At 39.3% G+C, this 133,049-nt stretch overlaps 2 protein-coding genes and 1 long non-coding RNA gene across 4 annotated transcripts; 1 reads left to right on the top strand and 2 right to left on the bottom strand.

Moving 5' to 3' along the window:
* Positions 1 to 19,337: 19,337 nt before the first annotated feature.
* On the bottom strand, positions 19,338 to 27,029 carry LOC136560368 (uncharacterized). Its single transcript, XR_010784137.1, has 3 exons — positions 26,744 to 27,029; positions 20,318 to 20,483; positions 19,338 to 19,535 (listed from the first exon to the last, which is right to left on the bottom strand). It is a non-coding gene; the product is annotated as an uncharacterized lncRNA (long non-coding RNA).
* PLPPR5 (phospholipid phosphatase related 5) lies at positions 26,647 to 71,899 on the top strand. Of its 2 annotated transcripts, none has more exons than XM_066556150.1 (6): positions 26,647 to 26,951; positions 48,090 to 48,222; positions 50,429 to 50,679; positions 59,461 to 59,637; positions 61,112 to 61,231; positions 66,162 to 66,296. In XM_066556150.1, exons 1-6 carry the CDS (start codon positions 26,721 to 26,723, stop codon positions 66,294 to 66,296), a joined length of 1,047 nt encoding a protein of 348 aa, XP_066412247.1. In that variant the 5' UTR covers positions 26,647 to 26,720. The 2 variants fall into 2 exon arrangements, with proteins under 2 accessions (XP_066412247.1, XP_066412246.1); XM_066556149.1 differs by lacking the exon at positions 66,162 to 66,296 and adding an exon at positions 69,703 to 71,899 and having other exon boundaries at positions 26,651 to 26,951.
* Positions 71,900 to 103,064: 31,165 nt separating this feature from the next.
* SNX7 (sorting nexin 7) lies at positions 103,065 to 132,389 on the bottom strand. Its single transcript, XM_066556148.1, has 9 exons — positions 132,057 to 132,389; positions 126,098 to 126,280; positions 124,169 to 124,279; positions 123,601 to 123,765; positions 122,427 to 122,628; positions 120,325 to 120,524; positions 116,882 to 116,968; positions 111,244 to 111,396; positions 103,065 to 103,464 (listed from the first exon to the last, which is right to left on the bottom strand). Exons 1-9 carry the CDS (start codon positions 132,228 to 132,230, stop codon positions 103,384 to 103,386), a joined length of 1,356 nt encoding a protein of 451 aa, XP_066412245.1. The 5' UTR covers positions 132,231 to 132,389; the 3' UTR covers positions 103,065 to 103,383.
* Between the last annotated feature and the right edge of the window lie 660 nt (positions 132,390 to 133,049).

Raw genomic sequence — 133,049 nt, 5'->3', positions numbered from 1 at the left:
CTACTTGCAGTGGCACACTTCCGAAGCAACTGTACTGCAATGAAGGGAGTAATCCCAGCACACACTCAAAATCAGGCCAGTCAGATTGCTTCTGTATTTCATGTTAGGCTCAATTAAGTAGCTGTTTCAAATGTTTTTGAGGTGATGTTATCAACAACTGCAAAGATAGTACCCCTCTTCAGTACTAAGGCTCATTTTTGTCTGCATTTGGCTCCTTCATTGTTTTTCTATAACCTAGAAAGCACTCAGTAAAGGAGAAGATGGAAGCAGAGACTGACATCCAGGCATGTTTTTTAAGAGCGTCTTTAATAAGAGAGAGAACAAGCATTTCACTCTGTTCACTCAAGCAGAATGAGTTATGATATGTTGCTGATGCAGAGTGCACGGGCACATGAACCCAAGCATGCTTCCTGCTCTACTGTCTGCTCTTATCTGCATGGTGGATTTCACAGAGAAACAAAAAGCACATGAGCCATTTTATTTCAGCCTCTGCAGCTCCTCGTGCAGGAGGATCACAGATCATTTTTTTTCTGCTAGGAAAAAGATTGTGTCCATACAATTGTATGAAGAGAAAGCGCACAGCTTATTAATTCATTCAAGTCCACAAATAGCTTAACTCTGGAGTGCAGCCAGGTTTGTGTTGGCTGTGCGCGGCCATCCCGAGCCATGTCCCCAGGCCGTGTGCGGCTGCGGAGCTGGAGCCCTCTGCCCGAGCGCCTGTCCTGTCCTGTCCGGCTCTGTTCCCCTCCTCCTCCTCCTCCTCACGCCTTTTCACGGTGCAAGAACATGCCAGCAGTGTTTTTATCCATCTTCCCCGCTGTTGGTCAGGGGGATCCGTGCGCGAGGCAGGCTGAGGGCGAGGCTGAGCAAAGGGAGCCCGGAGAGGGCTGCCCCAGGCGCGGTGGACCCAGGCTGGGGCTGGGGGCGAGCATGGGTGGGGAGCATTGCCTGGGACACAACAAGAGTGACACCAAGGCCCACGTCCACCTCGAGCCCTGGCAGTCAAACAGGAATTCTGCTATGGGAGGTAGAAGTCTGCAGTCTTTTGAGCATAATTGATTAATAAAAATCAATCACCAGTGATTTGCATTGCTCCTTACTTAGCTATGAGGGACTGTCAGTCATGTGTGCATAATCCTGTTTCAGTTGGCACCAACAATTCCTGCTGGGATTTTCCACTGCATCGACACAGTGCATTCAGAAGTGACTATACATCAAAATTCCCAGTCAAAAAACAGACTCAAATATTTGGCTTTTTTTTTCTTTCATTTTCCCAGTAACTTCATATAATGTAGAAGCAGTTACATGCTATTAGAACTTTTCATGCTTATCCCATTATTCCTCTTACTCCTAGCAGCAGCTGTGCGTGGGCAGACGGCCACTGAGAGCAGCCTCTCACCATGCTGCTCATCGTCCTGTCTCTCCCCAGGCCAGTGCTCTGCCATGCTCTGCCTTTACCTTTCATTGCCTTTTTAAAGTACTTTGGGCACCTTATTTTCCTACAACACAAGCATTTAATTTCATTAAAAGTGTGTAAGGTAGTTTGTTTACATGAATGTCTAATGCATATGGATACTTCCTAAAGACTCTTGTTACTTTGTCCTAGGTTCTATTAACGTTGATTTAACAGGCATAACAAGCAACTGATGTTGCTAAGGATGGCAATAATTTTTAATATTTTTAATTACCTAAAATTATCTATCCTCTGGAAGAAATGAACCAGAGATTGAAATATGCAGTGAAACATTTTTAATGCATTGGGGAATTGAATATATTATAAGAACTCACATAGATGAAGTGCTGATTAGTATTTAGGAAGACTAATTATAGCTAAAGATTGCTCTGAAGAGCAGAGGTTGATATGCAGCCTTGCTGTGTCTTCAGAAATCTTAGAGTGCAGGACATACAACAGACTACCTTTTTTAAATCTGGTACACGTGTATTTGTACAGCTTAAAAAACCCTTTTTGTATGCAGTGAGTGAGGAATTGGTATGTAAATAAGTAACCAAAGCATCACACAGCTGTAGCAAAACTAGATACAACTTCTCTGGAAAAATGGAGTCTGGTTTCTAAGGGTGTTCATCTAACAGGATGAAACTGTGCAAAGCTTGCAGGATGTAAACAGGAATGTTTCTGCTGATTTCAAGGGCTTTGTGAGTGGGGAATACAGTGTACCAGAAGGGAATATATGGGGTGTTTTAAAAAAACATTCTGTATTTTTATAGTTTTTTAAGTAGGTTTTTCTACTAATATACAGTTCCAAACTCACAAAAGATTTTTGGATTTTGACAGAAGATGCTTTCTGCAGTAGAGCTGTTCAATTTTATATATGATGCTTTTTCATACTGAACTTTACATATATTTGCATGCACTATAGCACCAAGAATGTCTAAGCCTTGGGGCATAAATAGATCAACTACTCAGAATAGGAAGAAGTTTTTCCTTCTACAAAACAATACATTATTGGATTTAAATGTTTTCTGGAGCAACAGTGGTTGTTCAGAAAAGTTATAAAGCTAAAGGTCTTTAGTTGTTTCGTACATAGTTCTAAATTGCTATTGACTGCTAAAATGGAAAGAAATGTTGCAAATGTTGATCCACAAAATAGTTTTTTCCTTGACACAAAACGTTCCACTGAAGACAGTTGGATAAATCTGAAGTATTATGATTTGGTTCCAAATATTAGTTTTAGAAAAATGTAGGATACTAAATAAGTGTTCAGTAATATTTATCAGTAAAAGATGGTAAAGCATATTTCATTTTCCAGCCACCAAAAATTCCCTTTCATAAAGCCTTTTTCTCTGAAAATAGAAAAGTAAACAGCAAATCCAGTAAATGCCTCAGTGACCAAAGCATTTCTGCTGAAGTTCCTGGTTTATATTGATATATAGTGCTAGATGGCTATAATGCTCTTCTGCCTAACACTGTCCCTCCCTCACTCCAAGCTAGATAGCCACCATGGGATCCAATGAGACAGTTTAAAAAGGAAGAGCTTAAACAGCCAATAAAGTGACCAAAAATCAGCCAAATGGACATACTCCTTCTGGTGAGGATTTTATTTTTGTCTGGTTAGTAGGATAACCAAACCAGATGTATCATTTCCAGAGTTCTAGAATATAATGCTTCCCAGATTGCAGCAGGTGAAGTGAGAATTTTATTTGTGTCTCGGGTGAATGTTAAAACAACTACTTTCCTGTCTTTCTGCACATTAAGACCAAAATTCCAGTTGATTTCAACAACAAAAGTAAGGTCATTAGTCCTTTCTTTCTAAGAATGACAAAAAGAAATTAAAAACTGCCCTTATCAAGAACCATTAACTTCTCTTCCAGAACCTTTCAAATATCACAATTCAAGTTGTCCTTCAATTGTCAGTGCCAGATTTCAGTGTGAGGTAGTCACTGACTGTTCTATTATTACTACTGCTGCCTACCTTGATAAAAGTCTATTCATAATACACTTTTTTTAAAGATGTGCAGTAAGATGTTAATTTGTCTTTCCATCTCTCTCTTCTACTGTTTTTGTTGTAATAGCATCTGGATCTCACGAACAGACACTATACTAATGTTATTTAAAACAAAATAGAAAATAATTCTGACTGTCTGTGGCAGTGGGGTGCATTTGCACTCTTTTTTATTATGTAGCATTTATCATTTCTTCATTTTGTTTAGGGAAGTTAGCTAGAAGCCAAGTAGAAATATAACTCATAGCTGTAGCTAAACTGGAGATGGATCATGGCTATACCCATAGTTTTTAAATCTGTGTGTGTGAAATTATGAGCTGTATTCTTAATTGTGTAGAAGTCATTTTAGGCTGCATCCCTCTTTGCCCACAGAGTTGTTCTCCCAGAGTATGCTAAAGCTTTCAGTGGTTCATTCAAATGAATAGATGTCATTGCACAATTTCAAGTACTGCCATTGTCCCAGTAGTCTTTGTTAGCTGCCTACAAGCCTTGTATTTTCTAGGGAGTGACTTGAGGTAAGAACAGTTACATGGACATTTTCTGATCTCACAACAAAGACCTAGCAGGCAGTTGTGGTGATCACATGATTTTGACACTACTCACTAGAACTGCTTTTACACACTGATTTGCCCCCCCCTAGATTCTGCTTCATCCACAGTAGCCCTCCTTATTTCTTTAGCATCTGTCACATCTTTAACTGTGAAATATCATTTCACTTTATTTACATTTATGTCCCTTCTCAGGCGAACAAGTTCTTTTTGATGCTCATCACAACTGCTCATCACAACATCTATCCTCATCACAACTGCTATTTCAACAAGCTTTCCCTCTAGAGGTTCTTTTCCTGTATGCAAATACTTTTCAGGTGTTGCCTACTGTTGGGGTTTTTTAAACAACTTTATCTTAAAACTCAGATTTTAGCAGCCGTGTCACTGACTCACTTATAATACTACTTAATATTATCTTCTGTGTCTGCTTAAAATCCCTTCCTTAAAGTGTCTCTCATCAGAAAAAAGTCCTCTATTGAGTGACCAAGTAACTTAAACCCTGCCTTCTAAGATTAGACATTGAGTCATCTTGCAGTTTATTTAATACCATATTTCATGTATGTTTCCTTCTCCTGGGTCTGGAAGAATTCCATTAAAGACAAGAGAAGGCAGTCTTTCCTGGCTGGTATCTCTTTGATCCTGTTCTTGATGAAACTTTGCAGTGACATTTATCAGCATGAAGTATGATTAATGATTGCTTCTTTTCTCCCATGATGACTTTTTGTATCTCAGGACAAGTATTCTTTGCTCCTGCCACACCATCTTTGCTTTCCTCCTTGCTGACTTGCTCATAGACTCTTCAATGAAAATCCTCAATCATTCACACATACCTAGTTTTCATGCTGTAAATCTGCTTCTCCCTTTATCCTCTCTCTGCTATTTCTTTATCCCTAATTTTTGTTCTTTTCCTGTCTCTTTTATGATTTTCTGTATAAGGAAATTCAATGTCCTCATGACCCTGCTTATTTTCATTGCCCCCTGCTCTGGTGGAGCAAGCTGCTCTTCTTTGCCTCTTGGTGGTGCCTGCCAGTTTCTGCTTTTTATTTATGCACCTTGATAGCACAGTGAGCTGTCTTTTCTCTATCTTGTTTTCATCGCATGAATGGCTCCTTTTCTTTTCTATGTCTCTGTGTTTCAGATCATCATTTTCTTCAGGCATCTACAGTTCTTGAATCTTCCATGATGTGTTGTCATTTCTCCTCCTTCATGTCCTTAAATCCCCTTTAAATACTTGATTCTATGTACCCATGGCAACAGCCACTTCAGATCCTGTGACCAAAGCAAGCACTGAATTAATTCTGCAGTGCTTTTCTTGTTTACCACATCACATAAAAATGGGAGAGCTGATTTTTCTTATCTGATGACTCAACTCTCCAGTAGAACTGATGTTTAAGCCCTTTTCTTCAGAGCTGAGTGAACAACTCCCAAAGAACAAGTAATTCAGTGAAAGTAACCTTTTTCTTTCCTTTTTTTCTAGTTACCATGAAACAGAATCTATCAGAGTTTTACAAAGAGTAAATACTGAATGGTTATTTAGGGTGTTGAGCTTAGGAATTTTCTTCCACAAACCTTTAGAGAAGAAAGTCAGTGACGGGCACCACATACCTGGTATAGTGAGGGAGGAAATAGGATAGACCAACTTGGTTAGCAGCCATCTGTCACTCCCACAGACACTGTCTCTTGTGAATGAGTGACTGAACACATGTGAAACAATGCAGTAGGTTCAGTCTGAGGGGATGGCTTTGCAAATCCTTGGCAAATGCTAGTAGGAAGCTGCAAGCATCCCTCAGTCATAAGGACAGAGGGATAAGCTCATCACAGCACACAGAATGATAGAGAGCACTGAGTAACGTGTTAGAGCTGCACAGCTGTTACATACATCATGTGCACATTATCAATGGGAAAATCAGCAGTGAAATGCAGAAGGGGCTGTGATACCCAGAAGGATGCTTGATTAAGCAGGGGTGTAGGTATATACAGAGTTGATTGAACTTGTGAGATAACATTCAGGTGTGGTTTCTCATGGCAATAGTACTAGAAAGAACCTGCTTATCTGATTATACAGATTTTAGTTCTTTCAGTAGAAGACTCTCCTGTAAATAAGATCCATCTTGACCATCTGTTGCCAGATGGAAGTGTTCTACTTCTGAATCACTGGCTGCAGTGACATATTTAGACAATGAACCTTTCATGGTTAGATACAAAGGGCAAACACATATTGAGGTTCTATTTTCTGTTGACTTGGCCTAAAGTTATAGTATGGCTATATACTCTGGTGAATATACTGTTAGATAGTCGATAGAAAATCCAGAAGTCCACACCCACCCTTTGTGATGTATCACAGTTGCTTGAATAAAAAGTACATAATTTATCACCAAAAAATGTAAAGACAACATAGAGGCCCTATTTCACTTTTATTTTGATATCTTTAAATTTGGTTGAGGAGTCTGAGTGATTCAGTATATGTGATGGCCAGTGTAGACAGTGTTTTGGTGTTCAGGCAGGCCCAGAACACAGCTCAACTCAGATACCTTCACTTACGGGTCTGTACTTAAACCTCCCTGGTGAAAACAAAGTTCCGTTCTTCCTTTTTCTTTTCTGTAACTTATTTTCTGTGATTTTTTGGGGGTTTTTTTTTGTTTATTTTTCATGAACAGAGAGTAGGAACTGGGAAGTTTACAATTATGGAGTAAAATTTTAAATTATTGCTGTTTTAACGCATCACTAAAAGTGCATCTTTAAGTATAAAGATAATTATCATGGTTAAGTTCTTTGAAGCTTAATTGTGACTTTTTGCACACATTTTTATTCACAAATTAGGTTTTATGCAGAAGTTGAGAACTGTCAGTGAATTTTATTACAGCAGAAATAATGCCAGGTTTTAGTCTTAGATTAGCTGAGTCTATTTGGCCTGAAGGAAATAGAATGAAAAAGTGGAATCTGAAGGAATAGCATATAGAGATTTGTACCTGCCAGCCTCCATCAAGTTCTTCTAAATGGGAAAAAATGGATAAATTATTGTGCAGCAGTGTCATAGAGACTCTCATACTGCTGACATTGTGCACCACTTTGATCTTGAAAAAGAAGAATGATAGCTGCTCCCATCTGCAGTAGTATCACATCTTGTTGGCAATACAGAATTTGTTTAGATAGTCACATGAGGAAAGTACTTAATGTATTTTAGGATACAGTTGAAAGAAAAACAGCAGCTAAAGACTGGGAAGAAAACCATTACAGTGTATTTATCCCAGCTCCCCAAAAACAATCAGAAATTCTTCAGATCAGCAGTTCAAGAAAACTGGAGATCAGTGATTCTCAAGTACAAATTGCTTTTGATATACATGTCATTGTGGTGACTCTATGCTTCTTTGTACTTTTTCTGAACACTAGTGGAATTGACTTTTTCTGAAAAAAATATTTGGAAATAGTGAGTTTCACAGGTTGACATATGAGCTAACTTTTAATTAATACAAGGTGGAATTGATCCTTGCAACAAAACCAGTAATGTGTGGTATTTATGTCTACTCATAACTAATCAACATTACTCAAAATTTGAATATTTGGCAATTAAGAGATTAAAAAAATTAGGACAGAAATTTCAATACTGAGTAAATTTAGGGAAACCACAATATGGCCTCACTCTGCTAGTTTTGTTCTAATAATACTGTTAATGAGACACAGGAAAAGTGCATTAATCAACTAGATAAGTTTTGTCAGCAGCTGTCTGACATCTGATTCCAGATGATGACAGGCAGGTCAATGTCCATTACTGACAGTGAGCCAGCTCAACATCCACTGTTGGAGAGTGGCTGTGACTGATTAATCCTGGGGTTGAGATAAGGAATGCCCACACTGGAAAGAACAGAGAAAGTGTGCCTGGCCAGAAGGCACTTCAGTGACTCTAAACACTCAGCTTGGCACAGAGTGAGGCAATGAACTGTGGAACAGAAGATTCTTATCAAATGTAGGTACAACCATGGATACATCCATCAAACCTGACTCACCCATCACCTCCGCAGCACTCCAGCTGTGCCTGTGAGGAACATTTGGCAGCAGTAATTCTAGGTCATCAGTGTGTAATTAAAACAAATCCCTTGAAATTTGCATGTTTCATATGTGAACTATTTGTTCAGAGCTTTTAGGACTGAAGACTTGGTTCCATTGGGTTTAAAACCCAACATAAATACCCCATTGCATAACTGGTGTCATTCATACCTCCCTGGTCATTGCTAATGCACAGAGAACTGCAGCTGATTTGGCCTTGCTTTGTAAATCCTCTCCTGACTGGAGAGCAAACTGCAGATTAAGACATAACATTCCATATATTTGAATATTTTGATTCTAAATCAGAGAGCAAAATGAAGACAAAAAGCCATTCCAAGATCTATATTATTCCAGACAGTTACACTGCACTAGCTATTCTAGTGAATTTCTGCAGAGATTCCCACAGTCAGCTGCCTGTGTGGGAAGGTGTCTGTGTAGATGCCTTCTGAGTGGCAAGGGCTTCCTGTTATTACAGTAGAGAGTTGCTGTCACATCCATGGTGGATGGGATTTTATCTCACCAGAATTTTGCTCTTTCACTCCAGTGGGCTCTTTTTTTTTATGCACAAAGCTATAGGATTAAGATTTGCCTCAATTTCACAACTGGAGTAATTTTGTGGAATTCTTTTATTGGTTAATCCCACATTAATTTTCCTGCTTGCAAAACAAGTGCATTCTTCCCTCATCTTAACAGAAATTGACCTTGTTATTTCTGATAGTGCAGCTTGTTGGGCAAAACTTAATCCTGTCGCTACAAACATAATCCCATGAATGCTCTTCTTGCTGATAACACTTTTTACTGTCTGAACTCCTGTGGGAGCTTTTGATTTGGTGTTTGACAGGCTTCCAGGTCCTTCTCATGTTAATCTTCCGATAATGAGTGATCTAAGAAAGAGAGGGATACAGTTTCTCTAGTTCCTAGCTTTCACCTTTCATGGTAATAAGATTGTCACTCTATGCTGTTATAACTGTTTTATGGTTTTTTAAAAACTAATTTGACTTAATTTCAAGAGAGGAGAGCACAGTATAGCTCTCAGTATTATCACAAATGATACACCCATCAGAAGGTCAGCAAAGAATGAAGAAACAAAACATTTGTGCAACATATGTGGAAGTCACTGGGGAAAATACTCTGTTGGTATATATTGCACTACTTCCAATCTGCTGGTGACATTTTCCCTCATATTTCATTTATCCTTGACATAGATGTTGCTGTGTGTTAGCAATCACTGACAGCCTGACAGATGTTACAGGGACCTTGTTGCCTGTGTATTAATACACTGGTGAGGTGGAAGGTTATTTCAAGTAAGTGGCAAAGACAGTAAATGCCCTGGGCTTCAGAGGGAAAGACCATATGAGTTCATTACTAAGGTTCACCAGTTAGTGGCACTCATGAATTTTCAGGTAGCAAAAGCAGCCAAGTGTGTCATTCCCTGCTTTAATCAGGGTGATTTGCAACTGTTCTCTCTCATGTGTCTCTCAGCTGACAGCAACCTATTCTTGCACATTTTGTATATCATTGGTTTCACACTTAACTTCTGAAAATACATTAAATGCTGATTCTATCTGTATGATCTTCATCCAAGTTATCTTAAATACTAATTCTCCCCCCAGCACCTTTACCATCAGTATGTGCTGTGTTTCTTCTGTTTCTTTTTCCTGTTATGTATATAGAGAAAAGCTCTCTCTCCTATTGGAGAGAAATGCCTCTCATGTGTTTCTCTGGCAGATCTAAAGCCTGAAGGGATCATCATTCTTAAGTTTCCATTTTACAGTATTTTTTGTAAGAGAAAAGCAATTTGGAAATGTCACATATTTGGCTGAGAACAAACTCCCTAGCATTTTACATTATAGACATTAGTGTACAAAATTGTCTGTTTTATCAGTCCTATCTGCAGATGAGTTCTATGGTATTCTGTAGTTTGGTTGGATATTCAGGTTACATTACATACCAGACTCATCTCTGTTCAGTCAGTTATTCAAAGAATGCCTTTGCTGTTCACAGAGTTAGCTTCCCTCTGCTCTGTCTGTCCTCTGTCCTTACACCCTGGGATCAAAACTAATATGCATGTCAGAAAAAAGAGACTTTTAGTTACTGCACAAGCACCAAGCTTAAAATGTAAGAGAAATCCTCTTGGAGAAAGAGAAATCAAAGTGTGAATATGTGGAATAACTTGATGAACTCTGTTCCTCCAAAGATTGTTCTGAATATACATTTCAGTATTTCCACCATGAAAATGGTTCATGTTGTTGTAGTAGTTTTCTCTGATCATTTTTTTCAGCCTTAGCAAAGCTAAAAAATCAGCTAAGGCTGATTTCTGTCAGCTTTAGATCATGTAAGATTTCTTTCTGATATAAAAATGAACACTTGTTTTCTGTGAAAGCCTGAGCAGTGTTTGAAAAAGCACCTGTCCCTGTGCATATGCATGGAACTGAGTGGTAGCTGGAACACAGATGAAAATCAAAAGGAAGATCTTCACTAACAGCAGTTTTAATAAGTAGAGTATCAATTACTGTAAAAATTAACTTTAAATTTTTTTCTCACCCCAATGACACTCAGCAGGAGCAAGAGGCATGACATGTAAGTAGTAAGTCTGAAACTCCTCGGGTGTGTACAGCAATCTAATTCTTGTGTAGCTGGGTGTCAGGGCTGTGCCTTTGTGCTCACCAATCTGCCACCACTGGCTGCTGCAGCACCTCTCAATCCAGCCAGCTGCAGAGACAAAATCGTGGACAATTTAAACAATGAGCTGACATGAGATGAAGTGGTTGGGTGAGTTCTTAGCCACCTTCACAGCTAAGTGGTTGACTAATTAGTACAGGAGCTATCTTGGAGGGCAGTGGCCTGAAAGAACTGTCCTGAAGGCTTCCCCAGGTAGCTCCCACTATGCCCAGAACAATTTATGTGTTTCAATGTGTTGATTATCATCTGGGCAGGAAACTCCATTTCAAAATGAAGGATATTTGAGTTAATTTTTCTGGCTGCGAGATGCAGTATTAAATAAATCTCTTGAAGTCATATTCAAACAATGACCACATGTACATCCTCCTCTGTTTCCTAGTAAATTGGAAGTGATTAAAATCTAGGCATCTATTTGCATTGAAAGTTGTTCAAAGTTTCCCAGAGCATTCTAAGAGGATATCTCCTTGTGCATCTGAAGTACCTGAGTCAGTAGATATGCCTAGAAATTGCCCATAGAATTGATACCCAGATCCTACTCAGAGCAGTGACTACTTTTTGTAAAAATATTCTGCTGTTGGGGCCCTGGTCTTGCTGCCCAATTCCCACCCCCCTTACAGGAGCTGAGAGCTGGTTGTTTAGGGCTTCCAGTCATAGTGCCAGGTTGATGGTTGGACTTGATGTCTTAAAGATCTCTTCCAAACTTAATGATTCTATGGTTCTATGAAAGCCCTGCCCGAGAAACACTAGTGCAATTGTCTCATGTTGAGGAGAGGTATAAATTGAGTGAGTTTTGATCCAAATGGCATCAGAAACACTGAGAGCAGGTTTGCATCAACGGTACTAAGTGAGGATGTTCAGCCTACAGCTGCCAAGTGTGAAGCTCACCCTTGGCTCCCATGCTGCTGTTGTTCAGAGCTGCTGCTGCTCAGCCAAATGCTCTTGTCCAGAGCTCCTCCTGGAGGTGTGTGCTTGCTGTCTGTTCCCAAAGCAGCAGAGCTGGGAATATGATGCTCTAGCCTGGCAGCGAGGCAGATGGGTGATGATGTGTGCCAGGGGTAGGCTTGTCTGGAGAGGGATCCTGTAGGTTGTTGTTAGGCATGCCCCCAGAACAGCAGCTCGAGGGAGACAGGCTGCCTAGTGCATACAGCAGGGTACTGCCAGAGAAAATGTTTCATAGGCTGCCTAGTAACTACTTACAGAAAAAGACTTCATAGCACTAAAACAGGGCTAGTTCTTTATCAAGAGATATTTATAGGGATGCTTGTAACATTTCAGCTATGCTCTCACAGATGGCTTCTTGATGTCTCATTCAGGCTCACTCATCTCTCTCCAAACTCACTGCAACAACCTCTGGAAAGGCAATTGCATGTATTGTGTGTGTTTATCCTGTGTAAAGAGTGTTCCAGGCTCTGACCAGTGCCTACCTCAATGCTATGGAAAAAAAATCTGGGATACATCTCAGGCTCTAGAGCTCATCCCCATTTGAGTGCACTGAGAGCTTTTGACACTGGCCGACACACATCTGCAGTACTTTCACAACATTAACAAGAACACTTTGGTGCTATTCTGGAGAAGATGGATCTTAGCCCCTTTTTATTATTGAGCTAATGGCTGAAGAGCTGACACATATTGGTCCTTAATTCTCAGAGCTTGTTCCTTTTTCTTCAATGTATTGTTAGCACTTAATAAATAATAAATAACTGTTATGTTGGTGTCTCTTTAATGAACTGAGCCTATGGTCCCAATGTGCAGTAGCTGTGCATGCACATCTCCATGTGCAATGTTAATGGTTGTATTATGTAACTGTATAATGGAGTGTCAAGGAGTCTCTGGGACTCCTGCCTGAGAGAGGATTTGAAAGGAATATGAACAGCAGAGTTTGGCCCTGGATTCCTAAAAGTGAATTGATCAACAGTAGACCAGCATTTTCTATTTACTTGATAAATAAGTTCAGCCTCTAACAATCTGAGAGAAATTTCAAGAACGTATGCCATATTTGCTTGCTTATGAAGCCCTTTTTTTTTCATTGCTTTGGATAAACACAAGCTGAATGCAGATAATTGCAGCTGTGTTTTATAGCACCATAGACAGGGCTAAAAATGCCCAGAGTGACAGGGTCACAGCTAAAATTCTTCCAGCTCACAGTGAGACCTGCCTGATACATGCCTAAGTCTCACAGAATTGAGCAATCACTCTGCTTCACATTGCTAGTGACTCCCTCGTGAGAGGAGGGATGCACAATGTCAGGCTCCTCCAAGCCACCTTCATGAGGGGAGCAGAGCATCAGAGATGGTCAGTGCATTGCTGGGAGCCAAGCTGTACACACATTTTGGTTTTTTGATATTGCTTGGAAGCATCTGCTTTCTATTCTATTTAGCCAGCTGACTCCTGGACTGCTGAGCCCCAAGCCCTGTGTGAAATATGCACATGCACAGGCAGGGCATGAGAGGGAGAAAGAGTCAGCTGCAGTTTACTAAAGCATCAGAGAAAGAAAAGGAATCAAAGATGAATTTGGGAGGCCATGGAAGAGAGAGAAGGAGATGCAAGATGCTGAAAAATGTGCTACATGCAAGAAATGGAATGAGGGAAAGGGAATATGTGGAAAGATTAAAGATTAACTGGAGGGAGAACACAGGGACATCAGAAGGAGAGAGCATAAAAAATGGGTGAATAGTGAGACATAAATGAAGAATAGTGAGGTGAACAGCTGGGAAAAACAGAAGAGAGCTAATGGACTATTTCACTATCTTTTGGGAAGAGCCTAGAGGGAAGCTTTTAAAGCAGAGTTTTAAAAATTAAATAATCAGAGAAATAGTGGTTATATTGGTTATACAGGGTGTATTTAAGGAAGAAGAGAGCAATCTAGAGGGACTACCCAGCATTTAGAAGTTTTCTAATTCTTGAAGATTCAAACTTCTCCAGAGATTTTAGTCAATTTACTATATCAGTCATGGGCTGTTTCCTAGTATCATTACATTACATCCACAGTACTTTTTCCTATAGCAGAGATTAGCAGTGAAGGTTTTTCTTTCAGGCAGTTATTGTTTTTTTTTTTAGTTTTAAGTTTAACAACAGATCCTAATTTTCTTGCAAGGGAATAGGAAAGTTTTTGTAGGTGCAGTGCTGAGAATAAGGATTCTGTAGATCCTTAAGAACCAAAGATCCACTGACTGAGGCTGTGCAACACAACTTCACAGCTTGGCATTTCTTTTTAGTTCTGTGTTCCTATGCTTCTGAAAAAGCATAAAACCTGATAATCTATCAGGTAAAAACCTGATAGATTAAAATTTAAATTTTGAAAACCTTGAAGCTTCAATTAATGCCTCTTTACCTCTTTACCTAAGTCCTCTTGTTTATACCTTGGGAACATGCTTAAGTTTCTTTGAAGTCAATAGAATTAGAAAAGCTCTGCCAGAAAGAGATAAAGGATTTATTTTGTTGACGTATGCAGCATATAATTATTAACCTTTTAAGTATAAATCTTACTATAGACACCATTATTTGGAACAAGAATGTCTGTAATCTATGTAAAAAACTAGTAAAATCTAAACTAACTTGAAGATCTTTCAAACTGGAATAAAGAAGTGCACATGAATAGTCCACTTTCCTGATGTAATGCTCACCACTCCTTATTTTGGTCCAAACCTGTGTTTTACACAGGCCTTTTCAGCACATTATTATAAACAAGGCCAGCTTCTGACAGATGGACACAATATCCTGTCTTTCCTTCCCAGGTGAACATGATTTCATGCAGCAGGTGTCAGCCTCAGAGAAGCCACGTGATGCTGCCATGCTCTATATTAGTTGAGGTAGGTAAATATAGTAGATACATTGCTAAGTTCTTGGGTGTATTTTTTAATAAAACACTCTCAGCAATTATCAATATGTTTATGGGGTGCTCTCTGCTAGCAATCACTTGTGGCATCTGGGAACAAAATTCCTGTCCCTATAATATTCTTTCATGAGAGGGAATGGAGTCCCTATGCCTGCAATTAAATTTTAAGTGATTGTGATGTTCTGAAGTGCCAGAATACAGGGAAGTGAAGTACCTCTGACCTGGACCCATAATTTTGGTGATTAAATCCTAATAATACTCTCTAAGTCTGCAATTATTTTTGTTCTTAAACTACTTTACATTTGAGATTTGCATATCTTGTGTAGTCCAATAAAATATTGCTATGAAGGAGAATGTAACTCTCCATAGCCAGATTCTACAGGGTAACTCAGTTTAGAATAGTTGTGCTTATTTATATTGGCAGAGGTTTTGTTCCTGTTTATTTTAAGCCATTTCTATATCCAAAACATTTGGATCCCACAAAAAATTCCAGCAAAATTTTTCTTATCCTTTAGTGCATGCTAGTTATAAAGAAAAATACTGATGGTTCTTCTCAGGTGGCCAGCTGGCTTGGTTTGAGGGAGCCTGAGGGAAATCATTAAGCTGTATTTTCAGCAGTCTTACCTGACTTGCATGTGCACACTGGTATTGTTGGATTCTGTGGACTGCAGATAAAAGTGGAGCCTCTTCAGATAAACATCTCTTAGGCTGAGTGAGAGTGGGGCATTTGCATTCAATTTTCTGCTCAGCCACAGACTCATGCATTGTCCTGAACACCCTCTTGGGCCTTTCTGCAGAGGCAATTAGACATTGTTATCCCTGCCTAGCTGTTCTAGGGATTTCAGTGGTGCTTAGTGTTAGACAAGCACCACTTGAGAAGTAAAACTTGAGAGTAAGTAAAACTTGTAAAGTAAAACTTGAAAAGTTTTAAGATTTCCCCACGAATCTAATTCCTAGACTCTGCATCTTGGTACCCATCTCCTTACCTCATACTGGTAAGTGCTTTGGTTCCTGTGGGATGCACAGATTCTTCTGTGATACATTTAGAGTTTTCTGATAAATGGAGAGTGGGGAATGTCATAAATGGAGGGAGAATATAGCAGCATGTCAAGCAGAAGTTTTTTATGGTGTAAACATTATGACTTAAATGACCTTTCCTGGAGAAAGTCTCGTCCTCAATAGAGTCATGGAGCCTTTTTGCCTTTTGAATTAAGGTGTTCAAGGTCTTTTTATCAGCACATTCTGGAAGTTATTTCTGTGTGGACAGAAAATTGCTTCATTGTCTGGCATTATTTCTGTCACATCATTTCAGCAAGTTTTGTAACTTGGCAATTTATGTTCACTGTTTTCAAGTGATGTTTGTGATCCATTGTGACACAAATCACTGCAGATCCACTGGATTTTCTTGCTTGTGTGATGTCACACTGAGACAACAGCAAGACTCATGGCCTCTGTGTCATCACATCTAATGGCATTAGGCGATCAAAAACTCTGATGATGTCATGATGAGTTTTGAACTAGGACGTGAATTGCTTAGGCAGTCTTTGTCATTACATTGTCCAGGATGTTTTAGAGATCATCTTACAAGACAGTTCTTGTGACTGACTATCCTCTTAATGCCATTCCACAAACAGGGAAAAAAAAATCGCCGATCGTTTTAAAATCTTGCTGAATTTGGTGTATCAATTGTCTGTCAAGGAGCATGGAAGGAAACTGTGTCAGAGTTTCCCATTCAAGTAGATTTTTCTTTTCTTTTGTGAGCATAGTCAAGTTTACCAACATAGATTCTAATCTTTCTGAAACTTATTGCCATCTATTGATAAGCCTACATTTACTGTATTGGTGCTCTAAGGGACTTTTGGATAGAAATTACCTTTCATGGAAGCAATTCCTTCACAATTCTTTTCAGTTGCTAATTTCTATTATTCATTTTAGAAATTCTTTACAATGAAAAATATATGTGCTATAATACAGATCTGTCCTGTCACTGCTAGAAAGGAATAGCCTGCTGCTAGAAACGGGGGACGCTCTGGTTATCTGTGTAGTATTTAACTTTCAAGAACTGCAACACATTTTATTTGACAATGCCCTGAGAAATTAAACTTCCAGCCATATCTAACAGGATGATAAACATTCAAAGAGAAGAGGATTTCAACATTAATCATTCACTGAGAGCAATGCAACTCAGAGAGACCAAGCTGATGCTAATGGAAAGCACTAACGGTGCTAATGAAAGTTTTCAATGTCTTCTACTGACAAGGCAGGCATTGGAAAGCTTCTGCTGCTTTGAAATGGATAAAGCACAGTAATTCAATAAATGTTCTTTATTTGTGGTCTTCCCAATCAATTTCTGAGCTTAGCTCTCGTAAGTAACATAACACCTTAGTAAGCACTTGCACCTTAGCAGGCTGTTTAAGACTTGTATAACAGAGACCCAGAAGTCTGAAATGTTCTGTGTGCAAGAGCTGTGTTGGTCACCCCAGGCGGTGCAGGAAGAGCCACCTTTCCCTCTCTGCTCATCCTCCCCTGCTAGGGTAAGAATAAGAAGCAGGTACCATCTCCCCTGCTTTTCACAGTGCCTCTTTTATTTATAAGAAATAGATCAAAGCGCAAAAAGGCAAGAAGAGAAAGTGTCAAGGACAGTAGGATCCAAGTCAGCTATGCTCTGATGGAAACTAATTCATGAATGATTTTTTTCTGGAATTGTCTCAAAGCCTGAACAGGTTCCCAAGCTTTTTGCTCTTCTCTGTAATGCAATGACTTTTTCAGCCCTGACTGTGAGAAATGCAGGGAGAAGAAAATCCCTGGTACCCAGTGGGTGCACTGTGGTTCACCTTTCCTGCTGGCTCGCCTAGAAGGGAGGGCACAGTGATTTGTGAACCTGTAGGACATGAACATGTAGTTGAACTTTCCTCTCTCTGGGGGCTATTTTTAGTATGCTTAGGGATAGTGGGATAAACAGTGGAAGTCTTTTCTAAGAACTTGTAGAGCATAACTACCCCAATTAGTTTAAAAGCTTTATTACTCCACAGTGCTTTAAAACATCCGTGCTGCTAGTATTTTTCTTGAAAACTGAAATGAAAAGATCGTGTAGAAGTATCTATTCATTGCATGAAACTAGTGAGATTCAGTTACTGGTGCAGAATCAAATTGCTGTGTCTCAACAGCAATGAGAAGATCTCTATCCAAGATTTTTTCTATCTTTGGGGTAGATTATATGATAAAATCTGCTCTACATCCCTATTTACATTATCCTTATTTCTGCAGCTGCTAGTTGCAATGTTATGGTAAATTGAGATATAAATTGGAGAGCGCATGATTAAAACCTGCCTGGATGATATGCATTGTTTAAAGTTGTATATAATACAACATACCTGGCTTTCCCTAAGCTTACTGTTGACTTGGGCTGAGTAATTAATGTCAAGGTCAGCTAGGAAAAATCTGACATTTTTCTAATTTCTATGGGTTTGTTTTTCTTTTCTTGTTTTTGCTAGCTGAAAGTTTAATTGCTCTAATGGAGTTAAATACTGGACATTAGGATGCCTAATAAGCTAAATAATTTGCTTAAATCCAATTTGGCTGCTGTCTAGTCACTGTAGAAGCAGCATTCAGCATGTTAGGTATTGGCATTGCTATATGAAGAAAATTTTAAAGCCATAAAAATTATGTGTCCTAAGGTAGTTGTATCTTTTTAGCAACTGTCCACTCAATTTCCCAAAGGTTAATTTTTGTGCCAGTTTAGGGAAAATAAGTTTCTGCAGACCTTATGTTCTGTTCTCAGGTATTCTACTGATTTTAATTTCTCTAAATCAGCAGAATTCCTATAGAAGGGGGGAGAAAGACCAAACACTAATAATATTTTAATGCTTTTCTCTTTCAGAGCTAGTTGTACCACATTTACAGCTTTACCACATAGCAGTCACTTCCTCATTTCAAAGGAAATGAGCCTTATATGTTTCTGGCACTATGAAAAGTGTAAAAACTGCATGATGCTTTAAGGGCATAAAAGAAGTCATTAGGCAGTCAACAGAAATGATATATGAATTTTAGTTCTGGTAGATACTGTTTAATCTTTGCCCCAAATAAATCCTGAAGACATTTCTTGTTCCTTGGTTCTGTTCCAGTGATTCAGCCTTCTTCCCCCTCTATCACCTGCCAGGCCTGTGCAGACTCAAACCCTCCTCACACTGTCCTGCTGCCACATTGGTCATCAGCTGCCTGCATGAGCTGTTGAGCTGCTACCTTTTAATCCTTTTGCTCTGGCAGGAGCCTCCAGAATTCCCCACTTATTGCATTTTCCCACAAGAAACCTGTAATTTCAGCTTCTGTTGTTCTTGCCAACTTTACAAATGTACCCTTGCACAAATCCCTTGCTCTCCACCTTTCTTATTCTAATAATTTTTCCCACATATCACTTGCCACTTCTTTCTTTTAGTCCAGTCAGTTGTCTGTAGTTAAGCTGGCCAGCTGGAAGAATAAGACACTGAATGAGGAAGGATTTTCAGCAGCAGTGATAAAAGTAAAGAGTTGTGTATTAACCAAGCAAGCATATATTTTGTTACATAATAATTTGACAGTGTTCCCTGTTATATCAGTGGTAGACATATTCTAATCTAATAATTTTCTTATCCTTTAGCCTAACAATTTGTTAAACAGAATATTTTTAAATGAGGAGAGCAATCTTATGTGAGTTAATTTAGCAGGGCCTGAAAGCTTTGGCTATTAATAATTCACAGTGCCAAGTTACCACAAAGAATCTTCAAAAGCTGGTTTAACTTATTATTTTATTATTATTATTACGTCTCTTTAGTTTTCCAACTGTTACTTTCAGTTCAGGCTTCACTTCTGAAAGCTGCAAAGGCTGTTGCCTTCTCTCAGAAGTGACTTTTAGATGCTTTAGTTACTTCCTTGCTGCCTTCATGAGTCTTTTGCTAATGCTTGACAGCTTGACAGTACAGTTTTTGCCTGGAAGGTAATTATGTTGAGAAATTATAATTAGGACAAAGGCATAATCTCTTAGATTATTTTTTTAAGAACCATTTCTGTAACAGGTATTATGTAGCACCTTACTGGAGCACATACATACATATAAATATATAGATATATACACACAGAGTACTGTCTCTTTAGAAAGTGGAAAATTAAGAGATATCTTTCTTGCTACCACTTTACGTAAGTGGATGGGCAGCTTCAAATTTGTATCAATTAAGCAATTTAGAGGAAATATGATTTTATTCTTAGATATGAATTACAATAATCAAGTGAATTGAAATAATTTCTGTGAATCACCATTAGAACAGATTGTAACAATTAAGATTAAAGACAGCAAATTGCTGGGTTGGAGTAAATCAAATGTAATTCCCAGAACCAGAGAAAATTTTAGGTTCAGAGCAGGGCTGACCTCACTTTTTGGTAAGGTTCCTCAGAGCCTTTTAAATGAAGTTTTGAATATATCTCCAAAGACAGAAACACCATGATAGGAGGAAAGTATCTGAATAATGATTGATGGAAACGAATGCTTCCTGCAGGAATTGTTTTTAGGAATCCAGTCATTTGGAGAAACACACAACTTTCAGTGTAAGCATGCCTATGCCTTAAAAATGCTTGTCTTTTTAGTCCTGCTCTGAGCTTAGCCTTGAGCCAAAAGGATAGTGTAGAGGGGATATCTGCAGAAGGTGGGAGTTTCTTAAAGTGCAGAGGTGTCTGCCCTGCAGGGAGTAGGAAAAGTGTGACTTTAGGAAACAAACCAGTGCAGGAAATTCCTGTGAGGTGTATCCTCAGTGGCCTGGTGATGGTGTCGTTCATGGCAGAATCCCAGGCTTACAAATGCTTTGTGTCTTTGTAGCTGACTTTTGTCACTCGGGTTTTCCGCTTTCTTGAGTTTTCTGGCTTTGCTGCATCCTCATGAACAAGCTACAAAAGAAAGGGCATTTTTCAGAGGGACATGTGTGAAAACATGAATGTAGCATTAATGTCTTGTGAATGGCTTGGTGTCAAATGAAATGCATGATACACATTTCTTGTATCTCCAAGGATCATGAATGTGGAGGGATACATGAAGGTTCAAAGAGCAGGTCTGATGAGTATGATGAACTGGACTTAAGAATTTTTAATATTTAAATTTTTCAAAGTAATCTAAGAAAATAATTAGCACTATATCTAGTTTTCTTCAACAATTACCTGGTAGCAATGGATACTGTTTGTAATTCTGTTTGGTAAATTCCGTGGGCTTGGGGTTTTTTTGCTTTTCTCCATTGAACTGCTGCCTATATATCCTGAACTTGTTCTTTCTATGCTTTTGATTGTAATTTTATGAAGTAACGGATAATGTCCAACTCAGGAATGGGATTTCAGGTGTAATGCTAATGAGAAATGTCTGGTATAATTTGTAAGAGCATAAGTTCTTCTACGGCACAAATGTGTGTGAGCGTATCCAGCAGAAACAGTTACAGAGGAAATGTGGAACTCCTGCCAGCATGAGCTGCATACATTAAACTACAGCCAGAGCTGGAAAGCATTCTGTGACTTTGGTGCATAATTTATTATATTAGTCCATTTGTCCTTCCCTTCTGAAAGAAAGCCAATAAGTGGGTTAATTTAATCTTACGTCCAGCTTTGTGCTTGAAGGTGAAGACTTGTATACCTTCCCTGTCCAGGATACAACTGCTAGGGGCAACCTGGGGTAAGGAAAGAGGGAACTCTGCAAGTTTTACTCTGTAACTGCCACTGGAGAATCATCAGATATGAAAGGAAAACCTCACAGTTCCATGCAGAGTCTCATGCTAAAGTGACAGTCTAATTTCTGTACACACTTTTGGGTGGTTTTACAGCTCCCCTCCTTAGTATCGCAAAATATTTTATTCTCTGGTCCTGGAATTAGCAAAAGATAATGACAGCATGAATGCAAATCTAAAAATTAGTCATAATTCTGTTAAAGTGTGGAACTTAAAAATGAGAGGGTGGGTTCATCCAGGTATAGACCAGCAACGCTGGCCACTAAAACAGCCAGCCTGTGAGTAGACAAGCACTGATTCATTGCACAAGTTTTCCTGCAAATGAACAAGGTCTCCTTCAGTTAAAACAGAAGTTCATCTCCATTTCTCTGCTAACTTGAGCTGTTGTTCATAGACCCTTGAGCAATGTCTCTATAGTATCTGTAAAAACACTGGGGACTTCTAGGGTCCATTTTCTATAGGCAGTTAAACTGGGGGTGAGAGCATAAGATACCCCAAAAAGGTCTTGATGAGATCACCATTTCCTTCCTTCACACTTCTGGATTTTCAGCTTGATGAGAGCTTTATACTGACAACATAGAGTCTTGAGGAGTGGGCAAACATTTACTTTGAGTGTATCCCTTTAATAGCAGTACAGAATCCTTAGTCAATAAATTATCTTAATTAGTCTGACTATTTATAATAAAAATCTACAAAGAAGAAGGCAAACTACAGTGCAGAAAACTGTCATATTCAAATGAGTGAAATTAATTCAGTAATATGTAAAGAGAGTTTTTGAACTGGTCTGCAGAACCTTCAGGCATTGTTCAAATGTCTGAACTAATTTTAGTTTATGTACAAAACCAGCTGTACTAATACATACAGTGTCCTACACAGGGTAGGTCTGTGTGATTTTTCTTTTTCCCCCACTTGAATACTGCACCATGAATAGGCTAGTGCTATGTCAAATACTGTGCAGTAATCTGCTATGGCGATCTTTCAAGGGATCATTAATTACCTCTGGAGGTGGCTTTTTTCATTACAAGAAATTACAAGAATTCTGGGTGAATGAGATGAGGTAGCTTATTTACATATTCTGAGGCTAGTCATATGATTTTTATTGAGCCAATTATGCCAAAGATTGCCAAGTTTACAGTCAGTTTGTATAGCATTGCAGTTACCAAAAATGTGTCTATCAATGAAAATAAATTTGTAGCTGTGGTAGTAATTTTCTGAGTGGTAGGCTTTTTCCTAAATTTATCTTAGGAAAGATTAAACAACTATTATTTGAGCTTTCAAGTACCAGTGATTTATTTCATTTCACACTGACAAAATTGTGTCTGTAGTTTTTTTCTATGATAAATAGTGGTAGATATGCTAACACAGGCTTTAATTCTGAGAATGTACAGGCCTTAGGTACATGGTGTCCCACTGGTATCCCAAGATTCTGTTATAACCTATGAAGAACTATACTTCTTAATTTGAACACAGAAAGCAGTTTTTAGAAGATTAATTATATTACTGATGTAAATACTGACTAGGCAACTAATGTGCCGTGACTGCTGCTCATTATATCAAACTCAATCATTTCATTGCTGCCTTGTCCTCCTCCTCATTTGTTTCATCTCCATCTGCTCACTCTCTCATATTACTTGCACTGCATCATATGAGGTACCCAAGCTTACTGGGCAAAATGTTGCCTTCTATGAAAAATACTCTACATAATACTGCAATATAAATACAATAGTAATGCTTATGCTGCTACTAATTTGACCATTTTCTCCCATTTGAGTCTTGGAAAGTATAATTCCTATTTTGGAGCTAGTTTATCTATGTGTCAGTAAAAGTTAAGAGTAGAATTGATGACATCTCACTACAGCTCCTTAAAAGAAGGGTGCTAGTCTAAGCTAGTCATCAAAGCTGGTGTCATTACTCTTACAAGTGGTATCATAAGAGGCTGGTATTTCTTAGGATGTAATGAATGACATTTTCAGAAGATGATTCACACTGCCCTAATGTAGTAAAGCTTAGTCACCTAATGGAGTTGTCTCTGTAAACTGTATGCTAAGACCATAGGAAAAACTTAAATTTGGTGCCTAACTTGTTTGAATCATACTGGAAGTGTTCTGGGTGAGCCCCCATTTCTGATTCTGGGATGATGCTGATCCAGCTGCTAGGAAATTTTTTTATCTTGCATTATCATGGTCCTACAAGCATAAATTTAAGCAGTAAATGTCCTGGGTTTTAGGACTTCGATCACAGCATATCATTAAACAATTTACTGTATCAATTAAAATGTACTTTTAGTTGTCTCTTAAAAATATCTGTAGAGATTTTTTTTGTTTATTCTGTCTTTTCCCTACTGCTGTGCCATCAACACAGATGCAATATTCCTCTCAGAAAGGGCTGGGTTAGTGCTTCAGTGTGCAGTGTGGAGATCTAACAGTGAAAGTCATGAGGCTTCAAGCGGCTGACACTCTGATAAAGCATGAAAGAGGTAAACTGGAAAGATAAAAATAGTGGGATGATTGATATCAATTCTTATTTTCCTTCCAATTGAGAAGGCTTTGTTGCATTGGCTCTGTTTCTTTAATACTATTTGCCAGAGCAATGTTTTATAACTAGAAAATACAATAAGCAGTGGTGATTGTAAACACATGAAAGGTTAGTGTATTTGGTTTGGAATTGGAAACACCTCTTTGTAATAAAGGTCATGATTTCAAAATATTGCAAACTAGCATGTCTAAGGGTTCTCTTGGTCTGCTCTGCTCTACATTGTGTCTCCTGAGCTGAAAATTCACTTAAAATTAGGTAGCAAATGAAAAGAACAAGATAAACCTATGAGGAACATCAGGGGAACTCTTGCTCTGAAATCAGTGGCACTATTACCAAGGAAGTTAATTTCCAAACAAGTCTGTCAGTTACCTGAGTTTCAGCTGACAATTTAATGTATGAATAGCCTTCTGAAACATAAGTTGTGCGTTCTGGGCTTTTCTCTGCCATTCTTCTGTCGTGCATATCACTGTGGTTGCAGAATATATGTAGTTGGTTGCATTAGTCACTGGGGACTGTGTTTTTATGCTTCTATATGTTTGATTTAATATATGCTTGCATGTTCAACTGTGCAGACAATAAACATTCTGTTCATTGTAATAAAAAGCTATCTCTGCTTATACTGGATCAGCTAACTGTGGTACATTGGTACATTTATAGACAGAAGTTGGTTTGTGATAGCAAAATGCAGGACTATTTTATCAGCTGGTTTCTGGAAAAAGATTGATTTTCCTCCATGGAAATATTTGAAAGATATATGCCACCAGCATTTCTATGGGACATGCACTCAAACAGAACTGAAGAGCTGAGTCTTGTTCTCATTGCAGTCCAGCTGTTGACTTTTGTCTTTGGATCAGGCCATACATCCTAACAATGAGGATGTCTTTATGCAATTTCTGGGATTACGATTTCTATGTGTATGGTAATGTGTATTAGACTGTGCTAAAGAAATGGGGAAAATAGAATTTGTGCTAGGCAGAATTCACCACAAGATGTCTCATGTCTCACTACAGATTTTTCACAAAGGTAGGGAGCTATCCAGCTAAGTCTGGTGAGTGCAGTGCGTATTACGTGATTTAGTTTCTTCTGGAGAGTGTGTTAAAAGCACATAAAAATAGACTGGATGTGGAATCCAGACGTGACGAGTGTGTTCTTCAAGGGCTGATTAAAAATAAATGCACGGAGACTAACATCACTGAATATTGAAAAAATTCTCAAGAAAGAGAGGAAAATGAACAGTTAAAGCCAAAGTACAGCACTAGAAGGATGATTACTCATTATAAACCAGGATGATCTAATCTCATTTGTTATTTTTTACCACCTTTACTAAGTAAGATAAGTGGACTCTATGGCTGAAGTGTCCATTAAGAGTGGTTTTCACCCCTGTAACATTTGGGGTGGGGTGTGTACCTTTAAGTAGCTGTTTTATCTGCTGGCTCTGGGGATCCAGACTAGAGCCCACACATGCGTGATTCTGTACAAGCCTTGGGCACAGCTGTCAATTCTTATGTGTATCGCTGTATATGTATTTTTAAATAGAACTCTTTGTGTTCCTATGCGTATGCCTTCTCTCAGCACTGGTGCAGACTCTTCTCTTACTCTAGGATGTTACTTGAGTGAGGATAGATTCAAGGCCAGCTACCAATTTTCTTTATAGCTGTTAAATAAAACCTTTAAGTGTTAATTGTTTTCATAGCTATCCATATACAAAAGACTACTTCAATTCCCAGTTTTGGAAGGACTGGGGGCTCAGGGTGGGTAGTTGTGGGACTGTAGGGAACTTCTACTGTGACCAGAAATGAGCCAGAGCACAAGCTGATTGTATAAGTCAAACGTATTTCACATATCTGATCACCCAAACAAGCAGATATGCTCAGGATAAATGCTATGTGTTAACAAGTTTTTTAATATAATTAAATACACTAAACTTATTGGGTTGGGGGTATGTTAAGGATCTAATTTTAAACTTTATTATGGACTCTTTTGTTAACATGTAACTACAATGTATCTCCAAAACTGCTGCCGTAAAACTGCCTGGCAAGCCATAGAGCAAAAATGAAGAATGATTTTCTTGTTAAATCACAGGATCACACAAGAATACATGGAGGTGTTTAAGGAAAGGCTGGATGTGGGAGTTAGTGCCATGGTCTAGTTGACCTGGTGGTGTTAGACCATAGGTTGGATTCAATGACCTTAGAAGTCCTTTCCAACCTAACTGATGCTCTGCTTCTGTGATTCCATGTTGAGATCTTTCCCACTCCGGCCAATAGTGGCGATCAGTGTGCGTGCCCGGGCCCGTTCGAGCTGTGGCTGTTGGCAGTGCCGGGGCCGCTTCCCGCCGGCTCCGTGAGGGGCCGGGCCGGGCCGGGCCGGGCCGGGCCGGGCCAGGAGGGCGTGCACCTGCAGGAGCTGCCGGGCCCTGTGCACGCCCGTCGTACAGGTGTGTGCGCGTGTCGGCGCAGAGAGGGACCACGATGGCCCCATCCCCGCAGGAGGCGGGGGAGAAAGAGCAGAGGTTTCCTTTATTAATCCCGGCTGTGCCGTGGGAGCCGTCCGGGGCTCGAGCAATTCCCTTCCCCGCCCGGTCCGGCGCGGCCGTGGCTCGCGGGGCGGGGCGGGGCGGGGCCGGGCCACCCCTGCCGCCGCCACGCTCCGCCCGCCCGCCGCACGAGCCGGTGCCCGCGCTGGAGCCGCTGCCGGAGCGGCGGGCTAGGCCCCCGCTGCCCTGCCCCGCTGTCCTGCTCTGCCCGGGCCGCGCTCCCGCCGGGCTGACCGCGCTCCCGGGCGCCGCTGAGCCGCCCCCGCCCGCGGTGGATGCCGCCGGGGAGCGGGCGGAGCGCGCCGCCGGGGAGAGGGGCTGCCGCGGCCGCCGGAGCCCACGTACATGCGAGTGCCCTCTCCGCTCACCAGCATGCTTTACTTCCAGATGGTGATCATGGCAGGGACCGTGATGCTGGCTTATTACTTCGAGTACACGGACACCTTCACCGTCAACGTGCAGGGCTTCTTCTGCTACGAGGGCGCGTACCGCAAGCCCTACCCGGGCCCGGAGGACCGCAGCGCCGTGCCGCCGGTGCTCCTCTACTCGCTGACCGCAGGCGTGCCCGTGCTGGTGGTAAGCAGGGGCCGCCCGTGCCCGCACTCCGCTGACTTGTTGGGCTGGACCGGGCCGGGGCGGGCCGCGGGTCCCGGCCGGAGCAGTGCCGCCGGCGGGCGGCTGCGGGCCGGGCCCGGCGGGCGGGGACCCTCCGCGCTGCCGGGACTGCGGCCCGGCCCCGGGCCCCGGCGGGCAGCGCTGCCGCCCCCAGCCCCTGCCCCACCGTGCCCACCGCGCCTCTCAAGTTTATTTTTAGCACCGGTTTATGTAACTGCCAGTGCCTGTATTTCCAGCCCCTTGCGACTCCTTTTGGTAAAAAATTATCTTTTCTTTTTCGAAACGCGCATCTCTTGCAGATAGATGGGCAACCTGAGGAAAACCCGGTTTTTAGCAACCACTTACTGATGTGTCATCCGGTACTAATTAGAAAATCCCTCTGTCAGTTTTGTTTTCTAAAAGTCAAGTGGTACGTGCAAGAAGCAGGGAGCAGTTTTACTTGATTTAGTTGTCTCCATATGTCACAGTTACTGATGTGTGTGCAAACGTAACCTGTGTCTCTAATTGAACATGATCTTTTATCAATCAGTTTTAAACAGATGTGGCTAAAAAGTGATTTATTTAATCGATTTTCTATGGGGATCTTTTTTCGGGAAACAGCTCAGAGAAAGCTTTTTGGAAAAGGAGTGAGATTCCTTTCAAGCTGTTGAAGGTACTCTGTGTTGTCAGATAACGAGGGCATTAGCATCATTCAGTGATCCCTCACCATACTGAGGAGGAAAGACCTAGAGGGGAGCATTTGACTATCGGGGATGGATTATATATAGACTTACCAGGTGCATGCACAGTTACACATACTGAAAGCCCTCGTAAAGAGTTGATTTTAATCAACTGTAAGCATTAGAATAATAAAAGAATGCATTAAGAAGAGGCCTTTTGAGATGGCAATTATTTTTTTATCGCAATAATTCTGTTTCAGGAAAATGTAACAAAATAGGAGTAGAAAAAGCCTCATAAGGGTAAGGCTATGGTAATCCCAGACACAATATCTGCTTTTGTAGCATCATGAAATCTCAGATGGTATCAAATATAAAACCTTATGGTTAGTATTAGCCTTAGTATTAAGACTTGGTTCTCTTTTTAATTTTTTTTTGTCTCCCAAGGAATTAAATCTCTTCATTTGGCAAAACATGTTGTGTAGCATTTTGGCTTTGTTGAATTCTTTTGATTTGAGCATCAGTTATTTGACCACTTTTACCTGTTTGTTCTTTTAAACTCCTAAATACTATTGAGATTCAAAAAGGGGAATCTTGCTGGGTTTTTTTCTGGTGATCTTTCTCTGATGTTGGTGTGTGATGTTTGTTTTGCTTTTAATTCTATTTCTTTTGTTTGCCTCAGGAAGTGATAAAGATTATGTCAGATATTCATGTTGAGCATTTCTTTTTCCTGTTATGTGTCAGCAAGATGGATTGGTAGTTTCCATTCATTTCCTGGGTGCTAGATGATTACGTCAGAGCAATCTCCATGACATTTTGGGTTGGCAGTCTTCTAATTAGCCCTGCTAAAAAGCTAATAATAGAATTTAATGATACTTAACTGTGTTTCATCTTCCAGTCACCAGTCTTTTAGGCAGATGACATGCTTTGGGATGTCAGGGCATGGAAAACCACATTGTAGATGCCTGTGTTTCACTTTTTAAAAACGTATTTTTATTTCATTTTATTAAACAAAAAATTCAGCTTGTGGGAATTTCATTAATACAACGGCATGAAGTCTAATAGTTAACTTTACTAAATAGATGGATTTTTCACGTTTTGCATAGAGTTTTGTTCTGATTTGCCTTGAGCAATCCTCTTGGACTTAGTGTTTTCCCAGGATGGCACTTACTCAGTTGTGCAGAACATGTACATTGCCTTTGCTTGTTCCTTTCATTGAAAGGAGTGGTGAAAGTAAGATTTCTTCACCAAAACAGCTTGTATGTTTTCAGTTGTCGTAGGTTTCGGAGATTGGGTTCTCTTCTATTTCATTTGTTTCTTGCTATGACATTTTGGATATGCATGTTCTGTGTAATTTTGTTTCTGTAGATGAAATATAAAAATGAATCATGTAACATAGCCCTATTTTGGTCTGTAAAGTCTACATGCAAATGTAGGCTAGGGAAGAAAATAGATTTCTGTGAATGCAATTTCATGGTTTTTTCCCCACAATGAGTACTGTCCTTGAACATAGGATATTAAATAATATAATTTATGATTTTTTTAAAGTTTTTTTCCTGCTTTTTTGGTGTGTAGGGTTAATGCTTTTTCTGGAGTTTTGAGGTAGAGCAACAGCATCTTTACCTTGGTGTTCATAGCAACTGAGGTTTTCTTAAGTGATTGGACTTGTTTAATTGGAGCCATAGAGTGCTTGCTTCAAGTTATCTTAATGTGACTCAATTAATGGCTCCATTGCACCAAGCTTGAATGAAGTTGCTCAAAAATCGTAAAAAAAGAGAGTTTTTCTAATGATGTTCCTTTCTCTATGCCTGCTAGTAGAAAACTAAAAAAGTAAAAGTACCAGTAGCAGGATCTGTCTTGAAGAACATCTCATCAGCAGTGGGTCTGTGGCTGCTGTGAGGCTGTCATGTGGCTGGTCATCCAAAACCCCTGTGCCACATCAGAGATGCTGCAGCAGCCCTGAGTGTCTGGCCATGGGGTTGAGCTGAGTGTCTGCTTGCAGGGCAGCCACAGTCATGTGCAGAGACCTAAATAACAACCTGTGTCATCTGACAGGGATGTGCTGTGAGAGCCGTGTTCATCCCGGAAACTCTCTGGTTAGTCTTTAAAATGCTGCTTCCTGCTCATACATTCCTACAGCCCTGGTGCAGCATTGCTGCCAGGCTTTCATTCCTGAGTCAATCTGCCTCCTCAGCCCATCTGCCCCCATGGCATCCAGGGACAGATGCAGCTGGCTGGCAAGGCACAGGTGCTCAGGAGTGTGATCTGAGAACTGCAGTCCCAGGGCAGAAGCAGAGATTGCTTGCTCTACTGGAATGCTTGGCTTTTTGATGGGGTTTTGGCTTTTTTGTTTGGAGTTTTTGTGTGTTGGGTTTTTTTTGGTTTTTATTTTTTGTTTCCTTGTTTTGTTTGTTTTTGTTTGTTGTTTTGATTTTAGTTTTTTGTTGTTGTTGAGGATTTTCTTTGGGTTTTTTTGTTTGTTTTTGTGATGGCTTTTTTAAAAAAATTCTCTTTGAGTCAAGTGCTCTTGGGAAAGGGAAACTGACTGAAGGAAAGAAGTTTTGTGTCCTGTACTTGGGACTTACTGGGTTTGTGTATCTACAGTCTTTGGTCAAGTAATTACCATGTATTTACCAAATATTTAGTCAGCTGTGACTTGGTAGGTGGCTGGTCTAGATGATTATTGTAGGTCGCTCCCAGCTGAACTATTCTATTCTAAATATCTCGTAGGTTGTGTAGGATCTAGTAAGGAGTCAAAGGAGTCACTTTGGCTGTAACAAATTTATTGTCTGCTAAGATGTCTCTGCTTAAAGCCCCTGCAGCTTCAGAGTTGCCTGGAGAATCTGTGGCAGCTGGCAGGTTCAAGGCCAGGCTGGGTGGGCTTTGAGCGGCCTGGCCTATGGAAGGTGTCCCTGCCTGTGGTGGGTGGGCTGGAACTAGATGAGCTTTAACATGCTCTCTGACCCAAACCAGTCATGGGATTCACAGGTATTGCAGCAAATGTAGGAAACTTGTAGAGGAATCCAGCAACCTCCAGCAACCTTGCTGTAGGATGAGAAGACCTGCTCTTTTTTTTTTTTTTTCAGCTGGTTTCCTAGCTTTTATGTAGGTTCCATGAAATGAGGACAGATCATAACACATCATCTGGGTTATCTCTAGAGGGTGTAGGCACTGTTTCTTATCTCCCAAATCAAATTTGTGTTCTTTCACTGGAGAATTTTGAGGGTTCAAGCAGTTGCTTTTCTTTAGTCTGTTTTTAAAAAAGTGCTGAAAACAACTGCAGCTTAACATATAATAAAATATATGGTCCCTTCAAGTGTTAAAGTTTTAGTTGTTGATGTCCTAGGTCATACTTTTAGACACTGCTAGTGACTTGAATGAGTAGATGTGTTTGCATAAGGAGCATTAGGCACACAAGCAGTAAAATCTTTTAAAAATGGTGGAAATTGCAATCAGAAGAGTGGAAAAGCCCTAAGTATGATATTCTATGAGGGAAGACTCTGAGACTTGGCCAGAAGGAGTGCCCTTGTGGGCTCCCTTTTTCCCCTTTGTGAATCAGATTTGGAAGAGTACTACAGGCTCTGTGCTCCTATCTTTTTAGTGTCCATAGCACTAATACCCTGAAATCTCTGGTATACTGAGGAATTCTCAATACATGGTTTACTTTTTTTCTTTTTTTCTTTTTTTTAATCTTAAAGTCAAATGTGAAGGTGACAGGAAATAGGTTCTTGATTTGAGTCTACTCAAATATGTAATAAGCATGGAACTGCTAGTTGAGGGCTCAGTGCTATTTAAGCCATTTCCCAATGTGCCAGTTCTTGCTCAGTGGGCTGGTTGCTTTTTTAAACTTGTTATGACAGATGTAGCTTGGGAAATCCACGTCAGTCTAATCCTTTAGCTTCCAGTAGAGATGTTTTCTAGAATGATGAGGCTAGTGTCTCATATTTTCAGAATCTATAGAGTGATCAGTTCTGCATTGTTTCTTTCTGGTAGATGTTAATAATTTTGACCTTTTTAAAATACTGTGAAGTGTACTCAAGGATTCTTTTATTCCACATGCTAATATGGATTATTTTAAATGTCAAAACAGTTTAAACAATAGATGGTATAAAATGTGATGTATTAGCCCTAAGATGTATGCTGGCTGCCATATAAAAGCCAGGAGGAGATACTGATATATTTTTATTAACATATGTAAACAGTTCAATTATGCAAATGGTGTTTGTTTTTATTTCCAAGTAACAAATATATTAAATATATTATTACAGTACATATCCATAAAATATACACTTCTATTTGCTTAGGTGAGTTTCTAGCAGATTTGTTTCTCTGCAAACCAATTAAAGACTAATTAGTTTTAGGATAATACTTCTAATGTCATCACTGAAAAAATACTTGTCATTTAGACATGAAGTATTGCATTCTCTTTTTTTTTTTTTAAAGTGGACTGGAGGAATCTCTAGATTTGGCACATACCAAACAAGGAATGGATGTCAAAAAGGAGACATTCTGCCTTGAGCTTAGCTTTAGTCAGTAACTTTTTCCTTTGAGGAGGAAATTTTGAATCCTGGCAAAAGAAAGACTGTAAAGTGAAAGATACAATATAATTGTTTTGTATCAAATTTACTGTACCCCAATACTTCAGAAAAACAAGATCATTCTGTGAAAATTGAAAAAGAGAAGCTACCTTTTGAAGTATCTGCACAGTTTTCCTAAGTCTGCTTTCTTCTTCACTGTCTTTGCTATCTTAATAGCTCCAGGTCTGAGTAGCTCAAGAGCAGTTGAAGAATATGCAGAGACCTGAGGGAGATGCACCACTTGATTCCAGCACATAGATCTAGGTGATGTGACTGGACACCTCCCATCTCAGTCTTCCTTTCTGAACCTGCTAGTACCTACTTTCCTTCTGACAACTGTGATGCTATGCGCTGTGGCATCAGGGACTGATCAAATTTTATCAGGCGGAGTTCTCAAAATGCTTCTGGCAGAGAAGCTTTTAGTTAGCCTGTAGTTCACTGAAACTATTCTACTAGTGTGTAACTTAGTGCCATACGTGAAAAAGGGTTCTAGATTGTGATAGTTGGGACATCAAAATACTCAGTTGTCTGTTATAATGTGAGGAAAAGCATAATCTAGAATTAAAGTCCTGAAAATATTTTCTGTGAATTTGCTGTGTCACATGCCTGAGCTGTTTCTTTATTCCTCACCTTAGTCAGAAAAAGCTACTACCTTCTCAAGTGTTCCTTCAATATACTGTAGGCTGATTATTTTTTTACTTCATGGTTGGTACTAAGTCACTTTGGCTTCTGTGGACACCTTGATAGTATTGGGGAAAAACTAAAGCACAGGGCCATTTCACTTTTGTGAGACCCCACTGCAGCACTGCATCCAGCTCTGGGGCCCTCAGCATGAGAATAACGTGGGCCTGCTGGAGGGAGTCCAGAGAAGGATCACAGAGGAGATCAGGGGGCTGATGTCTCCTATGAACACAGGGTGGGAGAGCTGAGGTTGTTCAGCTTGGAGAAGAGGAGGCTTTGGAAGGGCCTTAGAACACCTTCCACTGCACAAAGGGGGCCTACAGGAAAGCTGCAGAGGGACTTTTTATGAGGGCTCATAGTTGTAGGACAAGGGTTTAAAGTGAAAGGGTGTGGATTTAGAATAGATGTTAGGATGAAATTATTCACTTTGTGGGTGGTGTGACACTGGAACAGGTTGCCCAGGAAAACTGTGGATTCCCCATCCCTAAAATTGTTCAAGGCCAGGTTGGATGGGACTTTGAGCAATCTGGTTGAAGGATTGGGAGCCAGATGATCCAACTGAGGCCATCCTATGATTCTCAGAATTGAACAGACTTTCTCCTGCTCTTCTACTTGAAGAAGAAGTGACCTCTGCGCATCCTGAAGGAGATGAAAGTGTTTTGTCATTTCTTCCAGAAAAGAATCAGGGAAGCTTGATAAATAATGCAAGGATGAACAGTTGCCAGCAGCTGTGTTACAGGGCAAAAAATCCCAAGGGTATGTAGGAAAGTATTCAAGTTTTCAGTTTTATGTACAGCTTACTGAAAAAGTTAAGGAATTGCCCAGCAAGGTATGCAGTCTATCCTAGTGCTTTTTTTCTGGGAACAGTGAACTTTTATTATGATATTTGAACATCTCATGGTGCTGTTTTTGATAAGACAGTGATAGAGCAACAGAAGGTTAAAGTTTTACATCCTGACTGGTATGAATTGGGTAGACTAAGCAGCCTCTGAAATCAAATGGAAATGGTTTTGAGAACCTAATTAGCTAGTCAAAGAAAATAATTCCAGGATTATTGAAATAGGTTATATATTAAAAAGCTAAAGCTTTTTAGTTTTATGTGCCTTTCTCTTGCTGGCACATTTTTCAGCTGTTAAAACTTTACATGAATAAGGAATTGCCAATAAACTTAGTTTACTCTGTGATCACATTGTTCTTGCAGGGCTCATTTGGTCCCTGTCATCATAGTCCTGTTTCAACCTGTGTGCGCAGCTGCAACTTCTTTCCATTATAGGTTTCTTCTTCCCTTCCCACGTGTTTGTAGGAAAGATATAAAACCTGCTGCCTTTTGTTTTGTTTTTTGAAATATGCAAGTGCTGGGGACTTCAGGAGGCCACTTTTTTGGGAGGAGAAATGCCCTTGTCTGGAATGCAGGAAAGTTTAAAGCTAAGGGACAGTTTATGTCATGCTCTTCCTCTGTGAATGGATAATTGCTTTGCAACTCTACTTAAGAATAAAAAAATAAATCACGCTGTTAAGTCTGCAGTAACTTTGTGTACCAGATGTCAGTATTGGCCTGTTGGGACACATAGCAAGACAAATACACGATTTGATAGTCTGATGCTGGTTTTATCTCAGCATTAAACCACTAATCCAACAGAGTTATAACCTGGAGAAACAATTAAAAATTCAGAACCACTGTGTGTTTTCTTGGGAATTCTTCTTTATCTGCCTGTCTTCCTGTTGTGCTGTGATGGCTTACATGAATGGTGCCTGCAGAAGTTATGTTTGTACTTGCACTGGAATGTATTTCTGCTGTGCTTAGTATGCATGTGATTTACAAACACCAGCAATATCGAGGCCATATGCTTCATCCTTTGATGGGTTCTGTGGAAGTAAAGTGGCAAGCAGATGTGAACAAGGCAGACAGGCTTCTGTTTGCAACAGCTGAATGCCTGCTTGTCCTACAAACGATGCACTTATGTTTAAGTGAGAAATTGTTAATCCAACTAATCCTGAGCGATTAAGGAGTTTGTATCGTTGTTTATAGTCTAAAATAGTAGGCTTGAAGTAATAATCAGTTTTTCAGCTAAACAATTCTTGCTCATTGTACATCATACAGGATTGAGGAGATGGGTGTCCATATGATACATAATAAATGACAGCCAACATGGAATTGTAAGTAGCTTTAGCTGTGTTTTTTAGCCTTAAAAGCAGAGTGATGTTTAAAAAGCTTTATATGCTCTTGTAGCATCTCTCAAATACACTGAAGTGCATGATGGCCCAGCTTTCATCATGCATGGTTTTTTATTTAGCAGAGATGTGGTAACCTCACAGATTGCAAGTAAAAAGTCCAGCTGAGGTGGAGATACCATATCTCTGGCACTCAAGAAGTTGTACATGAGACATACTGCTTTAAGGAGAAATATCTATTGAAAACAAAGTCCTTTGTATTTGCACATAGTGCAGTGACCATGGTGTTGGATAGTGACTAGGAAAGCAGTTCTAGCACTTGCTATCTCTGATGGGCAAACTGCCTTTACTAAGAGCACTTCTGTTTTCCTGTGGATCAGAATATATTTATTTTCTATGTAAAATGCCAATAAACCTGCAAGAGAAAAATGACTGTATGTATTAAGGCTTTTTAGAATCTGTTAGTGTAAAAAATTGTTCAGTACTGATTCAAAACTGACTCTTAATTTTGGATTCCACTTCCTGGGGTATGAGGCACCATAAAAAACCTTCCTGGTTATACAATATAAAAACTTGAGTTGTGGATTCCACTTCTAGTTGCTAGTCTGGACAACATATTGTCTATAGTTCTGTGTGAATTGTGTAAATGTATCATAAATATCCATTGCCTGATTACTATACATTGTATATTTATATGGAAATTTCATTAACCATATGCACTTGCTAATGTACAGCAAATTATAAATGTAGTATAGCTATGTTTTAAAAATATTATTTTTCTTTCTCTGCTGTTATTTCTTCTTTCCTCTTATCCATGTCAGGTTGAAGAGTATGTATGAAGGCATTCAGAGTTTTTAGTTTTCTAAATAATAAAGAAAAAACCAGCTACCAAGAACAGAAGTCAGACTAACAGTATTCTGCTATCCAGATTTTTTTTTCCTTTCTCTATACAGCGTATTAAACCTGTTGTTTTAGGTTGGTAGGTTTCATGCTGTCTCTAAAAAGGATTAGTCATACATTTTATATTTATTGTTCAAGTTTTGAGTAATATTTTGGGGATTTCTTCAATCAATGTATAGTTTGGCTCTTTATAAATCAAGTATTGAAAATTAGAATCAGTAAGTGGAACTCAGCTTCCCAGTATAGTTATTTTGGGTAGTAATAGGGATTTCTGTGACCTGTCTGTAGCAATTTAGGGCTCAGACATGACTGAATTAATTCTGCTTAAAGATTTCTTAACCACAGGCCAGCTGAGCTGCAGTAGCCAGTGACATGAACTTGCAGCCTGTGGGGAACATGAGGTGAAGTATTTGAGCTTGACCTGCTTTAATCAAGACTTAGCCCAGATGTGTTCATTTTTTGGGTTTTACAGAGTGTGTGCACAGGCTGTCCATGACAGGGCTGTGCTGAGCAGGGGGAGCCTCACGGGGTGATGGCTCGTGGCCGAGCCTGACCACAAGGGCAGGTCTGCGCAGGAGTTCAGCTCTATGCAGAACAACGTGTGGACATGCCCAAGCTTTGGCACTTATTAATAGTACTTTGATCATACTTACATAGAGTGAGCTAGGTGTCCAGAGCCTCTCCACTGCCCAAGTTCTGCTTTTCCTGTTCCTGTGAGGAGAGTCCTTGGCCCTGTTGGGTGTATTAAGGCTCTGCCATGAGGCCAGGCCTGAGGCTGCTGCCATCCTGCATTCAGAGTGCACAGACATGAGTGTGAGCATCCGAGCGCTCAGGGGAGCACTGGGGAGCTTGCATTAGGCTGTAGGCCATGAGCCTGTTCCATGTGAGTGGTGTGGGGACATTCCAGCTGTTGGGATGGGTCTCTTTGCCAAGTGCTCACGCTTGACTGAAGTCAGCACTTCGGTCGGTCACGGGGACTCTTTTCAGAGCATTTAGCAAAGGCAGATGAGATTTGTAGGCAGATTGACCTTGGGCCATGTGAGTGCTTTGGGGACATCTGCAGCTGGCGGAATGAATGTACAGAGCTGGGCTGTGAGCTCTGTCAGGCTTTGCCTTGGTAAAGAGATCTGAGCACTCAAGCAGAATGGACACGTAGCCATTAATGCCTTGCTATCAAATGGTAGTTGTGAAATTAGGCTTCTCTGTAAAGCACTAGGAGATTTTGCATAAACAGTTATACCAGAGCTAGATCGTTAATTTGTTATCTTGGTATTGTTAATGAATTATCTTGGTATTGATGGAGTTTAATCACATGCTTCGGTGCTATTTGAAATCACAAGGCTTTCCTGAGATGGAGTGCTGTGTGTGAATGAGTTTGGTGCTGATAGAATCTTTTTCTCGAACCATGTTCACTTTAGTAGTCAGTACTGCAGCTCTACTCAGTATTTCTTTTGTTTCTGAATTGTGATTATTGTGTGATTAGGAGTAGATGGAAATCATAGAGCAGGGACTACTTCTTTAAAAAACTAAGTATGTCTACATATGCAAGTGTGTATGCACAATATGCTGCCAGAAAAAGTCATGTTTACATGGTTGACTTTTTTATCCATAGTTTAGTTCAAATGTACTTTTTAACCTTGAATACCAATGGCAAAAATGTAATGCCTCAAAGAATTTATTCATTTACCCCAGAATACTTAAATTGTTATCACTGAACGTGTGTAAGCACCTTTCAGCATACTTTGAACTTCTCTTTGTAGTAATTTAAATTGTTCCAATAATGATTGCATCCAAGACTGGCTAAAAAAGCATGTGTTTGTACATGTACATAACAGTATGTATTTTATATAGTGTCCTTTATTCTCTTCACAGAAAAGACCAAAAACCAGCTATTATAAAGTCTGCCTTGAAGACAGTCAGTGTCAGAGCTTCACAAGATCTAAAAATTTTAAATAGGCTCATTCATCCTTAAAACACTTCTCTCACCACTTGAGCTTTTTGTCAAGATACTTGATAAAGCCAGCAGCATATTCAGTATTATTTTACAGATCTGTGCAAAGGAGATGATCCTTGTTAGGGTAAACCATTATGCACTATTTCATGAGTGGAAAGAGATACAGTCACATATTGAAGAAGAGTAGCTGGGTTTACTTCAGGCAATAGACTTTGCAATTAGTTTTGAGAATAGCATTGCATGCCTTAAAGAGCTGTTTTTATGCTCTGCTGTCTTCACAGCAAAGTATACAATCTCCCCTCTGTCTTGTAGGCATTTCCTGTACTAGGAAATTTTTGCTGAAATTTCCCACTCTTGCTACTCTTGTTTCAGCTCATTGGCTGCTGTGCCAATGAGGGCACTTGGGACTTCCTCTTAATTCAAGCACTGCATTGTGTAAACTTCTAAACAGGGTCAGACAACATAGTGTTGCCAGCTGCACATCTGCAGCCATCTGGATTTGTGGCAGGAGCAGTAAAATAGACATTGTGTAGCAGAGTTGAAAGAGTGACAAAATTGGTGCAAATCATATTTGCAGAAAACCCACCATAGAGAAACCCACCATAAAGAAAACCCACCATATTTGATCTACAGAATATGCAGCATCATTATTGAAAAGGTCCTTCTACTTGGGTTTTTATCAGATAAAGATAAATGGGATATGCTACTGCTGTGCAATGTTTTGTGAAAAAGCTTGCTGGCTAATTCATTCCCATTGCCTTGTTGAGCAGGGGTAAGTAATTATTAAAGCTTCTGGTGCTTATAAACAGGCCTCTACCCCCACTTGTATGACATCATTAAGATTCTGTTTCTTATAAACATCACTTCAGTATCTTAATTTATTATAATAGGATTCTTAAGGAGAAATAATTGCACACTGTGAAATTACAGCTTTCAATTCTGAGGGAGGAGATGCAGGGGGAATGGTCGCCAATTGTTTTGTTTGTGGGCTTGCAAGTTGGTTGAGGTGAGGCTAGAAGATGCACTTCTGACCTCTTTTGGGTCCTTCCTCCCTGACCAGCATCTCTAGTGACTATTCTGGGAATAACATCATGAGTTTGCCTGGTCAGTGAAGCTTGAAAAGTTAACTTCTGTATTCTCCTTGACTGCGTTACTCAAGTGTCAGTGCAAGGTGCTGTCTCTACTCATCTCGACTTGAAAGCTTCTATTTGGTCACTTGTTTCCAGGCTCTCAGGGGCACTAGAAGTGTGGATTAATATTGTCAGGGTTTGTTACTGCTATTTTACTGCTGGTTTTATGCTGAATGCACATACTATGCACAAGTAACCCTAATGTGAGACAGCTCAGAAGAAGTTTTAGTTTTAGACCAAGTACTTCTATGCATGGGCTTTTAAAGTATTTAAATTTTTTTTTTAATGACACATGGATTCTTTGCAGCAATGCTTACAATGTAAAGACATAAAGTATATTAGAAGAATGACTTATAAGTTAATATGTTCAGGAGTGGGCATTGTATTTTTTGACTTATCTTTCTGATTTATCTGACCTCTTAAACCTCTTCCTCAAATATTTGGTACTGCTTCTCTGTAAAATTGGATTGTCTTCTTAGTTTTATTATTCTCTTGGGACAGTATTCATATCTAAGATCTATTTCTAGACTTTGGATGAGGTGTTGCTCTCAACCTAGAGTGCCATGGTTTTCAGAACTAATCCAGCTCCTATTGAAGTTATTGAGCTTACTACCTTGGATTTCAACTAAAAAAGGTTCACCACCTTAATGTATTTCATTTGTTGGCAATTATACTGTAGCCTAAGGTAATGGTAAAGGAAGAGGTGCTTATAGAGACCTTTATTAGTAGGAGTGGAGCTACTTATGTGATTACAAAGAGAGCTATTTTATTTTAAAGGTAATTTTAAATAAAAAGCTTAGAATTATTTTATTGAGCTATCTACTTAAATTTATCATTATGAATCAAATATTAGTTTATAATAATAAGCATAAGTAATAAACTAGTTGTGTGTATGTTTTGTAGACATACATATTTTGCCCCAAAAATCCAGAAAACAATTTTTGTGGAATCTTACAGGTATTAATCTTACATACAGCATGTTTTTCTCATAGCTCTATTGAAACACAGGGTACTTAGACTGTTCCAGTGTTTGGTCCTCCATTTTCCATTGTTTGATGGCAATGGCAATTCAGTGCAAGTGGCTTTCCTTGAACTGATCTCTGGAATAATATATCTGCAAAATATCGCTGGCCTTGAGTACAAGTGAGCTAGAAGTAAGACAGTGGGAAAAGCAAGAAATACCAGTATTCTCTTTCTTCTGAACCTCTGAGAACAGTTGGCTACAGTCATATACTGACTGTAAAACCACTACTTTGTGACTGGAATCTTTAAGAGATGCCTTTTATGTAATCAGATTTTATTCAAACAGGGATGAAAGGCCGTTTATGCTGAATTTTGCAATTGAATGTTCATCCTGGTTAGAAAAGTGCAGTTGCATAGATCACCTAAGGCTTAAAATTCAGAGAAACATTTCTGTTGGAAATGATCACTGGTATGGGTGTCAGATGCATTGGTGTTGTGTTTATCAAGGAATCATGTTTTCAATATGCACAGAAGGGTTAGAACACCAGTGTGCCTCAGCAGACAGAACAATGTACAGTTTTCTTGGCCAGTGAAGAAACAAAGGGGTTCACCAAGGTCAGATCATAAAGAGCCACAGTGTTCTCCACATGTGTCACTCGAAGTCCAGTGGAAGACTTCCTTGATACAGCTGAGTGCAAAGATGAACATATATGAAGTTCATCTTCTAACAGAGAAGATAAATTATAGAGCTTTGAACATTTCATTTTTCCTTCACAAATACCACAGTATTTTAAACGTTGATGTTAAGTCCTTGAGAAAAATGAAAAATTTTGATGTAGAATTATTTTTCAAACTACTTAATGAAATAATTATATTTAACAACAACCTTTTTCATGTATCCATCAGCAATCAGGAGACTAAAATCAGTTGAAATCTGAATGATACCTGGTCATATTACAACTCATTTTCCTAAGGAGGTGTGTTTGTGAAGTGTGGAGTTCAGAAACTTTACGTAATGGAATCCTTGGTTTTTGTAAAAAGAAAATGAGAAAAATTTAAAAACTGTAAGAATTTCCTATGATAACCTTATCTGGAGTATTAGAGCCTAAAGTAACTTCACAGTTTGCGATGTGAATTTATGCTTTTAGAAGGCAGTTTTGAATTAATTTTTGTCTCTTCCCCTCACCATTTACTAGGGGTTTTTTTAGATGTAGATATTTTCTCTAGATTAACATTTTTTCTCTGTTTTTTTTGATGTTATTTTTTAAAATTAAAAAAGCTTGATGCATGGGCAAGAATTCTCATGAATGTCTCTGGTCTACTACCTATTGCAATGTGTTCAGCAAGAATACTCATGTCAGTATTGTAAAGCTGCCAGCATTTGGATAGTTTTAGAACCAGGTGCCAGACGCTTACTTGGCCCCCAGACTGCCACATTGGCATTCCTGAGTGTGTTCCTCAGGATGGGAGCATCCTGGCCATTTCTAATCGCCTGGAGAGCTGCAGTGCAGAGCAGCTGCATGTGCTTCATCTCACAGTGCTATGAAAGGTTCAGCAGCCATGAGCAGGAGCTGCAATGGCAGATACAGCAGGTGGAGAGGGCTGGATGCAGAGCTCGGTGTGCAGGGCAGGCAGGAGCTGCAATGGCAGATACAGCAGGTGGAGAGGGCTGGATGCAGAGCTCGGTGTGCAGGGCAGGCAGGAGCTGCAATGGCAAACAGGCAGGTGGAGAGGGCTGGATGCAGAGCTCGGTGTGCAGGGCAGGCAGGAGCTGCAATGGCAAACACGGCAGGTGGAGAAGGCTGGACGCAGAGCTCGGTGTGCAGGGCAGGCAGGAGCTGCAATGGCAAACAGGCAGGTGGAGAGGGCTGGATGCAGAGCTCGGTGTGCAGGGCAGGCAGGAGCTGCAATGGCAAACAGGCAGGTGGAGAGGGCTGGATGCAGAGCTCGGTGTGCAGGGCAGCCCAGCAGGGCGGGCACACCGCCTGGGCTGTGTCCTCAGTGGTCAATCCCGGAGCATCAAGTGCCATGCAAGGCCCTGCTCTCATGTGCCACTAGCTGCCCTCTGGTGATGGCACAAGGCTTTCTCTTAGTTCCTCTGGGAAGAGCAGGGCCTGGTAACTCTTTCTCTAAATGACCTTTTACGTGACCAGCCTTTGCTCTGGCATTGTGTGATTTCAGCCCTGGTGCTGCTCTGCGGGGGCTTTGCCCATCAGACACCGCAGATGGGCTCCAGAGAAGATGCCATTGGCACACATGATCAGTTGCTCAGTTAAGGAAAAAAGGAAGCTCTTAAGAGACTCTGTACTTCAAAATATTTCTTTTTTTTCCTCTCATGTGGTAATGAATGAAGATAATTCAGTGAATGGTGAAGTTGTCCATGTCTTTGTGATTATGTTCTCATGTGGTTCATTTCTGGCTTCCTGCTTATAAATGCTTGGCTACCATGTGCCTCTTGCTTTCAAATACCAGTAAAGTCTTTGCGTAGAGAGCAGCCTTTACCATTGTTACATACTGAGTATGTCTACAATGTATTAAAAGGGGAAATAAAGAATATTTGTTTCTATCAAAAGTAACATTACTGTTTAGTACTATATAGCCTTGCTCCACACTACAGAGAACTAAGTAATGCAGATAATATTGCACTATAGTAATCTTTTACTGTTATTTTTCTTTTGTAAGTGGACATGACCAAATATATTGAATTTTAGTATTTTTCTCAAAAAATATGGGGAGTACATATTTAAAACAAAATTTACATGTTCAAAAAGGCTGAGTTTTTTAAAATCTTTTTTTAGAAAAGCAGTTTTCTTTTTTACATCTCTTCTGTTGACCTTCAGAAGCTGCTATGCAGTAGGGTCCTATATCCTCATGTTAAATGCAAGAGAGGATATTTTCTATTTAATCAATACCACACAGATTTATCTAGGATTTATTTTTTCATTTTCTGCAGAACTACTGGTCATTTGTTACTATAGAAAATGTACTTCTCTGAAAATTGACCAGGGCATTTGCTGTCAGTTTAAGCAAGCAAGAAGCAATGAGAACAAGAAAAACACAAAGAAAATGGCCTCAAGGGGAAACTCTGCATAATGAGCTTGAAATTGCTCCTGCTGGAAATACTGTTGCTGCTTTTCCTGCCAGGGCTGTCACCTCACTCAACAATTTTAGCTTCAAGTGGAGAGCAGAGCTTTACTTTGAGCATCACTAAAGGCCAAGGTTTATGCTGCTGGATTTCCCAAACTGAAGCCACTGTGCTCATTGGTACATGGATGGCATTTTTAAAGAGAAAATAGGCCAGGAATCGCCCATGGTCTCAAAAGTTAAAAAGACAAGGTAAAGAGCAGGAATAACAAAGCATATAGAAGCCATATTTTTAGAGGAGATCTGCACCACACTAAGTGGGAACTCATAAATTAAATGAATAGGGAGGCCATGCAATTTAATTGATAACAATTTTCCTAGAGGTATGTAAATCATTCCCAAGATTTTTAGCTCCATTTCCTTCTCGCCTGATAGGAAAGAACAAGGAAATGGATTCTAGAGAGAAAAGCAGAGCTATGGACTGCCTGTGATGCTCATTCCACCAAGGTTGTTTCTTGAAGATGGTCTCACATAGAAGCCTTGGTTACTGTTCAAGTCATGTCTAAATGAGAGAAAGACAATGAATGAAACAAAGTCAGAAGAGAAACTACAATGCACAGTATTGTAAAATGTTCTTAACTTGACGAGTTGAGCACATGGATGAATATTTAGTGGTCTTTTTAATGCAGTAACCACTTTTCAGTGTTACTCATCTATCTAAGTGGTTGCTGTAGTTACAGCAAAACCCTGAAAATTGGCAGAGGGGGAATCGTGTATTCTGTGATATTCCCTAGCCTGTGTGAAATATTTATTGAACATTTGTGTAGCCTAAAGTAGGTGCTGGAAAGGTCTATGACTGTATATACAGAAATTTAATCCCAACTAGCGATTATCAACCTTACATTTCAAGATTTATCTCGTTTAAACATATTCATGTACCTTCAGATATCTTGTAATGCAAGTAAATATTTAAATGTCACTTAAGTCCTGGGACTTTATAGGGAGTTATGTGAAATATATGAAAATGTAGGTCACAAAGTAAACCTCATTATTATTTTAAGAAGTACAGATTTATGGTCATTTATTAATATAGGCGCTGGTTGTTGTAAAGCATAGGAGACACTAGGGGAGGTTTGTTTATGGAGTCAGTTTACTGGAAAATCAACAGTGTCAGAGCTGCTCTAGCTCTAATATTTGGAATGAGTCAGGCTTGACATTTCGAGTTGAAAAGAACACAGAATTTAGAACCAAGTTAAGACTATACTGGATGGAAGGACAAATTAGATTTTTAAATTGACATGCAGTGCTAAAACTAGGCACAGCTTGCCTGGATTCAGAAAAATGACTAATACAGAGAAAACCTGGACTTGGGTGGAGGGAACCAGTGTAAGGAATGTGTGCAAAATGCTATAAGAATCCTGAGAAGAAAACAAGGAAAGGGACAGGTATTAGATGGTTGGCAATAAATGCAAAAAATGTATTAGTAGTATAGACACACCATGAAAATCAATCAGCTAATATATTAATATGGAGTTAAAGAGGTGAAACAAGAAGAAATATTAATTTTAGATCACATCCCTCTCAGATTCTGTTCCTGGCTGTCAAATGGATTGTCACATCACAGACAGGATATGATTGTCATGGAGATGGTTTCATGAATTTCTGTAATTTAATTTTTGCTGGGTTAATATTTTTATATGCTTCCATAAGAGTAAATGATCATCCTTGTCTTGCTCCATGTTACAACACTTATGTACACTGTTTTTATCTAAGGACTCTGCAAGTTGTTTATACATATGTCCTTGAGAATACTGGAGAGCCTGCACTTGGTACTGTTAGACTTCAGATGAAAATTGTTCTTTTCCTTATAATTTATATGCTGTAGCTGTATATCAAAATGGAAGGATAGCCTTAGGGAAGGATGGCCTCCCCTGCTTTTAAAATCTGATAAAATATCTGTGAGCTAAGAATTTTAATACATACCTTTGGGAAATTTGTACAGTGATCTGAAGTAGTATGACCCTGGTAGAACAAGGTAAAATATGCTTCTAATATCCTCTCTTTTTCATTGCAATCATATTTCTGTACCTGAACTTGTGTAATTTTGTCCAGACGTTTATGTTGTCAGAACATTCAGATTCCCCATTGCAATCTTTCACTGCCGGTTTTGGAATATTCCAAAAACTTTTTGCCCTACGACTTAGAGAAGAAGTACACAAATAATTCTGTTAAATGTCACTTGTTGGCTGGTTACAACTGGCATATGCTGTAGAAGGGGTAATGGTGGTTCCTGTGCCAGCAGGAATACAGAAATTGCTCTTTCCAGGAATATACCAGGCATGCAAATTGCTCTAAAGTGCAGGGGGGATATTGCTCTCCTTTTCCTCTGCCCTGTAGAGCTGATTATTGTCAGTGATGCTGGAGAGAAGAAGAGGAAGGAATTGCACTGGGAAGAATTTCTCCTGGGATTTATTGAGATTGAAAAGGATTTTTCTTCCATTTCTGAAACATCAATAGGCTGATTATTGAGATGAGCAGTGCTTGTGCTGAAGGATGGAGGAAAGAGAACAGCTTTAGCCGAGCTGCCAGTACAGAAAAATAAAGAATCTGTATTTATTGCCAAATTCTAGAAGGATTCTGTCGAAGTGAATCCACGGAAGCATAGAGATGAATGCCTTGTGTGCTCAATGACTCTTAGTGCTACTGACAGCAGAGCACTGGGCCTTCTGTAGCAGAAGTTTTGTCTTTAGCCAAACTCCACATCCTTCTGACCCTTGCACCTATGTGCCCACCTTTGGAGCATTCTTGTTCAGCTAAGAACTTGAATGCTGCTATTCTTGGAACAGAGGGGTTTCTTCATACAGGTCACCATCAAAGACAGAAAATGTAACAGGGAAAATCTCTTGGCAGCAGCAAAGATCTAGATGCAGCTGGTGAAGACATTGCTGGAAGTGAGAATCTCCTTTCCTATAACTGAACACGCAGTTCTCTCTTTAGTAAACGCCAGCTTCCCTACCAGGCAAGAAGACAACCTTTATTCTTAGATCAGCAGATTCAGTCTCTGCTCAGAGCTGGAGAGTTGAGCTTGCTGGCACTCTTGAGTGCTTTTGCAAAAGGTTGGGTACTGTATCTCACAGATGCTTCCTTTGTGCTGAATTCTGCTCTTTCCTGGAGTTTCAAAATCTGCAAAAATTTTACTGCAATCTATTGAGTTTGGCAGAAAGCATTAAAGGCAGAATCTGACTCTATTCAGGTTGCCTAGTCCTTGAGAGGAAAGAAAAGCATACTGTGACTCACAGTAAAAGTATTAGTGTTTCTGTTCTCACCTTTATGAATCCATTAAAACTGATATTTTTGGTGTGTTTTTTTCATGAGAGCTATAGGGATCACTGGGTTGAGTTCTCATAATTTGGATGATCTTGAATTCAAGGTTGAATTATTTTTCATGTATACTGGTCATTTACTAATTATAGTTGAAGAAATTCTACTTCACTGGGTTGGAAATTTGCTTGCATCACAACAGAGAGAGGATATTTGTTAGTTCAGGTATTGAAATTTCTGTTTTATCTAAAAATTCTACTAGGATCTGAAGCCAGTCTAAAGTAATGGGTAATAACTGTTTTGGTGACAAATTAAATATTGCTTTTTTACATACCTGCTTTCAGACTTACTTTTGTTACTTGTTCCACATTATTTATAAGTAGCACTTTCCTCCACAGTTTAGCCCAAGGGTATCTGCATAATCTATTAGCATAATCAGCTAAGTAATGTCATTAATTGCATCCTTCCTGTTGACAACAAAATGTGCACATGAGCCAGTGCCCACAGATTATTTTATTTATTTTGTAGACGTGTTCAGACCTATTGTGAGATATGAAAATATTTCTATTTTTCTGTTAAGGCAAAGGTTTAGAAAAACCTCAGCAGTTAATCAGATTGATGGCATTATTGGTTGTATTTGTGGAGTATTAAGATTTCACTTTGGTAGTCTTCATTCTAGTTGATCAAGGTGTGATGTACCTGCCAATAAGCTTTAAGTTTTTCATGTAGAGGAGTGGAAGGGCCTTGCCTGTGAGTCCCACAGTGAATCAGGGTTAGAATCCAGTGGTCATTATTTGACCCTTCTGCTCTGCTTTTAAATTATCCCTGCCATAAAGCTTCGTATTGTATATCTGCTTAATGTCTTGGCTTCGGCTATCAAGTCTCAATTATAGTGAATAAAGGTCATGCTTTTTTGTACAGGTAAATACATAACCTAGAGAAGATATTTTACATTCAAAATACATTTTTTTCTCATTTGGTGATTTTTATGGTTTTTTGCCAACTATAATGTGAATGATACATTATTTTGGTGGAGTGTATATGAAACAGGCCTTTCTTAATATTAAAATATCAGTGGTGACACTTTGTTCAAGCATGAGGAACAGAGCTAAATCCAGACTTGATAAATTTAGCTAGTAAAATGTGAATTGAACCCTGTTAAGTACTTCCTGGTAAACCAAACCTCTGATGTGAACAGGAGTTCTGTTATGATTTTTTTTCCCCTTTCTCTCTATCATAGTCCAAAATTTAAAGCTCAACCCTGTGAAGTGCTGGGTGTCAGTGAATGTGGGGAATGAAAGGTTCAGCATCTTGCAGGATTAGGCCTTTACTGTGGTCCAGATCTTGTGCGTTATGTGATCTGTTGTTCTTGAACTAATAGATCTTTCTCTTTCCCCTCATCCTGAAAACTAGGTTATGTTATGTTGACTACAAATCCTGGTTGTAATAATTTATTCTCTTTTAAGGCAAATAAAGCAAGCCATAAGGCATATTTCCCTCATAAGAAGATTAATGTACAGAACTTGATTCACTTACGCTGTTATTTGTACTGGCTTGGTCTTGTTTCTTTCAGATGAGATGTCTGTCTCTGTAATATTAGTGTATTTTACTTGCTGTAATCTGATGCACCATTTCTCTCCCCTTTTTTCTCCTCCCCTAAGATTATCGTTGGAGAAACTGCAGTCTTTTGTCTACAGTTAGCTACAAAGGATTTTGAAAACCAAGAAAAAACAATATTAACTGGAGACTGTTGTTACATAAATCCACTGGTGCGCAGGACCATCCGATTCCTTGGTATGAGCAAAATTACTGCTTTCATTTTCTGAATGGTGAGAGTGATCAGTTATGTCTTAATTTTGACCTGGGGAAAATATTCAGATAACCATATAACATTTTGTGTGCAGTCTTAACTCAGGTGCGGTTTTCCTTTTAGGTAGCAAATGAAGCTTTTTGGAAGTTTGGATTAAAAAACAGTTGCAGAAACAGCAGTAAAAGTAGAAAGAACTGGGACCACTAGGGGGGAAAAACAACCAGTAGGCCTGAAGTGGGGTGAAGTAGAGAAAGGTGGTATCCTTATGCCATATCTATAGCTGATAGTAAACACACACACACTCCAAAGTTGAGGACATTGGGATATAAATGTGTGTTTGAAGCCAAGCCAATTTAGCTGCTTTCTTAGCCTGGATATTGTATTATATCTCAGTCTCTAGCAGAAAACTGTATAAAATCCATGCTACATTGGTTTTATCTGAAACTCCCCCATTGACTTTAGCAGCTATGAGATGTCATCTTTTCTATTTAGTTCATTCTAAATATGTTTGGAGGGAGAAGTCCCACCATTCAAAATGTATATTGGACGTTTTCAGATGCTGCTCTTTAATCCATGTAGGGCAGGGCTCAGTTCTGCTGTTTGCTTCTCTCTCATGACTGCATCTGAAGGAAACAGCTGGAGGAATGAAGCCCTGGGGCAGCTAATCCTGCTGTGTGCCCCAGTCTCAGGGGGAGGGAGGGCATGTGCAGATGTGTCTGTATTTGCAGTGTTTGTGTAACAACTGTGCCTGCCTTCCCAGAGTGCGATCGCTCCCTGTCAAGAGACTGTCTTGTATAGGTCTGGAGGAGGTGCAGAGTGATGATGAGGAGCTCCTCCCACTCCACTTCCTCTCTGTGTAATCAGTGCCTGAGTTTTCTTCCCACTAAGTGGTCCCTTCTTTCCTCCCAGAAGCAAAACAAAATTTGGTAGGGGTGGCAAGAGTGGGCAAAAACTCTCTGCTGTTGCAGCAAATGAAAGCATTGCTGTCCATTATTCTCGCCCAGAGTGATGTGTCCAGCTGTGTTGTGCAGTGCACACCCTCAGGACTGGCTGAAAGGTCCTTCTGTGAAGTGACAGGCACAATGTGCTGCTCACCAGAGTCTAGCATCTTAGGAGGAAATAGCATTAGTGTGACATTGCTGACCAGCCAGGATCCCAGAAATCAGCCTTGGTCCTCTAGCTTTGCTAAGAAAAATCCTGACCTTTATAACTGTATGTTTCTGTGGAATTATGTCTGCTGGGATGTTGATCCTTTAAAGTCCTCATAGTGCCCCATGAAACTGGGATTTTCCAGAGCTCACTCTATATTCCCAGTGGATTGGAGAATGGGAAAGGAAAGGTGATTTGCCCATAGAAATACAGGGGGAAATCGATAGCTCAGGTGGAATTGGAACAAGCATGGCTTTGCCTGCTGGTCAGGCTGCTGTGTTTGCATGTTCTTCCAGAGCTCATTTTCTGTTTACAAAAGGATAGAGAGGGACCTCAGAATAGCAGAAATCTGTTTTCCTTTAAGTAATCAGATACAGGCATTTACATTCTAATGAACGAGTACATGTACTTAATGCTTTGCTGATATGTCTGACTAAAAAAACTCTTTAGCATAAGTAGTTCCTCAAATATATAAATCTTTAGCTCACTGTGTTGATACTGTGATTAATATGCCATGCATAGAGATTTACCCAGTAGCAGGCAGATGAAGACAACTGGTGCATGGCAATATTGAATTATTCAGTACCTTAGATTCTTTACAGCTGCAAGGGAAAAAAAAAGTTTTTCCAGTGTGTGTTATGGCTTCACAAGTTACTTCTCCATCAGGATCTGACCTTGGTTTTCTAGCAGATTTATTGGGTGGAGAATTTCCCTCTGTCACTTCTGTTTAGTGAACATGGGCAAAAGTTAGGTACCAGTAAAGCCAGCTACCCCAAACAGGGGATATGCATGACTGTGGGGCCTGGGAAAGCAGGCTACTTGCACAAGGGGTGAGTTCCTGTGAAAGATGGGAGAGCCATCAGGTGTGTGGGTACATTGCAGAGTTGCTGCTGCAGATTTGTAGGAAAATACCATCTCCGTGGTCTTTAGGGTGCAGTACATGGGAGGATTTTTCATGTTCTTGAATGGAAGAAGCTGCTCTATTGCTGTGATGAATACTATGAATTTTCGGGAAATTTAACTCTTTGTTTCCCTCTTTAGGAATTTATGCATTTGGACTGTTTGCTACGGACATCTTTGTAAATGCTGGACAAGTAGTAACAGGGAATCTTGCACCCCATTTTCTTGCACTTTGTAAACCCAACTACACAGCACTTGGATGTAAACAGTACACCCAATTCATCAGTAGCGTACATGCCTGTACTGGAAATCCAGACCTTATCATGAAAGCCAGAAAGACTTTCCCATCCAAAGAAGCAGCACTAAGCATATATGCAGCTATGTATCTGGCTGTAAGTATATAATATTCTTTGATATCACTATATTTTTGAGAGCAAATGGCTGGCACTGTGAGGGGGAGGAGGGAGGAATGGGCAGAAGATAAGGCCCAAAATTGGCTGATTTTCTGCATGCAAACCTTCTCTGAGTTACTATGAGAAAGATTCATTGGGCTTAATTCTGACAAGGTGTAGTGGTTTCTGAGCATTGAAAATCAAGACAATGCTAAGAGAGGACAAGTTGTCCATAAAGGTTATAATCTATGGATTTAGGATACCCACTTCCTTGGTTTACTTTTCCCCCATTTCCAGGGTATGTGGGACAATCCTTTGCTGGGTGCTAAGGAGTAAGGGAAGGGATTTCCTCTGACTGGTGGTGATACCCCTCTGTGCTTTAACCCAGTGCAGATGAGTAGAATCACAAATGGCCATGTTCTTTGGTGAGGTGAAGCAGAAGGGTGAGCTATATGTATGTCTGATCTCTGCATGTTTCTCAATATCCCCGAGTCTCTTTTGGTACCATAATTGGTATTTATAGGTACCTCATGCAAAGTCAGTTTGGCTCTTATTATGCAGTGAAGTGGGCTACAAGGCAATCTACCCTTTTTCCCCTCTTTACTCTCTTGTACAGGGAGTGATGAACAGCACTAGGGTAAAACCTTGTGTTGACTGCCTGGATCAGAGCTGTTGTATAGGTTGGGGAGAGGAAGAGTCACTGTTTAGTCTCACTCAAGTAACTCTGGCTTAGTTTGGAGTGCATATCATTCTAGTCTTAAGCAGGAGCAAGAACATCTTGTTCCTTTGCTGGGGATAAGTTCTCCCCAGCACATGCCTATGGGAGTGTCTTACCTGACCTGTGCTGGTATCACAGCCCTCTGCAGCCCTTTGGATGAGCCCAGGGCTGCCTTCACAGGGCCAGTGGGAAACTAGGCAGGTGTGTGGAGCTTTGTGGTCATGGCAGGAGTCAGCCCTTACTGAGTCAGCCCTCAGTATTTGAGCAGTGGCCTTCCCATAGGGGTGTGTGTGTGTGTGCATGTATGCACGTGTAGGTATACCTGTGTGTGAGTGTGTATTGCTCTTGAGCACATACCAGCTGAACCAACTTTTAATTCCTGACTGATCTGGAAGCTGATCCTTGACAACATGGCAAAGATCTCAGCCTCAGTGTGTCAACTCACTGCTTCTACACAGGGTTTTAGAACTAGCTGCTTAAAATCTGCAGCACTGATGGTAACATTTACCAGGTTCCTTGTGAGCAATGTCTGTTCAAGAGATGTTGATCATCAGTTAGCACAGGCAAGTGTTTGCAAATAAGAGATGCACAATGACATTATATTCTAACTTGAGGCAAGTGTAAGTCTTCTACTAGTAATGTCTTTATTTGGGGAGATATCTAAGGATGAAACACTCTAAATTTGATGCAAGCTATTTTAGAAAATACTCAGAATTTTTCCTTCTAATTGCTCCTATATTTCTCATCCATCTGTAAAGCTGGATTTCTACTGTTACCAAGAGTCAGAGTAACTAGGAAACCAGCTACTCAGCTACTGCAAAGCAGAAAGTAAAATAGTATTATTACATTTTTAAAACAAAAAGCAGACATCAGTAAGGTTTAATACCTAATATAAGTGGCTTTTGACATGAGCAAGAATACTTTATGCAGACCTTGTCTGTGGTCAATATACAGTTAGCAATATTAAAAATTAAAGCTGCTGAGATCCATTTCATTACTATTTGCTCTTTCAGTAACTATAGAAATGAATATATCCTGTGTCATTACTGTACTCCTGCATGGTGCTTGACACTACTGTCATTTAACTAAAGCACTATTAACTATTCTCAGGACTTCCCGTAGTAGCTCCTTGTTACAATATTGTCAGGTTCATTTTTTTGGGTTTTTTTTTTTTTTCCCTTAAATCCTAAGCATGACTGAAGCAAAAAATACTGTTTATTACACTCCAAGGGAAAAAAAAATTCAATGTTCCAATATTTGGGGTCATGTCCTTACACTGCCATGATGTTTATCAGGATAGTTGGCCGTAAATAACAATTTTCTCATCACTGTTCACTGGAGCAGAAGATTTATAACAGTAGCCTAGTCTTTCTATGAGCCATGCCACAACAGTTATTAAGAGCATGGACATAAAGACCTCCATATATTACTCACTTTTTCATTAGCATATAATCTTTGGTACAATATGTGCTTTCTTTTTGGTTAACAGAAATTTTGGAGCAAGGGAGAGATTGTTATGGAATCGTCCCTGGTTATTTCAGCCAGCTGGGCACAAAACAAAACCAGCCTAAAGGAAAAAAAAAATACCCAAGAGCTGGCCCAAGGGTCCTTGCTCTCCAAGATGGTGAAGTAAATGCTTTTAGACTTGTGTGATTTCTCCATCAACCAATTTAGAAACATGGCTTCTAAATGCTTTATATAATAATTCCCCTATCTCGTTCCATTTAAGTGCAGCCACATTGTTATCACCTAGCATCTGTGCATATTGTCTTGTTAACAATAGCTTCTTTTTTCTAACTTCTGAGTCTTCCATTTTCCCCCTTTTCCCCCTTTTGAGAGTGGGTGGCTGCTATGGTAACTCAGAATTCCCTTGAAAGTACAGTCGTTTTCAAACAGTTGTTGTGCTAGTATTTAGAGCTTTGTAATGTTTGCCTCCATTACTTCCAGTGTCTATCAAGAGAGATTTAGCAATGGAAATATTCAATGGCAGTGCTGTGGTTAGGTGTTTTCTCTACCCTGCTCCAAACACAGATGCATTGCCTTTCTTCTTCAGACTTTCAGGTTTATTCTTTCCAGTGTACCAGTGTTTTCAAAATGAACTACTGTAAATCTCTTCTGAAACTCTAATTAATCAGGCTGGTGCCTGTTTTTTTCTTTAGATGTCTGCACTGATCTCATTGGAGATATTTTGTTTGGTGTTGGTTGAGTTGGCTTAATAAGTTGACTGTATCTACTTTCATTTCTTACCAGCCTTGCAAGTCACCCTTTCTCAGATGAAACAATATTTGCTACATAGGCAAACACTGCAGCTTTATTAAACAGTATATAATTGTATAAGACACATTTTGATATACATAAGCTGGACAATTAGAGGTTTGAAGCAGCCAAGTATGCACATACTTGGGGTGTTTTCTACAACTGAGACACAGGAAGTGGAAGTCATGAGTCTTTTTTTGTTAGGATTTCAAAGTGATATATGAAGATTTAGTCAGCCTAATCCCATAGATTTAAATTTAAGATTTGTGACTAACAGTTATCCTTTGGTACTGCAGACCTAGGGGATTGGTCATGGGTAGCAGTAGTTTAAGGGAAATTTTAATTCTATGACGTTTTGCCCTTTTTGTGTTGTTCTTAATGCATTGCACAGAAGCAGCTGGGTAGGGTAGTGTTTGAACTTTGTGTTACTGCACACATTTCAGGCTTGCTTTGGGTTTGTAATGATAGAGGAACAGGCTTCATGTCTTGAGAGTTGACACAGCCCTTAAGTCTGTAGGCAGCTTTTGTTGCTTTGTACTCTGAACCCTTGGCCTTAACTTTGACTTCAGACAGGACTAGCAGATTGTAAAGCCTACCAGTAATTTTTTCTTCTCTGCAGAGCTTCTAGTTGGCCCAGGATCATGTTTTCTGCCATGCTCCTGCTCCTGGCATTTTGCTGCATTGATTTTTGCTGTTCAGTGTGTTTATAAGTCACTGGGAAAAGACAACAAGACAGTCTGGGTAACAGTGCTGGCAGCATGGTGACATTCTCCTCAGTGTCACTCCTTGATCCAGTTATAGGTGTAGGTGTAGTCTGCCTGTCCTTCATCTTAAAGTGCCTGTTAGATTCCAGCTAAATGGGCAGCTGGTGAAGGCATGGTAGACTTCTCAGACAGCCTTAAAGGGAGCGTTCAGGAGGAAAAAGACTAGCAGAGCCACCTCTCTGAATTGACTTTGTTGTCCTTTTTTTGTTAGAAAATTAAAGGATTCTTCTGGCTGCCTTTCAGGAACAGTGCTAGGAATGTGGAATTTCTTTTCAGGATCTGGTGCAGCAAGTATCCCTTAATACTGATAATAAAACATATGTCATGAGCTTCACAAATTGAGTGCATTGGTTTCTTTCAGACCAAATAATGAAATAATACTACCATTTGATACAGGAATTTGTCTAAAGACCTGTATAAATTTCATGTCAGTCAGCTCTTCATTACAATTCAGATCCTCAAGAAAACAGCCTTTGTAATAGGTGTCTTATGGTCTTGGTACAGAGGAAGATGCCTCTTACCTTCTCCAGCTGTTTTACAGTTACAGCTGTGGGGAGCTTATAGTGGGAAAAATAATAATAAGGTCCAGAATTCTGGAGCTTTCTTTCCCTTTTGCCAAGCCAACCCCTGACTTTGAAAGCTGATTTTGGTCTAACATCATAAATAATTAGATCAAAAAATATAGAGAAAGCTGGAGGAGGCTTCAGAAACACTACTAGAAACCTTCAGTGGACAGTTGCAGAAGGACCCAGATGATTTAAGAATATAACTTTGGTTTGCTCTAGAAATAGTTTGACCCACTAATTATTACCAAAGGAAGCTTAAAAGATTTTGGATTTTCAAACTGAATTCTAACTAAACACTGAACCTGTTTATAGACTACAACAGCCCACTATTTCTTCAGCTTTTAGATGAGAGTGTTTCTTTTCTTGTAGGTCTGATGAATATTGAAAATTCCTTGGGTGGAACATTTATAACATTACTTATATTACTTAAATAGTTCAAGAGATTTTCTTTAATTCTAGCCTATTGTAAAAGCAAACAAAAACATGAGATAATTTATGTTTGAAGTGCTGCCTGGGATGGATGCCTGTGCAATAGTTTATTCCTCATTCTTCTCATTGCCTTTAGTCATTATTCACTGCCTGCTGATGGACTGGTCTTTGTCAGTCTCCCAGGCCATCTAAATCAGGGAGAAATAAATAGCAGACACAGAAGGGATCTTCTTCCCTGCATCCCCTGGCCCCAGGCTGATGGGATCAGCAAGGAAAATTATCTTCCCTCCTGGCTAGAACACCCAGCCCGATGTGTAGCTCCAATGTAACTAAACTGGGATTGTGAGACCTGTTGCACCTGTGTTTGTGTGCATAGGTGTTGGTGTGGGTGGGCCTAAAGATAGCTGAAAGATGCCTAGAAAGAGCTTGCAGCATAGCCCAGGAATCCAGTTAGTCCTGCACTTTACATACAGCTCCTGTGCTTTTCTTAACATGTTTTGGAATTATTTTATTCTTGCTAGATTTAGGACAAACTTTACATGAGACTTGCAGCCTGACACTTTTGAAGTACTTTCCCAGTACAAGCTAAATGCCAAGGCTATGATTGTTCCTTACACTGTGGCCTGAGCCGTCACATCAAAACTTCACAGGTAGCTTGCTTTGTCTTTGGTGGTAATGGTGATGATTTCTTTCAAATTCATATTTTCAAACCTGCTTCAGTTAAAGGTTTTATTTCAATTTATGAGGTTCTCTTACAGCTTCACTTCCAGTATCTTGAAGACTGAAGGTCAAATGTTTGTGTTTCTCTTAAAATATAGTAAATATTATTACATTGTGCAATCAGGTAACAATCCACCTCTTTACATAACGCTCTGCCTGTGTCTGCTTAGTGGTGACAGCTCTATATCTTTTAATACTAAAATCTTATTTCAGGAAAAAGGAACAGCGAAAACAGAAGTTCTTTGAGAGAAGATTCACTACAGTTCTGATGTTGCAGGAGAATGTGCAGCCTGCTGTATTAATTCTAACTTCTGATCAATCCTTGACCTTACATACAAAATCTCTGCTTCTGGTCTTGCTGTTGACTAATGTAAAAGTTTTCTTTCATTAGAAAATTCCTCCCCCAACTTTTGTTCTTAAAAGGGATGGAGATGAAGTTGTTCAGTAAACATCTTTAGCCCTGTAAAAAGTTATACTGTCATTCTTTCCTACTAATGTTTTAAATCACTGAGCTATTTTCCTTTGTTGATACTGCATTTAATATTTATTAAAAGTGAGTGAAACATCCTGTCATCTTTTCAGGTTGTTTATTCTTTGTCAATTACTGAGTGTGCTAGTTTATAGTTTTTCCACCAGAATCAAGAAGAACACAGCTGCTTAATTGTATTTTATTCTTAGTGTAAATCAGGTAGTTGACTGTTAATATATTATACTAGAGCTACAAGGGGCCAAGTTTAAAAATGGGTGTCTATGAATCCTGCCTTGGAGGAGGCTATATTTGCTATATAGAGTTTTGCAAATACAGACTTTTTGTCTCATTCTTTCAGGAAAGTTTGGCCTGCTTTTATTGATTCTCTTGTATTGTAATATAATGCTGTTCCTTACATGAGTAGTACCTGTTCTTTAAAGAAAACATAGATATGATACCTATGCTGGCAGAACCCTCAGGTTATTTTGAATAATGAGCTGGGCATGGCAAACATGACTGCTCATAGAAGGAGGGGACTTGGCAAATGGAGGTCTCTGCAGGTCTCTGCTCACGTGAGGCACAGCATGAATCTGTGGTTGTTTTTCCTCAGTGCCTTGAGTAGGGATTTGAGGGATATGCTTGGTTGTGAGAACATTCAGAGAATTTTATGCAGAACATTTTTTGGGTTCGGCTTTGTATTAAAAGTGTTGAAATTTGATTAAAGTAATGCAGAATCAAGTGTTTTGTCTTATTAAAAATAGAGACAATCTTCTTTGGCAATGACCAGTTGCTATAGATAACTGAAATATGTCACCATGACATGCCTTAAGCAAGTTTTTCCTTCTCAGTAGTCATTTCAATTTAATATAACAAAATACAGAATTAAATGCAGGTGAGCTTCCTGCTAACTCCCCTGTGTTAACTTCACCCAAGCTGTATTTAAAATTTGATTTTCTTATTGTGTATTAAAAATAATCCAGTGTTTTTCCTAGCACCAGCTGTCCTGACACATAGTGTGAATGTGGATAATGGTGGCAGTATCCAGTAGAACAATGAGACTCACTAAAATAGATGGTTGCTGAATTAGTTCAGTGTGCAGTACTCTGTCTATAGCTTGGAGAAAATCAGTGGGGCTAAAAAGCTGAATATTAAAATTGCAGTTCTATTATCACCTTCCTGCACGGTAAGAGTAGCTCACTGAAGACAGCCTGCAAAAGTACAAGGAGCTAAGATAAAAGAAGAATCAGCAAAAAAAAAAAATCAACTGTTTCTGAAATGGTCTAGGAAGAAGAGAGGAGAATATGGCTTGAAGATAAACCCCGAAACTCTTTTTTCCAAACCTTTGCTTTGTCTGAATTAGTGAAAATCTTTCTACTAGTTTCCTGTTAATCATATAAAGTACACTGAAGGTTTGTGTGTTGCACTTCTCTGATGTTATTTTAAGATCAAGCTTTGTTTCATCCTCTAAGCCATGGATCTTTCTCTAGTGTTTTGAACAAAATTACTGTTAGATGTTACTCGTTTTAGACAAGCACTGACCACTACTTCTTCACTTAATTTATTGTGACAATAACCACACTTTCTAAACTGCTTCTTGGCTGGATTATTGAACACTTTGTAAACTGATTCCCTGGTAAATTCCACCGAAGTTTCAGACAGTACAAAAAATCCCCAAACAAACCCAAAGGACTGCCCATTTGATGGCCAGAGAAGTGGTACTGGCTCTTCAATGCAGACTCATCTGTTTTCCTTTGCAGTCCAAAGTGATGGCATTGCAAATTTGGAATTTCCAGTGAAACCCCATAGGAAATACTGGCATTCTTCTGTTCAAAAACTTAAATCCTGTTTAAAATTTGAAGATTTAAAGTTTCAGTGGTTTGATTACAGAAACATTTTCAGCAGAGTAGAAACATTTTTTGTCAAAAATCTTATTAGCTGTAGTATAAATTTTTTTTTTTGAGGATGGGGAGGAGGGGTGTTGCAAGTGGTCTCAATGCCAAGATAAGAGAATGGAAAGTCAAATATTTGGTATTGATTTCTTCTATTGGCTCATCAGAGCTTGGGAAGAGCTGATAGTCAGTAATGCACTCTTAGGGCAGAAGAGCTGCTCTGTTACCAGGCACTGCTTTTAGTTCAGTAGTATTGCACAGGGAGAATTAGACTGCAGCAGGACAAATGGATTTCTCAGTCTGATGCAGCATTTAGATTGGTTTGTGTGAAGCATGGGGTTGTATTAGTTCAGCACTGGATGAAACTATTATTATAGTCACTGGTTGAAACTATATTTATGAAAGTAGATGCTGGCATTTAGTTCAATTTTCACTGTTCTTTAACACTTTTTTTACCTTTTCACTGCTTTTTGACAAATCACTAATTAGTCACGTAAAGAACTGGTGTATAAGGAAGAAGGGCTTTTGCTAACAAAAACAAGGTCTTTATGTATTCCCTTTCTTACTCTGCCTGGCAGCTTGTAATAATACTAGTAGTACTTCAGGGTAAATGTTTTTTCTGTTACTGTCAACACTGCCCAGTCAAAAATCAGTCTCTTTACTTCTATGCATTAATAAATAAATACATAGACTGAGAGTAATTGGATAGGATTGTCCAATTTGTCTGACTTTCTGTAGGCATTTCAGGTTCATGTAAAATGCAGTTTTGCTGTATGGTCTGATTCTTTTTCTATATCCCTAGGAAAGGGTAATGATGACTTTATCTACTACTCTACCTCCTAGGTTCTTTACACTCTCCCCCACTCCAGAAAAAAAGTACCAAATACACAGAATATAATATAAAGCTTTTATTCACTAATTAGTGGGAGACATCCACCAGTCTTACACTTTCTTCCTTTCTAATTTTCAGATGTATATCACCAACACAGTGAAAGCCAGAGGAACAAGGCTTGCAAAACCTGTTCTGTGTTTGGGTTTAATGTGCTTGGCCTTCCTTACTGGAATCAACAGAGTAGCAGAGTATCGAAATCACTGGTCAGATGTAATAGCAGGATTTGTAATTGGAATATCTATAGCAGTATTTTTGGTAAGTGTGTGTCTGTGTCACTTCTGTTTGAAAAAAATCAATGTATAAGTTTGTATCTCTAAAAAAGCCTTCAGATAACTAAATAACAAGACATGTTCCTCAGTTTTTTTAATTAGTCATCAGTTTCCTTAGTAGTATTTACATACACTCAGAAATGTGAAGTCAAAAAAGGACTGATTCAGTTATCTCTTTTGACTTCCATATAAATCAGATTGTAGTATTTCAAACAGTAATTTATGCAGCAAGGCCCACACGCAGGAAGCATATATTCCTCAGAATAACACATTGTTAGGATTTCACGGATAAAGTATTAAATTCTGTATAGTGGTTCTCACACTGATCAGAGAATAGGTAGCATTTGTTTTTCTGGCTTTACAATAACTCTAATGAATTTATTTCATAGTGCTAGTGTTTCATAGATTCAGGTTTATGTTGAAATTTCATATTATTCTGTATCAGAAAGTCTTTGTTTAGCCTTTTCCTTTTCTGGAGCTGTGTTCCAAAACCAGATAGTTAATTGCAGTTGCCAATGACTACTGTCTGTGTCAGAAAACTATTTCTAATCTATTAATCACCTTCACTCATATCTGCAGTGCAAGACTATAGAATAGAACAGTCACTGCTGTTTAATGCCTGTAGGTTTGTCTGCCTGGCAGCTTGTAATAGTACTAAAAACACCTTTGATGTTTTTCCCCATGAAAACTCTTTTGAGCTTGACTCTTGGATCACAGAGTCTTGGCCTCAAGGTCTTGGATCTGAAAGCATGGCTTGGCTGTGAACCCTCCCAGGGATGGCTGGGGTGGATGTTTTCACTCCTCTAGACATGCAAGGGTAGCTGCAAGTCTCCTTTAAAATACATCTGCTTGCATTTCCAAATGTTCCCTTCCACAGAAGGTGTCCAGTAGCATGAAATCAAATTTAGTTGTGTTTTGAAGAAAATGCAGTTGGCAAACATTACTGCTCAGATGAGGGTTGTAATTAGTAGAAGCACAAACTGTTACACATCACATTACGAAGTCCCTGTGAAGTTACATTCAGACTTGGGAATGGTCCTTGCCTTCTTATTCCCTTTCTTACTCTTCGTTTGAGAAAGTCTTTGCTGATCAAAACTGAAATGGCACTGGCCTTCCCAGGAGTTAAAGGTTAATGCCACGTGATGCTGCAAGACATCTCTTCATGAGGTTGATAATACTTGGTGCTCTATTGTGCAGCTTCAGTAATGGATTTTCTTTTAGATAGGAGGTTTCTTTGGTTCTCAAATGATGCATGTACCAATAAATCACTTGAAAGTCGTTTGTCTTGAAATATTAATTAAGGATTTTCTGTAAAACATGAACTTCACATTTCAGTGTTTCTACTGTAAAGCTGTGACTTAAAGCTGGTGTCATTTCTGCCTAATGATAATTGTCAGGATCAAAGCTTGAAAAAATGAGTTGTTCCTTAGGTATTCTGTTTATCTTCAAATCCCTTCTAGGTGGTTTGTGTGGTAAATAACTTCAGAGGACGTCAGCCAGAACATGAGCATTCTCATCTGGATAATCTGACCCAGATGCCCATGATCAGCATACCCAGAGTAGAAAGCCCTTTAGAAAAGGTAATGTCTGACTTTTTAAAAATGAATTAAATAAAACATAGCTTTCCTGGAAGGATGATCACAAACTATCCTGACAAGAGTGCCACGGTAATCAGATCTAAAATTATGTCAGTGTTTCTTAACAGTGAAAGAGAAAGAAGGAAAGACTTAAATTCAGTGACACCCCTTGGGAGACTCTTCATGTCGTCATTTCAGTGCCATAGCTGCTGCTAAGCCCATGGAGTCAGGCTGAGTAGATCTGCGACCCTTTCCCCTTGTGCTCCTCAAGTAAATGTGATTAATGCTCTGCCTGATAGTCCGCAGAACATAGAAGGTTCTTAGAATGCTTAGAAAGAACGTTTAACCCCTGGCCCAAGGGGCTTTGCAATTCAGGTACAAGGGGCATTTATCCTGTTTGTGTGTGGTATGTTCTGAGCCTGGTGTAGAGCATGGGATGCAGTCCCTTCTGGGTCACCTGTGGGGCTCCTGTCATCAGACATGTGCTAGCCCCAGGACAGGGCACCCACTTGGAAGTGAGAGGAGCAATGGGCCATACAGTAACTGCACAACCCCCTGATCTCTTGTCAGAGCACATGGGATTGTAGACTAGAACATGCTAGGGAGAGTCTCCTGGGTATGCCAAGACTTTTTGCTTGAATATCACAATAAAATTTATTTTAGTTTGCTGTGATAACCATTTATATTTTTTGAAGATGATGTTGTATGTAACATCATATATGTTAGGTAAGATTGTCTGACTAATTTTATGAGCAAAAAACAGATAGCATAATAAAAAACAGATAGCATAATAAAATACAGAAAACATTTTAGACATTTTTACCAAGGGGAAATTTTGAACTAGTAATGCAAAGTTTAAAGGAAGGTTTTTCTAGTGACTGTATCTGTCATAATTGATTAAAATCTATTGGGTTATGCCCATATTTGAAAACAGAAAGCAATTCTACACTGGGTAGGGCACCAAAAGTATTTTTCTGTGGTATTATTTTAAATCCAGATTAATTATGATAATTTTTTTTCATGTTCAAAATAAGAAAGGGTTCCCAATCTTTCATACTAACTTGAATGTGGTGGAAGTTATTCTTTAGTAAGAATTGCTACTAGTCCTGAGTTTTTTATTCCTTTCCTTGAAGGGAAGGAAGATTTCAGAATGATCTAACATGCCTTTTTTGAACCAAATATTTTCAAAATACTTCCGCTGATATCTTGTCATAAGGAGGTCAGAGTCTCATTTGCTTGAACAAGCATTTAGATGATGAATGTGTATCTTCAAAATAATCCATTCAGTAAACTTTCTGTAAAATGTCAGAACAAAACAAGCTGTCAGCTGGCCTGGAACATATCACATTAATAAGAACATGTTTTATTTATGTGCTAGGCTCTCATGCAATAGAAGTCATTCCTGTGGCTCAAAAGCCATCATAGGTAATACATACACATTCTCTGGATATTGACATTTTAAATTTTTTTCCTGGGATAAAGACTTCATGTTAACTCCATGTTTCTACCTGGTTTGAGAACCTCTCACTTATGATCAACAATGTTCTTTTCCTGAGACTTGGCCTAGTTTGAGATGCTGTGGGGAAAGCAATGGGGAGAGTGTGGGAGGGTGATGTCAAGAGTAGTGTTTCCTCTGCTAGAGGATAACCACTGCCATTTGTGAGCTGCCCAGGACTCTGTTACATGAATGAGCTTCTTTCCTTCTGAGCCCGTATTCTTGTGGCAGTAGCTGTTTGCTGTCATGCAGCTTCTCTCTAGAGATTAGTTTTAATTAAACTGGGGACTGACCACAAAATGATACCACTTGGTGAGGTCCCTCCCATCTTTGTCTTTGTTGCAAAGCCTGTGTTCCTTTTCAGACAGAGAGGATGTCATGCAAGGACAATAAGGTGAAGACTTTGCTAATTGCTTGGAAATGCTTTCTTCTGTTTTGACTTCCAGAAAGTTTAAAATTGAATTAGCAAATAATTGATGAAGAAGTTACATATGAGTGCTTTAGGTTTTGAGTTTCTATGGGTATTTTTACCTTTTATTAAATGTAATTTTTTTTGTTTAATCTAAAGTTTTAGATAGAAGACAGACCCTCTTAAATAAAAGGAATTAAGAACAGTACTTCAGGGAACTAAGGTCTAAACTTACTTAGGTATTCTCAAATAACTACCTTTGCTACAAGAATTATTGAATTAGTCTTTGCTTTTTAGCTCCCTTCTTATTTTACATCATTTGTTCTCTCCAGGAGAGAGAGTGATGCTAAATAATTTGTGTGCTATTTGCCTCTTCCTCCTTTAGACACATGAGTTACTTTTCACTACATTTCAGTGAAGACTATTCCAGTTCAATATTCTGAATGCACATAGACTTACATTTTGCTTATTTTAAAACTTTTTTTCCTTATTTTAAGTCTACAAGTTTCTGTACCAATATTAAAGACAGGATATGGTCAGAAATTAGCTACAGGGAGTAGCACAAGTCCTAACTGTCTGAAGTTATCAAAGGCTGAGGCAGTGCAAGCTGGAAGCAATGCAGCTATGTGACTGGTACTAAAAACCGGTAACTATACAGGTATCTGGGATCAAGCAATTAAAAACTCCTGATTTAAAGAATGATTTCATTAGAAATGCCTGCCAGATAGGACCCCACTCATTGCTATTTTGTAATAAATTCACCTGTAAATGCGTAAGCACATGATACATCATACAGACCTGGAAGCACATTGTTTTGCTGTTTCCAGGTCTGCTACTTGCTATTCCAGTGCTTTCTGCTTGGAGAGCAAATGCTCCTGGCGTGCTCACTGTGCTGCCACTGTCTGAGTTCTGGTGGAGGTCTCCCTATGTTTTAAGTGCACTTAAATAGGCATAAATTCTTGTGATACTCTGAATTGAGCTGCTGCTTGGTGACAAGGTTAGATCACTGTTTGCATGGCACTTTGTTGCATTGTGGTACATGCAGATGATTTAGCTGTTCTGCACGGGTGCCCATGCAGTCAAATAAGCTATAGTTAGTGTCTCCTTGAGTGATCCTTGCCAGTCTGCTCAGCAGTGCAGACAGTGCTTTTACCTTAACTATAATCATCCTCAGAATTAATGAAAAGAATGAAAGCCAAGAAACCTCACCACTCACCCATCTGCTTCCTTTTCTCTTCTGTCTCTTACCTTCTTCTCTCTTACAAGACAGTTGGTGTTTCAGTTAGCTGGCAGTCTCCTACAGAGAGGAAGCTCTTATCCTACCACAGTAAAGACTAGAGAGTTCTGTTCTTTTTCAGGAATTACTGAGAAATGGGGATATTCTGGGTAGTACCTGGAAGAGTTTGGAGGTTCAGCTTTATCCAAGTGCAGTCACAAATTATGTTTCCTATTTCAGGGGAGACTGACATTTTTTCATGCGAAAGTCACCTGAAATTGGCCAGGGCTTACAGAGATCTCCTACCCATCATGTAGCTTATGACTCTGCTAGTCTTATTTATTTTTTGTAAGTATTCTAGCTTTGAGAAAATTAAATACAAATACAACATGGAGCATTTCAGGACTAATGGAGGTGGTAGATAGAATACTGAGATAGAAGGTTTCAGAAGGAAGCGTTGGGTTAGGAGATGCACCATGGTTCATCTCCTGTGAGATGAGATAATTACTGTGTGTGATTATCAGTGCTTTCTGTAGCTATTCAGTACTACTTATTTGCACAGTGGGTTCTTGGCAATGCTGTCTTTGACAGCTAAACTGCATTTATTCCCCAAGGTTCTGCTTGGCATTCCTTCATACTGCTACTTCTGTCAGCAGTGCCCAAATCTTCCCAAACACAGTTGCTGTTCTTTGTTCAATGAAGTTTCTTATACTGCCCTGTAGGACTGACTATCCAGCATGACTTAACTCAGAGAGATTACATGCTCTCTCCTTCTGTCATTTCCAACTTTTAATGGTCATGAGGGTTCGGAATTCCTCTCGCAATATGTGACATTCTTGTTGCACATCAGTTTTTAGTGACTGTCAGGGTTAACTGTCTCAGAAATCTTGTTGAGTTTAACACAGTAATGATTGTTCTATTGCATATGTGCCAAAGATAATGATGGTGATAAAACATCCTAGCAATAGTAAATGTAGATATTGCAATGAATTCTGCTAGTGTTTTTAAGACTGGGAAAGATTTCCTCCTCAGAATTTAGGGAGTATTTTTTTTTCTATTTACTCCATCTTGATTACTCACGAGACACAGAACAGCTTCTTCACAATGTCAGAAAGTTTTGGTTCTCAGTGTTACTGCTTTTTTTCTTGGTCTTCAGCATGTTGGTACCAAGTCTTCAAATGTTGTGTGCCCTGGTGTGCACACAGCACCATGGCTTAGGGAGCCTGGCCTGCTCCCTGTAGTTCTCCAGGGAGATCACCTCTCACTGAGCTCACAGCTAAAAGCAAAACACAAAGATGCTTTAGCTCACCATACTATGGGCAGATGTGGGAGAGGGTTGTGGCCATTTCTGATGCTTCAAAATATTTTAATTGAGAGGTCTCCAAATACTGTAGTACTTGATGTCCAAAAGCATTCATAGATGTCCATACTTGTTTCTCCAGGATGGTTTGATGAGAGCCCATGTGCTTACATCAGATTATAGGCAGTTGTTGGCATAATCATTCTCTCTTGATAATGCAGCCTGTTAAAGGAGATACAATACAACACTGCTTCACACACATACCACAAACACATACCCAGGACAGTCAGCTCATAAAAAATCATAAGCAGTTTTGTTTCAATGTCAAAGATTTGAATTTGTATTCATGTCCTACTCTTCTGCTGAAATCTGCTTCTGAGGGATTGTACAAGAGTTATTTCTGATTGAATGCAAACAGTGATCACTACATCTAATGCTCAGATAAACTAATACTTAAACATGGGAAGTGGAACAATATATTCAGTGTGACCTCCTCCAACATGCATGTTGTAGGTGTTACAGAATCGAGGCGTTAGCCACAGCCAAGAAGATGCTTTGCGAGGAGCCTCCCTCAAAGCGCGCATCCTTCGGCTGTTCTCGTGGCTGTGGGGGCCGGAGCGCGGCGAGCCCCTTGCTCTAAGGCAATAACACCCCTTGCTCTAAGGCAATAAGGCAATAACACCCCTTGCTCTAAGGCAATAAGGCAATCACGTATGTGCGTGGCAGTGCAGCGCCACTGGCATGGCACTGCCCTGCCTGCCCGCCTTCTGTGCAGGGTGTGGGGCACTAACACCTGCTCCGAAACTCACTGCTCCAGTAAAAGCAGATAATACACTCTGCTGACTCAGAGAGCTGCATGATAACATTATTGTTATTACTGCTTGATCAATTATCATTTGCCTAAGGTACTACAGTAGTATTTTCTATTTTAACGAACTCTACTGTGGGACAAATTACAAACAATTTTACAAAGTCCTGTTTTCAAAAAGGGAAGAATGTTCTTTTTAGGATGATGACTATTTTTGAATGTTTCTAACTGTATCGATAAGAACAAAGTAAAAAAACCCCAAACTAAAAATATTTAATATATATAATGAAAACTGCAAATCACAAAAAGTTTAATGTATTTTTTCAATGCTTTGATATTATAGCATTGCTTATCAACAGAAATTAATTAAAACTTAACAGAACCTATACAGTTGTGGATCATTTTCCCCAGAAACTTGCACTCAAGGCTTAGCCCTTAGCTTTACCTTTTTTGTTAGTGTTGTGAGAGTGCAGTTATGATGCATGCTTTGCTCACCAGCCTGGTACTGTCCTCTTAGAAGAGATGGTACAAATGCTGGTCTGCCTGCCTGTGAGACTGCTGCCATTGAGCAGACCCTCAGCATTTCTGATTCTTTAGGGAACTTTAGGGAAAAAAAATTCCCACGGAATTGGAGAAGCTGAGGTCTTATGCATGGTTTTTTGCTTTTCTTCCTGCATCTGTGTGAATCTGTTTGCTGACAGTAGTTAGTATCTCACTCTGACCCTTGTCACAGCAAATCTAAGCAGAATTAAAAGAGTGAAATGTAGTTATTTCAGAGGGACGCTGTTTGTTTGGCTTTTTTTCTGCAGAGTGTCAGCAAGGCTTATTTGTAGTTTTGCCTGAGAGGGTAGCATGAAAAAGCACGGGTAACCAGACAGCTGCATGAATCTGTATCAGTGATTCTTGCTGTTAGCAAGTGATTAGTTTTGACCTAGTTATGCATCACCCTGCTGAGTCCATTGGAAATGAATTGACAGGCCTTCAGTAGGGTCCAAATCAATAGGTCCATGATCAGCAGCTTAGCAGTTCTCTTTGAGGGCTTATTGAGGAAGGAAGATTTTCTTCTGTGTTATTATATCCCCTGCTCTGCATGTCTTCCCAGGATGGTGACCTGCTCATTTTGGAAGTATAGCTGGCAGGAGTGTGAACCACATTTTCCTTTCCCTAAATAATCATTATCCACTCTTGAATTAATGCCACATGAAAGAGCATTTGGTTCTCTGCATCACAGACAAATGTGTGTCACTTAGAGACAGGGATGGCACATAGCAGGACTTGAAAGAATTGATTGAAATAAAGAGAAATTCTTTTTTTCCCACCAATTCTTCATTTTTAAGCCGTCTTATGAAAAAAGTGAATAATTTTAGGCTGAGAATAGTTTAAGTTGACAGGATGACTTCTGAGGTCTAAATAAAGAAAATTAATACTGTGAAGAAAATGTCATCATAGCCTCACAGCAACTCCAGAGTCATTGAGTTTGCCCACTGTATTGTATACTCAAAACAGAATTTGGCCAGCCAAATAAAATGGAGTTGATTTTTTTTTTCTAATTTAGGAAGTCTAATTTTGCATTTTTTCTGCAGAATAAAAATATGCAACCAATAACATTTGTTACTGTTTTTTACTGAAAATGTTTTCATAGAAAATTGTACTTTTTTTTTCCTAATGCTTTTTAAAAAATCTGGGCATGGTTTAATAATGGTTGTTTGTTTAAAATACATAAATTCTGGTTTTGGGAAGAATATACATAAGATGCTTGCTGTTAAGTGTTAAGTAGTATTCTTTTATGAAAGCTGTCATGAAATACAGCAAGAACTAGAGCTAAAATGCATATTGTAGGGGAGGTGGAAGAGAGCTTCTCCCCCTGGACTCAGTACAGTTACGGCACAGTGAGAGAGGGAGCAAAGCTGCCAGCCTGGCTGGGAAATGGGGGCATAAAGGGCAACTCTCCAATCAAAGCATTTCTAATTCCCTCTCTCTAATATGAAAAAGCAAAGATACCTGCCTATCTCCCCCTGCTCAGACTGATAGACAAATATTCAGGCAGTTTAAAGAACTTAGAAATAGAAACTTACATGGTGGACATTGTTTCTCTCCAGCATTTTTTATGCTGTGTGATAAGAGATTTTCTGAATGACTTCCCTTAAGCAAAAAATGGGAGGTCCCACTCCCCAGGTTATCCACATTGCCCTCTTCTTCAGCTCACATCTCCTCTCTTCTGAGTTTAATCTGGCCCAGGAGGCAAAGTGATGAAAAAAAATTTGCAGTGCTTTGCTTGGTGTTTTACCCTCTGTACATTTTTGTGCTTGGGAACAAACACATGGCTTAACATCAAGGTTCCGTTTACTAATTCCACCATTTGTTGTTTTGTGAAAAATGGTGGCAGTCAAGGGTACAGTGTGCCCAAAGGGAAACGCACTTCCTCTGGATCCTGCACTTCACGCTGTGGTTCCTTTCCCCTTCAGGTGCAGAGTCACTTGCTTAGGTTTGAGTATGAAAAAGTAGCCAGGCTCTTTGGGATGCTGCAGGGTTCTAGAGTTGCACATAGAATGTTTGTGTTCCAATACACATCTCAGTGTTCCTAAGAACAATCCAATACACATCTCAGTGTTCCTAAGAATTGTCCCACTGAAGGAAAGAGGAAAATGTTCGTAGACTGCAAGTGGAGACTGGTGATTCTGAAAAAAAAAATTTGAATATAAATTGGATATGAGTTCTTAATTGCCAAATGCCACTTGATTTCAAGCATTTTGCAACTTAATTCAGTGCCATTGAGCTCATGGGGAGAATATAATCTTTACAATTTTAATATTAATTTTTTATTTAAACTGAAGTAGAGTATTATAATCTGTCAGAAACTGTCATTTTAATTTCTAGGAATTTTGTTTTCAATTATGAATAACATAGCAATAGAAGTACAGCTAACTCAATTATTCACATGTAATTTAAAATTAAACTTAATTAAAACAAACAAAAGCCATCTGAAATTAAAATATAATAGAACCATCACATATGATTACTTTGTTCAGCATATTTCCCTATCCAGTCTTTCAGCAGTTAAGAATTGCTATGGGAGTGAGTGAGAGCACTGCAGTGAAAATCAGTTTTATTTACATCATCCTACAATAGTCTCCAAGTACAAGGCTGCCCTTCAAACACAGGAGGCACAAGTTTTCACAAAGGTGACTGCTGTCTGTCTGTGTCATTTTGTGGTTTTTATCGGTTTCTTTTTCCTTTTACTTGTAGAACCACATCACGGCCTTTGCAGAAGTCACATGATGTTGACGCTGATGTATATTCACTCCACTGGACTTCATCTCTTTTCACAACCCACACATGATATTTGCAGTGTATCAAAAAATGAGAAATTTTTAGAAGTCCTATTTCTGACTTGATTTTTACATCACTAAAATGATACCAACATTTTGAAGAATTCTTAAATATTAGAACGTCACTTTACTTTCTAGCAAAAATATTAACTGTTTACTTTTATGATGGAATGGGACAAACTGAGCACTAATTATCTGACATTACCCTCTATTTTGGCTTCTCATTGTTTTCAATGGTTCATGTACCTATTCCAACAGTACTTTGTATTTTGATTTAACTTTGATTTTTAAAATCTACATTTTTAATTCAGCATGAACTTGTTTCCATTTGAGGCAATTTCAGTGTATAAAAACTAGACAAATATTATGTTCTGTATGAAAATGCTGTTTGCACATTGTATTACGCTGTATTCCATGTAAGATATCATTCAAAACAGTATGTTATATGTAAGACTGGTGCTTCTGCTTTTGAAGAGAAAAAAATGCCAATTTTTACTGTAATAAGTATTGTATCATAATTAAAAGTTTATTTATTTGGATATTTTCCTGACATAATTGTAGTTGAATTGTTGTTTTGTAGTTCTTGAATGTCTTGGATGACATATATGTATCTAGGTTAAAAGAAGTGAGAATAATTTAGAGAGTTTGATCTTTGATATATTCTTTATTACTAATGATATCCCATGAAAGGTTAAGGGCTCTGTTCTTAGCTTAGCATATCTGATGGGAAGCCATGCTATTCATAAATCATTTAAACAAATTACTCAAGGCAGCCTGCATCTTCTCATGATTGTTTTACTCCCTGATACTATGCTGGGAGAATGGGTGCTAAGATAAGAAGAGGGTCGCCAGCTTAGTGAGGAGAGTTCATCTGAGTTTTTATTCTCCATTTTCATGGAAGACTCATGGAAAAACCAAAATGACTCAATTTTTTTTTTCAGCCTAAGTGACCAGGGCAGGCAGACTTTCTCTCTACAAAGCTTTTTATCTCTGTGTTTGAGGCTCATATTCTTAAAAAAAAAGAAAAAAAAATCCTCTGCCAGCCTGCATGGTGTTGACAAATTGATTTTTCTTCAACATCAGCCAATGTTACCATATCTCTGTTATTGCTGTGAATATTCAGATTAAGCCCCCGCCTTTGGAAGAGTCTTGCTGACTATTCATAGTGAAGTTGTCCTATAAAAATTGAGCACCAAATGGATCTGAATATTGTAAATACTGAATACATTCTTAACATGTGCCAGACAGTGTCCCTCTGGCAAGAGCTGATAAAATGCTATCACTATAGAAACATTGAGAATACAATTGGTCATTGCAGGCTGTTGAGCATTTTAGGCCTTAAATTTTCCAGAGTTCAGTGTATTTCCTGTGCATTAATCATTGTTAGAGTATGTTTGAAACACAAGGATGTAGAATCAGGTCTGTTGTTTCTATGATGAATTTTAGTGCATTCTCACATAGTCATCAGGTAATGCCCGCTTTTACTTTATGTTTTAACCTCTGCTTTCACTAAAATACAACTACCTAAAGAGTGCTTGGCAAACAGGGCAAGGCCAAGTCATCTCTGAGTGCAATAGAGCATATGCCACGAAGTCATTGTGCTAAGCTGAGAATTAAGAGATTGAAGAAATATATCTGTGGGGAGAAAAGACCTAGAATAGAGTCCTTAGCTACAGCTAGGTTATTTAGGTGATTGCAAATCCACCTGTATTAGACTATCAACTGTGTTTACAAAATTGTAGTAGATCCAAAGTTTGTATCACCGTGTTAAACTCACCCTGCTCTTAGTCTAGCTAGTTAGGTTCCAAGGTACTAATGATTTCTCTGTGTGCAGATTTAAATGAAATGTTCACTCATTTTTGCATGGTAGCAAATCTGCATTTTTTATATCTGATTTATAAGATTACCAAGAGATTCTTTTATGTTAAAAGAGATGACTCTTTTTCAGTGTACTGTATATCATCAGCTTGTAACTGGTCTCTTTCTCAGGATCTTTCCCAGTCAAATATTTGGGTTAAAATTATCATACTATCTTTGTGAACCAGCAGTGAGAAAACAAAAAGAGAGACACTCTGCTGTATAATGTATTTTTAAATAAAATAATTTTTCATTCATATGTAGTGTATTTTTTTAGGTGTCTGCTTTACATATATTTTGGTTGATGATGTGCATGTAATGAAATTGTGATTTTATGTGAATTGCATTTGGTGACATATTCTCACAATTAACCAAGAATCCCCACAGTTAAGGGCCTACCCTTAGAAGTAGCTCTGGTGAACTTGAAAAGCATGAGAGGAAGAGCTGTGTTGCAGTCTGCAGCCTGTTGGGAAAGGACTCTCCCCAGAATGTGGACCAGCCAAGCTCCAGACACTGCTTTGACTGACTTTCAGAGTTGCCCTCCCACATCTGTAGCTCTCCATTGCCCTGAAGTTTGGGCGTTAGCTCTTCCATTCTGAACTCAAAAAAGCTTTGAGTAGGAAGAGTTTGCCAAAACAAAAGTAAGTTGGCACTTTTGTACTAAAATGACTTTTTGGTGATTGCTTTTAAAAAAATCCTAGTGATGAGCAAGCATCTCTCGTTCAGGAAATATTCTGGTACAGAGTGGTTCCTACTGGAAACAGTGTGGTTGAACCATTTCAGTGGTTTTGAATGCAACTGATTTTATTATTCTTGTGGACCTTTTCTGTGTGTACTTCAGTGAAACAGCTCTGCTCCATTTATAAATGAGATGCTTGAGAAGCATCCCTAATGTTATATGCTGCTGTGTTCCTAAAAATGGAATTTCTAAGGCATATGGGGACACCAGCTGGGCTCCTATCCATACCATTTTAGATTGTCTTATATGGATTCTGCTGTTGGTGTATAATCAGGAACTGCGTAAGACATACGGTGATAGCATCCGGGCTCACATTTCTTCAGCTTTTAAGAACGTTCATTTTAAGAATATGTATTAAAAAAGGATAGTGTTGGTATTTTTTAGCTGCAATTTTCTTTGCTGTTTGCTGTGGCCTTCTAATTTTATTGCTGCCCAAGATCACAGTAAGTGCAACAGTCCATTTGCACATTATGTTAGCAGGGAGCTTTTTATATTCTTCTGAAGTCTAATTTTGGTATTTCTGAGGCTTGCCATCAGAAAGGAGAGTGCATTACATTTTAGGAGCAGATAAAGTGATTTTGTTTTGATCAAACACATCCCTGTCCATCTGCACAGCTTCAGCCTTGGGGACACTCAGGAGCATTTGCAGGCGGAAGGGCGAGCACACCTCCAGACCTCTCAGCCCTGCAGCACCTCCCTCCAGGCACCTCAGGAGCATTTTTACCCAGCTCTGCCTCTGACAGCTGCCTCAACCCCAGCATACCGGATTTTCCTGCTGTGCACTAGCATGAACAGTTTTTTTCTCCCCTCAAGCACCTCTGAGAGACTGGACAGATGATGAAGTGCACTACCAGCATGACTGCAGCTGGAGCCAGCAGCTGCCTGGTCTTCACTTGGACAAGTGGAAAGCTAAAGGAGAACCTAGTATGGCTTCAGCTTTTGGCCTTCTCCTCCACTTTCTCTAGGGCTTTTGGTTTTCAAGCAAAGCAAGTATTTACAGTCTGCCACTTGAACTTCTGCTGCATGCCTAGGGTTGTGAAAGCTTTACACCTTACACTAATAGTGCTATTGACCACTAGGGACTTTCCAGTGTTAAGTGTTGCCTTTTTGTCATCCTCTCCTGTGTGAAAATGGCTGATAAAACTTCTTAGAGTTTCTAGGTTTGACCTGATGTTTGGGGAAGAAGACACTGTGAACACCCCAGAAAGACCCTGCCAGGGTGGGAATTGAAGCCCTCGTGTGACTGTGATAAGCCTGGTTTTTGCTGAGCACTTGCCAAGGTGCCAGACCAAGGTATGACTCCAACAGGTTTGTTGCTCATAGTAAGCTGCCTGTATTTGCCTTATAGTGAAGCCTCAGTTCCCTTCCAAAACAGAGGATTAGGTACTTGGTTCCATGGTCAGATCTGGAGCTTGTTCTTTCTCTGTAGAGAATCCTAGGAAGTACAGCATATCCTGCATGAAACTTGTCCCCTGTGTCTGCTGATGCTCTCCTAGTCAAGCTGGAGGTAAGTGGGGTGTCATTAAGCCTTCCAAGGGCTTAGCTTCCACTTGGCTGTAACTGTAGGTGCACAGTTTGTGGTAATTGGCAATGGGGCTGTGTCTGAGCCTCATCCCTCATGGACTGCAGCTGTGAGCAGCACTGACAGCAAGGAGCCCTGGAGTGCCCAGGGGCACTGACCAACCACCAAAGGGAACAGAGGGCACACAGGTGCCATGCATCAACAGGAGGGGATAAAAGGCTGGGACAAAGAACAAGAAGGGCAGAACTTGCAGCCTCCTGAAGTGATCTGATGTTACTCTGTATGGGCAGATGCCTGAAGCCTTCTGATGAGGTAAGGTGTTACTCTGTAATGGGGTGAAGCTTTCTGAAATTGATGTTACTCTGTGTTTTGGCTGTCTGAACTGTGACATAGGCTGTGGTGTGTGCTGCGCCATGTAACCATCCCATGCTGCAGACAGTTGGTGATTGCTGGAGCTGCCAGCACTGTAACTGGCCTGTGCCTGGGCTCCAGCTGCATGTTTTCTGAGAACTGATAGCCAGTTCTCTGCCTGTTGTGTCCTTGAACTCAGTTTCTTCTGTTCCAGTTGTCAGCTCTTGCTACGAGAAGGGGAGCATGGCTGTGTTCATCAGGAGAACATGTTAGGTACTCTTTCAGGCCTTCTACCCTGGTCTGTTGTCACTGGCTGTGTAAGACATTTGGAAGGTTAATCTAGTTTAAGTAGGATAGTTTAATTCTGAACAAAAGTTTGCACCCAGAAGTTTTATTTTATTCTAACTAATCCACAGCAAATCTCTAGCTAATTCAGATAAACTGTCCTGAATTGTCTCTTGTGTCGCCAAGTCCCAAGCCTTTCTCTTTTTTTTCCCTAGAGTAGATCTGCTGTTTTAGTATCTTCCCCTAGTGACTACAGCCAGAACAGTGTGTAGCAGTCAGCTTCCTAAAGAATTACTGAATCCATCCTCTAAAATGGGGGTGTAGAATCCCCAGTAAGAGCTTGGGTCCCCAAAACCAAATTCTTGGTGCCATGTTCTCATCTGACAGTGTTCATAGCAAAATAAATAAACAAAAATAAGAAACCAAATCCTTTTTCTGACCAATTTCTTCCTACATACCAAAATTAAACCTAAACACATACGTTCTGCAAGTACAGGGAACTTGTAGTTTTGGTGGCAGTCTTTAATGCTACCAAGCTGTGACTAACCTGAAGCTGTGAATTCTTAGCATTGCTCTGAAGTAGGCAAATAATCCTATAAAAGGGAGTGAACATGTCTACACCTGTAAAAGAAAAACTATAGGGATCATATTTCTGTATTTTTGAAAAAATATTGTTTTCTTCACAGTAGAAGAAAAATGCTACTTTTAGTCTGCTGTTTCTGCTAAGAAATCATCTGCTGTTTCATATTCTTTTGCTACTGTTGCTTAAGGAAATGCAGCTACTGTTCCTTCCTTAGCAACCTCTATTTATAAAATAGCAACTGACAGATATTCTAGTCAAATATTCTAAAAATAAGTCTGATGTGATGAGAATAAAGTGCTCATTTAGCAAAACAAAAGAAAATTCCCATTCATTCTCTTTGAAGACAGGGGACTGGAAGCTAATCTTAGTAGAAAATGCAAGGAAGAAGATAAAGACCCTTGTCTTTTGGCAACAGTTTACAGTGTTACCAAGATAAGGTGATAGATCTTCTTTGATTAATACTTTATTTTTTGGTCCCCTGAGAATTTAGAGAAAATACTGTAAGGATGTTGGCTTGGATCTTATATCTTTCAAAGAAAAACATAGAATGCCATTGGTTTTGTATTATGTGTATTTTGTGGAGTCCCTTCAAAGCCAGTGAGCACCAGCCCAGTAGAGGAGGAATAGAAAGACTAAACAAACTATTTCTTGTCAGTTGGAGGGTGAGAGATTTCCCACGCTGTGTCTTTTCAGGAAAGAAACCAAATGAGTAGGGAGACTTGATATCAGCTGATTATGTGACAGAATTCTGTCATCCTGGGTCTCCTGTGGGAATGCTGCCTGCTTATAGTGTATATGTTTCATTCAGTTAACATTTTGCTTAGAGGTTCAGATAATTGTGGGCTGTTTGAACCTTAGTTCTTTGTCAGATTAAGAGAAGTTGATATTCCCGTGGCATTGGAAACTATGCTGCTGCCTTTTATTTTCTGCCTGGTGACCCAGCTTCCCTCCATAGTGAGGGTAAAAAGCTGTAAACTGCATTTTAATAAAATGAATAAAATGGACTTTTTCTTCAGGAGTCTGGTTACCTCTATATAGAGCTTAAGAAAAATCTCTCTCATGGATGCAATTTCTTTTGAAATTTGGGATTGTAAACTCACTTCTACCTGTATATTGCTATAGATGTGACAGTAAAAGCTTTTTATAGTTGAGAGGAAGAGTCACCTCTGCGGGCTCAATGGAAGAGCTACAGATCTTAAGCAGTGTGGTGGAAGATATCACAGACATGTGCTCACCTAGGAGTCTCTTTCTGGCTCTCTTGATCACAAGTGTTTTGGCTTTCAGATGTCCCACTCCCTGCACTGTGGCTGTGGTTTCAATTGGAAGGAAGGTTGTTGAGAAGCATACACATTAACACAAAAGAGAACAGTACTATGGCTTTCTTCTTCATCCTCATTAGCTTTTAACATACCTGCATTACTACCTTTTGCTACATGGCTCTCTGCCCAGTGCTCACTTCCTGAGTCTGCTTCTGGCATTTTTATTTCTCAGTAGATGTCACATACTGCTGTGTCACATTGTGTAATAACCAGCAAGTGTATTGGACTTAGGCCTTTGCCAACATAAAATTGCTCTTTCAGATGCAGGTATGAATATAAAAATAGAAAAACGTGGTGTGGTACTGATTATTTTAATGGGAGTAGAGCAACAGCAGAAAATGAGATAGTTTCAGAAGAAGAATGAAGGGTGGTGATCAAAATTTGATAATAAATGAGATAATTTGAAAATTTGATAATAAATGAGATAATTTCAGCTGAAGAGAACTCTGAATACAAGTGAGATTTCAAAGGGTAAAACTTGCAATGACTTTATAGACAGTGAATAAGAATTCCCTACACAGCTGCTAAAGCAAATAGATCATACTGAATTTATTCCTGACACTGCATATTCCAGCAGGAGTGGTCTGACAGTCATGTTGATAGGCACAAATATGGCCTGAATTTGTGACTAGTCAAAAACTCATGGGAAAGCCAAGATGTTCAGGACTGTGTGGATCATACCTTCTGCTATATAGCAGGAAAGAAAATTGATCAAGAAAGAGCACTATCTAGGCCTTGCTGATTCTGGTTTGTTTAACTCCAGGTGGGAGTTGGAGAGGGGGGATGCTGGTTTTGCATCTTTTTGTTGTTTGCGATTTGGACAGCCACATTGTATCATCCTGCTTTGAAAGGCAGCCCACCCCTGATGTGGTTTGAATTGGACCTCAGATGCAGGCCACCTGCTGCACATCCAGTTGTGCCTCCTCTCCTGTGCGCCTCTCCTGCACATCTCTCCTCTGCTCTTGCCACAACTGCAGCCTGTGCTTACAGACCATCAGCAGAGCTTTTGCATTAGCTTTGAGGAGGACATGGGAGAGCTGCACCTTCCCCTCTCACTGCTGATCTGTAGCCAGAGTTGAGATACACAGCCCTGCTTCCTCCTACTGGGGTAAAAGGATAGAAATGTCCTCAGCAGGACAGCATGCTGTGGGAAGCCATGTTGTGGTGTCAGCTGCTGCTGCGTGCACATTTGTATTGTTACACTGGTAGTCCTCTTCCTTACACTCTTGGTTATTGCAAGAGGCTGCAGGCTCACATAGGGGTTAGCCCTGGAATCTGGGAAGACTCTTTCACTTGCCAGATGGAGACTAGAATTATGATGAGAATTTATCAGCTGTGGCTCCAAAAACTTCCAGATGTCCTGGCATAGCCCTTTTCCAGGACAGTATGTTATCAGAATAGGCTTTCAGTTTTCCTTACTCCTGGAGTATGAGATAGATGTGATTTCTATTCATTCTCTGTTACAGATGACAGCTTGTTTTTCATATGCCAGTTTCTTGTTCTTGATTAGTTTTTGAACTTACTCACTCTTCCATGTTGTGTTTTTATTGCTGTTATTTCCAGATGGCAGCATACATTAACCTGACATAAAAAAATTTCCATTTCCTTTCAATGCCATTTCTCTCTGCTGAGCTTTACACTTCACCAGTGTTTAAGCATTTCATCTTTGTCATTGTTTGATGTTGGTTTGCAGTTTATAATTTCTTAGAATATATCAGAGACAAATACGTATCTTTGTTTTGCGCTTTTCAATGCCTGGGCTCCCTGCAGCAGTGGTGGAACTGAAATTCTGCCAGGTGCCTTATTGTTGGTTGAAAGTGCTGGTTTCAGTGCAGAGATACAGGCAAGGACAAATGTGACACTTCCCAGCAGCATGGAGAGACCTTCTGGCCTGGGCAGCAGTGTCCTCATGGCTCTTGGGTCTCATTGCTGAGCACAGTATGTGCAAACCTGGAAGAGTGGCTGTAGCACAGGGATGCTCCAGCCAGTGTGTAAACTTGAAGGAGCAGCCAGGATGTATGCATGTCTTTTATTCTGCTGAAGGCTTGAAATTGAGACTTCTGTGAAAGGGGGAAGGCATGAAAATAAAATTAATTAATTAAGTTAAAAAGGAGCAAGAAATTTATCTAAATATTTAAAGAGATATTTAGATATTAAGATTCTGAAGGGAGAAAGTTGCTTGCTGAATACTGGTTCCAGCTGGGAGAATGTTAATTTTCTGCCTAGTAACTGTGTTTTAGATTTAGTATGAGAATACTGCTGCTGACACACTGGTGTTTACTTAGTTGTGTTAGAAGCACAGCTGGTACAGCTGACCCCAGCTGGCCAGAGGGACAGTCACACCATGGAATGTTGTGCTCAGTAAATAAACTGGGGGGAGTTGGCCAAGAGTTGCTGATCACTGCCTGGGGATGGTCTGGGCATCGGTCACACAGTGGTAAACTGTTCTATTGTGCATCACTCGTGTTTCTTTTGGTTTAGTCCTCTCTTTTTTCATCTCCATTCTTCTTTTTGTTGTTATTATGTATTTTGGGGGTTTTGGGGTGGGGGGTGTTTTTGGGCTTTTAATTAATTAAAATCAATTTTATTATTAAGTTCTTACCTCAGCCCACAGTTTTTACCTTCTTCTGATTCCTCTCCCCAGCTCACTGGGGAAGACAGAGTGGATGAGTGGGTTGGGAGTACTCAGTTGATGGCTGGGTTAAACCATGATAAGCATATCAGATGAAAAATTACCAAAAAAATCTCTGCCAAAAAGGGGGTTTTCCAACTATTTTACTGATGAAACTATGTAAACTCTGAAAAATGCAAATAGGTTTCTGCCTTTTCTGTGAGACTGAGCTTTTTGCTGCACCATCCCATGCAGGAAATTGCAGAATATGATCAGTACACAAAAGTATAAATTGACTGTATTTATAGGTTATAGTTATGTAACAAGGATTTGTTTTCTGACCCGCTGTTCCCTGAATGGAGCTCATCATGATCACTATGAGCAATCAAGTGGAGTTTTGCTGAATATGGTTTTGCAGGCAGGACCTCCTGATACCAGCTAGATAAAAACCAGCTTAGCAGCTGGGGGTGATGACTACTGAATCCCTGAATTCCCTGATTGCCTTATCATGTACCTGTGCTCCTACAAAAAGTTATAACCAAATCACTCAGTTTATGACCTGACCAATAGGAATTTTGACTGTTGATAATAGCATTAGAGTTTCTAATTACAGCAGTGATTGGAGGATTCTAGACAATCAGACTGACAATTTGTGTGCAGTTTGACTTTAGCTGTCAGAGTTCTGATTTTCCTTGCTGGTCATTTATTTCTGGAGAGGTCTAGAAGATCTGTCAGGCAGAGACTGAGGGAACATCAGGAAAAAGTTCAACAGCCGTGTGGGTGCATTGTGAATAATAACATAGGGCTCCATTTATTGGATAAGGTACTCAGCTTTAAGGGACTTTGTAGCTATGAGAAGGTGTCACAGGAGGATTCACACTCATCATCTGTTGAGGCATTTGGTTGCTGTGGAATCTAAAAGCAACATCATGGTTTTATTTTCATCCTAGCATAGTCATCTGCTCCTTGCCACACCTGCCCAGCCCACAGATATTTCTGAAGCTCTTTGGAGACTCCAGGGAAGTGAAAGTTCCATTTGAAGGAACTGAGGAATTTTTTCTCTCTGTAATAGTTGTCTTCTGAATCTTTTAGTTGCTGCCCTCAGAGTTAGCCTAATGAACCCAAGACTGAGAAGTGGAAATGAAAGATCCTGCCAATGGAAAATCTTGGCTTGAGTTGGCAGATAAGTAAACCATTAAGAGTTGGAGGCAGACAGTAAAATTACAGGATAAACATTGAATTTTCCTGAAAATTTTAAAAGAATGCATTTCTCCTTTCTGTTGATATACTATGACAAAGACTAAACATAGATCACATAAAGCTGTATTTCCTCAAAACAAAAATACCATTTAAAAGTTGTTTTATTTTCCTGTGTTCTGATTTCTTTCACCTAACACAATCCTAAAACAATTGAAAAAACCCTGAAATATATGCTTGCTTATAATGCTTAAACAGATGTTTAAAATGGACAGGGGATTTTGGTTGGTCAGATATGGACCCAGGTAAGAACACATTACAGTTTGACTTGTTTCTCAGCAAAACCAGCCAGTTTGATCCTTGTGCATTAGTTCTGATAGCAAAGGACCTGGTCCTTTGGCTGGTCTCCCCTGACTCTCATTAAAAACTGCTTGTTGCCTTGGGGACTATACTCTGTAAATTTGCCCTTTTCAGCAGCAAAGAAGCAGCTGTTAGAAATGAGCGCTGCTCTTGTTTCTGTTTCTCTCTTCTCCTGCTCTCCATGTCCCCCCAGCTAGTAACAAAGAAGCAGGATGCTGCAGACAACAGTGAAAAGGTCTGAGCCCATCTCCCTCTTCCCCTGTTTTTCAAAAATTGTGTTTTAAAGGTCACCTTAGTTGCATATCTGTTTGTAGCTGTCTTATTCCTTTGCTGAATGGAGATTAGCCTGATTTGTCATCCAAGATCTTAGTCATTTGGATGAGAAAATCTGTAGTACATTTTGTATTCTGGCTAAGCTCCAGGTATATTCTGCCTGGCTTACTTTACTCGGTGCCACCAACAGACTGATAGTTTTGGCTTCCTGTACATCAGTTTGGCATGGTGGTGTTGTCCACTAAACCCACCAATTCTGGGTGGTCACTGGGAGAATGGGAGTGGCTGGAAAGGCAGGCCCTCGGCCAGCCACACACCACCCAGCAGCACAGTGCTGCCTGGTGGTCTGGCCTCACTAGCTTAGGGGATAGTGTTGCCAAGGTCCCTGGCAAGCTTTCACAAGGATGACAGGTGCTTAAAATGTGTCCAGACTGGTTTTTGAGCATGCAATTTGCCTCATGTTTACCTTGTTTGGAAAGAGTTTCATAAAGCAGGAAGAAGAACTATAAGAGAAATGTTGCTAGGAAAGCTCCATCTATGGGCAGGAAAATATGAAAGTTAATTTTGAAAGGCATCAATATTTTACTAGGTTTCATATTTGCATATTTTGTAGCCCATTCAGTGATGCTTCTCAGGGTTTGGCTGAAGTCTGTGACAGAGATTCATGGCTGAGATTTCTCACACCTTGGTATCTGTCTTACTGTAGAAAATAGAATTAACTGAAGAACAGTGAGGTGAATACATGAAATGTTATTATAAAGTGTGAAAGAACAAGGGGATAGATGGGGAATTCAGAGTTGGAAATGTGGACAATGTGTTTAAAGTAGGACATTCAGTTTGGAAAGCAGTGCATATAAGAATGAGATGCCTTTGAATGATGTGCTTTGGAAGTCATTCTTCACAGAGAAATCACATTCTGATTTGTGTTTTGTATGGAGTTGTTTTTTATTATTTTGTAAACTCCAGAAGGTGCTGTAAGTGCTTACTAGAAGTTATGTTACTTCTAAAAGTGCTTTATTTTATTTATATATCTATTTTTATACCGATAGATCTCTTTTTGATTACTGTAAGCTTGAATTTAGGCCTGAACAGATGGTAGTAGAGCTAGCTTAGGTGAGTTACAGCTGACTATTGGTAACAATTTTTATTTTTTCTGTCTTTGGAGCAAAGTTTTCAAATGCATTTTAACTTTCAAAAGTTAGTCTTTTTTCAAAGATATTAACTGCCTGTATCTACTTGAATGTGCTTATGTCTGGTTGAAGCAGTCTACTATTAGGCTAAAAACTTGGATTTGGGCTTAATGTGCTGGCAGTTATGAGGTGAGGTTGGAATGATCCTACAAGGGTCAGCTTGAAAACCTTCATTTTTTTGGCTTTATGCAGTGAAGTATGATTGCATAGGATGCTAAGCTATGGAAATACATTACTATGGGACAGACACAGTGAAGGGCTTCCAGACATGCTGGAGAGCTCAGCTTGAGGTTTTGGATTTCTCTCAAGCTTTTGATGAGCTCATTGGCCACAGCCAGCAGGAACTGAAAGCAGTGAGTGCCTCATCACTTAGCTAGTGGGGAAGAGGTGACCCAAACAGTCCGTGCAGAACAGATTAGCCTGGAAAGATTCCCAGGAACGGAAAGTATAAAAGCAGAGATTATACCTCCTTCCAGCAGGGTGGTGGAGAAGGCAGGCCTTGAATGCCCCCTTCTAGCATGTGCTTTAAGGAGAGACATGGCAAGAAGTGCTCTCCTGCATGGAGTAGCCTTGCTTCTCCCTCTGAGATGCTTATGCTGGCCAATGTCAAGACTGCCCAGCCAGCTCCTGCTAGGCCATAAAATAGTCTCTGCAGGGGGATGTTTCTTTAGGCCAGGAACAGGTGCTTATATACCATAGCTGAGGGATTTGCTAAAGAGGCTGTAGAAATCAAATGTCACATGCTTTGGTTTCTGAGTTCAGAAGAGTTCAGAAGATTTTGTGTGCCTATTAAAAGCACAGTCTGTGCTATTCATTTGAGAATTTGAAGTGGCGGATTCACGGGTTCTGAAGAGCCCTTTCTTGAAATCATAGTCTGTGGATTTTTAAAAGCTCTTACATTCCCTATTGGAATATTGCTTAAAGGAAAGAAATCTTTGTTTTGACTCTAGTGTGCATTAGGAGATTTCCCATGCTTACAGGAAAGAGCTTTGCAGTGTTCTTTTTGGGAAACCTAGTTCTGCTGCACTTAGCACAAGCAATTTAGTAGTATTTCTGCCCCTGCTTGGCTTCGAATAAACCAGAAAGAAAACAGAACAAAGCCTAATTTTTCAATATCTCTGATGTTGACTTCAAACTTCCAGTTTAGATGAATATCTTTTGGAAGGAGAAGAGGAGAAGAAAAAGTTTGGGGAGCTGAGTTGTTTTTTGTTATGTAGGCTGGAGGTTGAAGGTTTGGAGTTTTTAACCTCTGGGCAAGTCACCAGGAAACAAAAGGCTGTGACTTATTCCACAGCTACTGAGCAGGTGTCTAAGAGGAGCTACTGGAGGATGGCTGACCCTTCAGAGGATAGAGAACCCTTCCTGCTTTGATTGCTCACATGTCACAGCATGGATTTTCTCATTCATGTTTTCCCAGTGTCAGTTGTTTCTCTTGGTGGTCAAACAAAGCAATGGCTCCTACAGGCAGGCATGGTGATTTTCAGGGCCAGATTGGTAACCCTTGTGAAGCTGCAGAAAAGGAAATATTTAACCTGCTCTGTGGATATGACCATCCCTATCAGTTTCCTTTGCATCCTCAGGGGTTGTCACAAGCTATTAGGATCCAGTCACTGAAAATGTTTTTCCACTATTTAAAAAATATGTACTTAAATGTATTTTGTTAAATGAGGTCCATACCGGTGGTTCTTGAGAACCATGTTTTGGTCCAGGGCAAATTAATCAAAGTACCAACTATAGAATAAACAAATTTGAAATGAAAATGCAATGAAGTATTAACTTTGAAAGCACCAATGGTTCTGCTGTAATAAGTTTATCTTGGTGCCTGCAAGCAGTCCTCTAATGGAAAAAAGTATTAAATTGTGTATATGACATATTATGGCATTTCGAGCATTTCATTGCATAATAATATTCCCATGTTAGAGAAAAATCTGTGTCCTTGCATTTAAGCATGAGAATGTTTCTCTGATGTTCAAGAGTTCATTTTAAAATGAAATTTTACAGTCCTTACCACCATTAATTTATAGAACCTAGCAGGATTTTATTAAAAATACTTTCTAATGTATTTTTGATAATTTATGCTGCTTTGTCCAAACAATTGAACATGCAATTTAATTTAGAGAAGCCTGTGATGATTAAAATATAAAAAAACCAAATCATGCAAAAGCCGAGTTTCTTCTGTAATGAAATTAATATAATGAAATTTGTTCTGAGATTAAGGGTAGATCCTGTATCTATATCTCATTTTTATAATTTTTTCAGGTAATGAGTTAAACTCGATAAACTTCATTAAAATATTTTAACTTCATAGAGTTTTTCTGGTTATAATTTTCTTGATTTTATGCAACCTCCCCACAGTGTTGTAATACAATGTTAATAATACATGATATTTTCATTTCATTCGGTAATGTGTACACATTTATAATAATGGAAGAACAGTTCTCCAGGACTCATCTATGATTCACTGAAGTGCTGTACAGTGTACTTGCAATTTATTTCTAATATCATCTGCAGCTGTTATAATGGTGCATTGTACATTTGCAGGCTGAGATCACTTGGAAATAAAAACAAGATTTAAAATATTTCCAAGTAGTAAATAAGCAAATAATTATGTTCTTCATGTACTTTACTGCAGATGCTTTTACAGTTACTTCAAAACACTTCAGGACCTACCTGGTAGTTTATAGGTAATAATATCCAATTAAACTATATAATTTTCCTCCACACATCACCTCCCTGAAACATTCTTGTGGATAGGGAACCAAACAGAGCATTCAGAGGTTTTTTTGTTGATTCAGTGTCAATAAATTCTGTCTGGTACTGGATTGCTGCCAACGGAGTAATTTTTTTTTTCCTTTTTCTTCCTTTTCCCCTTCAGGAGTTAGAAAAAAATTTATTTTTTAAGGGGACTGGGAGTAGAAATAGCTCTATATGCTAGCAGTAATACAGGAAAATTGCCTTTACTCAATCATGCAGCTTGCACAATTCTTACAGGTATTTCCAACATATTAGTGAGTATTTATTTTAATGGTGATTGCTGACACTTGCAAGAACTGTTCATAACCGCTTGCAATTCTGTCCACAGTACACCTTCTGTGCGTGTGGGTGTTACCACAGCCTTCTTTTTAATTCTACAAATGTCATTGTGGGCTTCTGAGAGCTAATTTTTCTACCCTAGTGATTTGCTGTGCCTCCTCTCTGCTCCTGCTGGGTTTGGAAGCAGACGTGTGCCACGGCTCCAGCTGTCACCCATCCGCTGTCCCCTTGTCCTGCCGCACCAGTGCAAGGAGTGCCCGCCGTTCAAGGGACACGCTCCGCTGCTCCTCGGGGCTTGGGGCGCTCCTGGCACTTCCCAAGGAGAAGTTACTGTTTCAGCAGCAACTGTGGCCCCCACAGTGCTCATAAGACATTTTATTGGGAAGGTCTAAAATACTCTGTTGCAGAAATACCTGCTGCTATGAGTAAGAATGGTTCAGAAAAGTTTCTGATTGCAAGTTAAGGTTTCTGGACTTGAAACTGGGTTCTTTGTAGCTGCCAATCCCTGATGTGCACATTTTGGGACAAAAGTCTTTGTGCTCTGAGGCTTTTCTCACTAGGGACTTATCTTGATGTTTAGCAGTATTTACAGTTTAAACTATCCTGATTGGAAGTGAGAAAATCAGTGTCACAGACATCTTTCATGAAAAATCTTTTCTTAGTATTTTTCCTTGTGAGAAGCTGCAGTTTTAGCAACCAAAAGTAAACAATGGTTATCTGCTGCTGTGGAATGCAACAGGTAGAGCCGTGATTGGTCTCCTGTGGATGTTTGGATTTACTGACCACTCATGGCAGAGCTGGCTCTTACCCTCTGTCTGAGACACAGATCTTTGTTATTCATTCTTTTCTATTCTTAGCTTAGCTAGCTTCTGAAAAAACCTTTTCCTTTCTATTTCTTTTTAGTATAGTCTTAATGTAACATATATCATAAAATAATAAATCAAGCCTTCTGATCATAGAGTCAACATTCTCGTCTCTTCTTCATCCTGAAAACCCTTGTGACCATGGTCACAAATCAGGAATGTGGCATTGTTTCTGCTTTCTGCCTGACTAAATATGCAGACACTTTATTGAAACAAACCTGTGGTGTAAGCTGTTTTGTTAAAGTGGGTTTTGTCAGTAATAAAATCCAAGGTGAAGTCACTTCAATAGGGGCAATAATACTGCAAGTTTGGCAAAGATGATTTGTGCAGACAGAAAATAGTGTGTACATCATAAACAGCTAAGGAGAATAACATAAGTCAAGGTAGGGCATAATGTAATGCACTGCAATTTCTTACATGTTGTGTTCTTTGCCTGCCAGAATTCCTTCTAATATTAAAAATTATGGAAAACCTTTTTTTCCAAGAGTAGTGTGAACAGCATGGAATGATAAAGACATGATAATACAGAGAAGGCATTATTTATTGCAGTGCTAAATGAAGATAAATGAATCATTGTGCAGATTATGAGAACATGAATGACTGAAAAGCAGCATATAGAGACTGTGGTGCACTTACTACAAGTGTGGTTTCAGGGCTAGAGATGTTCAGCTGTAGCCAGAAATCAGGTATAATGTTAAAGTTTTGGGATGTTTTAGTTTAAGTTGTATAACATTTACACTTGCTTCATTTACACTTGTGGAAAGAGCCTGGATTGATGTTTATATTGATTACCAGTTTACTCAGAGGTTTTGACTGCACCAGGCTGATGCTTTTCCAATATTTCCTACATTAAAAGTAATAAACTGCAGTAAATCTGATTACCCCCAAACTTAGCTCTTTGAGAAACAGTAGTATTTTATCAAATTAAATATATTTTTATCTCTTCCACTGGGGTTTTTTGTTTGAGAAGACACAGCTGTCTGAACACACTGTGAACTGAGCAGATCTGACTTCAGATTTTAAGCTTATTGTATATCATATAGTTTGCCCCAATATGCAATGAGATGATGTTTTTGGGCAGACTATTGAATTCCTGTGGGTTATCATTTGGATGTAGTTAATCACATACACAGTTGTAAGCTTAAGGTATTCTGTTCCTTTTAGCAAAGATTCATCAGTGCATGAAATTGTAGAGAGCACCCTGGATTTTCCTACGTGAAATTTCCTTCCTTACTTACTGCATTTCAAAAAACTGTCTTCACTTGTATTTCCTTTTGTAATTCTCTTTGCCATAGGAATAGTAGTGTGTTCAGAGTCAGTCATTTAGTTGTGATAACATGACAACTAATATTTTTTTCTTGTGAGCAGATCAGTCTGTTTCTCTTAGATTTTCAAGGAAGTACCTTCCTGTAACAAATGCCACAGGCTGCAGAATCTTTAATGTTAGATGGTGCTTTAAGAGATGGGCAGCCAGTGAATTTTAACAGTGATAACAATGTGAAAAAATCAGTAGTATTCTGAACAAAATCTAAATTCACAAGAGGCCTATTTTACAGTTTGATTTTCATCCTTAACTGCTTGATTTACTGTCTATTTAATAGGAAATCCATCATGTTCTCAAAGAGCAAGGACTGTAAATTTTGAGACAGGGTAAAAAAGAAAACCACATCATCCAGAGAAATAATGAACATGAATGAACCCCTGCTTTAAATTCGAAGCTCAATTCAGCCGAAACTGTAGAGCTGCAGCTGGCACCTCATAACACTTAAGCAGTCAGTTCAATTTATCCTCAATGTCCACAAATGCAGTTATAAACTTTCTTTAGAGCTTCATTTCTCTTCAGTGCCTGCCCCTGGGTTTAGGCCTTTTGCAGACTTCCCAGCACCCTGTTTCCCTGGGTGTGTGGAAAGTTCAGTATCTTACCTGCAAACATCCCGTGTATTCAGCTCTCTGCAGCTGTGCAAACAGCACAATGAATTTCCAATACTCTGCCTTAAACATGCTCATGGATAATTGATCTTCAAAGCAACAGCTCTGCTAATTCTTTTATGAAGATGCAAATTACGAGTGTGACTTCTCACCAGACTGGGGACTTATTGGAACAATCAGTCGGATCTAAATCCTCCCCAAGGCATGAGCACAGAGGGGGTATTTCTGCAAGTCTAATCCATACTTTGCTCACTGGCAGGGTGCAAAACTAATAGTAGCCTGGAGAAAGCAAAGTTTTCATGTTTAAATCCCAATACTTGAGTTACCTCCTCTAATAATCTACATTATTCTGGTATTATGTGCAGGGATCAGGCATCAAGATAAAAGTTTAAACAAGAAAAAGAAACCAAGGTCTTTACAAAGATCTAGTTTGGAAAGATGGAGTATTTAATAAATTCACTTTTTTCTTTCAGCAAAACTGTGCTTAATGGTTGCTAAAATATGTGACATGTTTGGCTTCAGTATATATATTTTCTGGTATATATTTTTAAATTATCCTTAACTTGATAAATGCTTGGCATCTTCTTCTCTGACCATTACCATTGTACTGCCAGCTTTTAAATGAAAGGCTGAAAAATACATTATGTTCCTCAAAGGCAGCCAGTGCAACTTACCATCTTGTTTTCCAGTTCACAGATATGAAAGTTTAACTTCTAGCAATTGGGAAGTCCAAGTCTAATTAATTCTATATAGAAAATTAGGTCCCAAGAGGAATAAATAGCTTTGGTTATGTCTTCACAATTATGCCTGTCTCCACACATGCACCTAAAAACAGCTGAAGTAATGGTTTTTTTTTTTAAAACAAGATATTGTAAATACTTGTAAATAAGTGTAAATTTTAACTTTGAAATGCAATTTAAATTTCCCTGGAAGATCACATAAAAACTTCTTGCCTAGATTTCCAAGTAGCTTCTTATTTGTGGTACAAGAAGAGAATCTTTTTTTCAGTCAGTGGTAAGGATCTGTGGGCTGAAATTTTGCACCTTTCAAGGTCTTTCCATCTGAAATGCACATGTGTGTGTAGAGGGAGCTGTCTGTTCTCCAGTCTGAAACATGGCTGGGTTTTTTACATGCTTTGACAAGTTGGGAACTTCTCAAAGGGAATTACATACAGGACAGCTGTGCCAATTTTGGGTGGGGTAGAGTTAGTTTCCTTCACAGCAGCTGCTCTGGGGCTGTGTTTTGGATTTGTGCTGAAAACAGCCTTGATAACACAGGGATGTTTTAGCTATTGATGTAGCACTTACACAGCATTCAAGGCCATTCCTGTTCCTCACCTCACCCCACCAGTGAGGAGACTGGGGGTACACAAGGAGTTGGGAGAGGACACAGCCTGGACAGGTGACCCCAACTGACCCAAGGGATGTCCCAGACCATATGGAGTCGTGTTCAGCACGTGAAGCTCAGGGAAAGAGTAGGAAGGAGGGGACATTCAGGGTCATGATGTTTTGTCTTCCCAACTCACCATTATGTGAGTGATGGAGCACTGCTTACGTGGAGATGGCCGTACACCTGCCTGCCCATGGGAAGTACTAAATGGATTCCTTGTTTTGCTTTGCTTGTCTGCATGTGTGGCTTTTGCTTTATTTATCAAACTGTTTTTATCTCAACCCATGAGTTTTCTCAGTTTTACTCTTCTGATCTTCTACCCCATCCACCAGGGAGTAGTGAGTGCCCCTCTGTGGAGTGCTTAGTTGTCATCTAGGGTAAAATTACAGCAGCCCTTTTTGGTGCTCAAGGGGTTCAAAATCATGACAGGTTTGATTGGAATGTGCTAGATGGAATTTACAGCTGTTACTGTATTTTGGCTAATAATTGCCAGGCTCCTGTGCTTGCCCTGGGGCTCACTGGCCTCACTGTGCATTCGAGTCTAGGGCTCATCAGCAGCTGCTTTGTGCTTGGGCTGCAGCTGCAGCCTGTGCTGCTGATGCCCTCACCCTGGGGCATTCTGACCCCGGCACTGGCCAGGGCCTGGGCTGGACCTGAGGGATTGCAGGGTCTGCCTAAGTCCAAGCCAGAGCAGGGGGAAGGGGAGGGAACTGGGAGCGTACATTGTCATGGAAATACCTTTAACTTGTTGAATTGCATTTTATGGAACTACTGTAGCCACCTGACCCAAAGGAGGACCTGACCCAAAGGAGGACCTGACCCAAAGGAGGACAAGCCTTACATGAAGCAGCCCAAGTGCTTAGTTGCCATCTGGGGTTAAGCCATAAAAATCTTGAAGGGTAAAGAATGGAATGAGAATTTTGTTTCATGGGGTGGATATGGCAACAGAGGTACTGCTGGCAGCTCATTGGTTTGTACATTATTTTCACTAATACTGGGGCAGTGACAGATTGTCCTGTATAGTACCATTGTCCCCCTTGAAAGTCAGTCAGATTTTACCAAGAAGAAAAAACCTCTTCTCCCTGTGCAGTGCCAGTTCTGTGCATTAGAGCTGGAGTGCCACTGAGCAGGCACAGAGAGCAGGAGTTGGACAAGTAGTATGTACCATTTACTTATTTATTCATTATCTCTTTTTTTTTCTCCTCTCCTCAATACTCTGTGACTTGAGACTCTACATTTTTTATTTTACCTCCTTGTTCTCCATTTCCCAATCATTTTTTCTCCAATGTTATTTCCTCTGGGAATTTTTTTTCCTGTTCATTTTTTTTCACATTTTTGAAGCAGAAATACATAGGAGATGCTTTGAGTTTGAAGAGAACTTTAAAGCACTCCATCTTTAAGGGACATCTGGGGTGATGTGGATTCACTTCTTTCTTTGGTGAGGAGGATGGGGTGGGCCCTGAGCATCTGGCTGGTCAGACAACCTTGGCATGCAGGGCAGGTGCTGTCCCCAGCAAAAACTAGAATGAAGTTAGAGCAGCCTGGTGGGAGCTGCTCACTGGAGCTAAAAAAGGCACCCCAACCTCATAACTAACCACTGCCACCATTCTTCTGCCTCACTGATGGAAACAGAAATACTTACAACATAATCTGAAGTTTTCCCAAGCTTGGATAGTTGGTAGGTGAACAAGGGAAATCTGTGAGTGATGGAAAGGCCGGTAAGAGGCATGTTCTTGTAGATTCTTACTAGCAAGCAGCATGGAGGTGAGCGATGGTGACCTTCAAAAGCTGTATGGAAACCATGGTGCAGCTTCCCTGGTAAGGCAGTGCCATGAAAACCAATCATGTGAGCTAGGGAGAAGGAAATCAAGATGTGGTAATTCCTAGTGCACTCCCCAGGAGCTGGCATAGGGGCAGGAGCACGCAAACACACGTGTTCTTGCACCCTTCTAGGAGTTTACCATGCCACCAAATTATCCTCTTAATAGAAAGGAAATGCTAAAAGTGAGTGCAGCCATGTGCAAGCATCCCTGAAAGACATGGCCTGCTGGCACTTCTTTAAATCTGGCATTTAAAATTGTTCAGACAGATGGAATGAAACTATGTAATAAAATGTGACATTTTATTTTATCATCTACATTTGTTAAGTGAATACTTCTGATCTTTCCCACTTCTAGCAGCACTAACTGTGAGTCAGATTCTGACAATTTGTAGTTTGCAAAAACCAACTCCAGGGGTCAGACAGAAAAACAATAAGTAATAATTAATTAAAGGATTCACATTCATCAACAGAATCTGGTTATGGTGCGTGACAGCTCAGCCTAACAGAAAAAAAGACATGATTCCAAAAAGTCACAGCCTTTTAGGCAATGATTTACAGAATACTTCTCAGTGCCATTTGTCTACTTTTTGGGCTTCCTTGTATATATATTTCTAAGTATCATGGTTTTACTACGAATTCAGAAGAAAAAAATATATTTGTTTTCCTCTGTCTTCTAAGTTAGTTGCACTTGTTTGCTTTGGTGTATAACACAATACCTTCCCCTGCTCCTCTTCAAAGCACAGCTCCCTTAGATCCACGTTCTCTCCCTCTCGGTGCTTCTCTCCCTGCTGCCCTGGACGCACTCCCAGAGCCTCTGCAGAGCACAGGTACAGCTGGCAGCTCTCAGACTGCAGCAGATTGCCACACACATTTCACAATTTTGTTGCTCAAGAGGAGCAAACCCTGAGGGTCAGCACTTTCAGCTTAGCATTGCTAATGAAAGCAGGAGGTGGAAAACTGACATGAGCACAGACCGAGCCCTGATGCTTGGAAAGATTGCCCCCATCCCTCCTTTTATGATTTGGTCAGGGACCTCAGCAGCCATTACATCACTTAATGTTCATTTACTGCTACATTGGGAATATTAAGCAGTAAATGATTGAAATTTAATTTGCAATTAAATTAAAAACAGCCTTCTCACTGCAAGAGAAATGTCATTGAGAACTAACTTAGTATTTGACAGTATTTTGCAAACAACTTTACTGTAGTTTATAGGTACACTTTTATAGGGCCTAACCCTGACTTTGCAAAGACTTGCTTCTGCTACAAATGCAAATAGCCTGCACCCTAGGACATAGCAAAAATACCTGTGCAGAGGTAAATATTAATTCCACTGTAGCAGCAAGTAGGAGTTCCAACTTCAGGGCAGAAACTGCTGTGTTCATGCTTTCTCAACAAAACTGAAACATATCTGGATCATGAAAGGTGACAATCTAAGGATTGCAGTATTTACATAGGTGCTTACATAAATGCCTGTAAATAACCATAAACTACTAAAACTTGTTGTCACTTTTTTATTTCTGGCACCAATTTTTCCATCAAGAAGCCAAAGTAGCCAAGAAAGTACTGTCACCTGCTTATGAGTTGTAGAAATGTGACCTCCTGATCCTACCAGGTTTCAAACTCCTGGAAGCTCAGCCCCTCACTCCCCAAAGTGTGGTATCCCTCATCCATGTAAACAGAGAGAGGTCAGGTCACCCAGGCTGCCACTGGTGGCTGAAAAGTACATGGCTGAATACCAGTGAAGCCTCTGGTGTGCATGTCTTCAGTCCAGGGTCAGTGCTGCAAGGGAAACCCCAGCACTATTGTTGCTCTTGGTATCAGTGCTATCTCTGGCTATGCAGAATCATAGAGCCATAGAATGGTTTGGGTTGGAAGAAACCTTAGAGATCACCTAGTTCCAGCTCCCCTGCACAGACAGGGACACCTTCCACCAGACAATGGTTCACATCCAGCCTGGTCTGGAACACTTCAAGGAATGGGGCATCCACAACTTCTTTGGGCAGCCTGTTCCAGGGTCTCACCACCCTCACAGAGAAGAATGTAAATCATAAGTACTTTTAAGAAACTTGTAACTTGTGCTGTTTGAGGGTGCTGAGGAACAAAGGCAATAAGTGAGTGAAGAATGACAGCCCACTGACTCTCACGTCCTTCCTTTCCAAGCAGTCTAAAAAATATTCACTTATTTGGTGGGTATTTTATTCTAAATCAGAACTTGTGAAGTGACCCTTGAGGAGCATGTTCAAGAAGCCAGTTGTGAGTGGGGACGTTTTCAGCAAGTGCACCAAACGCCACATAGGAAGGAGAGCTTCCATCAGGGGATGGTTGGATGAAAGTTGAGGTTTTGTCACTTGGGTTTTTGGTTGCACCTCTGAACAATACACAAACCAAGAATTATTTGCAAAAATGATTCAGTGACACATTTCAAATAATGAATATTTCAAGTGAATTATTATGGGCCATACTTGAATAGGAAAAGAAGCAAAATAGTTTATGAATTATTCATGCAGCTTTAGCACTGATGTAATAAATATTACATGGTGTCAGAGGGAAATTAAGAATTTTGAAATGAAGAAAGAAATTAACTATGAAGAAAAAGCACCTGAAAATTGGAGAAGGTGTGGAGAAGGTGAATACAAAGATTTGAGATATGTGAATAATAATGAAGAGACTTAAGAGGGGGAAATAAAAAGGGTGACAACTCTGAGTCAATTCAAGAGGCAAAATAGTTCTTTAGTTCTTTACAGAAAACATGCAAACTTCCCAAACCTCCTTCAGCTCTGTCTAAAAACAAAATGAGGGAAACAAAAGAAGACCCCCTAGAGTCAGCCAGGTGGGAACATATCTAGATCTGGGTAAGGGAGTTACATGATCAGAGGTACTGATTTACAAAAGGGCTGTAATGCAGAAAAATGCCATTTTTAATATCAAACAATGTCTTTTTTATTTTGCAAAGTGACTTCTCAACAGCTTAATACTGAAGTAGGAGAACAGCACTGTGTATTTCTTAAGGACAGAATCCATAAGGCTTTTATTGTGCTTTGGGTACACATTCAGCAGCTTTAGCTGCTGTGCCACTGATCATGTCTGAATGGTCAGTCAAATCTGCTTTGACGTACTGTGTCAAGGAGCAACAGAGTTAATTCCAGGTTTGCTCTTCTGCTCAGATGTAGTGGGTACAGATTCTCATTAGTCTTATCAGTTGACTCTTCATTTTAATATTAACAAACCCCATTTTTTAAATCCTACTTTTATGTGAGAGAGGAATTTAACCTTCTATTTCTTCCAAATGCATTCCTATTGACCTCTCTTTTACAACAGTAAATAGAAAATAGGAGAGAAGAAAGATGCTTTAAAAACCCATCATATTCCAAACAGATTTTGAAACAAACTTTTTTTCTTAATTAGAAATGGGGACATATTACACATTTTTTCCCCATTGACAATGGACTTGGTCTTCTTTTAACCTCAGGAGCAACATATTAAGATGAAATGTTTTACGTTCATCATTTCCGTAAATGTCTCATTTACAAAATCTGTCATGGGCACACCAGTCGCCTCCTCATTGGACATTTACCAGCCTTGGCGTGTCAATCCATCTCTTGCACATCTGCTCAGAAAATGTAATTAGTTATACCCATATGCTGCAGAAGTACATGATCAAACTTAGGAAACAGAAAAGGCCAAGAGACTTGACAGCCTTTCTCCTTCCTACTATGTGTATTTCATTGAAGACTTAGGAAACTGAGAATCTTTTCTTGCCCTCTGCCACAGGGTGGGGATATCACTCTGGAAGCAACTTCCAGAGATAAGGCAAAGCAATGTATATTTTTTTTCTAGTAGTGATCACTTTGGAACAATAATTTATGGTTTAAAAATACATAGTATTCCCCAAACAGGCACACCTTCTTTCCCTGGTCATTAAAATATTATGAACATATCCTTGCAAGGAGATGTTAGATAAGATGGACTGGGAGCCTCATCAGAAGTTTTGACATGGGAGTCCAGGATGAGAAGCTTTTGCTACAGCAAATGACACTCTCAGGTAGTGAGTATGGGAACTCTCAGCTCTGCTCAAGTTTGTTGGCAAGTGCCAAAAGAGAGAGGGATTTAAAATCAAAAATGGAGCTCTGCCTCAGCAACCAAAAGTTGGTTCAATGGCACCTTTGTGCTACTGGCTTGTGGGTAGAACTATTCCATGTTCACCAATGCTCAGCCCCTGCATACACTGGACATGTCTCTGCAAAGGGGATGAGCAGAGCGCTGGTGTAACTCCCTTGGACTCATTCAGGTTCCTTTTTTTCACTAGTAATTATCTCGCTACAGATACTGAACAGAGCTGTTACAACTGTGATTATCCATTTATCCATTGATCTCAGTTTCTTCGAAGTTCACCCCAAAAAATTAAATATACTCTGGATAGTTCCATCTCCATGACATGGGATTTGCAGCTTTTCTCAAAATCTGTTCTAATGAAACATTAGTTAAGTTTTTCACTGATGGTGCATTATCAGCCTTAGTTGGTGGCATGTTTAAAACCCAAGATTACACTTCAATTCTCAAGATATCTGAGCCTTCAACAGGACCTCACAGTGTGGATCAGAAACCACTGACCACTACTTAAATAATACAGAGCAAAACAAATTCTGTAAAGGCTGAATTCTGTAAACTCTGTTTTCATGTTTCTTACTGAAATCCAAAACAACGTGTCACTCTTCACTACATTAACAAAGTCATGGTGATGTGGCATTAGAAAAACAACATTTTAAGTTAATCTCTGACATACTACATTTAGCTGTGTAAGTTGTTTCATGGCTACATTTTTCCTACAAAAAAACCCCCAAACCCACTTTCAAATTATTAGCATTCTTTTACTTCAGTAGGGGGTTCAAAATCAAAGCTGTTGCACCTCCAGCCTCCACCTTTTCTTTTAGGATTAACTGGGAAAAAAGAAAAGCTTTCATAATTACAGAGATTTAGCTTTCTTTATAAGCTTGCTATTTTAGGATCTGTTTACAAGATGACAATATGAAACATCATTCAAAAACAGTGTGAATTGATTGCATTCTTCTGAAGAACATGTAGCAGTAGAATATGCATTTGTAGCTGTTTTCTACAACCCTATAATTAAGATTTTATTGCTTCCTTTCTAAACATGTTGCCACTGCCTGAGAACAGCTGAGATAATTTAAATGAAACAATGGAAAATGCTGCCCTGTCCTCCAAAAAATCACCTTCCAATCTTTTAGAAAAAGGTGACACAGAGACTGTGGTCATTGCTAAATATAGGAGTAAGTCAAGATAGTGATTCTAGTTTTCTGCTCCTGCTTCTTTTCAATGAGCAAATTCTCCCCAAATACTATTAATAATTTGAATGTTGATCAGTTGGGAGACAATCTTTGGTCTCTTCATTAATTTCTATGGATCCTGGATCACAGCATGGGGATGGTGTGGTCAGCAATCATATTGGGAATGTTCAGGTATCTCAGAATGAATGAACAAACCCAAAAACCCAAGAAGCACCATATAAATACATTTGAATGCTTAGAATTACTCAAAGATTCATTTCTGCTCTTACATTTTTTTAAACTAAAATTAATACCAATAAATTAGTAAAATAACTGTACCACAAATAATGAATTAGAATAATCTAACATCTGGATCCGTGATATTGGACAGGGTCTTCAAAGAATAATCTTCAAAACCCTGCAGTGTATTTGTTCTGAATAAATACTTTTGGAAAATGAAATGACATATTACAAAGAAGAGATGAAAAAGTACTTTTTTTCCATAAAGGTCTTTGAGAAGACAAATGCTTCTAAGGGCAAATGAACACATATAGCATGAGCTTTGTCAAATTGCAGATGATTTTCCAGGCATGGAAGCCAGAATTCCCATGGCAACCCTCACAAACTTCACATACACATTCATTGTAGGTAGCAACCCATATAATGTAGGAACATTTCAAGTGTTAAAAACTAAGCTAAATATAATTTAAACCATGAAAGCAAATATCCTTCTAATTGTATCCAAGTTATTCTTTTCCTTCCGTCCTATTTTCTGATTTTCTATATTCTGAAATCTATGTCTAGATTGCAATCCAAGTGACAGATGCCAGTTATCTTTGTACCACTCCCAAAACCTGAGAAAGAGACAAAGTGTAGTTCCTCCTTTTGCTCCTCAGCATCTCTTGGCAGTGGAGTGGCCAGGAGAAAGGGATTGTCCTGCCCAACATGTGCCTGGCTCCCAGCCCTGCACGCTCCTCTCTGTGCCACCTCCTCAGTCTAGGTGCTGTGCACTCTGTCCTAGCATGGCTGTAAAAGTCCTTATTAAACCTGGGCCAGGTGCTCAGTGCATGAGCAGGAACCAGGGCCAGAAGTGGCTTTATGGGAAGGGGGAAAAAGGGGATGTCTTCTATTGGCATCTTTGCATTTTAACCAGATAGGTTTTTTCAGTTTGGTTAGAAGAACCTGGCTGAGACTGGCCAGGTTGACCCAGTACTGCCACTCTGTATTAGATATTCTGGATAGGGATGATGATCATCTGTACTGAGAGTCTCTCTGCTTCAGCAGGAAGTCACACATGAAGAAAAGGATAATAGAAATAAAAGGTTCTAGGTGCAGCTTGTAGTAGAACTGTATTTTTCATTTGCTGTAACTGTGACAAAATGAGACACAACTGTATTTGTATAACATTTTAAAATTCTTTTAACAATTGTGTGTCACAGTGCACAGTCATCATCACAGATTAGAAATGAGTTGATTTTTCTGCTTTAGTGCCTCCCCTTTTTTACTTCTCCATTAATTTTCTTTCCTACAACAAGATGGTAACAAAACAGGTGCAATCATAGGAATAAAGGAACATCTGCAATGCACCAATAAATATTGAACAACTTACTTTACAATGTTAAGCTGTCACAATTAATTCATTTATAAAATTTGTCCTGTCAGTGAATGAACACATAATGAGCTATTGTCATTTAGGTATTTTCTCTCAAACCAAATTACAAATCTTCTAACCTTGCTTTAGATTTACTTTTACCTCAGCTGAGTTATCTGCCAGGTTGTTTTGTTTATTGCAAAAGGTATTGTTGGTGGACAAAAGCAGGAGAGGATGTACTGAATTCTTGTAATAATTTTTCTCTTAATAATATAATTACTGTCAATTTCCACTCTATTTCATAGACTCATATAATATTATCTAGGTTCAAAAGGACTCTCATAAATGTCCCGCTTTAACTTTTTATTAGGTAGACATTTTGGATTCTTGTGCTTGTGTTATTGAAGAATCAAGCAGTGAAAGGAGATGAAAAAGGAGTGATTCTGAAACTTCAGTGAGCTGCTGTTCCTTTACAGACCCTGCCAGCCTTAAGGGCTCATGGCCAGCTTTGTGGGGCCCAAGCAATTTTTACAGGCTCATGGGCAGGAGGCCCTGATGTTCACAGCAGCTCTGGCTTTGTCCTCTAACCTGACAAATAATGCAGTGCCTGAGTGAAAAAACATTTCTCCACTTAGAAGCAAGGAGCTTTGTGACAGTTGTACATGTACAGAGCATCTTGCTCAGCTCTCATTTTACATCCTATTTCTTTATCTCCTGGTGAAAGCTTTATTTATTATTTAAATGAACAAACTCCAGGGTACAAATTAAAAAAATAAACATCTTATTTGTTTTCATTTGCAAAAAGAGCCTGGTGAGATGCTTCACTTAAAAAAAAAAAAGGAAAAAAATCATATTGTAACATTGCAACTACTTTTTTTTAATTAAGGAAGTTAATTCAAAAAAGCAGTTCAGTTGCTCTTTAAGCTGCCATGGTGTTAAAACAATTACTTAAAGAACAGTCAATCTTCCCCACATCACATATTCACTGTTGCTTTGATTCCAAGGAAATTTTTTAGTTTGGTTTTAAGAGTTAATGGCTTTCTGGTAACTCTTAGTTAAATATTAATGTAGACATAATAATGCTTATTCCTTAAGTAAACTTCTAAGCAATACATCAAATGAATTATTCCTGCTGAACACTTACTGTCATGTCCCAATCTAGGTAAAAAATTTTAAACCTCAAGTATGACTTTCTGACTGTAGGAGAATGAAAACAATGTTTCTTGATATATTTTTTCCAATTATGTTTTGGACAAGGACATCCTCTTACTGTTCTTCATTTCTTCAGATGTGTGTGTACCTCACCTAAACCAGGATGTACCCTCATTTTTCAGGTCTCCAGAACCTCCCAAACCTGCTGAAAGTTTGTGTCCATCTCTTTCAGGTTCAGATGAGTTGTTGCCTCTCTGTTCTTCCCAGTGAGGCAGTGGCACCAACACTGGAAGCTGCATCCAAACATTGGTGCAGCTTGAAAATTGCAGCACAGGGGTTTTGTGAAGGAGCTCATGGTTCATGCTGTTGGCCAGCACTTCTTTCAATCACCCTGTATTCAATAAGGAGCCTCTGTGGGCTTGCATAGATAAGGCTTCTCTCTCTTCACAATGATGGCAGGACTAGAGTAAAGATGCTGCCTGTGTGACACACAGCAGTTAACAGCAGGTCCACACAGTAAGAGCTGCAGAGCTAGCAAGTGCTTTATGAATGTTTTGCTGTCCAGGTGCTTTCTGCAAAGGTTTTACGATCTCATCCTCTACTCACTCAAGTCAGTTGCACAGCTGGCAGGTAGGAGCTCCTCCATGTGTTAGAAACAGGGTTATTTAGCCATTTTCTTTGAGTAAACTTAAAACATATCAGAGTAGCTGATTGCACACACCTCTACCCTCATCCATTCTTCATGAAGTTGTAAGGGACTGTTTAAAATAGTGGGCAGTGCTGATGTGTGATATTATATATGATTTAGACATATAAAAGAAAACGACTTCATATTCCTCCATGGCCTGCAAAGCTCCTGCTCAAACACTGATTTCATGATTAATTTATGCCAGCATTATCCTTATTTTAGTGATACTAGAAGTGAAATCCTGGCCACAGCTATCAGGTAAAGGAAAAGAATTCAATACGTAGTGCATAAATCTTTTTGAATGATCACTATTTCAGGCATAGGCTGACAGCAGCAGGGGCCAGAAGAACCTGTATTTATTTCTTTTTTCTCCAGACATGCGTGTTGCCATAGAGCAGTTGTGAAGAGTCTGTATTAGTCAACTCTTTAAAATCATTCAGTGCTTAGGGCCAGTGATTTCTTACACACATCCCTGTTTCACCTTTACTGCCAGCAATTTGCTCTGCTGACAGCTCCCCTGTTAGGTACCAGAGAAGGCTTTTGTTCTTTTCTTTGTATGCGTTTTCAGTCTAATGAGAGAGAGAGATGCATTGTTTACAGGCCCAAGATATGAACCACTGACATACACAGAGCACGAAAATCCAGTAAGGGGCAGACTGATTTTCAGTAATCAAATAGTTTAAGCACTTCCCAAACATAAGCCTAAGGAAGGCAAGACTTCACGAAAGAAAAATGTTTGGAAATAAGTCTAAATAGGCAATAGAGTTTCTAAAATCCTAAGTTTCAGAAGTATTTGCATGACAAAAAGGACAATGTTTGATCTCAACAATAGACCTTATTGTTACATGATGATAGAGCTAATAAAATATCAGGAACACATGGTCACAAAAAGGCCTCTATAAAACTGACTGCTAAAGTCTTTCCCACATAAGTTACGGCCTAGCTAAGAAAAAAGAAATGAAAAATACATCATGAACATAATGAACATTTTTACCTAGAATGCAAAACGTCCATTGGTGCTTCTGATTTCCAAATGTCTCAGGTAATAATGTTCTAGAAGAATATACATTCTACAAGAATATATAATGTTCTAGTAGAATATACAGTTAAAATCAATGCAACACACATTGGCACTCCCCATCTCAGCTAACCAGACATTATATGTCCTTAGAGGTGCCTAAATTAGCAGCATGGTAGTAATTTTTGGTTACACTCAGGTATTTCTAGCCTTCCAGTAAGCCTGTTCAAGCTCAATTCCTTGAACCTCTGCTTATCTGGTATTCAAAGTGTTACTGCTGTCTGTCTTGTTGCAATCCTGTTTATAGAACTGTACATTACAGAGAAATTAGGAGCTAAAAACAGCAGGCTAAATTGAGTATTAATAAATGCAAATAAATGCTCACTGGGGAAAAGCCAATTCTCCTATATATACACACTGATGGATATTAAATTATTCAGTAACCTTCAGAATAGCTCTGTGGACAGTTCTGTGGAATGGCAGCTCAGCATTCAGTGGTACTTCAAAAAATAAATTAGGAATATGATGACAAAAATCCAAGCATAATTATGACAACATGTACATTTTTGGTGTGTCTGCATTTTGATCACTGGTTGCAGTGGAACTAGAAAATACAGAGAAAAGCAGTAACAATGAGCACTGATGTGAAGTGCCTTTTGTACAATATGGTATTAAGCTATGGCTTTTCCTCTGGGAATACAGGCAGTACTTGGAAAACATGCTAGAGGTCTGTAAATTCTTGAGTGGCACAGGGAAAACAAATAGGAAAGAGTTGTTCATCTCTTCCCACAATTTAACAGGCAGAAGGTGTTACCTGAAGTTGTTGGGCAGCTGGTTTAGATCACAAAATTAATTTATTTTTCCTACATATTAAGTTGTGGAATTCATTGACATTCATCATGGTAAATCCTATGAATTTAGAAAAAAAAAAAAAAGAAAGGGAAAGCCATTAAGCATATTGATAGAAGCTCTGGTGTTAAAAAAATCCTCAGGAAGGTACAGTGGGGAAAGAGCACAGTCCAGCCACGTTGTTCTTCCCTTCCTCCTGCAAGGATCCACTGCCAGCATGGCTGGAGAAGAGCCTGTGAGGCACAGCCCTTCAGCACTGCACTGCCCTCTGTGCACAGACTCACCTCTGCACAGGGAATTGTTCACTTTGGGAGAGATTGATGCTCCCTGCAGGATTTCAGGAGCACCTTAACTGACAGTTCATAGATGAAAAAAAAAGAGCTGAGCTTTCACTACCACTTCATGGGGGCAGCATGAGAGGACTTTTCCTGGCATTGCTAGGAAAAGGTCATGCTGGTAGTCCAGGTCTTACTTGCAATATGCATTTTTTAAGATCAAAGCCACAAAATCCTTGCCCAGCTTAGACAGCTCCACAGCCACCCAGCAGCAGCAACCATGTGCTCTGGAATTGTCCCCTGCAGCCATTAAGAGACTGAACAGAGCAAGCTCACAAAATGCCACCACAAAAGGTGCAGGTGATGGCTGAAGCCCTGCTCTTCTGCAAGGCCAGAGCCCTGGTTAGGCTGTCTCTGATCCCTGGACCTCATTCTTTCCATAGAAAGCCTGTGGCTTGCTCAGACCTTAACCACCAGGGAGAACTGCACAAACTACAGCTGCAGACTGGAGGACCTTCTGGGTGGAATAATTCAGTGACTGGAAGACTTTAATGCATATTGCATAAGTGAATCAGCTGATCATTTAAATGCAAACCTCTTATTTTCTTAACCCCTCCTCTTCCACACTGACTATCCAAAGAGGAAAGAAGTTGATGATTACAGGAATGTCAGCCATGGGAGCAGGTTTCACCCTGCAAACTCCAAATGGAAGTTCTTGTGTTGGCAGGATCAGTGCTGTGACTAATGGTATCACTGTACAAACAGTGTTTCATGAACTGTCACTTTTTTCTTTATCCTTTAAAAAATGTCAAACTGAAGATGTCTAACAAACATGTAAATAATGCAAACTGAAAACTAAATTATCAACACTTTAAAGCAGCATTAATCTCACAGAACATGTCTGGCATCTTTATATTCTATGCTGCCATTGGGCAACTAGAAAGATCTATTGAAATAATACTAAAGTACTAGTCCTTGAGGACTACATGACATAATTCTGTAAGTACAAGAAATTACTCAAGAAAGAGAATCTAAGAAGCATGCTAAAATACGAAAATACTTCTAAAAAGACAAGGATACAGGCTGATGACAAACTTTCCTTAGTCAACTTTTTATTAAAATTGATCTATTTTTACATATTTTAAATACTTTATATCAAAATTACACAATATTTATGAAAACAATTGTATGCAAATGCATAAAAATATGTAAAATCAGAGCTAAGCAATATAAAGCAATATATAGCATGTTTCAAAATGTATTTCAGGACTAGAATACCTGAGTGTGCAATAAGCTGGTTTCCTGCATTTCACTGATTTTAATAGTTAAATTTAATAATGTATCTGATCTCATATAAAGCACTTTGGTTGGGAGAAACTGCACGGAAAAGGCAGAGATCAAGCAGAAATATTTCTCAAGGCCTGTCTTCAGAATCTTCATCCACATGAAGATCCACTGTTTGAGATGCTAGGAAGGACTCCCACGTAGCAAGGCACTGAAAAAACCAAAGACATACATGGGAGTACAGCAGAGAGATTTCTGTGAACTGTTAGCCAAGGAGAAAAAGAATAAAAAAAATAGCAGAATACACACACATTGTCACAAGCTGCTTTTGTAGGATCATGGTAAGAGTAAAATACGGTTTCCTAGGCAGCTCAAAATGCAAAATGTTAACTAACATGCTGAGTGAGCTGTAAAGGTCAATTTTACATAATGACAGGCACACACTGTGAGCACTGTAATTGTATGTTGTAGCATGGAAGATGCTAACATTAATTATGCTCTTCTTTAATCTCTTCCTTTAGTTACAGGCAAAGATCTCTTCCAAACAGAAAGCACATTGTCAGGCACTGTTCCCTTGTAATCTCTGTGGATTCCTAATGTATACCCAATTTTCCTTCCAAGTTAAATTAAACCATTTTTTTTTTCTAAATAAGGAGAGAATTCATTTTCCCCCAGAGTAATGGGAAAAAAATAGAACCAGAAAGGCAGAGGCTGGGAGTAGGGAAATTGTTATCCTTATTAGTGGTATTTGTCGGCTTATGGAAAAATGTATTTACAATTGTAAAAACTATTTTTTTTATCTGAAGCATCAATTCTGCAGGCAGTAAAATGAAAAAAATCAGAAAACCAACAAAACCCCCCAATTACTTTGGTTCAATTTAGCTTAAATGAGTGTTGGCAGCTTGGCAAGCCATTCTAAATCAGAAATTATTGTTGAGAGCCATGGCAAAGCTGTCACAAGGTAACCTGCAGTGAGTTGATGCTTGTTACCCAAAGCACCAGGTTTCTACTATTTCAAGTCTGTCAGTAGAACAGGACAGACAAATTGCTGCAGTAATTTCCTTCTTCTGATGCTATTGAAAAAAAGCCCTTGAAATGGAAATGTTCTTAAAAATTTTTGACTTATACATTCATACCTATTGTTCTTGACAATGCAGCTGATTTACTACTTCCTCTACACAGGAAGTAGTAAATGCACCATAAATAAGTCTATTGAAATGCACCATAAATAAGTCTATTGAAATTTCCCAGGAAATATATATTAAAACCTGGACAGCACACTCCATTTACCTGAACTTTGAATTAAATCAGTACCCTGAAAACAGTGTTATTTCCTAAGTGAAATCCTTTGCCATCAACTATTCAAGCCCAGCTAAGCCCAGCTCATTGAAACACCTTGTATCCATCAGTCATTGCTTAGGAGACATGAAAATCACCCTGCTTGAATTTGCAGCCACCTAACTCCATTAGACATTTCTTGTGAATGACTTCCAAACTCTGCCATGAAATATGGAGATTTAATCATACTACACTGAAGAGCCAGGTCCTGGTATAACTGCATGTCTGTGTGTAAGCAGATGAGTGGGAGGATCTGATAATGTTAAATATAAGCTCGAAGAGAAAAACAAAGAATACACACAGGATGACTGGAGCTGGGGGAATCCATGATGATTCAAGGATACAGAACCAGGGATACCCATAAAGTTAAAGCTGACAAAAATAACAAGAAAAAGAAAAAAAAGCAGTAGCTTTGTCTCTAAAGACGTAAGAAAGTAGAACAAGTGGGTCTTCAGGAAAATGAGAGCAGTTAAAACCCCAAGCCAACTGAACTAAAAGATCACAAAGAAAAAGCATGAGCTTATTTTTGCACAGGTTTTTTGGCTTTTATCGGGCACGAGAACATTCCTGTTATTCACATTTTGTCCCCTAGACTATGGATACCATGAATTTACTGCCCCAGTCTTTCTCTTCAGATCTTGGTGACAAAAGCCCCACGTAACTTCTGCTGCTCTTGCATACAAGAACATTATGCTACTGTTCAGAGTGTATCTAAGGTCTGAATTACTGTGAAAAGAGAGGACTAACAGGATAAGATTCATGTGGAAATCTGCTTTCTTCATTGGCTTTTTGGAGAAATGTTATTTTGAAATGGTACACCAGGGAGAAACAGTGAATATACTGCCAGCCTGAACAGTGAACTACAAGTGTTGAAAACTGATTTCTGATTTAAAAGGTCTTTTGACCTTTTTTATAAAGCCTTAAAGTTTGATCATTAGATTCTTCCCTACTTCATGTGACACTGTGGCAGCTGAGTCTATCTGAGAGGCCTGAGCTGGAATGTGGCCTCTTGGTTTTGAAATGTCAGTGAGGCAGCTGCTAGCAATGTGTCTTCACTGTGGCACTCAAACTCATCAACTTGTGTTTGTTAGAGCCCAGCCTGGATCACCATCCTAGAAAGCTGCAAGGCACAGCTGTTTTTCTAAGCTTTTTCTAGCTGTGGTACAAGGAAACATCACTTTTTCTTTCATTGGCAATGACAGATTTTTTTTTCTGAACTACAGTTTGATTGAATTACCACATATGTCCAAGTTTTGTTATTCCATAATTTCAGTGATGTGAATTAAAATACATGTATCAGCATTGGCTGCAATGTAAAAATTGCTTTGTATTATCTTTGCAACACTGAGCCAAGCTGCACATGTTAAAATGCAATCATAATACATTGCTTGACCAAACAGATATGATCTACTGAAGTCTGTCAAGACAAAGATGCAAAGCATTTTTTTTCACACAAGTTATTCAGCTTATAATTTATCCCTGTTTATATAACCAAAACAAATTTTTCAAAATGTAAGAGCAATGGTGGCTCATTTCACTGTCAGACATCACAGTGCTCCTACAGCTGACAAATTTTATAATTAACCACACCAAAACAAATCTAGGTCCCTGTGCCTTAGGCTCAAGCTTTTCACATTGTGAAGCATGAACTGCATAAACGACATTTTGTTAGTGATGTATACTTCAACATTATTACCAAATGATTTTACTCCATTCTCCTGGGAGGTTGAAAATGTAGATCAAAATAGAGGATCAGCCAGTTTTCACAAAGGAGACAGAAATGAAAAAAAACCCCAGAACATCTAAACTGAGGAAATTAAATGTGTTTGCACAGGATTGAAATTCATAATCCAATTACTCGTAAAAGCCCAATGGAAAACATAAAAAAGCCTAAATACACAAAATGAAATAGCAAGAACTTAAATAAGGGTACTTTACCTAAAATATTCTGATTACTACTGGAGAACACATATCTATTCTGCAACATCATTCTTAGAAAAAGCAGCAAAAAGTTTTTCATATAGTATAATTGCATTTATAATGAAAAAGGAGATATAAAAATTGAACATGTAGTAAGGATGCTAGCAGAAGCAGTGTGTCACATGCCATGTGTGTTTCTGTTCCAGTTCCCAGTTATCTGTGGCTGATACCTTAAAAATAGCAATTATGATGGAATTGTTTGAAGTAGAATCTGACAATGAAGTCTTGTTTGTGTCTGAAAGTATTTTCATGATTTCTGTGTCCAGGGGAACAAAAACTAAACTGCACAGAAATAGTAATTCTCACTCCAAAAAAATCTTCCTGAAATTATTTTAAGAAAAGTTTAAAGGCTGAAGTGAATGAGGGTTCAAAGATGGATCTGTCTTTGAAGCAACAGGGACAAACAGATGAGGGAGGCTTTTGAAAATCTCATGAAGTTTGGTAGCTGAACTCCCAGGCATGGCTAAGGTAGGACGTGATCAAGATGCAGGAGCAGCCAACTTCCTGCTACACGACCAAATGACTGCTTAAATGCATCACTACAGAGGCCTATAGGGCAAATAAAAAATCTCATCTATTTTTCTATAACTTTTACAAGACTGAGAGGTACATAAGGGCTTTGGAGTTAGAGGGAAGTTGCTGTAATGGGGAACAAGTACTGCTTTGCCCTAATGAATTTTTTGGATCAATTCATGTCTGTAGAAAAAATTGTCCTTGAAACACTGAAGAAAATCAGGAAATTATTTTTTTGAAAAATAGTAAGGTGTGCCAATACCAACATGAATCTGACTATATCAAAGGTAACTGATTATCTGATTAAGATGCAAGGGTTTAATAGGATTAATTTCCCATGCAATAAGTAAAATCAATTGCTATGCTTTAAAACAAAGGTTCATCCATGCTCAAGAAAAAACACATTCTTTCAATGCCAAAACTAACTATCATCCCAGATTAGGAAAAAACACCAATCTGTCTGCATTTCCTGGAGTACCCAACAAGCAGTGGAAACAAAACTCTGGTACATTTGCTGGATTTGCAATCTATAACTAGTCTTCGGGTTGGGCTGTAACTTAGCCACTTATTCTGGTGGTTTTCCTAAAAAGATTAGGTTGCCAAAATTCATTGGCTGCATATGTACTATCTATACTAAATACATGAGAAAAAATGAAAAATTTAGCATATGTTGAATTGCTTCTATTCTTTGAAGCCAGAGTTCAACAGTGCCTGGTTTGGTTCTGTTAGTCTGCAGCAGCAACACTTCAAACCTGCCAGCTAAGTAACACTGCCAGCACCACCACTAACTCTGTATCCTGCTTTGGATTTAGTGATGCTGCATCTTTAGAATATCTATTTCTAAATTTATGAAAGTATTCATGGTGACACTCAGTTTCTCAGATGAAAGCTCCACCCTGTGGATAGTTTGTGATTCCAGCTGTTTGGCAGATACCTCTTCTGGACTAAGCTGTCAGACAATGGTGTCATGCCTAAGGCCTCATGAAAAGGAACAAAATAAATGGTATGGTGTTAACACCTGCTGAATCAATGTTATTTACTTCAGAAATAGAAGTAAATTAATGAACTTTTAAAAACTAAAACTTTTTCATTTTGTTTCAGAAAGTCCTCCTTATTCTAGCAATGCATTTACTGTCATTGTAAGTACAATATTATTTTGGATTTAAGACTTTGTGGAATACAGAGAGACTTAAGGATGTTTTCAACTCTTTTCCAGAGAAAAGGAAGTACAGAACTGTATGAAGCACTGAGACCAGCTACAGGAATACCAAATGATTGGTCAGTCATGATAATTCTTGGCTCCTAAATGATTTTAAATATATTATAACAAAGCTTGCACATTATCAATTGAAAGCTTTCATTTCCACAGGCCTGCACAGGAGCACCCTGTAAATCTGCAACACTGGGATTTTATTCACCTCTTTGTTACCACAGCATTGAGAGACACAAAACAGCTGTGGAAACAAAGGAACACTTCTTATTCAAGTTTAATAAATGCAGATAGCCAGTGAACTGGAAGACTACAGGAATAACTTCTAAATTGTAAATCTGGAGAAACATAATTACAGGTAACACTTTGGAGTAACATTTAATTCATGTGAACATTAATTCAGCTTAAGGAAGAGATACTCTTTTATGCTAGCTAAGTGATGCTTGACAAGTTGACAGCAGAATCCTTAGGAGGCAACTACAATTAAGGTAAAACCCAAACAAATGTAAGGTCATATTCTCTGCCCATTGTGACAAAGATGAAATAACATTTTGGAAATTCTAGTGTACTTTGACATGCTGCTGTGTTGTTTTTGACCACACTGGCTTGGGTTTATAGTTTTGAAGGGCTGCATTCTCTACTGCAGCAGCCATCAGAAAATACAAGATGCCTGTGTCTCAGTACTTTGTGGTTCCCAAAATTTAAGGGCTGCAGAGAATGACTGTGAACAGAAATGACTCCTTCTTTGGTTGTGTGCCTGGGAAATGCAGTCAGCAAGGGGAGTAATGAGAAGCACAGTGAAATGCTGCTGTAGAGAACAGAATGGGACACTGCTTGTGGAGAGGCACAGATAGTTTAACTGAGAGGTGGGGGAAGTTATGGGAAGGATGAGAAGCAGGTAGTGACTAAGTTAGAAAGCAGGAGATGATTCCTTATAGGAGCTGGACAGAAGAACTGGGTGACTGAATCACAGTCGTAGCATCCATGGGGCCTGGGAAAATGCACAGATCATGCTTTGGGGAAGAGAAAAGGCAGGAAATAACATGAGGGATGTTACAGCAAGAAAAGGCTTAGTAAGCATCAAATGGTGCATCAAAAGTCTGAATGAGTAACTTCAGACATGTGAAAGAATGCTAATGAAGCGAGTAATAACTGAACAAGTGAAAAACACTGTTAAGAGACAGTGCAAGAGTTTGTGCATGAGTGTAATGAGTCAGACTCAAACTATTACATTTAAGGTTGGATTCTCTTTCCTACTGAAAGCATAAAAATAATATTCTGCTTCTCAGGTTTCTGAGACTCTCTTCCTGAAGTTTCACTTCCAAACAGCAGGAGCAGATGCCAGAGCTGTTTTTCCTGCTGCTTTCTGAAGTACACTCTTGTAGTTTGAGATACTCAGGCCTCTGACAGTAATCACTTCTCTAATAATTAACCATCACCCTTAACCACGGGTCTTAAATAAACAAATTTTAGGTGAAAACTCCCAATCAAAATATTAACTTTATCAAGTTCTTTTGAATATCATGATTAGATAATGATTTTCTGATAAAACAGAAAGGAATTGGTAAGCTCTTACTTTTCAAACAAGGAGTGATAGAGTTAGCACAATGTTACTTATTCTTGTAACTGCTGTAGTAAGATAAGGTGTTTTTTCTAAAATGTAGATCTACAAAGATGTAACAGCAAAACCATTTAATGAAGATTTCATTATTCAAGAAAAGCACCAACAAAAGATTGTGCCTCAATATAAACCAACTTGTTTGGTATTTCAGAGGCTATTTAAGAACCTCTGGCAGTTGCAGAGACAGCTGAACAATTTTCTACCATTTGTGGTTTAGAACAGTAATTTAATGTACAATATGTGCTTTGCTGCTCTGGATTAAACTTCTAATTCAGCAAAAAGCATTTCTAGACAGGAAAAAGAACCAAATAATTATTTTTATATTTTAGCTAATCATTCTCAAAGAAAATATTCTAATATATTCAGCATTGTTTTAACATACATATTGCTGCTATAGAAGTCAGAGACCATCAATAAATGAAGACAATGTTAGAGGAAGCCAAAAGCTTGCTGCCTGATTTTTGAAAATATTTTGATCTTAATATGTAACAACAGATTGTCAATGTCCATGCATCTCACAGACTGCATGTTAATTAATTAGACTTGATGATCAAGAGCTCTGTCTTTTCAATTATGTTTTAACAAAATGATTTGTAAAGTCAGAGCACTGCCATTGGCTAATGTGCAATCCATAAAAGGCTCAGACTACAGGACTGAAGTTACACATACCAAAATATATCTGTGAAAATGACTAATTTATGATTAATAGATGGCTCAGTGCATTCCATTTCTTTCCCAAAAGTAAGGAGAAATTATTTTAAAAACTTCAAGACATCTGGGATATTTTCAAAATGCACATTTCAATCAACATGGTGTTCCCCATGAGGAAACTTCACAGAACGCTTAATGTATTTTGTTATATGTTTTCAAATTCTCCTTCCTAGCATATATTCTTGGAAATCCTTACCAAGAATATTACCTGAGGCATTTGAGCTGAAAATAAAAATCTGATGGAATCACACTTAAATGTTTTCCTCATACAGATCTGAGCCTTCCAGAGGGCTTCTTCATGCTCTCACAGCAAAATGTTTCCAAACTGAAATATAGCAGCTGACACTGAACCAAAAATCATGTTCCAAGTTGTTGTGGTTAGTAAAACAAGAGTGCCCTCTGTCGATGAGGAACTCAGGATCAACGACTTGGGCACAATAAAATAGAATCTGCTTAAAATCTGTCAAATTAAGCATAACTGCCCCACTATTCCCACAGAAACTAATTCCAAAGTTACCAAATATTTGAACTATAGAAAAATTCCTCTTTACAAAGAACCCATGGACTTCTTCTCTGAAATAATGAAAAAATAACATTTTTGTGAGAAAGAGTTTTACCTCTTCATAGTAACGGAGATTATTCTCAGCCACATTTGTGAATGTTGATCTCATATCCCACTGCATGTTCTGCTTCCATCTGTCCCAGTCCGCTTTCAGAGCATTATTGGCACGTTCAACTTTGTCTTCAAGTTTCCCAATCTCTTCTGAGAACTAAATATTAATTTTAAACATTGAAAAATATTAGGAAAATCACCATTTCCAAAATTATTTAAATCAATTGACTGTAGTGGAGACGAAGAGAACTGCGGAACCAAGGTTGGTATTTAACTTAGCAAAAAAAAGTCTTTCCCCAAGGATAAATTTAAAATTAATTCTTAATTAATAACTCACTGCAATTTCTGAAATATTAATAACAGAAGATATAGACCAGAATGAAAGTGTTCCTGGAGATATATTTTTTCACTGAGAGAATAACAGACTCTGGCACCTCTTCACTAGCACTTGACATTAATGCATCAAAAAAGAAATATATAGAGGACTTTACTGAAGCAGAATCAATTGTACAAATTAGATTTGGCAAGGAAAACTGAGAAAATCCTGTCAGAATCTTTGATAACAGGAGAAAACAGAATGGGGAAAAGACAGCAGAAATCAAAATCACAAACTTTCTGATTTCTTGCCTGTCACATTACCATCTTTTCTTGCAGAACTGTGTGTGACCATATGAGGGAAAAAGAAATACAGAAGCAGAGAAAGAAATTAAATGAAAGGACTTCTACAGAGAAGAAACTCCTTCACAGCAATCCAGGACCCAAAACTTTGAGGGCTACTCTACAGACATTACTTGCTTCTAATTCCTGTGGATGCTCAAGCTGACTTGCCAGCTAATGGGAGTAAGTGCACAGCAGCTCTCTCTTTAATGAGTTTTTCTGCTCTTCTCAGTAATTTGGTTACCTATTGTCATTTACTCATCAGCTGTGTCTGTTCTGGCTGGCACTAGGTCACAGAACATCTCCTGTCACATCTCCTGTCACATCTCCTGTCACATCTGCTGTCACATCTCCTGTGGCTGCAGTGCAAAATCCCCTGCTGGGACTGCAGAGCCACTGTCTGCAGCAGGAGGGAACGCAGGTACCAACACCACCAAAATAAGGAACATCAAAAGCAGGAAAACTTAATTCCTTGGATTACTTCCATTGCAACTCAGGTTCCATACATTTCTTCTTCATCCTTATGTTCTGCCATAAAGCAAATAGTTTCCTCCTTACACCACACCTGTGTGAAGTTGGATAGCTATTTTACTTTCTGCAGAGCTGGTGTTTTCATTGATAGGAAGTTCAGGATTCCAGGCCTAACTTCCAGGATTTTAAAGGAATGCTTATGCTCCTGGTAGAACACAGAAGCATCAGAACTCAGAGCAAGACATGGAAAGCCTGGGTGCACAGCCTCCAGCTTGGACCATGCAGGTGCAGGGGAGAACAGTGACTGAGTGCAACAGCAGTGATGCTGCCATCAGACACAAACTGAATCATCAAACACTGCCTGAAAGGGTCACAGAACCTGAATCCCATTTAGCTCTTGAAAAAGCCAAGAACTCCTTAGCTAGTAAAACTGAAAATTTAATCTGAATCGATGTTATCCACAGTCAATAACAAACATTTTTAGTTAGATTTGATTTCCACACTGATTTTCTTTGCACACTTCTAGGTTAATGACATACTGGTTATTAATGAGGAACAAAATGAAAAAAAAAAAGTATTTCTACTTTACTGAAAAGCCCAAGTTCAGTTATCTGGCCAAACCACTAATCAAGCTACAGACAAGAATAATTTCAACTATTAACACTGCATTCAAAAGGAAAAGGCTAATCCAAAGCTTAAATGGGGGAGAGATTACCTTTAAAGGAATTACAGACAACTGGATTTGGTATTTTGACCATGTTCCATGCTAATTGCCTTTCCTTCAAATACCAAAAAATGAATGTACACAGAATACTGAAAATGATGACATTTTAAAGATGATTTAGAGCAGGAAAGGCAGTTGAATCCATTCTCTGCTTTTGCCAAAAAAAAAAAAAAAGTTCCTATGTAGGAATACACTAGTCTACACACATAAAGAACTTCTCTGACTTAGAATTCCTGGCTGCAGCAGCTTCCCCTTACCTCGGTCTTTACAACTTTATAACTTTAAGTTATTTTACAGTTTGTTTTTGTCTAGCTTTTTCTAGGAACTACAAACTTCTTCCATACTGTAGTCAGAACATGATATGGACAGGCTGACTGTTATACAACTCTGCCTGGATATGCAGTTTAAACATCCCACTCTAAAGCCCCAAAGAAACCACGTGTTGTATTAAGCAGGGGTTGGACTTACGGTCTAAAGCCTGGATTATGCCACATGTCACCATGTCAAGTAGACATGTTCAAAAAACTGAAAAAACTCAACAATGCTACTCTCTTTAGCTGCCATGACAGCAGAAATTGAAGAAGAATGGCTTGGAGTTAACCAAAACCATGTAGTTTTTGTTAAGTCCAAACCAAACCACACCTAGTGTGTTCCTCATTTACAAGGTGTAAATTGTTACAATTGATCCTGCAAATTAAACAGGATTCTGAATCCATTTTCTTACATGGATCTCACTGAGGCAGCCAGTGTGAGAAATGAAATCTCCCCCCAGTGATGGCCAGAGGCCAGCACAGCACTAATCAGCCATGGGACCAGAGCTCAGGAAGGTGGGAGCCAGGCATTGCTAGGGCAGGGTGCTGCCAGACATGGACTGTGTGACTGTAGCCAAGGAGACATGGACCAATAGCCAAATTACATGGTGACAGTCTTTTACACAATCTCACTAAGCAAAATAGCACAAATTTCTACCTGCTATGTGAATTAATCCTACAGCTTGGTGATACTAACCCCTTTTTAACCTGGACTTAAAACACAAAATATATTCAGAATGTAATAGATTCAGCATTTCATCCCTTTGCTACTCAGTTTCAAGCCTGAACACTAGAATCCTTAAGTTGGCATTTCATGCTTATCTTGCTCTGTCAGAGCACATTAATACCAACCTTTTTTTTCAGAATTATTATCAGCCCTAGTGGCAAGACTAAAACCGTTAAAAATGCCCAAACCATAGAGGGATGCACCAGCATTGTGTGGAATCTGGATGGACTGAGGAAACCATGGAGCAGCATATTCTACTATCTTTTCAGCCACAGCTCTGGAGGTAAGAAATGTCTAGTTAAGCAGAAGGGTACCAAAGTCAGGTCCAATCTCTGTCAGAGCCTGCATCCAAAATCACAGTCTTCAAACCATCCATACCCTGAATAACAGCCTCCTTTGTGGACCAAATTTTGGAGTAGAAACCAAGGTTCTGCCTTTTGTACCAGCACCAGAAACAGCTGGTTTCTAACACAGCTCAAGAAAACATTTTTTTCCCAGCTGATTAGACTAATGTCCCATAAGGTTTAATTTGCAATTTCAGCCTATTTCATCTGCACTGACCTTAGGGATGTTTTACATTCTTCTGCTGCACAACCTTGTGTTTGTTAAATCATTTAATGTTTGCCACGACCAATGCTAAATATCTCACAGCCTTTTATCAGCTCTAATGACAGTCTGAGACTCCTTATCTGTGGTGGAAATGTACTTCAAATGAGATTAGGGTTCATGCCACTCATTGTCAGCAAAATTTCTGGCTACTAGATTGCACTGACAAGTTCAATCTGACATCTATGAGATCATTAGAAACTACAGGAGTTCTGCTTAGGAATAGATATGTGCAAATATACCCAAACTTGGTGTCTGAGACCTGTTCCAACAATATACCTGTTTTATGACCACCTTTATAAGAAATAAGTCTGGTTAGAAGTGGTAGAAAAATATTTCAACACATAATAAAAATGGAAAACATAGTAAAAAAATGACCAAGAAAATAGTTAAGTCACTTGAATGGTTAAAAATAGCAGTACACCATTCTTTGTTGCCAAACTATCCTTACTAGAAAAAGGCTTCAGCTTCTAATTAAGAAAAAGACTTCAGGATACAGCTGCCACTCAATTAGAGAACACAGGATTTTATTATCAGATTAGACTAACAGACATCTGTTTTACTGCTCTTCTGAGACTGCAAGAAGAACCAGACTCTCAAAAACAGGATTCTCTGAAATTAGTAAGAAATAGAGGGGTTGGAAAGATAAAGCAAAGATCTGAACACCTGGGGAATCAGAGTGTCCAAAGCCTTTACCAAACTGTAAATGCAGATATGGAAACATGTACACAGTGAAAATAGTAAGTTTGGGCAAACTGATTTCAAAATCCTCCTGGAAGCATGTACAAACATCTCATGATGGAGTAAACCATTGTCAATATCAAATCAACATGGTATGATCAGTACTGTGGTAAAGTAAAAATATCCCTTTTTTATTTGTAACAGTTCAGGAAAAGGAAGAGCATGCACACTGTCTGAGAGCTCCATCAGATTATAACAGGAAATGCATCTTGAAAAGATAGCACGTCCTGTTAGGCTGTGGTGTCTTTTCTGCAGTAAACAACAACGAGTCTGGCTGCTAAACAAGCTGTATGGAGCTGAATTTATCTCTGAATGCACCTGCCATGGCTACCCAACTCCCAGCATAGGGGGCTTCTCCAGCTTACCATCCTCTGAGCATTTTATAAGAGCTTCAGGCTTTAAACAAATTACAGAACACAAAATTTCTGCTTCAGGAAAAAAAACCCCAAAACAGAGATATTTACTTAATGTCCCACTGCAGTACACAGAGGCAAATTGTTATATAATATACCATAGCCATTGTAGATATCAGAGTTCAGCAATATATTCTTATTTATTCATCTCAGTGCCAAAAAAATCAAATGAAAATATGCATTTCAAGTGCCAAAAACTATCTAAACAGCTCATCTTTACATGGAAACTAATTAGAACAAGCCCAATAAAAAGCATCTGAAATGTTAAATATCTCTGAAGTACTAAAATGGTATTAGTCATTTTTACATATTATTTACGCTGTATAACATTTGGTGTTAATATTGTGCTAAAAGAAAATTATTTAGACTGGAGAGTTTAACAATCAAAAATTTTAAAAATGCCAATTCTCATCCCAGAGGTTGTTTTTAATTGGCTGCTGAGCCTTGCTGTTGTTTTGGGGATGCCTGCCCCCATGGGGTACCAGTTAGAGTCTGACTTCACTGGAATGAATGAAAGTTTCATAATGGAAGCAAAAAAATATATCCCTGGGCCCAACTGGAAAAAACAGAAACTTGTAAGAACAGAATGCAGGACATTTTGCTTTAAGTAAGTTTAATGAACAGTTTTGCTGATTGTAATCTCCTCCTCTACCTCTCCTACATCACTGAAGCAGCAGCTACGAGAGCACTGCAGCAACTTTCTTTTAACTGTCTGCTGTTACTTTCTTTTAACTCCAAGTGTGGGATATAAAAGCTAAAAATAAGCTGTGGTCCAGTGTGTGTTGACAAAGGCCAGTGGTTGCCCACCATGACCAGCAGCCCAGCTACTCAGTGCTGCTTCTTGCTGGTGATGGCCTTTGCCTGGCACAAGAGCTGCCAGAGGTGGGGACAGCCCCAGTCCCAGCCCCTGGCCTCAGAGGACAGCGTCCTTCTGCCCCTCTCCTGCTGCTACAACACGGCCTGGAAGAGTCCAGCCTTCTGAAAACACTTACCAGATCCTTCTCTGTCTTTTTATTGGCTAAAGCATCAACTTTGGAATCCAGCTCGCCTTGAATTTGGTCTCTCCTTTTCAAAACACCCTTAGTAGGGAAGGAAAAGAAAAAAAGAAGTAAACTGCACCAAATTTTAGCTCTTTCAGAAAACCATCAAACAAGTTGGCTATTTGATAAACAAGACCACAGAATGATACCATTTAATAATTTTGACATATGTTTTATCAAAAAAAAATTTAAATAATGAAGACTTATTTTTCCATACCTGTATTTTATATTACAGGTTTTTCACTAATCTTACTAAATCCAAAATCAGTGCCACAAGAATCTGCCATACACAATATTACTGCCAGCTGTATGAGCAGAACTGTTACAGGAGTTTACTTGGTATCAACTTAACTTACAATATATTCATTTAAAAACAGCAACATGAGTTTGCCAAATCTCATGAACAGAAGCATCTTGAGTAAAATTTACAAAATAAAGTAGAATGACTAGAAATAGTATTCAAGGCATTATTGAAATTGTGACTTTAACCTTTAATATTATTTTGTAAGTCCCAAATACAGTTCTGGCAAATCAGAAAAAAAATATCAGAAAAATCAGATAAAATTATCATAGGAACGAAAGCTTTTCTACCATTAATATATGTGCTTATTTTCAAAATATATAATTTTTACCTCCTTTGAAACTATCTTATCAGGTATTGGATTTTTAGCATAATATCAAAAAATAATTAGAAAGGGGAAGCAATATTACTTGTTAAGCTGCAAAACATGAACAGCATTTCCAATGCTCATTTGCTCTGAGACCTTGATGAAGCCTTACAAATGTCTCTTTGTCTTAGCTTCCTCATCTGTAAAAGCACACTCAGGTATGCTTATGTTGCAGAAATGTTGCAAGGCTTTAGTATTTTTGAAAAAAAATCAGAAGCAGGACATACATAATTACAAATCTCAAAACCTTCTTTTACATTACCTTGCCACAACTGGTTTTACTGCTTCTTCTGCAGAGATGTTCAGTATTCACCTCTAGCATAGAGCATGTTGAAACAGCACAGGGCACAAGCAGCTCTGCCTTCTCTAGCTCTCTTATTTGACTGAGTTCTCTCTGAAATCTTGACACTTTATCAAACATGATAGAATAATTTAAGAGCTTAAATTTCAAGTAATTTTTCACTCTTTCTTTTTGAACAGGTAATGACTATAAAAACCTGGTAAATCTGACTTTGGGCTTTTCTGAGCAATAGATCAGCAACAGAGATGAATGCTCATCAATACCTTGGAATCTTTTAGTTAGATAAATACAGAAAATGTTTATCTGGAAGCACAGAAGCAAAAAGAAAAAGTCTGGAACAGCTTTTCTTCATAATACAAATGTTTTCTCTTTTTTCCTATTTCTTTTGCCTCTTTTAAAACTTTTAATGACAGCTTGGCAACATTTATCACACATACACTTTAAATTACAAGACAAAACCAATTAACATTAAGGTGCTACATGGACAAGTGCTGACTTCTAATTGCAAACAAAGGCACTATCCTTTTAAAACATATTATTATACTTCTGCAGGTTTTTGTACAATACTTAATGGTACCTTGCCACAAAACCCACAAATAATTTTATGTGGACCCATGACTAATTAACGCTGTAATTTTTACCCTGAGGGACAGCAGATTTGTTCTGTGCGTTAGTTAGGAAGGGGTTGGTCCTGATGTAAATATTTTAGTTATGAATCCAACTCTTTTCCTAGTTACAGGCTGAACTTTCAACACTGGAAAATACAAGGATTGCATTGTATCGATCACACCTTCTGCAAATGTTCTGCACATTTGCAAGTGATCTTGGCAGCATTGCACCAAGGTCCCTGTGATGAGGGGTTAAACACACCTCTGAAAGGCTTGCTAGTGGGTGACTTCCACGGGTATTTTTGGGTATTTTATTTTAGTGGCTAGCATTTCCCTCTTCAAAGTGCAATAGGGAAATAAGCAGTAAGTAAAATAAAAATCCATGGTGAATGAAGGGAAAGGAACAGTTGTGGAACAGGAATGAGCTCCTGAAGGAAGACTTCTCCCCTGGACAGGACCTCAGGGCAGCCTAATACTGTGTTGCAAGTGCTGCATCAAGAAAGCTACAAGCAGAAAAAAACCAGTAAGGTGTGCAGGAAGAGCCAGGTAATCATCCTGGGGCTTGTCCCCAGAAATCTTTCTGTGCTCTGCACAAAGCAGAACGCCTGAGAAAGGGTGAGGGTGAGTCAGGCTGCTAAATAGAAGGCAATGTGTAGGCAGCATCTCCTCAGTAGCATAAAGACTACAATTGCTTATGGGTAACATAGAAATTCTCAAAAATAAGATTGGAAGTGGGGGAGGTAGATGACTGCTAGGGCAGTAATCTCTTCAGATCTTTAAGCAAAGCAGTACCTACCTCCATCTACCAGAAAATAATGAGGACTGTGAGATACAGGACATTTTGTATGGCCCCTTTTCTGTGAAGCTTGTTTTAAAGACAGCAGTCATTGCAGCAGGAATTCCTAACTCTTAGTAGCTAAGCCTTACTGAGAAAGTGGCAATACCCTGCTGAGTGCCACCAAAGGCTCAGTTAATTTGGGTCTTGCTCTACCTATGGACTGTAAGACTCATGCAGCCCCTATCCAGAAACCACTTCAGCAGGAGCTGGGTTCCCAGCAGTAACACAACAGATTCTGCAGCTGGCATTGCTCAAAACCTAGACAAAGACGGGTTTGTACACATGTTCTGCTTTCTGTAGGCAGCAAAGTGCCTACAGAAATTATAACACACTGAATTCAGTTACTTTATTATGTTGATTATCCACCAGCACTGACTGTATCAACTCTGGAGTCTGATTTTTTACATCCTCTCCGAGTGTAAGCAAAATACATACATAAAGGGAACAGAGAGCAGTAGTTTATGGCAAAGACTAACACATGCTTATATAATGGTGCAGGGACTGGAAGTTCCCAGCTGTTCAGGAAAAAGAAAACATACTTAGGAAGAGCTCCTAGAAAGGGAAAAACCTCTCCACTCCTTTTCCCACACACAATCTGTTACTCAATGAGTTCATATTTTGGCAGTGTCAGGGAAGGTCTTTCTCAACTGCTGTTCCCAAACCCTCCCTGCTACAATGCAGCACTCACTGAAGATGACAAAACTAGACACCCTAGCACAGCTACCCATAGCTGCCTGCCAGGCAAAACTATCAGGCTCTTCTTATTTGGAAGGGGCACCTCCTACTTGATTAGTAAGAGAAACAGGACCAATCAGATTCCCCAGTAATGGACAGGTATCATATGCTGTGCATGCTTTCTACTGAGTAAATACAGGGACTGTGAAGTCATTTTCATCAGCTACAAATTCTCTCCTGGACATGGTTGCTGGGCTAAGCCAAATTTTATACTGAGCCATAAGGAGTCCTTCAGGAAAGCTTACCATGAGAATTTCACTGTAGAGAACGTACTCATGCAGCATGGGCAGCAGGTGCTCTGAGAGCCCCGCCATTCTCCTCTCCGTGGCCCTGCAGCAGCGGTCGATGCAGCCGGCCAGGCCCTTCAGGGAGTCGCCTATGGCTTCCTCTGACGCCGACCACAGAGTGTGGATGGGGCCATACTCCTTCATTTCATTACAGTAGTCTTAAAAGGAACATATACACCTATTACTTTTCATTAATAGAGATCTAAGTGATACTAATTCCAACTATGTACTTACTGTGAACCAAGCAAGAGACTGACGCTAATTTTAAATTTGCTCGAATGACCAAAATAAGTAAACTCCAGTTCACTGTTTATGAGTAAACTAATCAATTAATGTATTGTAATTAAGTAGCTTTGAGAAATTTATCAGCAAAAGTGCCCCAGACATTTCACAATGACACAAATATTCAGGCAGATCTGAAGAGCTGCATTCAGCCACCAATGACCTGCATTACCTTACACTGTCTTCATACAGAGCAACAGGAGTCACGGCAATTGGTCTGACTTGCTGACTTCTACTGCTCTGAATTCCTCTGCTTCTTTGTAACAGTAATGTTCCAAATACAGTCTCAGTTATTGAAACTAGAAGCTTTGTTATGTCCCAAAAGCTTCAGAAGAAGCACTGAAGTTCACTCCTGCTCGACAGGTATCTCCTTCAGTAGTTTTTATTAATTTAAATACAGAGATATCTTATTAATTACTTCTCTTATGTAGAAGACATAAGAGAAGTAATTTTCTAGACCAAGTGATAATCCATAAACAGAGAAGGCCCACAAATCACTGTGCCACTTGCTAGGGCTAAACATGGGCAAGCTGCAGTTCACAGGAGGAGAGACTGTGAACACATTGGTCATGCATTGAAAATGCAATTTTGTCACTACTAGATTTATAATGAAGAAATGTCCTAAGAGAGAAAAAAGCAGTTATGTGGCATAAAGAGTGTAATGTATATTTTGAGATTATTTGGAAAAAAAATACATCCTCTATGGAAGATGTAATCAAGAAGCCCATGTTAAGGTACTGCAAGCAGGAATGTTCTCTGTATCACAGCTATCAACAATTCCTATTCACAACAGTGTGGCCCTGCACACAACTGTTCTGACACAAGTGTTGTTTGGAAAATCTAGAAAGAAGATATAACCTACAACATTTGGGAGCATGTCAAAATTCTTAAGCTTTTCCAAGAAATACTTTGGCACTGATACCTTGAACCTACAGAGCTCAGACAGCTACATTCACTGGAGGGAACAATGTCAATTGTTCCCTCCAGTGAAAGAGTTCCTACTCTTTTCACCAACATGTATTTTTCTTTTGTAACACCCTTTCAGTGAGAACACACTGAGATCTTCAGTGAGGACACACTGAGATCTGGTACTGCACAAGAAAGCTCTAGGACTCAGTTATTAACACAATGCAGCTCTTCAAATTATATTATATAGACAAGTAAATACTTTAAGTGCTGCCCAGTGGAAATTCTACTGAACAGGCATAGTCTGAGATCAGGATCATCTCAGAATCTCAGGAAAGTCAGTAACTTAGCATTCCAACTAGATGTGTGAACTGCTCTTACTTAAGGAAAAAATTCAGATTAACCCATCCTTCTTGAGAAAACTCTAGTAGGCACAGCTTATCATGAGAAAAAATTATGGCCAACAGTAAAGCTATTAAAAAATTAAAATCTACTTTGTCAATGGAAAAAAGATGCAGAACAAAACTAAACAAAGTTTAGAGACCTAGAATCAAGACAGCCTCATGTCACCATGAGATTGCACAGAAAACTGTACATTCCCTTGAAATTTAAGAACCAAAGGTCATGCTGCTTTCCAAAAAGCACATCTTAAAATATTCTTCTAAGTTCCTTATAAGTAGCTGAATGACATGTTAAAACTCTTCCTATTAAAAATTATTCAAACTTGAAGGTCTGTCAAAAACAGGACCAGAAAGAAAAACATAATAAAAACATCTCCCTTTTTCCTGGAGAGTATTTTGCCTGCCACAATGAAAACTAATTTACTTTTAAATGTCTTAAATCAGTAAAACTGATACATGTTTTCTACTTACCCCTTTCTTCCTTGTAAATCCTATGAGCTATTTTATCTAGTAAGTTTATTTTCTGACTAAATGTTTCCATGTAATCGTTCATTTGTGTAAACATTTCAGGACGATTTTTAACTGCTCCTCTTACTGAGGATGCTACAGCTCTGACGGTCCGTCCCATCCTGCTCAGCAAACCAGGACCTTGCTTCTTGTGGGAGGAGAGTTCCTAAAGACAGAACAAGCTCTCTTTACTCCAGGTACTTTTGTTAATTCTCTGAAAATTATAAATAAAAGCGCGCTTAAATTTTTCTTTTTTTTAAAAAAAACCAAAAACTACATACATAAACCTCTGTCTTTTTAGTATATAAATCTTATCATTGTTAGACCAGTGTCAGAACCATCCCTGTCTTGTGCATGTATTAGGTAAGCATTTCTGAGCAAACACAAGCATGCTATTGTGTGACAGTGTTGCAAGAATGGTTGAAGATGGCAGAGAACCTTCACCCCTTTGCTCCTCAGGGTGAGTTAGCTAGTTTACAATGTAGCTTTTTGAACAGGAAAGCAAAGGTAATGATTGAAGAAATAAGTCTTTGAGAAAAGCAGATAATGCTCCTACTGGAGGAAGCAATCCATCTATTTTTTTTAACTTTTTTAATACATTGCTAGAATAACCTTTGCTGAAATTCACAAGCAGGCTTTTCTGAGTACAAAACTCCTATTTCCAACTGGACACAATGTTGCAACAATGCAACAGGAAAATCCTGTATTTTTCTTTTATGAGATTAGTAAAACTTAAAAAAAAAAGAAGGAAAAGACATTGCCATGCCAAAATAATTAATTAATACCACTGTTTTACTCATAATCTTGGAAACTTATATGTGTACCAAAAAATATGCAGAGTTGAAATACTATGACTTTGCCACAAAAATCCAAAATGCAGTAACAAAACCAACTTTGGACAGTACAGCACCATTTATGGTCATGATTATCAAGACCACAGAACCACATGATTATCAAAACCAACAGAAAAGGTTATCTGAAGTTATGAATATTCCACAAATCCCCGCCTGCTTCTGCCACTTCTGTAACAAGCCATGGGATGACACTGCTGAATACTGAACCAGGGAAGCTCCTGATATACCCATCTAACATAACATGTGGCTTCACGTAACTGTAAATAACAACAAAGTCATTTTACCCAGGCTTGAGCAGTAAGAAAAATTTTGAAGTCCTCATTAAAAGTTAAAGTTGGATGATCAGCAATACGGTTCAAAAATTTATGTAAAGCTTTTCTTCGAGTCTCAATGAATTCATCACTAAATCGTTCCACCATTCCCTTCATTATGAATTTTTCAGGCAACGGCTAAGTAAAAAAAAAGAAGAAATATATTGTATAAATAGCATAATATTTGGAATATTGTAACAGTTCTTCTGCTTACTAAAAAACAGGTATACATTGTAAAATCCACCATGCAACAACCCAAAAGCTATATAAAGTTATCGTATTCAACTAAGGTATACCATTTTTCTTGTAATATACAGTGCAGAAGAACACAAGTACAACTAGGAAAGGACATAAATTACTGCAAATTAACCTAAGAAATAACTTTATGTGATTTTTGTCACATATATGTAAAGCTAAGGAAAATAGGTTGGCTTAATATTTGCGAAATTTCAGAAGCTGAAGAAAGACCTCAAACATCTCTGTATAAAACTGGAGCCATCTTATAAACAAAGAAAAATAACTTAAGTTTTAGCAAACAAACAGGAATGATCAGTGTTGGATGTGCTTCTTCAAGTTTGCTCTTCAACCACAGGAAATCCTGGTATCGTCTTTGGACTTCATATTCACTGGAGTCAAATTCACCACGGGTTGTCTGAAAAACAAAAGCAGAAAAAACAGGCTTAGGTTAGAATACCAGAAAAAAAAAAGTTTTAGATTTTGGAGAAAACTGAGTACTTGAGGGAATGCATACATTCTATTTGGTCCCTGTTACTGCTTTGCTGTTATGTTAAAGAACAATGATCAACTCCTTGAAGAGTTAACACATCCTATTTCAGCAAGAAATCAAAGTTCTATTGGGGAAAAAAAAAAGCACTAAGCTGCACTTTGTGCAGTGACATATAATGGTTATCTTACCACAATGTTTCCAAATTATTGCAATAATTACTTTAGTGTGGCATTTTTCTTTCAGCAATCACAGTTATGTTTGTTACTTTGGGCACTTCTCTTAAAGTGATTAGTAATATACAAGTGAGGAAAGTCCATTTTATAGCACTCTGAACAAAGCCCAAAGAGCTGACACACATCCTTGTGACATTACTCAATAATCCCCACATTCAAAACATGAAAACTTCAGCATATCACAGCAATAACACTTCCTGCACCTCTTAATGGATTCTGCAGCCTATCACTGATTCCAGTTTCGCAGCCCCCTGTTAGAATTTGCCATCAAACCTTTAATGCCTACAAAAAATGCTTATTACAGATTAAAAAATTGTTAGACGCTGAGATTTATTTTACCACTGCTCTGTCTTCTGGAGGCAAGCCACAAAGAGCCCATGTTTTCATTTACATGTGCTTTTTAGCATTCTTTGTTGCACAGAGATATATAACGTGATGCAAGTAAATTCTAAAAACCTCACAAGATGCTTGGTAATCCAAACATTTTTGAGGGTTGAATAAAAATTTTTCAAGGTGTGTGGGAGGGATGCTATTACTTTATCATCAACAACCAGCACTCCAAATTAAATATGATAAGAAAGGATAGAAGAGATAAAAAAAGCAAGACCAATGCAACTTACAGCCCTTTCATACTTGCCTGAAGAAAAAAATGTTCTTTCCTCTATAGAAGGAGGCATAAAGTGAAAATTATTGCTAGCAACATAACAAAGATAGCTCTCTTCCTACTCATTAAATATTTTATGAAGAATTGATATATCTTATTTAAAGATGAATAATTCCCATTTGAAAATATGCTTTTAAATGAATATTTTAAAAAGAACTCAAAGTAAAATAAATTAACAGTGCAATTCTCAAAATGCAGCCAGCAGAATATTTACTGGTAATCTCATAAGATCTGGCTGGTCTCACAAGGCTGACTTTCTTCCTTATTTTCGGTAAATAAGTTGCATTCAGGACAACTAAAAATACACTTAATTGTTTCCTAATACTACTTTTTCATTAGAGAATTGTGGCAGTTTCCCCAGAAATCACATGCAACTGTACATGGGAAGAAAACACCCATGTGTTAATGGATGCAATTAGAAAAGAATGGAACTGAAAGACTGTAGAAGGTAATGTTTATGCAAAATGTAAGATTGGTAGCCTGTAAGTTATCCAAAAGTCATCAATACTTGTGCTAATACAGTGTCTTCAAAGCAGATCAGTCCTTTGGCTGTTTCCTGTTCCTGCTGGAGATCACAACAGAAAATGTTATTGCCTCACAGCACTCATTTTGCCATTGAAGAATTATTAACTACTTTCTCAACATAAAGAATCTAAGCACGTGTGTATACAGACTCACACTGAATTTTTTCCATTACATAGCACAGTTTCATGCAGTTTTAGTTGTCTATAACTCCTGGCAAAATTAAAGTTTAAATTTAGCAATAGGCCAGAGAATAGTGTGCAAGAAGAGTGAAAATGCCAGTTGTTATCAAAGCAAGCCATTAAACCACAAATAGATACTCACCTTTGTGACTACTCTGTATGTGATAAATGTTTCAATGGCTGTAATGTGGCTTTCAGGATCATCGACTGTAATGAAGAGATCTCTTAATTCAGGCCCATCTTCAAATTTATACTGGTTTATCATTGATGAGGGGGATATTGGCACTGAAGGACTGAATGAGTTTACCTCAGTCAGAGATGTATCCTGCAGATAAGACATGAGGACACCCATAATCAGTAATCTTTGTATACAAACATGTCTCTGATGCTAAAATGGCAAGCTTTAAAATAATCTGATAGAACAGGTAAAACTCAGAGCAAATGAAAGAATTATGTAGTACATAGCAAATCTGGTATCCTTTTCAGTATTTGCTTTGGTGAGGATGTAAGAAATGAGATTTATTCTAAAATGGATGAAAGATCAAAATACTACCATTTGAGAAAACGTTATGTATAGGTAGAAAGAGTACTTGCCTATGAATAATAAAATTAGTTATGAACCAAGCACCCATTAATTGTGTAGGGTACTTACCACTTTTATTAAAATTGTTAGCAGCCAATTATTGAGGATTTATGATGTTTGAATTATCTCTAATTACCTGAACAGAATGGATAAAAAAATGATGATTCAAAAAAACAAGGCAAAATCCAAATCAGAATTTTTACTGGAAGTGGATATTTCAGTTGCATTTATTTTAAATAATATTTGAAATGGAAAACAATTAAAAGTACATAAATTAATTTTTTTTTCTTAAGGAAAACAGTAAATAAGGATGCAGTACAAATTAGCTGCTTAATTTCTAAAAAAATTAGTCAAACCACTGTTTTGGTGAAGTGAAAAACCTCTTTTTGATACCATTGACCACTTCCACACAACTCAATATGTCCCCATAGCAGCTGCTTCTGCTAGTACATTCAATGGTGCTCACTCATCTGCTGAGAAACAAGGTGGAAACTGGAAATGGGCCAGAAATCTCATTTTCTTCCTTAGTTACAAGTCTGGGTGAGATCTACTAATCTAGAATCTTGAAGGATACAGTCACCATGAAAAGAAATTGAATTCACTAACTTCATAAAAGAGCATAACAAATAAATAAATCATTAGAGATAACAGAAATTGAAACCAATCATTATATTTTAAATATCAAATACTGTATATGGCTTTTTAATATATGCAATATAAAGAATTATCTTCATAACAAACTTTATTTCCTAGAAGTTTTCTAAAAGGGCTGTTAGACTACACCAACTATGAGTAGCAAAGAGTTCCCCTCTCCAATGCCTTGTTAATTATGGAGGAAGGAGAACAGGGATGCAGTTAAAGAGAAAACTGCTCAAATGCCAGGACTGGAATAGTGTGAGTCCACACTAACTGGAGTCATGGCATCATCCCAAGGCTGATCTCACAGGAATGAAGGGAACCCGACTGTACTGCTGAACTGTGTCAGAGTTGCTTTTTGTCCTTTGAATTCAACTGGATCAAAACTTTCTAAACACCTTATCTTGTTCTTCTGCTTTGGATTTATCAGTGTACTCCTACAAATATGGAAGAGACATTTATACCAGGAATTATGCCCAGAAAGTGCTTATGTACTAGCTCTCCTCCCCTCACTTACATGCAGTTCTTTGAACAGGGAGACAAAAGCAACACAGAAGACTGAAGACAACACTTTAAATATTACACAGGGGCCTCCTTGTATCCCTGTCAGTCATTTTACTTTTTCTCAGTGTGTTGCTACACAACTTCTATACAGCCAGCACTATCCTGAGTCGTGCAGAATAAACAGAGCTGTTCCCAGAGCCTGCTAGCACTGGCTGCCCATGGTCTAGATGAAGAATGAGGACTGCTAGCTCAGAGCAGCCCATGCAATTCAAAGCGCTGAGGCAATGGGAAATTTCTACGGAAAGAAAAATGGATGTGAGCAAGTAAGGGACTTGAATGGCCATATAATTTGAGCAGTAATGATTCTGCAAAGCCTAAACTGGATCAAGGTAAATGTGTTTCATATTTTCTCATTTTACATGGAGCGTAAATGTCATAATGTTTCCTTCCTTCTTCTAGGTTGCTACTAAAAATTGTTCTATTCATGGAGGTATGAAAATATATGTTTATGTGGAAGGGCTTATGAATATGTGATTTGAGAAACAAAATATGGGCAACAAAAATCCACAGAATAGGCAAGTCTCTGGTTTTGTTTCATATAGCTCTAGCATTCACGTGCACCAGAATGAATACACCTGAGTTTTAAAGAAGCATCTGTCTCTTTATCCTCATGATAGTTCAGTTTTACTTCCAGTAATTCTTGAAGTTCGTGTGACCTAAGCCTGACGTCATCACAGAAACACATTTAAAAAAACCCATGATAATTTTCTATACAGCTGTAATTTTGTGGCTGGAACTATGTTTTTGTGTGCATACAGATGAGGGCAGGAGTTTTGTAGCACAGGAAAAACAGACAGCTCTCGGGTCGTGTAACCTTCTTCCTCCTCATCCATGCCAAGAACATCAAGGCCCTGTCCCAGAAAATTATGTCTTTTCCCACACCTCCCCCATCCCCACCTACCTGCAGTACCCCTTCTCTTTCCAAGCCCCTTCCCTCCTGACAGAGCAGTTGGCAGAGCTAAGTGTGCCAGTCCACAAACAGGTTCATGCCTTTTGATTTACTGGCCAAGAGACCAAAGCCATGGAAAATCAATGAGCTCCTCACAGCATGAGGGCCTTTTTCAGTGACTCCTTTCTCTAACACTTGCAGTTACCTATCTCAGTCTCACATTTGACTGCAACTGGTCAGTTGCAGTCCAAAATACATCAGGGAAGAAAACACTCCTGCAGCCAGAGCAGCCTTAAAACAGGCTACACCCAGAGCTGAGACTGCAGCTCTTTGGAGACAACACGAAGCCTGGGGGTTTGTCTAAACAATGCTCCCTCCCACAGCATAGGTCCTTGACCCAAGGTTACCTCTGTGCTCCATCCATCCATCCATCCATCCATCCATCCATCCATCCATCCATCCATCCATCCATCCATCCATCCATCCATCCATCCATCCATCCATCCATCCATCCATCCATCCAATCCAGCAAGGATCCAGAGCTTGAGATAAAGGACATGGGGCAGAGTTTATCTTATAAGTGAATAACTTGGTTGTTGGAGCATTCTTCAAAGAGCAAAGAGATTGAGGAGGACTGATTTATAAGTGCATTTTTTGGCCAAGGAACTATTCTGTTCTTCTGTAACTGTCTCAAATCCTTGATGAACTTGAAGAAAAATCTTGAAGAAAAATTTGTTTTTATGCAGTTCTGAAGTGGTATATACATGTTTTTCAGAAATATCATTAAGTTTTCTGTAATTATGAAATGCAGACAACCACTGTAAAACAGAATTTGAAAGCAGAGGTGCTAAAGATTTTAAATATTAACCAAACTGCTGACAGCTTTGTCAATGCTACGTATCAGTAATCAAAGAATGCAAAAGATAACTGAATGGGTATTTGTGATACAGGCAGTACTCTATACTTTGAAGCTAAGGGAAGAAAGCAGGTTGAAAACATTCCATCTGTCTGACTCATAACTCAGCTCCCAGAATTTGTCTCAGCTGAAAAGAATCACAAACTTTTTCAGTGGCAGTGGAAACTAGGATAAAGTGAAATGCATATCACATCATGAAATGCTTTATCAGAGCTGCTGAAGATGCTGGTCTGTAATATTTGAGATATGTCAGAGGATACCAGGTCAATGGTTTATAGCACTATCAGGTTAAATGTCTATGGATTTTCATAAAATAAAAGCCCAGTGTTTACATTCTGAGTAATAACTCAGGGTATTGAGGTTGACAATTTTTAAGAACCTCATTTTTCACCATTTTGTTAGCTGGCACATTGCACTGCCTAGACTGAGAAAGATGAAGCTGACGAGAGTGGCAGGCAGCGAGCTCTGCACGGCTGCTGCCATCCCCCTTGGCCTGCAAAGGCTACACCACTGCCTTACAGACACTGCATGAGGAACCCCATTAAGGTGCAATTTAAAACAAGGCAGTCCTGGAACACTATGTTATGGAAAAATTGGTTTTACAAAACTTAGTTGTAAGCTACATTTAGCCTGTCAGATTTCTCTGAATATATGGAACATGAATAAATAGGGTGCAAAGCCCAACCAACGTCACAGATTTTCATCAGCTCAAAAGATCAGATTTCAAATTGCACTTGAAAACAAATCATGAATTTCTGGTTGATATATACAACCACTACATGCAGGTATCCAAGCTTTGGACAGAAAGCTGTATTTTCATATAATATGACAAATTTTCTTGTTTGCAGGAATAACTTATCATGTAGCATGTATTAACAGTAGATAAGATTTCATATATGTAAAAAATATTTGGCATGAATCCAGGTAGAAATTTAAAGATCTCAATATTTGCCATAAAGCAGCAGTAACTTGTATCAACTCCACTAGGTTTTATTTCTTATTCCCAAGGAGAATTGCTCTTGATAAGGAAGCAGCATAAGCATCAATACACTGCGTTGACAAGCAGATACCTTCATGCAGAACTGCCTGAACTTCACTCGTAAAATGAAATGGATGCAAAGTGAGCATCAACAACTAAAATGATATTTTAGCACTGTTTCTGCACACAAGTTCAGTGAATCGTTCATCTTTTTAAGTAAAATCAGGACTCGTGCTTTCCAAGAAAATATAATTCAGCTCGACCCTAGTTATGCTTCAGAAAAATACAGGTAACTTGGTGAAATTTAGCCTAATCTCTTGCACGTTACAGACTATTAAATCACCTAAAAGTCCCTTCTGGCCTTAAAAGCCATGAGTTTCAAGAATTCTATTATAGTTTAAATACACAGCAGTACATACATAAATTCTATTACAGAGTTTAAATGCATAGCTCCTAAGAAGGAAGTCCTTATCCCAATAGCAGCATTCATTCATACCACAACAGTGTTTCTCACCTACAGAAATATAAAAACCACACATTTACTGCCTGTGACAATCTGTCCTACTGAATAGAAATACATTGTCCTTTTTCAAATTGTAAATGTAACTGCTATTTCTCTCCCATGGCACACCACACATCCTATCACAGCAGTCTGCAAGTCTCAGATGGTGAACGACACCCTAGCCCCATACACATTTTCTCCACCCTACTTCTCTGTATGCATTTGTATTTTAGATCCTGCCTTGATAAGGCAAATAAATCCGTGGCATGCCCTCTTCTTTAACTACTAAGGAGACATAGGTAAGTCTTGTCTTCACCTGTACTAAATCAGTACTAAATGAGAAACGATACACGTGGAAGCCATACCCTCCTCCGCTGGTTTAATTAAAACCAGCACGATCAGCCAGATGGGCACGCATCTACCTGGCTGTGTGCTCTCTGAAGGTGGACACTGATACATTATCAGTTACGTTCATTTGATTCCCTTCATCAAAATTCAGGTATTATCTTCTCAAATCTCCCATCTGAAGGTATGATACTTCATCTTTTAAAAGAAAACTCAAACTGAAACTTGGAAACATTTATTTACACTCAAACACAAGTGCAATTACTAAACACGATTGTTTATTTAATTTACAGATACATATGTGGCACCTGACGAGCCTAAGTGATGGTAAGGGTACAGCGAGTCCAGATTAGACGGCACATGTAAGGTAAGCGCAGTCATGACTCACACTGCTGGTCTGAAGCAGCGACTCCGCGTTTCGTGCCCGAGAAGTCACCCGAGACCGCCGATCGCTGCCCGTGTTAGCCCCGCGCCCGCGGGCAGCCCGGCCTGTCACGGAGCCCCGGTGGCACCAGGGAGCGCCGTGCGTGCGAGGGGCGAGCGGGCAGAGGCCGCGATCGCCGCCCGGGGCGGAGCCATCCCCTCCCGTCCCGTCCCGTCGCGCCACCCCGACTCGCCCGACGCCGGCTGGGGCAAAGTACCGGCGAGCCCGCCCGGCCGCCCCCGGCGCGGAGGGTGCTGCCGTACCTTGCTGAACACCTCCAGGTCGTCTTCCTCATCGTCCAGGGCCAGCACCTCGGCGGCGGCAAGCACCGGCCCCCGGGCCGTGCTGAGGACACCCGCAGCGAGATGCGAATCGGCTCCGGGCCCTTCCCCGCCGGCGGGGAGCGCCGGCCCCGCTACCCGGCCCTCAGTCTCCATCCTGCCCTACGAGCGCGGGCGGCGGCCCCACCACAGCCGCTCTCCACGGGACCGCAAGTGGCGGCTCCCCCGCCCGCCCCTGGCCGTGGCCGGCCCGGGGGGCGCGCCCAGTGCGCAGGAGTGGAAGCGGCGGCAGGAGGGCCGCGCTGCCGGGCTAGGGCTGGGAGGGAGCGGGGCCGGGGGGTCTCGAGCCTACCGGCAGGCCCAGACAGCGGGGACTGCGGCTGCGGCCTCTGCGGAGGCGGGACGGGGCGGCTCAACGCCCACAGGCGTGTTCGTAGCGGCGCGGGGGACGCCGCCCTGGTCGCCCCCGGGGCTGCCAGGGGACTGGGCGAGCTGCCCTCGGGGTGCCGCTGGCCGCAGCCGCTGGAAAGAGTGTGCAGTGTCTCGGTCGGGAGAGCTCCGTGCGCTCCCAGGCAGCCGCCCGCTCTGCCCTCGGCAGCCCCCGGGCCCGGCAGGGGCGTACCCAGGCTTGCTTTCCTGCGCTCTCCGGGTTGGACTTTCTTCCCTCCTGGCTGGCACTCAGGTGCCGCACCGGGGCAACAGGCAAAACCCACGCGTTGCTGCTTTGTCTCTTGCCTCTCGTACAGCTTCTCTTGAGCAGCCGCTCTGTCGCTCGTAGCTGGACCCCTTCGCCGTGAGGTCAGGCGTGTGTCCTAATGCTGGGGCCAGGGACTCCTTGGTGTCAGAAATGTGCTTGTGAGAACAAAGTGACGGCACATTACATCAGAAAAGCAGCGGGGAGACACCAAACGTTTAAAAGCGCAAAGCTGTCCTTTTTTTGTAAAGTAAAACCATCGGAATTGTGGGATTTCGAAG

The sequence above is a fragment of the Molothrus aeneus genome, chromosome 9 (assembly GCF_037042795.1).
Source record: "Molothrus aeneus isolate 106 chromosome 9, BPBGC_Maene_1.0, whole genome shotgun sequence".
Lineage (NCBI taxonomy): Eukaryota > Metazoa > Chordata > Aves > Passeriformes > Icteridae > Molothrus > Molothrus aeneus.
This window is presented reverse-complemented; position numbering and strand designations above follow the sequence as displayed.

Excerpts from the sequence above, each read along its gene's own strand:
- PLPPR5 (XM_066556150.1), top strand. The coding sequence starts at position 26,721 with ATGCGAGTGCCCTCTCCGCTCACCAGCATGCTTTACTTCCAGATGGTG. Across the intron at positions 50,680-59,460 it reads ATGCAGCTATGTATCTGGCT|ATGTATATCACCAACACAGT; the intron begins GTAAGTATATAA and ends TCTAATTTTCAG. Across the intron at positions 59,638-61,111 it reads TATCTATAGCAGTATTTTTG|GTGGTTTGTGTGGTAAATAA; the intron begins GTAAGTGTGTGT and ends AATCCCTTCTAG.
- SNX7 (XM_066556148.1), bottom strand. The coding sequence starts at position 132,230 with ATGGAGACTGAGGGCCGGGTAGCGGGGCCGGCGCTCCCCGCCGGCGGG. Across the intron at positions 116,969-120,324 it reads TCTACAGTGAAATTCTCATG|GGTGTTTTGAAAAGGAGAGA; the intron begins GTAAGCTTTCCT and ends TTCCCTACTAAG. Across the intron at positions 103,465-111,243 it reads ATCTCCGTTACTATGAAGAG|TGCCTTGCTACGTGGGAGTC; the intron begins GTAAAACTCTTT and ends TGGTTTTTTCAG.